The sequence below is a fragment of the Sorex araneus genome, chromosome 7 (genome assembly GCF_027595985.1).
Source record: "Sorex araneus isolate mSorAra2 chromosome 7, mSorAra2.pri, whole genome shotgun sequence".
NCBI classification, from domain to species: Eukaryota; Metazoa; Chordata; class Mammalia; order Eulipotyphla; family Soricidae; genus Sorex; species Sorex araneus.
In genome coordinates this window covers 55,564,176-55,708,354 of record NC_073308.1, presented here as the reverse complement: position 1 = coordinate 55,708,354, position 144,179 = coordinate 55,564,176, and the positions used below count along the sequence as shown (strand labels likewise).

Below are 144,179 nucleotides of genomic sequence, written 5' to 3'. Positions count from 1 at the left end.
GACATCTGCTCGCTCTGGGAAAAGGAAGAGCCTCAAATCAAACCTCAAAAGTCAGGGTTTTGATGAAGTCTGACCATCTTGTTGGTGGGCGGCCATGAGGTCTTTTGAAGTCCCGTGGAATCCAGTCGGTTACAGGTCTATCTAGTCCAGCGGTCCTCTCTAAATCGCATTACATGTCCGGCCCATCTGATTTTCGACACCTTAGCAAATGAGACAGCGTCTCTGATTCTTGATCCCGGATGGAGGTCAGAACTCCGGATTCCTTCTCTCACTTGAGTGAAATGCGATATTCCAAGCATAGCCCTTTTGATTCCTCTTTGGGATACCCGAATAACATTCTTGTTCTGTTAAATTTTAAAGACTAAGCACCACAATTAAAACTATATGGACAAATTCTCAAATGCACTAGATTCCTAATGTAATCTTCAAATGCAAAACCCTGCATTCAAACATATAATTTTAAAATACCTTTATTATGTAATGAATCAGTCTGATGAGTATAATTATACTTTGAGAATAAGGCTCTAACCAGTATTTCTGAAGCACTATTATACTCTGTAAATTAATAGAAAAAATGAATATTTGTTCAATTCACTATAGTTGCTAAGTTTTAGATAGTCTTAAATAGATGTGCTTTGAAGAAGCAGTTAAATCATTCATAATTAGCACATATACTACATGCTTAATAAGTATTTAAAAAACTTTTATTGACAACTGAAACTTGGCTAGCTGTTATTTTCTTAGATTCCAAAACTATAAAGAACATATATTTAGTTTTATATCTTCACACAAAACTATAAGTTGTTGAATTCATTTCATTATATTTAAACTGCTAATTTCAACTGCAAATGACTAAAACCAAATAGTTACTTAAATTATATTTTTCATGGCTACTATTAAAATATAGATTATATTTTGTACACATTTTACAGAAACAGCTTATACTTAGTACTTTCCATCGCACTGCTTATATTTACTAATGAATCATTAAGGAATCTTTAAAGACAGTTTTACTGAACCCTACTTTGCGATGTACACTGACCTTAATATCTGATTCTGACATAAGATGTATTATTTCTCATGATTACTTATTTGGAGTGAAGGTAAATGTCCAAACATTAAATTCTCTAACTCTTCCATTTTCTTTTCCTGGCTATTTGTAGAGATACATAAAAGTTTCCATAATAAAGAGAAACAAATGATGTCTTTCTCTTAAAGTGGATTATCTTATCTGTCAGGGTCAAACTTTTAAATAGGGAAGATTTAATATAGGAAATTTGCTAGCCAGGTGTTGGAGGATTTAGGGGCAGTGGGAAATGCTAACTCAAGCCACATGCAGGAAGGGCAGGAAGTAGCTGACAGTGCAGAGCTGGGAAGTAAAGAGAAGAGATTAGGGTAACCAGAGCAGATAGTACCGGGCACTGCCTGACTGTGAGTGATAATCTCTAAGACTGAACAGAAGAACAGAAAGATCAAATGCTGAAATTAACTGCCCCTGCTAGAGAGATGGTGACAGTCCCAGCCAACAAAGAGCAATCAAGCCTTTCCTTCTATTCCTTCTTCTATATTCCCATCTTTCTGCTTCCTTCTATTGGTACAACCTCCTGGAAGGTAAGGTAGGGAAGCTGATAAGAAATCTGTGAAGTGAAACTCTTCAAGTGCCAGCTACAGATGTACAAGATAGATTTGGAACTGAATTACAGGCCAACTGTCAATGTTTTTTTTTCAATCTTTGATTATATCCTTCAAAATTCATTTCAAATACTTATAATCAAGCAATGTTATTAAAATATTTTCCCACAAAGTTACAGCTCTTTTGTTCTAAATGTGTCATGAAATTCTTAATATCATAGCACTGTCCTCCCCTTGTTTATTGATTTGCTCAAGTGGGCACCAGTATTGTCTTCACTGTGAGACTTGTTGTTACTGTTTTTGCACATTGAATATGTCACGAGTAGCTTGCTAGGCTTTGCTGTGCTGGTGGGATACTCTCGGTAGCTTGCTGGGCTTCCGAGAGGGATGGAGGAATCGAACCCGGTTTGGCCGCGTGCAAGACAAATGCCCTACCCGCTGTGCTATCAAATATTTTATTTATATTTAATTATATATTGTAGCACTGTAGCACTGTCCTCCCATTGCTCATTGATTTGCTTGATCGGGCACTAGTAATGTCTCCATTGTGAGACTTATTACTGTTTATGGCATATCGAATACATCGTGGGTAGCTTGCCAGGCTCTGTCATGTGGGCAACATACTCTTGGTAGCTTGGCAGGCTCTCCAAGAGGGACGAAGCAATTGAACAGCCATGTGCAATGCAAATGCTAAAATTGGAATGATAGAGAGAAGATTAGCATAGCCCCTGTGCAAGGATGACACAAAAATTTAATTCTATATTAAAATAAAAATTATTGAAATGGAAAATTCAGAATTTGGTAGTATTTAAAAGCAATAAACTTAGATTTAGCATCAGAAAAACTAGTTTTTAATCCGGTTTCAATCATTAATTAATTTTGGACAGATTTTTTTTAATTATTGTAGACAAAATTCAAAACTGTGGATACAACCCTAGGGTTAAAATTGATTAGATAACAAACCACAATATTAAATTCCATATTTGTACACTTTTAAAAAAATATTTTTTTTTGCCCTGCCACAGAGGTGGAGTGGGGTAGGGTATGGGATTGGGGGGTGGGAGGGATACTGGGTTCATCAGTGGTGGAGAATGGGCACTGGTGGAAAGATGGGTTCTCGAACATTGTATGATGGAAACAAGCAAGAAAATGTGTAAATCTGTAACTGTACCCTCATGATGATTCACTAATAAGAAAATAAAAAATAAAAATATAGTGAAAATTAAAATTTTTAATGTGAAAATTGTTGTATCTACCCAGAGGATTTATTTTTTAAATTTTATTGAATCATTGTGAGATAGTTAAAAGCTTTCATGTTTGGGTTACAGTCACACAATGATCAAAAACCCATCCCTCCACCAGTGCACATTCCCCACCACCAATATCTCTGATATATCCTCCATTTCCCACCCTCCCCTTGCCTCCATGGCAGACAATATTCCCCATATTCTCTCTCTACTTTTGGGCATTATGGCTTGCAGCACAGTCACTGAGAGGTCATCATGTTCGGTCCATTTTCTACTTTGGGCACACATCTCCCATCCCGACTGATTCCTCCAGCCATTATTTTCTTATTGATCCCTTCTCTATTCCATCTGTCTTCTCCCCTCCACTCATGAAGCAGGCTTCCAGCTATGGGGCAATCCTCCTGGCCCTTGTATCTACTGTCCTTGGGTGTCAGCCTCATATAATGTTATTCTATACTCCACAAATGAGTGCAGTCCTTCTATGTCTGTCCCTCTCTTTCTGACTCATTTCACTTAGCATGATACTTTCCATGTCTATCCATTTATAAGCAAATTTCATGACTTCATCTCTCCTAACAGCTGCATAGTATTCTATTGTGCAGATATACCAAAGTTTCTTTAAACAATCATCTGTTCTAGGGTACTTGGGTTGTTTCCAGATTTTGGCTATTACCCGGGGGTTGTTAAGTCCTTGTACTAAGCTCTTTTTTTGCTAGTTGAGCCTTCATGTAATTTGTTTTGTTTGTTTAGTTAACTTCTCTATTACTTTCCTATCAAATTTTGTGTAGTACTACTGGCATTCAGTATTGAGGAATTTAGAGTTGTCTATGTGGTCACAAAATCCAGAGACTTCAGGATCTACCGGCCAATGAGTTTTCAAGGCAGTGCCTATGAGAGGTGGGCGTGGCTGACAGGGCTTCCAAAAGTGCCAGGTGTGAGAACAGGAAACCTGGAAACCTCTACTCCAAGAAAATCCCAGAATTCTCAGCCTTGGCACCGGGGTACCTGATATTTTTCAGCTTGGTGTCTCTGCAGAGAGTTATTAGTGAAGCAGTAGACTTGAGCTATTGACTTTACTGCAATGGTGTCAGTGTGGCTATAAAGATTTTGGCAGGTTGGGGATTTGGCTGCCCACCTGATTTTGGACAGATTTTTAAAGTTGCCTGAATTTCATATTCCTCATCATCAGGTCTTATTTGAAGAATTATATTGTGATTTCAAGGTTAATAGATCTATATTTATTAATTCTATCTAGTTTTCTACCCAAGAAGATATGCAGTTCATGTAATTAAAGGAGAAACTCATAAGATTTTTTGTTTTTTATAAAGAAACAGAATTTACATATGTGATCATACATAAAAATTGGTGTTATGAAGAATACAAAAGAAAACAATTTAATCTACAGAGAGTATACATATACTAGCTGCCTTGGCATGCAAAATTAATAGAAGGGATTATATTTAGAAATAGCACTTTGTTGAAAGGTGTCTAATACAAACGTTTCTTTGCATTGTACAAAATTGTTGTGTTATTGCTAAAGATGGAGAGAACACAAGTAAAGATTCCCAGTATCTGGAGGACACTGTGATTTTTCAAAATTGTGCTTTTTTCCCTAAAGATTATGATATGGGAAGGGGTAAGTAGATACCCATTAGTTATTTTCAAAGTCATTAAAACTGTTGAATAACCAACATACTATATATAAAGGTGCTGGGATATAGAATAAATTAGCCTTTGTAAATACTTCCATTTATTTGGAATTTTAAGAATTAACTATTTTTTAATTTTAAAAAAATTTTGTTTTCTATTAATGTCTATCTCTCCACATGCTCGGACGAGCCTCACCCATGAAGGAACCATCAGAGGAACCCAGGTGTGCGGGATCCATGACTGAAATCTCCAAGCCTGCTCAAAGTGGGACTGGGTTTCCTCCACCCAGATCCCCAGTATCCCAGTATCTTGGAAGCCATACCCACAAACTTACCCCGGCACTGTGTAATCCCATCAACGGTCAAGATTCAGAGACTATAAAACAAAGCTCCTGGAAAAGAGCGATGCAGAATCTTGCATGGCAAAGCCTGGCAAGCTACCCCTGTCTTATTCAATATGCCAAAGACAGTAACAATAATGGGCCTCATTCTCCTGACCCTGAACGTGACAGGGACAAATGGAGATGTTACTGGTGCCCGCTCAAGCAAATCAATGAGCAATGGGATGACAGTGATACAGTGATACAGTGATTAATGAATAATAAGAAACAAAAACAGTTTCCAAAGCAGAAAAAAATTGAGTAGAAATAAAAACAACAGAAAGAGTGGACTAGACACAAATTAAAAGAGAAACTAGAGTCTTCACACTTGATCTAAGACATTATATTTTTATAGTTTATTAAAAGGAATGATTCATGGGCCTTTGGAAATAAAATCTGTCTATATTATTATATCCATGAGCTGCATATGAGGATACTGTGAGTACTTTTGATCATCATACTTTTAAAGTCAAAAAGGTAAAAGTTTTAAAATTTGTTTTTTATAATAGGGCAGTGAACTTACAGGGAAGTCTGTGTAATTAGAGAGATGAGGTCTTTGAGAAAAATTAGGACGAATTATTTTTTTCAGACCCATGCTGAATAGAATAGAAAGAAGAATGTTCAATAACCTCCCCAAAGTTCTTTTGTGCCTTCTTAGTTTTTAATTTCTTTAATCTAAGGAGTACATAGTTTTAAAATAGCTCAAATTTTAGTTTATATTTGAAGGACTAGAACGATAGCACAGCAGGTAAGGCATTTGCCTTGCACGTGGCTGACTCGGTTCAAGTCCTCCATCCCTCTCGGAGATCCCTGCAAGCTACTGAGAGTATCCTGCCCACACGGCAGAGCCTGGCAAGCTACCCGTGGTATTTGATATGCCAAAAACAGTAACAAGTCTCACAGTGGAGACATTACTGGTGCCCACTTGAGCAAATCGATGAACTACATGACAGTGCTATGACAGTGCTACAGTGCTAAATCTAAGGAGATCAAAGAAAGCTACCTCAATAAACCTTAGGAGGATAAAGTGTCCCCTTGATAGCTGAAGGTAGATTTATGTTTCTGGGCAAACAAAGTCTCTTCCTCATATAGGAAAGTGTTCCATACATCCTTTTCGGATTAGAAGAGGTATTTAGTCTAACAATCCTAATAGTTTAGGTGGATGACCTGAGAAGCAGGGTTCTTTTGTGTAGGGTGGTGGAGGAAGGATTTGACTGTGGGAGTTATAAAGGGTAGGTTCTGGTCATGTTCTTGACTCCAAGGATTATTTCTGAAGACTTTTTGAAAGGGTTCTCCTGACATCTGGGTGGTGATCCACTGCAGATCAGGCAGTTGAGGGCAAATAGCTGGGTTATGCAAATCCAAGCAATGGACATTCTTGTTTTACATAGTTCTGAGAGAGAACCTTTCTTTGGACATCTAGGAACCTGATCTCCTCGCAGATGGTGGAGGAGCAGTTGTTAACAGAGACACCATGTGGCAAGGAGAAGCAATGACAATGAAAGAACAAGGAGAAATCCCCTTTCTCTTCCAAAGAGGAAGAGGTGGAAATCCAGAAAAGAGAACAGGCTTTTCCTTCTGAAGTGAAGACTTTAGATTGTACTGAAAAAGTGACCGAGTGACTTTCCCTGCAGCCTATCTTGTAAGAGTAGTTATGCTTAGCAACAGTGAGAGTGGCAATATTTTTCACCAGAAGAGAGAAAAGTAAAGAGAATAAATAAGGATAAATTTAAAGCACTGAATTATTTGCAAATATTATTTTCTCATGAAAGCTACTGCTGATATGCTTGACCAGATCTCTGTCACCATCATCAATGTTCAGAACCCCATGAACCTTCCTCCACTTAGAGTTAATGAAAGCTGAGATTTTTATATTTAGTATTTACCATTGGTTAAAAAAATCTGTCTTCCCTTTAAAAATATATAAAGGGGGGCTGGAGCAATAGCACAGCGGGTAGGGCGTTTGTCTTGCACATGGCCGACCCGGGTTCGATTCCCAGCATCCCATATGGTCCCCTGAGCACTGCCAGGGGTAATTCCTGAGTGCAGAGCCAGGAGTAACCCCTGTGCATCGCCGGGCGTGATCCAAAAAGCAAAAAGCAAAAAAAATATATATATATATATACAGGGAATGCATATATTCTCTTTATATATTTAAATATTTAAAAATATATATCCACTATATAATATATATATATATATTTTAAGTATTTAAAAATAGATATCCACAATATATATACATAAAAGTATATATATATATTTTAAAATATTTAAAAATATATATCCACAAAGGAAGACCCAAATAACTCACCTCAACCTAGGCTCTCTTTAGTTTCAGAAAATCACTATGTATCATTACTTCCACCACAGTGGTCCATAGGATACATTAAATCTATGACTTTGTAGATCATATTCACTGATCAGACAGGGACTGATTATCATTTGGTGTCCTAGAAGTTAGACTCATAAAGTTTCACTGTTATTTCCTGCACATTAGAGAAGAAATATAAATATGAAATAAGACCAGATGAAAGTTCTTCTAGGAAATTTTTTTTAAAGTTCCAAAAATATTTTTTTAAAATCCAATTTTTGATTTAATTTCTAGCAAAAATATTATAAAAAGAAGCATTAAAGACCAATTACAAACATATATATAGATATTCTTAGTAAAATCTTGCTGGTCAAATACACATAAACACTTATGAAGTGAGTTTTCCCCATATCTACACTTAATCGCTGAAAAATCTGTAGGTGTAAATTGCCACACTAAAAAAAATCAGGGCAAGGAAGAAAATTCACAATTATTTTTATAATTATTGAAAAACCATTCAACAAAATTTAATGCTTACTTATGATGAAAATATGGAATACTAAGTATACAAAGGAAATTATTTATAAAAATATCTAGAAAATGATCCTAGAGGAAACATCAGAAACAATGATGAATACTCAAAGTATTTTCTTTGAAATTAGGAATAAGGATTTTCACTAAATATTTTATTCAACTTTGTTCTATAAAAAAAATCACTGTTCAGTAGAAAAGGTCAAGAATATAAACATAATAGAAAAAATAATAAAATTACCATTGTTCACAATAATCACATACCTAAAACATAGAAAAAACTAAAATAATTATTTAATAAGTGCATTAACAAGAAATTGGATATGAGTTCATTCTACAAAGATTGTTTTTTCTGCCAATAAAATTAAAAATAAAATGGAAAAATGATATCATTGCTATAATATCCACAAACTTCAAATACCTAGGAAAAAAGTCTATGAAACTACGTTCAAAGACTTTGTACTAGAATGCAAATATTATTATTATAATTTAAGACATGTTTACAATTGAAGGAATAATTTATGTGCATTGAAAAATATTCTAAAACTCAGTATTGTAAAGATGTGCATGTGTATTGATTACATAGATAAGGTGTGATCACGAAGAATAAATAAAGTGCAATTGCAATCACATAGTCAATATTGACACTTTTTCATATATGACCAGCAACGGTTGATATTAAAGGAAAAAAAACCCTGACATGACAAAATATCAACACAATTATAAAGCTGTAGTAATAAAATCAATGTTATGCTAGTAGCAGTATAGAAAAGTTAGAAAAAGGAACAAAATGAAAACTATACAAACTTCTGACACCACAGTGCCCTAATATACAGCTCTTACTTCTCTTAATAAATCAAGAGTTTATTTTCTCTCCACTGCCGAAAATGCTGCTAGAGATGATTTTCAGTCCTTAGCCCTTTATGAGATTTACTTCAACCAGAGAAAACTGGCTTCCTTACATCACAGTTGCTCCTGTCGTTAGTTTGCATCTGGTGACAGATCTACCCCTGTCCCCAACTCAGGACAACTTTGAAAAGGTTTGAAAGTCAGCCGAAGACTCCTAACAGACAAACATTTTCATGGGGTTGGCGTTACAACACATCCTCTTTCTGTCCAATCCTGTTTCCTTTCTTGGGAACTGGTGGATTCCTAAGTGTGCTTCTTAACAAATGTCTGTCAGGCTAAACTTCATTTTAGAGTGTGCCTCAGGGGGAGCCAAATTGCAGTACTTAGTGCCAGAAATATTCCAAAAAAGCAGATGCAAATGAGCAATTTCAAAGCTGGACCGCCTGCTGCTTCGCTGGTGAGTGCCAGCCTGCTGCTACAAACAGCACAGTCGTAGCCCCAGTTACAACGCTGGGGCCAGCTGGGGTTACCTTTGCTAGAGAAGAATAACAGGACATGATATCTGGTTCTTGATTCCATGCATCTATTCATTCCTATTATGAAAAGAGAGGATCATAACCTACTCGCGCTTATTCAGAATGCACATTTATAAACATTTTAAGTTTTGGGAGTCAGTGGCCCAACTGGGGTTCAATACTGAGCATCACGTAATCCTCCAAACACCACAGAGCGCACCCTGGAGGCCTAAGCACTGCCCATGTGGCCCAGGTAATCCCCAACACTGCCAGGCCCAAGCAGCACCACATCCTGGGACCCTCCTGTGAACTGAAGCAGGTTGGGTGAGAATAATGGAGGGGCACCCAAGCCTGCTAAATACCTGCTGGGAGGCTCCTCCAATCCTACCCCAAACATTCAGAGTTCAGTCCTAATGTGTTCAGAAAGACAGTACAGCAGTTTAGGTGCATGCCTTGCCAACAGTAAGACCTGAGAATAGTAAGTATGGCTCCAAAAGCAAAATAATAATAATAATTAATAATAATAATAAGCAAATGAATAAATATAAATAAAATACAAAGTACTGTTCTAAGGCAATGCTAAGTATCTTGCTCTGCTATGTAATAGTACAAGGAAATCCTACCTTCTGGCTATTCCACAGAATATCACATTGGTTCTTTGATTCCCTTGTACTAATAAGAAAGGATGAGTCAGAAATGGTTAGCCGATTAGAGATGTTGATAATCCTCTTGTGTCCCAGAGAATGAGAAAACAAGCTAGATTCAGGGACCCAACACATAAGTAAAAATGTTCCAGAAGTCATACCTTCCAAGGTTCCAGAGGCCATTCACCTTGCAAAATAAAGGACAAATTATAGCATTTTTATACCAAGTTAAATAGAAAATATAATTTATTTTACTTTGAGAAAAATTCAATTTGGATACCACTCGTGGAAAGCTCAGTATGTGAAGGAAAATCTTTCCTGTGGGTAGAGCTTTTGGAAGGTCCCCAGTTAGCATCTTTGTGTAAAAGAGAAGTGACTCCAAATAAGAAATCCATGAACTCATAGACAGTAGCTAATGGCTTTTTCTTTGCTTATCTAAACTAGTGAAATGACTTCTAGGCCATCTATCCTGACTCATTGATCTTTTTATCTATAACTAAGTGGTAGGGCGTTTGCCTTGCTCTCAGTCTACCCAGGTTAGATTCCTCCACCCTTCTCGGAGAGACGGGCAAGCTACCCGTGGCGTATCCAATATGTCAAACACAGTAACAACAAAATCTCACAATGGAGACATTACTGGTGCTTGAGCAAATCGATGAGCAATGTGATGACAGTGACAATGACCGTGACGGCATTAGTTTACAAGAGTATAACATTTATATGTTTTCAAGGTGAAAATACTAACATGCCAGGTCCACCTTAAGTAATGATATCTCTTCACCAGTCCATTGAATCCATTCAAGCCATTTCCTTTTTTGGTAACCTTAATTCTGTGTCAGTCTAAGGACTAGTTTACAATGGACATTATCTGTTCCACTGTTTTGTTTCTCTATAAGCCATCTATGAATGAGATCTGATATTTATCTATCTCCTTCTGACTTATTTCACTTAGTATATCTTTCTTCAGTTTCATTTATTTTTGTAGAAAAAAGCTAGATTCCATCTTTCCTAATAGATGTGGTTTGGTTGCACATAGGTGCTGCTTTTTGGTGTTGATTTTGGGTCACACCCAGCTGTGACTCTGCATTCAGGGATCACTTCTAGCCAATTCAGGGGTCCAGATTGGCATTGTAATTTTGATGTTCATTTTCCTGAAAGTAAGTGATATTGAGCACATTTTTATGGGCCTTTGGGTCATCTCTTTGCCTTCTTTGGAGAAGTGTGTGTTCAGCTCTTTCTCACTTTTTTTTTTTTTAAGCTATTGATTACAGTTTTGGAAGGGTCTCTCAAGTAGCTCCCAGGGAGCCAGGGAACCTCTCCTGGTGATTCTCAACAAACCAGGCTAGGTTCAATGTGAGGTCCAGAGATTGTAGCTCCTGGAGTTTCTTGTAGCATACTAGGTGGTGCTTGGGGCTTTTCAGGGAGGCACCTCACAATACTAGAGGGCCATGTGTGCTGAAAACCAAATGAGATATTTGTTATTATTGAGTCTAATGAGTGTTGGATATTAGCCCTCTGACAGTGCATGGTGTTCTAATAATTTCTCTTATGCAACTGGTTGTCTTTTTGTTTTAATGCAGTTTATTTTGTTTTGTTTGATGCACATCTGTCTGTTTCATTTTGCTTTTGTTTCCCTTTTCAGTGGAGGTGAATCACAAGATGCAATATAAAGCCTGTGGCATGAACTACCTATGTTTTGTTTGACGTGTTTATGGTTTCAGGTCTAACATCTAAAGTCCAGAGTCCAATTTTGAGTTAACTTGTACAAGGTGTGAAAGATTCACCCAATTTTATTTGCATGTGACTCTGCAGTTTTACCAAGTATATTTGTTGTTGGAAAGAGATTCTTAGCTCCTCTGTCATGAATTAGCCTATTGTTTTGGCTCCCAATTGCATTCCTCTGGCTTGTTAATTTACATTTATCCCATATATACTGTTTTTATTACTATAACTCATTTTTGGTGGGAGGTATATGGGTCATACCTGGCTATTCTCAGGACTTAACTCTTGGCTCTGTGCTCAGAGATCACTCCTGGCAGGACTTATAGGACCACACACAGTGCTAGGGATCAAATCCAAGTTGGCCCCATGCAAAGCAAGTGCCTTACCCCCTGTACTATCTCTCCAGCCCTGGTTACTACAGTTTTGTAGTATAAAGTCAGGTAGCATGGTGCCTCCCATATGTTTTGTTTGTTTGTTTGTTTGTTTGTATGGTTTATAGTGCTTTGGAATTTAACTCACAGGCAAGCACTCTACCACCACCAAACCAAGTCTCTCTTTTGTTTGTAATTGCTTTGGCTTCTTGGGAACTTGTATAGTTCCATACAAATTTTAGTAATGTGCGTTCTATTCCCTTGAAGAACCCCATTGAAATTTTTCATAGGTGTTGCCTGAATCTGTGTAATGCTTTAATGATTGGAAGGATGATTATTTAAAGAAAGTTAATGCTTCTAATGCATAATATGGGATATAATTTTATTTCCCTGTGTCTTTATGCACAACGATAGGTTGGAGCATAGCCATAGTGCAGTGGGTAGGGCGTTTGCCTTGCACGCAGTCGACTGGGTTTGATTCCTCTGCCCCTCTCGGAGAGCCCGGAAAGATACTGAGAGTATCTCACCCTCACGGCAGAGCCTGGCAAGCTACCCATAGTGTATTTGTTATGCCAAAAACAGTAACAACAAGTCTCACAGTGGAGATGTTACTGCTGCCCGCTAGAGCAAATCGATGACTAACCTGATGACAGTGACAGTGACAGTGTCTTTATGCATTTTTATACTATTATTCTCAATTTACCTTTGAGGACAAATTTGTGGGCTGGGAGATAGTTCAATTAGCACGGGATTTGCCCACAAGAGCTCCAGGGTTGATCCTCAGCACTGCTTGGTCCCCGAGGACTGCAGGGAGCAAGACCCTAAACACAATGCCAAGAATAACACACACAATGCCAGGTGTGCCCCCACATTCCAAATAAAAATACACAGAGTTGAGTTTCACAAAAATATTTTAAGTTTTTTTACGGGTTTCTTTGAATTTAAAAATTAATTTGAAAAGTGTCAATATTTTTATAGTATCAAATAATTTCAGTTGAGATGTATGGTCTAACTCTTCATTTATTATGTTACTTTTGTTCATTTATAATACAGTTCTCAAATTGTCTTAAAGAACAGATGACTTATTTATATTCCTTTCTAAATGTCTAATATTTCCTATTACTCATAAATTGAGTTTTCTAATTATAGTTTTTATATGTTATGCATTGAAAAATTGCTGTATTTTAAAATATGTTTGTGTTTTGAGGCCGGAGTGATAATACAGTGGGTATTTTCCTTGTTCTCAGTCAACCCAGATACGATCTCTGGCACCCCATATGGTCCCCTGAGTTGCTAGGAGTGATCTCTGCACTCAGAGCCAGGAGTAAGCCCTAAGGACTGTCAGACATGATGCCCAAGCCAAAGGAAAACAAATTTCTTGTGTTTTGTATTCATCATATGTATTTGTTACTTGTGACTTGAAGAAAAGAACAGTCATTTGTATCTCCTGGTTCTCCCCTTTAGTAACACTGTTCTTATCCCCATCGTTTTAAACAAAATAATACATTAAATTAAAAATTGAAGTCAACATGAAAATATTTAGATAAGTTAATTTAATGATAAAGCCAAATAGCTTTGCTAAATAGCTTATATAATTTGGCAAATTTAGTTCACCTGGTCACATGTACTGATGATTGCCTACAATTACTTAAAAAGTGGTGATTCCACTATGCTTCCACTCTTTATATTTCATGAATGTTTCTCTTGATGGTAAATTATAACCCAGAATTATACTGACCACATTGGTAACTGAAATCTGAAGAATCCGATTCTAGGTTTACAACCTAGATCTTATGGACAAGTCCATCATCTCACTTGATTTTGCCTATTCTGACATTTAAAGCTTTTCTTTATTGAGTTTCTGTGGTTTAAAATACTATTAATGATAGTTTCTCATGCACATGTCACTTGCCTTTTTGGAACACATCTAAACCCAGGAAACATCTAACATTGCTTTCAGACTACATGACAAAGTAGAGCATTTATTTATAGAGTATTGCTGGCAAATATTCATTATCTGGCACTGTAATTTATTTTTACTATAGAAAAATGTTTATCAACATCTGTGACAGAAAGTTCAATAAGAGATGTGCCAAGAAAATGTGACAGACTGAACAATATCAGAAAATACTCTTAAAAGCACAACTAAATATCTCTTGCAACTCTCATGAGCTTTCTTCTAAAGAATGCCTGATCAATCCACATTTCTATATTTTTAAAAATAGGTAACCCAAACCCATTCTGTTCATGTAGTTAGGGGAGAGAGATTCAAACTTTAATTTAGCAACACCACTCCTAGATATATGTACCATTATTATCAACCTTCTAATTTAAAAAAATACATAAGCCCTTTTTATATAACAGAGTTATTCACAATAATAATCAAGATATTTAATGTCCATCCAAAAATAACTGTATAGGCTCCCCACCCAGATGAGAACCAGAGAGGCCACACACACACGAAATGGCTCCTCTGCTCCTTAAAGACTATGATCCTGGAGGGCTACTAATCGCTTTTGGCACCCAGTGGCTTCTTGCAGAAATGCATCTAGACTGTGAACTGAGCTACAACCCCAGGCCACCCGGGGAGGGAATAGGTTTTTCTCTCTCAGCCTTGTCTTTCAGTGACTTCTGGCAGAAATATCTCTGGACTTAATTACTAAAATATCAGAAACCCAAAACCGTGCTCCCGCTGTCGCAGCTGTGCAAGTTCATATATTCTTCACTCTCAGCAATGGAAAACAAATTATCAAATGATGCCTTTTCAGCAGGTTTAATTTGGTGGGGGGGAAATTCTAAATAATAATAGTGAGTCCTCTGTTGAAATATTGAATGTACTCAAAGTATAGAGAGAGTAAAGTGAAGATCATTAGCCACTCAGGTGGGGGGGTGTGAGGGGGGTGTATAAGGGTTCTTGGTGGTGGAACATGTGCACTGGTGAAAGGATGGGGGTTTGATCATTATATGACTGAGACTTAAACCTGAAAGCTTCGTAACTTTTTTTCACAGTGATTCAATAAAATAAAACTTAAAAAAACTGTATAACTATGTTATTAGTATTTTCAAGGGAACACTTAGCTCTTTATAAAGAAGTTTTGCATATTAACAGTCAATAAAATTTGAGGTTATTATGGAAAGCAAAATAGGCATATAGTGAAAGAGAATTATTGTACAGTTTCTGTCATAAGTAACTAATGCAAGCAATAAAGCAAATTACAAGGAAAATAACTCTAGATTATGCCAAAAGTATAATGGTTTTAAATGGAAGGTGATGGAAGTGGAAAGAAACAGATATTCTCTTTCACTCATATTTTCTTTCAAATAAACTTTCAGTGTTAGTAGACCCTATGCTTGAGTGTATGTTTATAGCAACTCAGACTTCATTTCTAATTTATTGCATTTTATTAAAAAATGTGACATGCATATGTACTTTTTCCTGGAATTAGTTGAGATAACAATGTGGCCTTAGAAATAGTCCTTATCTGCTGTGGGGAAAGAAAAATGTGAAGTTTGGCTGTTTATCTATTGAAAATATATTAATTAACTTTTCTCTTTATGATAATTGTTACAAAATTGTCAGTGTAGTAGATCATTTGTGTTAATAGGTCTTTCAAATTGTATTCTCAGCATTCCATGCTTCCAACCATGGAACAGGGAGGTTGAATTCAGGGTGATTTTAGCTTCTTTCCATTTCAGTCACTATCGACTTACTCAGGTGCCAAAAGAATTCAATGCTTTGTTCATAAAAGAAGGCAAAGACATAAAACCAAAAACCCAACACTTTATTTACTTTTCACATATTTGTCTGCTTGTCTGACACTTTCTAAAAGAGGCATAGAAAATCTCCCATCATGACTGCAAAATTTTTTATTTTTGGCTTTTGTATCACACCTAGAAGCATTCCAGGCTTATTCCTAGCTTGGTGCTCAGGGATCACTCCTGAGCCTTCAGGGGACCGTCTAGGGCTACAGGGAATCAAATCCAGGTTGGCTGAAGGCAAGAATCCTACCCACTGTATCTCTCTGGTGCTCTTGTATTTTTAGTAAGACTTTTGATACACATGTTATCTATAAATATGATGCATAAAAATTTGAGATTGCCATAATTTTCTTCACTGTATCACTGTCACTGTCATCCCATTGTTCATCAGTTTGCTTGAGCATGTGCCAGTAACATCTCTATTTATCCTAGCCCTGAGATTTTATTTATTTATTTTTTATTTTTTTATTAATGAATCACCGTGAGGGTACAGATACAGATTTACATATTTTTGTGCTTGTGTTTCAGTTACACACTGCTTGAGTACCCATCTCTCCACTGGTGCCCGTTCTCCACTGATGACCCCGGCATCCCTCCCACCCCCCCATCCCATCCCCCCTCCACCTGGCCTCTATGGCAGGGCATTCCCTTTTGTTCTCTCTCTCCTTTTGGGTGTTGTGGTTAGCAATGGAGGTATTGGATGGCCATCATGTTCAGTCTATAGTCTGTTTTGAGCACGCCTCTCCCATCCCGATCGGGTCCTCCCACCACACTTTACTTGGTGTTCCCTTCTCTATCTGAACTGCCTTTTCTCCCAGCATGTGAGGCTGGCTTCCAAGCCATGGAGCAAACCAGGTACCTATTTCTGCTATTCTTGGGTGTTAGTCTCCCATTCTGTTGTTTTATATTCCACAGATGAGTCTTGCCCTGAGATTTTAGCAGCTTTTCTTTATTCATCTTTCCCAATGGTGCCTCATTGAAGGCTCTTTCAGGGTCAGGGGAATGAGACCCATCATTGTTACTGTTTGGGGCATATTTAATATGCCACGAGGAGCTTGCCATACAGGCAGGATACTCTGGGTAGCTTGCCAAGTTCTCCGAGGGGGAGAAGTAGACAATAAGAGATCACTTTTGGGAGCTTTGTTTTATAGTCTCTGGATCTTGGCCGTTGATGGGATTACACGGCCCTGGGAACAGTTTGTGGTTGTAACTGCCTAGCTACTGGAAGATGGGGAATCTGGGTGGAGGAGGCCCAGCCCCGATCCGAGCAGGCTTGGAGATCTCAGCCCCGGGTCCTGAACATCTTGGGTTCCTCTGACAGTTCGTTCATGTGTGAGGGTCATTCGAGCATGTGGAGAGTGGCCTTGAGCATGGCTGTGGCTGGCTCCAGAGGTCTTTGGCTGCCAGGGCCCTGCTTAGGTCAGAGAGGAAAACTCAAACCGCCCTCCTCTGAGGGGCCCCAGTGAAGTCAGCCAGGCATGGGGGCAGGAGACTTCGTCATTCTCTTCCGGGAACTTTGTTTTAATTTTTATTTAATTTAATTTGCCATAATTTTCTTAGTATATTTATTTCCATGTTTTTATCCTGCCTATTGCAGAATTCATCAAAGTTGTTTATTTTTTGTATGACCATCTAATCTTTGATAAGGGAGCAAGAGATGTGAAGTGGAGCAAGGAAAGCCTCTTTAACAAATGGTGCTGGCACAACTGGACAACCACATGCAAAAAAATGGGTTTAGACCTTGACCTGACACCATGCACAAAAGTCAGATCAAAATGGATTAAAGACCTCAACATTAGACCACAAACCATAAGGTACATTGAAGACAAGGTCGGCGAAACCCTCCACGATATTGAAGATAAAGGTATCTTCAAAGGTGACACGGAACTAAGCAATCTAGTAAAAACAGAGATCAACAAATGGGACTACATTAAACTAAAAAGCTTCTGCACCGCAAGAGATACAGTGACCAGAATACAAAGACTATCCACAGAATGGGAAAGGATATTTACACAATACCCATCAGATAAGGGGTTGATATCAATGGTATATAAAGCACTGGTTGAGCTCTACAAGAAGAAAACATCCAACCCCATCAAAAAATGGGGCAAAGAAATGAACAGAAACTTTACCAAGGAAGAAATACAAATGGCCAAAAGGCACATGAAAAAGTGCTCTACATCACTAATCATCAGAGAGATGCAGATCAAAACAACCATGAGATACCACCTCACACCACAGAGACTAGCACACATCCAAAAGAACAAAAGCAACCGCTGTTGGAGAGGATGTGGGGAGAAAGGGACCCTTCTTCACTGCTGGTGGGAATGCCGACTGGTTCAGCCCTTCTAGAAAACAATTTGGACGACTCTCAAAAAATTAGATATTGAATTCCCATTTGACCCAGCAATACCACTGCTGGGAATATATCCCAGAGAGGCAAAAAAGTACAATCGAAACAACATCTGCACATGTATGTTCATCGCAGCACTGTTTACAATAGCCAGAATCTGGAAAAAACCCGAATGCCCCAGAATGGATGACTGGTTGAGGAAACTTTGGTACATCTATACAATGGAATACTATGCAGCTGTTAGAAAAAAGGAGGTCAAGAATTTTGTAGTTAAGTGGATGGGCATGAAAAGTTTCATGCTGAGTGAAATGAGTCAGAAAGAGAGAGACAGACATAGAAAGATTGCACTCATCTATGGTATATAGAATAACAGAGTGGGAGACTAACACCCAAGAACTGTAGAAATAAGTACCAGGAGGTTGACTCCATGGCTTCGAGGCTGGCCTCACGTTCCGGGGAAAGGTCAACTCAGAGAAGCGATCACCAACTACATTGTAGTCGAAGGCCATGTGGGGGAAGGGAGTTGCGGGCTGAATGAGGGCTAGAGACTGAGCACAGCGGCCACTCAACACCTTTATTGCAAACCACAACAGCTAATTAGAGAGAGAAAACAGAAGGGAATGCCTTGCCACAGTGGCAGGGTGGGGTGGGGGGGAGATGCGATTGGGGAGGGTGGGAGGGACACTGGGTTTACGAGTGGTGGAGAATGGGCACTGGTGAAGGGATGGGTTCCCAAACTTTGTATGAGGGAAGTATAAGCACAAAAGTGTATAAATCTGTAACTGTACCCTCAAAAAAAAATAAATAAAAAAATAAAGTCTGAAAAAAAAAGTTGTTTATTTTTACTAGTCGTTATGATTTTTAGCATTTAATTTTTTTCTTAGATTTTCCATCTGCTTACATTACTCAACTGTTCTTGCATGTTGTACTTTTGTCATTGGAGCCATCACCATATTAATTATAGTAATTTAAAATTCTGTTTCATCATTTCAACACCATCATTCCAACACTGTCATATCTCAGTATTATTCTTATACTTGCTCTGCCTCTTTAGTCCGTTTAGCTCTAGGTGTTTGATGTGCCCTGTGATTTTGATGAAAGAAGATAGTATTTCATTATTATAGCTATTGTTATTATTATTGGATAATAGGAATGTGCAGAAATTGGCCGTAGAGTCATGTTTTATGTTAAATTGATTAGGATTGGACTTTACATACTGTTTGCTGCAGCCATAGTTGCTAAAGGTTTGAATGTTTTCTTGCATTTTTCTTTCCTTTCTTGGCTTTTGGTCTCCTGAGTATTTCTCCTTGAAAAGAATTTGTATTTTCCTGGTTATAATCCACTTTTGTTTTAAAGGAGCCCTCCATTGCCGTGGTTAGGTACTCATGAGAGTGTTCTTATAAGCTTCTTATTAAGACTGGTTTACTGTAAGACCTTTTTCTCTGACTTGTGATCTTCTCGTGAACTTCTTGTTCATTTTCTCCTCTCCTGATTGGAGGTAACCTCAAGGGCTTGAGAAGAGAATACGCTTTCCTTCGGCTCTCTGACAACACGCTGTAGAAGGGTATGTCTTGGTTATTGATAAGATTTTGGGTAAAATTCACAAGGATTTCTCTTCTTTCTCTGCCAGAACCATCAGCTCTTTCTCCAGCCTACCCAGGAATGGTTTTCAGTGAATTGTCAAAATTACTGTCTAGGAATTCCTCCCAGTTTGCAGCTCTAGAGGCTTCCTTTATCTTCTGTGAGATTCAAATTCATCTAATTATCTAAAATCAGGTGGAAATTTGTCCTATAAATTAAACTCTCTGATAGGCCTAAGGAAACTGATTGATTTGTTCCTTGTAAGGGCAAAGGCAAAAAACTCAAAGCTCTTTAGAAGTTCCAAATTAAGTCTTCAATATTATATATTTACATTTTTTTAAAAGCTAAACAAATTTATTGGGAGAATAAAGGGAGGGAAGAATAACAGTAAATACATATGCTCTCTTGGTCTTCTCCAAAATGGAGGAAAAAAATCCCAGTACACATCTTATTTTATTTGATATTTTGTTTTATTTAATATTATATATTTATTTTGAAATATTGACTTAAACATCCATGATTTACAAGGGTATTTACAATAAAGTTTTAGGCATAGAATGTTCTGATATTTTAGATTACCAAGTATTTAAAACATTCTTAGTCATTTCATTTTCAGACCCTTTGTCAAGCAATTCGTGGTTCTCTCTGTTCCTTATAGAAAGCTCACAGCTGGACTTTATTATTTCAATCCAGTATTATCCTTTTAATAGGGTACTTCAACCCATCACTGCCATCCTCTCATTTTTGTGAGGATTCCAATATTTGATCTTCCCAACTAATGACTTGTTTGGAGAAATCTATTTTGGTTTCCATCATTAAGTTTGTTATTTTCAAATATATTGTTTATTAATTTAAAAAAGCATCGATTTTCCCCCTCTCTTCTATTTTCTTTGAAATGCCTTCTTACATCATCTTGAGAACTGATTTTTTATTGCCTTGTATCTGGAGACTATCTTAGTAGGTGGTGAGAGTTTAAAACTCAATTGTCACCAGTTGGTTGGGCGGCAGACAATGGATTGGCAAGCTGTGACCCAAGATTGGCTATGATTGCATGTTGGCAGTAAGGGAAGTTCTTACTGAATGAGTAATGAGTTGCATTCTTCTGCCGGTTTCCCTTTCCTCTGCCACAGATCATTCCCAGGGGAGGCAGGTTAGATAAGAGCATGGCACCATCCCCTGTACTGTAATCCTAAAGCAGACAGCGACAGTTCCTCCGAAGAGGCGTGATTTGAGATATCATCACTTCAATTTCTCCATCTGCGTTCTCCTTTCCGACCATGTGGGTTGAATTCTTGTAAAATACATTGCATAGATATGGGTGCTCATAGAATTTTCTAGTAAAATAGAGTTTTTTTATAAGGTGGTGGAATATCCTGCTTTTCCTTAAAATGTAACCTTTATCTCCAACCTCCTAATCCAATAATCCAATAATACAGAGTATTAAATAAGATTATTAAGTAAGAGTAGTTATTCATAAGAAAAAGTCATTTTCTAGAATCTCAGATTGATTTTTCGCTTTGTTGCATGCAATAACAAGTTATAAAAAGTACCATTTAGGATCCAGAGAGATGGTACAGTGGGTAAAGCACTTACCTGACATGGGGCCAGACTCAATCCAGGCACTTTATATAGTTCCCCAGGACCTCCTCAGGAGTGATTTCCAAAACACAAAGACAGGAGCAAGCCCTGAGTGTCCCCAGACTACCAAAAAACAGTAACTTTTATATTGATATCCGTTTAAGCACAGCAGTGTATGCCTGAAGAAAAAAGACTATGTTAACTCTTTTTCATAAAATTATTTTCATGTGTGGGTCAGAGAAATAGTATAGTGTGTAGATGTTTACTTTTCACACAGTCAACACATCCTTGTATCCTATATTGTCCCCCAGAACTGCCAGGCATAATTCCTAAGTGCAGAGCCAGGAATAACTCCCGATTATCACTGGGTATAGCTCCCAAAAATAAAACAATTTTGTTCACATTAAAATTAGCTAAGGAAATATACCTATATCTATGTATGCAGAGTCTCTTGCCCCTGTGCCTGGCTGTCTTCACTGGGGCCCCTCAGAGGGGGGCAGGTTAAGTTTCCCTCCCCTCCCCGTTTGGAGTAGAGCCCTGGCAGCCGAAGACCTCTGGAACCCAGCCACAGCCATGCTCAAGGCCATTCTCCACACCTTTGGACGAGCCTCACACATGAAGGAACAGGCAGAAGAACCCAGGTGGGTGGGACCTGGGGCTGAGATCTCCAATCCTGCTCAGATCAGGACTGGGCCTCCTCCACCCAGATGCCCCATTTTGCGGTAGCTTGGCAGCCACACTCACAAACTGCCCCTGGCACCATGTAAGCCCATCAATGGTCAAGATCCAGAGTCTATAAAACCAAGCTCCCAGAAGTGCGCAGTCACATTTGCAGCCACGTGACCTCTTAGCTCTCCCTCTCAGAGAACCTGGCAAAGTACCAAGAGCATCCTGCCCACCAGGCAGAGCCTACAAGCTCTCCGTGGTGTATTCGATTTGCCAAATACAGTAACAATGATGGGTCTCATTCCCCTTACCCTGATAGAGCCTCCAATGCGGCACCTCTGGAAAGAATGAGTAAAGAGAGGCTGCTAAAATCTCAGGGCTAGGATGAATGGAAATGTTACTGGCGCCCACACAAGCAAATCGATGATCAATGGGATGACAGTCATGCAGTGATACAGTGAAGGAAATATAACTATATATATGTATTATAACAACAAATTATTTGTGGTTGGAGCTATCATGCAGCTGGTAGGGTGCTTGCTTTGCACATGGCCAACCTGAGTTCCATTCTCAGCATCTTATATGGTCCCTCAAGCACCGACAGAAGTAACCTGTGAGCACAGGGCCAGGAGTTAGCCCTGAGAACACCAGTTATGGCCCCAACCAAAAAAAAAAACTCCAAAGGATTTGGAATCTGGCCAAGCATAATTCATAACAATGATCTATTTACTTTTGCAATATTATCATAATAAATTGTGGAAAAAATACACTATTTAGGATAGTGTATTTGTGTCTATTTGTCAGTGGAAAATAAATTAAATACACTACTTAAAAAAACAGTGGAAACAATATTAGACTTACTGAGATTTTATTCACATGTTAGCATTCTAGAATTTGGGGCCTTCTTAAATTTTGGCATATTTCCTTCTCATTTTTTTTGTCATCTTCAGATCAATTTCCATTAGAAGTTATAAATCTGTTAAAAGCAGCATTTAAGTGTCCATAATGAAATCAGCGAAACTGCGATAAATGCCATATCTCATAAATTTTAAAATGTATTCTTTAACTAGCCTACTAAGGTTTTCATTGCTTTTAATCTTTCCATTCTAATTCTGCACCTGATTTGACATATGGTGGAGACACCTGTCTTTGTCCTCAACTGGGAGCAATTAAGCCAATCAATTAAATATATTTTCTTAGGAATTCATGTACACATGAATATGCAATAGCAATAAATTATTTCTGAAAACAAAACAAAAAACCATACATTTCTAAGGGGCATAGACATAACTCAAGTATTATATTTACCTATTTACATATGTTACCAATGTATATATATATATAAAATTTTATTCTGTATCAGAATAAAAACATATTTCTGCTTTGTAAAATTTAAATAAACCATTTATCTGGAAAGTTTTCAGATCAAAAATCAATGGATTAAGATTTATAGTAAAAAATTAGAAATTTTGACCTTACTGTTGTATGGTTTAATTTAACACACACAGACACATATATATCATATATACATTTTAAAAACTTAAAAGAAATATTCAATTCATAAAAAAAAGAAAAATATTCTCTATAGATGCTCAGAACTGCAAATCTTAGATATACATGTGTTTTCTTCCTCTTTAAATATTTCCAGTAAAATTTTGCCATATACACATATATGTATATACTTTTCACACTTTGCTTAATACTGTCTCCTGTCTCAATATCATGGTCCTAGTGAGTCATTGATCACAGTTTTATTTTTGATATAGATATAAAAGTTCCTTGAATACCATTAATTTATGCAAAAACATGCTTTCTTTTCAGTATCATCTTTATCAGCATTTGTTTACCTCAGGTGTTTATTTAACAAATACTTTGGTTGGAGAGCCAACTGGTACTTGAAGACATAGATTGATGGACATTCAAATTTTAAGCAAAATTTATCAGAAAAATTTAAAATTCTTAAATATTCAAAGTGACTTCCTGGATCAATTTACAAGTACCTTATTTTATTATTAATTTGTGTTTTTTTGGGGGAGATGGGGTACATCCTGTGGTGTTCAGGGTTTACTCCTGGCTCTCTGCTCAGGGGTCACTCTTGGAGGGTCCTGAGGGATCATATTCAGTGTCAGCAATCAAACTTAGGTCAGACATAATTTCCTACAGGCAAAGAATGCAATAGAAATAAGAGAAAACTAAAAAATATATCACAATTGTGACTCAGAAAATAAAATATCTGCAAATCAGCTTCATAAAGGTGGTGAAAGACTTATACAAATGAAATTATAAAACCCTGCTAAAAAAATTAAAGATTAATGTGGTCAAAATGACAATCTTGCCTAAAGCATTATACACATTCAATGCAGTCCCTGTTAAAATACCCTTGAAATTTTTTAAAGACATTGATCAAACAATGTTAAAATTTATATGGAATAATAACCCTCTTCCTCCAAATAGCCACAGCAATCCTAGATTAAAAAAACAAGATGGGAAGTTTGTATCTCTCAAATTTCAAACATGCTATAAAGCTTTAATAATCAAAATAGTATGGTACTGGAGTCAATTTACTTGTATCACTGGTCATCCCGCTGCTCATTGATTTGCTCCAGCAGGTGTCAGTAACGTCTCCATTCATCCCTGTTGCGTGCTAGTGTAGCCCTATGGCATCTGCTTGCTCCAGGAACATGAAAAGCCTCATGTTGATTTATTGGTTCAGGATCTTTCTTTTTTTTTGCTTTTTTTTGGGTCACACCTAGCGATGCTCAGGGGTTACTCCTGGCTTTGCACTCAGGAATTACTCCTGGCGGTGCTTGGGGGACCATATAGGATGCCGGGGATCGAACCCGGGTCGGCCGCGTGCAAGGCAAACGCCCAACCCGCTGTGCTATCGCTCCGGCCCCTGGTTCAGGGTCTTGATGAAGAAATCTGACCATCACATAGGTTGGCAGCCACACACGTTCTTTTGATGTCCCATGGAATCCAGTCGGTAATGGCTCTGTCCAGTGGTCGTCTCTAAATTGCATTACGTGTCTGACCCATCTGATTTTTGATGCCTTGGCACACGAGACAGTATCCCTGATTCTCGATCTTTGATGGAGGCTGGAACTCTGGATTCCTTCTCTCACTTAAGTGAAATGTGATACTTTAAGCATAGCTCTTTCAATTCCTCTTTGGCAGACCTGAATAGTGTTCTCATCCTGTTTTCATGTGGCCCAGGTCTCTGAGGTGTATGTTAGTGCAGGAAGAACAGTGGAGTCAGAAAGATGTGCCCGGAGCCGGAGGTTCTTCGCCCTCTTTAATAACTTCTTCGATGTTCTTGAAGGCATTCCATGCCGCTCTCTTCCTCCTGAGTAGCCCAGGTGCCAGGTCGTTTGTCACGTTGTTATTATGTGTACCTAAGTCAAGAACTCAACATGACAAACAACATGACATGACAGAGTCAATTTAGATTCTCAAAATAATGGAATAGAATTTAAAGTCCAGAGACAGATCCCCAAGTGTGTGGACAGTTCATCTTCAATAAAGGAGCAAAAAAATTCAAGTGGAGCAATAAAAGCCTATCCAACAAATGGTGCTGGGAAAACTAGTCACTTGTATGCTAAAGAAGAAGGAAAAACAAAGAAATCCAGACCCCTTTCTATCACCATGTACAAAAGTTAAAATAAAATAAAAGACACCGTGAACTTGGAGAGAATATTTGCTCACCACTCATTGAATAAAGAGCTGATATTCAAGGTACATAAATTGCTATTAGAACTCTACAAATGGCAGTGGGATCAACCCAATCAAAAAACAGTAAGAAAATATGAACAGAAACTCCTCAGAGAAGATGTACAGAAAGCTAAAGTGTATATGAAAAACTGCACTGCATCACGTATTATCAGGGAAATGCAAGTCAAAACAACATCTCATATCATCTCATATGAGTGAGACCTTCACATTTCACAAAGACCAAAAATAAAAACTTTTTGCTCTTTCCTCTTCCTCTGTTCGTGCTAATGATGTGATGGCCAGGGTAATGCCTCACATCACGCTACTCACACATTTCTTTTCCCTGTTCACTCACTCTGGGTTGCAGTGTACTCAAAATCTTCCACTTGTGGCCCCAGAGATCCCAACGGCAGCATAGCTGTGTGACTCTCAGCACTGTGGGGCTGTGTTGTGAATTGAATTTGCAACCTCAATACCTTCGAGGTCAGTACTCTTTTGCTGAGCTATGCAACAAGGTAAAATTCGTTTTCATTGATTTTTGATGTGTTTACTGAAGTCCCTTGATCCTCTAAGAATTTTTTAATCTCTTGGTCAATCTTCCATATTAATTTTACAAAACATAACTCAGATGTCATCTCAATGAGAATCTTTCCTTCACTCCACCCCTATTTTCTGTCAGTTTATGGCACATTCCTCAGGAGGCATGGGATGCTTCTCTTATGAAACTAGACTCTCTTATTTGTGAGGTTCATATGCATGTAACCCTACTATACACATAAAAGAGGTAATAATATTGTGGTTGACATAGCTTTAGACTGAAATATATGAATTCATTGGTCGTGTTCAAGTTTTCTTCTCTTTTCTTTTCTTTTGGAGAGTGGGGACTATGCCCAAGTTTTGCTCAGGGCTTACTTGTGGGTCTGTGCTCAGAAATCAGCCTTGGTAGGCTCAAGGGACCATCGAGGATGCCATGGATCAAATCTGGTTTGGTTGCTTGCAAAGCATGCACCTCTTTCCCATCTAACTCTCGCTCCATCCTTGATCTCTGAGAACCTATTGTTCTCTTTACTAGGCACACTGCTCTCTACTCTTATTCTTAGTCAGTCTGTTAATACCCAAAACTACCACCCAACTAGTGCTCTCAATAATTACTGGCAATGCAGCTATTATGTTAAAAAAATTTTTAAACAGAATGATATAATGCTACAGCTAAAAATATTATTTTATTATAATAATATTTGTAAATATTTAAATGTAGGTATAAAACCATTCTACATGTAACATATTTTGCAATAATAAATAAAAATTTATCACTCTAAAAAGTAGTTACTGACAATGGTTAAGCACTCATATTTTTCTGCTGATTTTCATGTTACTTGCATTTTCTCTTAGAACTACAAGTTAAGAAAATTTGAGTCATAATGCACTTTTTTTTTTGCTTTTTGGGTCACACCCAGCGTTGCACAGGGGTTACTCCTGGCTCTGCACTCAGGAATGACTCCTGGCCGTGCTCAGGGGACCATATGGGATGCAGGGAATCGAACCCGGGTCAAGGCAAATGCCCTACCCGCTGTGCTATAGCTCCAGCCCCCATAATGCACTTTCTAACGGTATCTGTATAACTATGCTCAAAGAATGCTGATTATCTCTTCAGAGCATCGCACTGTCACACTGTCTTCCCATTGTTCATTGATTCACTCGAGCGGGCACCAGTAACATCTCCATTGTGAGACTTGTTGTTACAGTTTTTGGCATATCAAATACACCACGGGTAGCTTATTCAGAGCATATATTAGATTTAATTATTTTTATTTATTTCCATGCTCTTCATTTAATTTTTTGTTATGATTTAGTTTTTATTTTGGGGCCAGACATAACTGTGTCAGGATTTAGTCCTAGTTCTTGTTCATGGATTATTTTTGGTAATGCTCCAAGGACCATATACAGTGCCAGGAATCGAATCTGAGGATTGAACCCAAGGTGACTGTCAGCAAGGCAAGCACCCTACCCACTGTACTATCTGACTGGCCCTTTCTTCATTTAATCTGATCTTTTAACTTATTCTCATTAGATCCTTCTAACCACACTCTGTACTACAAGTCTCCTAGATTTGTTAATGCAGTGATTTTAAAGTCTAATTTTAAACCACAGTAATTTGACTAATCCCATGGTTTTCTTTCTATATGATGCTTTTAATATTAGTAGGAACTTAACTCATTCACATGCTCTTTCTAAAATAATTGATAAAGTGATATACCTGATTACATTTATCATTGACATAAGTCTAAAATGAAGTTTCTGGTTTGGTAAATATGAAGAATTCCCCCACCTTGGCATATATTTAGAATTGTTCATAATTGATAATCAATAATTATTGATAATCAATAATCATTATAATTATCATAATTATTGATTATCAATAATTATCAAGTTAATAACCAATCATTGTTAAGTTGAAATTTTTGCTTACTCTAGCTTATTAGAAAATCTTTAGCAGGGCAAGAGAGATAGTATAGCATGTAGCGTGTTTTCCTTGCAAGCATCCGACCTAGATTTGATCTTTAGCACTGCATCCGGTCCACTGAGCAATGCCAGAGCAATCTCTTAGTGCAGAGCCAGAAGTAAGCCTAGAGCTTTCAGGTGTGGCCCAATCCACTAGCCCTCCAAATAATAAAGGCAGAAAATCTAGAAAAATATCCTCTTAATATTATCCAATAATCCTCCTTCAATAATGTTTGCCTATGTATTAAAAGATTAAAAAAATAGAAATTGACATTGTTGGCAAGATTCTAAAGAGAATTTTTTGGATCGCTTTCAGAGCACATACATACTTTGATTCAGAGGCAGATAACGCGTGGTCATGCACACTTCAGACCTAAATCCTGGGTGCTGGAGGAGAGATAGCAGGACCTCATTCGGAATCTGCAGTAACACCCGGACTGAAGATGAAAAGCTTGTCAAAACAGGGGCCTATAAATTGCTGAACCTTGTTGAAAACTGTGAGTCCTTTTGGAAGAGTCTGTTCTACTACAAGATTTGTGAGCCTGAGGTCTTAGTCATCACTTCTACCACAAAACTTGTTATGGTCTTAGAAGATTCTTTGGCTTTTAAAACCCCCATGAGCTGACTAGACTAGACTAACTATAAAATGAAAGAATAAATAATTCACGTTATCGGATTTGAGGATGACAATTAAAGTAACATCTATCCCAAATGTGAAGGGCTTAGGCTAAAACCAGTGACTTGGATATAATTGATTATGAGACTAACCTTGATAACTCTAAACTTTTAATAGCTGTCAGTTTTATCCAAAGGCATATTCTTTCATTTCAATTATTAGTGTCATTCATGTACAAAGAAGTTGAATATATTTTTTCTCTTAAATTGTTGAGAATATAGGTTTAGTTTAACAATTGTAATACATCATGTGGGTTTGCAGTGAATGCTCTGGTAAATATTAAAGTCTTGATATATAGTTTGGATATCTCCCAAACAGTGCTCAGGTGGCCTCAGGAACCCACAGGATTCTTGGTCATTTGTGCAAGTGTTTCAAAGCAAGTTCCTGAGGATGTAATGCTGAGAAGGTCCTTAAGTGTTGGGGGATATTCAGACCACCTTTGTAAAAAACTAAAGAGCGCCAAGGGGCGAGTGTACTCGCGGGCTCTGTCTCACCACCCGCGTTCGGTGCTCTGGAACCGCAGTGTGTGGACTGAATCGGGACGGCCGGTGGTCAAGGACAGGCGAAGGAAGAACGAGGACCAAGCTGGTTGCTGATTAGTTACCGTTTATTCAATCTTCAATCTTTCTCATCTCCCGCACTCCCAGCTCCCGCCTCTCTCTGGATCTACTGCTCAACTGCTGCCTCTCTCTGGCTTCTCTCTCTCCTCCTAGTTGTCTCTCCCACCTTGCCCTCTAGGCTACAACCAGCCAGGTAGCCAAATTAACATAAGAAAGCCCTTCCTGAGGGCAGGGCACTCCAAAGCCCTTCCTCACTCTTAAGGGTTTTTTCTTTTCCTTAGTCCAGGAACTTATTAACATCTTAATACTAGTTATTTTTGTATGGACATAGCAAGGGATACATTGAGGCTTGCAAAGCAGCTCTCCTGGCAACATCTTGCCACAGGCTCAGACCACAGCACTCAGGCCAGATTAATCATTCCTCACCCTAGCAGGGTCCAAATCTAGTATCACTGTTTGGATCATGACAGCATTTGTCCATGATCGAGCTCTTAACTTATAGTTAAGCATTAGGCACTTTGGCCAGGCCCATCTCGATGCCAGGGTAGCACACAACTCACCGCTTGCCCTGGGTCCTTCTTGTCCCACGTCGGGACCGTGCTTTGGGGGTGCTAGGAAGTAAGGGCAGCTGAGGCGTAGGTCAAGAGAACAGATGCCCTGGAGGAAAATATCATGTAGAGTCAAATGACTCCCAGGTTACAAAAGCATAACATTTGTTAAGTCTTCCTGTGTCCATACAAAAAGGACTTGCTCTAAATAAACTATGCAAAGGACTCAAGGAGAAGAGAAAAACATTATTTACAAGTCAACAGAACACTAAGAAAGAAGCTACAAATAAACAAAGAGGAATAGGAGCACTGTAACGGGAGTAACCCAATAAACCTAAACTACTGAGGCTATGTTATCCTACACACCTTGACAGTGATTAGGACCCTCCTGGGCTGAACAGTGCAATGTTTGGGGCACCATGGGATCTTAGGCAATGAACCCTAGTGGGGTGGAAGCTAGGTATGCTGCACTATATCCAGGCTCCTTGGTATCTACTTTCACCTTACACAGCCCCATTACAGACAAAGTCTCTCCAAAGTAAGGGCTGAAGATGGATTGGTGGCTATAAAAGGGGCCTTTTCATTGATTGCTTCCTAGATTTGATGAATCAGAAATAGGTGTTCAAAAATGTAACTACAAGAAACATTTATGACTATGTAATTGAATATAAAACTTACACAAAAGTAGCTATTGGGCTTAATTTTCAGAATCAGACATTGATAGGCAAGTAATTCTTACAACCATGTGCTAGCAAAATCACTTTGGAATAGTCACATGATGATGTTTCTTTTTTTTTTTTTTTTTTTTTTGCTTTTTGGGTTACACCCAGCGATGCTCAGGGGTTACTCCTGGCTTTGCACTCAGGAATTACTCCTGGCAGTGCTTGGGGGACCATATGGGATGCCGGGGATCGAACCCGGGTCGGCCACGTGCAAGGCAAATGCCCTACCCGCTGTGCTATCGCTCCGGCCCCACATGATGATGTTTCTGTATCTCTCTCTATAAATTGTAATTGTAATAAAATTTATCCCATCTAATTGTTTGAGGAGATAATGAATTTAATACACTTTTATTATACATGGAAAATAGTACTCACCCACTATTAATGACAAGATTACTATTAGTAGCACTATAGCACTGTTTTCCTGTTGTTCATCGATTTGCTCAAGAGGGCACCAGTAATGTCTCTATTGTGAGACTTGTTACTGTTTTTGGTATATCAAATATGCTACGGGTAGCTGTGCAGGCGGGATACTCTCGGTAGCTTGCCGGGCTCTCTGAGAGAGACGGGGGAATCAAATGTGGGTCAGCTGCATGTAAGGTAAATGCCTTACCCGCTGTGCTGTAGCTCCAGCACCAAACTATTAGTATGGTGAAGGAAAACACTCAAGCTGAAAACAGTTCACATATTGATCTATGGCATCAACCTGAGGTTGGAGACAAGAACCTAGATATAGCACTAACACAGTTTATTTAATTACAATGTTCTCATCTGTAGCCAGAATTCTATACAATGATGTCTGTGTCTGAACACCCACCTATGAAATTGGAGACAAATCTGAATGCCATGAAGAAACTTTAGAGATGAAATAATCCTGTCCTCCTTCCCAATTCTATTTCACTTCATAAATTAATTTTCTTTTCTGGGTTTCTGGTTTCTCTTCACAAACATGGGTAGAACAAAACTTACAATTTTGGCAAATTTTAAGTGTGTGACATTTCTTGCAACCAGTAAATAATAAAAGAAATATTTCTTTGTTTTATAGTTAGTTAAGAATAATTAGGGCACTGGAGAAAATTTTAAGAATAATTATACTGTGTCTGAAAACTTAAGAAGGTGATATTTGGTTACCAAATGCTATTTTTATTATCCTACTATACTATGACTGGCAAGTTATCAACATTTCCTAATAAATATTTTCTTTCTTTTAAAGTTGATTAATATCAAGTGGCAGGAGGGAATCTGGAGACATTGGTGATGGGAAATGTACACTGCTAAAGGGATGAGTACTGGAACATTCTATGACTATTCAGTCATAGGATGTACAACTTTGAAACTGTGTTTCTCAAGGTGATTCAAATCATGAATTCAAATCATAAATGAATGAATTAAAATCATGAATGAACAGATCATGAATTCAAATTAAATTATGAATTCAAATAATGAATGAACAAATCATGAACAACTTTGAAACTGTGAATCTCAAGGTGATTCATATTTTAAAAAGTAGATTAATATTACTTAATAGAATGTACAGAATGAACAATACTTAACATTATTTACTGGTTCATTATATTCATCCTTTGTTCTAATCTTTCTTCCTCCCTCCCTTCTTCCCTCCCTCTCTCTTCCTCACTCTCTCCCTTCTTCCCTCCCTCTCTCTTCCTCACTCTCTCCCTTCTTTCCTCCCTTTCTTTCCTTCCATCCTTCCTTCCTGTCTTACTTCCTTCCATCCCCAGCTGCAATTTCTGGTCATGAGGCTGGTGGGCAGTACTGCTGGTTGGGTTCTACAGAGTGGCACGTGTATCTCACCATCTTTACAGGTCTGAAAGTCTTCAGGGCTGCTTCTACTGATGCATGAGTGAACAGGTAGTGCTGGGAATCAAACCCAGGCAGACACACATGCTCTGATCTCTATACTATCTTCCAATCCCCACATTATTTATTTATTTACAATAATGAATACACAGTCAAAATAGTGTATAAAATAATAGTTTTAGAAATACAAGGGATAAAACAGCTGTAAATGCCTGACTTTTTAAAAAATATCTGGCAATTATAATTCCAGAGCCTGACGTTATTTATTTAATTTTAATTAATTTTTTTTATTGAATCGCCATGAGGTACAGTTACAAATCTTTCATGTTTGAGTTTCAGTCATACAATGATCAAACATCCATCCTTCCACCAATGTACATTTTCCACCACCAATGTCCCCAATATCCCTTTCCCCCATACCACCCTGCCCCCTGCCTCTATGGCAGACAATTTCCCTCTTAGACTTTGTCTAGTTTTGGCCATCATGGTTTGCAATACAGATACTGAGAGCTCATCGTATTTGGTCCTTTATCTACTTCAGCACACATCTCCCATTCAGAGTGATGTCTCCAACCATCATTGATTTAATGATCCCTTCTCTATACCTGCTGCCTTCTCTTCCAGCTCATGAAGCGGAGCTGGAAGTTTTTACTTAAAGAATTCATTAATAATTATTGCAACCAACCTATCATTGAAGACTTGATATAATCTCTTCATAGATAAATAGGAAAGGGAGACTTATACATTCAAAATTAATGCTTTTTGACTATTCAGAGAAAACAAATGTCATGTACATGGACAAGTGATTTGGTAAGAATAATTCTCTTCTAACATTTGGTTTCTTTAATTTTTTTGTAAAATATTTTGATTTTTTATTATCTTTATTTTAGTCACTGATTTATAATAATCTTTTTGTAAAAAAATAGGGTTTCATGCACACAATGTTCCAATACTACACTCTCCACCACAGTGTCCCTCATTCAACCTGTCTCCCTCTCTCATCCCACACTGTGATAGGCTGAGTTCTATAGAGTAAGTCTCAGGTTCTGTTGTCTTAGGCTATTTGTTATTCTCTTACTATGGTTCCCTGTAGCCCCACATATGAGAGGGATTATTCTGCGTCTGCCTCTCTCCATCTGAATTATGTCACTCAGCTTGATACTCTCCAGAAACATCCCCATAACAGCAAATTACATAGCTTTTTATGGCTAAGAAATATTTCATTTTTCTGGAGGGCCTCTGGACTAGATAAAAAGAAGTTGTTTCTGGCGTACATGGAAGCCCAATTCTTAGGGTTTTGAGAAATATCCTTTCTTTTTTTTCAAAAAGGTTGAGTCAAGTCAGCAATCCCACCAGCTATAAATGAGGTTTTCTTTTTTTCACACTCATGTCAATACTGACTGCTTTTGTTCTTTGTGATGTATATCATTCTCACTGGTGTGAGATAATTTCTCCGTTTCATTTTTCATCTGCATTCCTCTGATGATAAGTGATACAGAGCATTGCTTTTACAAATATGGATTGACCAACAGTAGATTTTCTTTGAGGAAGTTTCTGTTCATCTCTTTTCCCTACTTTTTGATGATTTTTGCTTTATTATTATGTCTTACAATAACTTTTTATATCTTAATCTAACACAAGATGTCTTGCACAGAATTTGAATTTAATTAAAAAGTAAAATAAAATTAATATATCCTACACATGATGGAACTAAGTGCATAGGAAACAGCAGAAACTAAAAATCTATTATTTCATTAAGTAAAAAAAGCAGGGGAAGCTAAAGGAATTAGTATATGATATGGTTTTTGGCTTTTACCACACCTGGCTTATTCCTGACTCTGTTCTTAAGGAACACTTCTGGTGGTCTCTAGGGAACATATGTGGAACTGGAGAGCAAATCGAGGAGGTCCATGTACAATGCAAGCACCTTATCTTCTGTACTATCTTCACGGGTACAAGAAATAACTATGGACTGTCTCTCATATACCAAGCACTAGAACAATCAACCTGTTTAGTTCTCATAAAAATCCTTCAGTTTATGTATTGTCATTTTAATTTAACTAATTAAATATGAAAAAACCCTAAGATTTAAATACATTTATTTAACTAGGCCAAGATTTACTGTTTCATGTGCAGCACAATTCTTGGGTCTTGAACAACATTAGTGAGATAAAATCCCCCCCACTCAGTAGACTTACATTTTAACAAGAACCAACAAATACTAATATGTTTTGTGATATGTTTGAAGGCATGATAAAGTACATAACATCTAAGAATGGGAGAAGGTGAAATAACTTAGAGGGGTATGGAACAATTGGATCTTTGTCGACCATTTTGAGCTCTTGCTTTAGAATCTGCATCGAAAGAAATAGTGGTGGGGTGAGACTGACATATTCTGATTACTAATATACTCTAACGATAATTAGCCAGTGTGTTAAGATAAGTAGGGATAACTGGAGAGCTGGCAATGGTAGGGAACCTGAGAGCATCTGCAAACCTGCTGCCATTACCCAGCTTCAGATGGTGGCATCTGAGGGGAGATGGTTGAAGTACAAATAAAACAAACAAAACAACAAAAATGAAACCTAAGAGGTAGTTGTTTCTGGATGTATTATGAGCACAACCAGGGTTTCCTCACAGATTAGATGATAGATGAAGGGGAATGAGAAAAGAAGAGGAAATAGAGAAAATGAGATATTTTGTACAGCATGACCTGAAGGCATTGCCATCAAATCAGAAGGTGACTCTGGAGCAGAATTTGAAGAGATGAATGTTATTTCTGTTTTGGTGACATGTTGGGTTTGAAATATTGGTTAATCATGCAAGTTCAGATATTGAGAAAACAGTTATATATAAAATATGGGTGATGCCCAGGTGTATGACCCACCCACCCTTAGCCAGCTCCCCAGCTACAGGGCTGCATGGAGGGTGGCCTCTGCAAAAGTGGGCATGGCCTCTCGTGGGGCCCTTATTTTCCTCATGCTTTTCAGTCTGGTGTCACATCTCAGTCTTCATTGCCTAAGTCCATGCATAACATCCTAGCTACTCTAAATACAGTAGGCCAATAGCGCTAGTCTATTCCAATTTCACCAAAATACTAATGAATGCAAGAAGCTGTGCAAACCCAATATAAAAGATCACATTCTCTGAAAGCTTCACTGGAGGCCTCACATAAGGAACAGAGGAACAGCTGAGAGAAAAGACATATTCTAGAAGGGGAACATAAAAAGTTGACCACCATCGATGGAGCTCATACAGAATCCTCTCTCTCAACATGAGGGAATAGGGATAGTGAACTGGAAGGTCACTCCATACTACCACAGCAACATGAAGAAATAGCGCAAATCCCCACCATGAGGAGAGGACAATGAAAAGAGTCCAGAAGTTTCAATGGGTGTTTCCCACAAATTAGGGCTTTCCAATAAAGAATTCAGAGATAAATGCTGAAGATGTTCAATGAATTCAAAGAAAGGATGGAACAAGTATCCAGTAAATTAAAAGAGGACATGAAAGAAAGAGTGGAATGGACAGCTGAGAAAATACAGGAAGAAATGAGAGCAGAAATAAAAAAGCTACAAAAAAAAGTGTCATGAATAAAAGATTTGGTAGATGAAATAAAAAACTCAGTGGGTGCCCTCAACAATAGAATGGCTACAGTTGAAGACAAAATCAGTGAGCTTGAAGATGAGTTGCAGGAAGCCTACAGGCAACAAGAAACAATGGGAAGAGACCTCAAAATAGCTGTAGGGTGAATCAGAGTCCTAAGGGATGATTTCAAGAGGAACAACATTAGAATCATCGGAGTACCAGAAGAACAGGGAGTCAACCCCAATGAAAAAACCACAGTTAAAGAAATCATTGCTGAAAAGTTCCCAGAGCTGGAGAATGCAGACATTCAGATTCAAGGAGCCTGAGGGTGCCAGCTAAAAGAGACCCTAACAAAAAAACTCCAAGACTTATCACAGTTAGAATGATGGATGTCATGGATAGAGACACAATACTGCAAGCAGCAGCATCAAAGAAGGAAATCACATACAAAGGAGCACCCCTTAGATTCACAGCAGACCTATCAGAGGAAAACCTCCAAGCCCGACAGCAATGGTGGAATATAGTGGAAAAACTCAATGAAATGAACGCTTCACCAAGAATACTTTATCAGGCTAAACTCTCACTCAAACTCGAAAGAATGATACACTGTTTTGTGGATAAACAACAGCCCAGGAACTTCATAGACTCAAAACCAAACCTAAAACAAGGACTAAAGGGACTACTTTAAGGCAGGAAAACCCCCTACAAACACAACAAACCCTTACAGAAAGATGGCACAAAACCCCAAAACAATAATCTCTCTCAATATCAATGTTCTAAAATCATCAATTAAGGGATACAGAGAGGCAAAATGAATTCAGAGGCTGAACCCAACATTCTGCTGCCTACAAGAAACACATCTGAACAGTCAGAACAAAAACAGACTCAAAGTCAAAGAATGAAAAACAATCCTGCAAGCAACTCCCTCAAAAAAGCTGGGGTGGCCTTACTAGTATCTGACAACATAGATTTCAGGTTGAAACATATTAGAAGGGACAGTGAAGGCTATTTTTTTATTAATCAAGGGATATGTATAGCAGGAAGAAATCACACTCCTAAACATATATGCAGCCAATGAGGGACCAACTAAATACCTACAACAACTACTAACAGACCTTAAGAAGGACATTGAAAACAACAAAATAGTTGGAGACTTCAACACAGCCTTATCAGCTCTGGACAGATCAAGAAGATTAAAACTCAGCAAGGAAATACTGGCTTTGAAGGTAGAAATAGAAGAGAGAGGGCTAATAGATCTATAGAGGATTTTATATCCCTCCCCCCAAAATAATATATATTCTTTTCCAGTGCATATGGAACATTTTCCAGAATAGACCATGTGCTGGGCCATAAAACAAGCCTCAACAGAATCAGGAAGATAGACATAGTATCAACTATCTTTTCAGACCATGATGCACTGAAGATAGAAGTTAATCATGTACAGATGCAGAAAACCAAATCAAACACCTGGAAATTAAACAACTCAATGTTGAACAATGAGTGGTTCAGGACAGAAATCAAGGAAGAAATCAAAAGATACCTGGAAACAAATGAGAATGAATACATGAGCTACCAGAACATGTGGGACGCAGCTAAAGCTGTGTTAAGGGGAAAATTTATAGTGCTGCAAGAATTTCTCAGGAAGGAAGAAAGGGCCCACATAAATAACTTGACTTCACAGCTCAAGATCTTAGAAATGAACTAACAAAAGGAGCCCAAACCAGGTAGAAATAAAGAGATAATAAAACTTAGAGCAGAAATCAACTGCCCGGAAACCCAAAAAACAATCTGAAAGATCAATGAAACCAAGATCTGGTTCTTTGAGAAAATGAACAAGATTGATAACACTAGCCGGACTCACAAAGAAAGAGAGAGAAAGAACCCTAATAAACCGAATCAGAAATGAAAAGGGGACATCACAACAGAAACCAAAGAAATTTCAAAGATCATCAGAGACTACTTTGAAAGTCTGTATGCCAAGAAACAAGAGAACCTAGAAGAAATGGAGAAATTCCAGTATTCCCATAATCTTCTAAGGCTGTATCAAGAAGATCTGGAATACCTGAATAGTCCTATTAATATAAAAAAAATTGAAACTGTAATCAAAAGTCTTCCCTAAAACAAAAGCCCAGGTTCAGATGGATTTACCAGTGAAATTTTTCAAACATTTAAAGAGGACCCATTGCCAGTTCTTCTCAAGCTTTCTCAGTAAATTGAAGAAACAGAAACTCTTCCAAACAGTTTCTATGAGGCTCATATCTCCCTATATCAAAAGCCAATAAAGACATCACACACACAAAAAGTTATAGGCCGATATCCATGATGAACCTGGGTGCAAATATTCTCAACAAAATATTAGCAAATAGAATTCAACAACTCATCAAAAAGATCATACACCACGACCAAGTGGGATTCATCCCGGGGATGCAAGGATGATTTAATATTTGGAAATCAAGTAACATAATCCATCATACCAACAAAAGAAAATATAAAAACCATATGATCATATCAATAGATGCACAGAAAACATTTGACAAGATCCAGCACTCGTTTACGATGAAAACTCTCTCCAAAATGGGTATAGAAGGGTGGGGTGGTGGAGGATGGGGTGGGGGTGGTGGGAAGGATGCTGGGAACATTGGTAGGGGAGAATGGGCATAAATGATCATTGTATAATTGTAATGCAAACCGGAAAGTTCATAAATTTGTAACTGTACCCCAGGATGATTCACTAAATAAATAAATAAATAAATAAATAAATAAAATATGGGTGATTGTACAATCATTATAGAAATATTTGAAAATATTCAAAATTCTGAATTTCATCACAGACTTTAAGTAACCAAGTCAAATCGATATCTAGCCAAATACCTAGATTTCGTTTTACTTGGAGCAACCTAAATCGTGAAGAGAACAGCCATAGTTGTCATAGAGACAATACTCTGGAAGATAAATAAGTTGATTTTACAAAAATGGTAAATGAAATAGGTATCTATTTCATTATCCAAATATGATCATTCTGTTTTTTCCAAACTCTTAGTAATCCCTTAATTTTTTTTGAAAATGAGGTTTCAATTTTCTTCAAATCTTAAACTCCCTTGGTTTCAAGCAGTACAGTCTTTACTTACATGGCTTACTCTTTGAAACATCTTATAAAAATTTATATAATCAATAGTTGTTTTTAAAATATATACATTTATAAATGATTAGTAAACCTTAAAATCAGGAGTCATCTCTGAAACCGTTGGGTTTGGCCCAAAACTAGACCTCGTAAGCCAAAACAATCCAGTCTCAACTATTACCAATTTAGAGAGTGCAAGCGGAGCAGTTATTTAAATTAAGTAATGATTGTAGGTAACAAAACGATTTGTGACGATATTCGTCATTTTCCATAAAACATAGCTCTTCTCTCTATATAAGTATATATGATATATGTGTATAAGTATACTGTTCAACATTCTCCTGCAAATTATAAGTTGAAAAATTTTCTTTTCATTGAATCCTTATTTTGTATTAGTAGATACATTCACAATGGGATGCTATATGATGCTATCTGGAAAAAGCTTTCTTAAATTTATTTATTTATTTATTTATTGCTTTTGGGGTCACACCCAGCGATGCACAGGGGTTACTCCTGGCTCATGCACTTAGAAATTACTCCTGGCGGTGCTCAGGGGATCATATGGGATGCCGGGAATCAAATCCTGGTAGGCAACGTGCGAGGCAAACGCCCTATCCACTGTGCTATCACTGCAGTCCCAATTTACTCTTAAATTTAAAGATAAAGAAATCATTAAGTATAAAGTCAGGAGTTAATGGGAAGGGTTGACTCTGATCTAAGAGTTGCATAATCAAATCAAAAGGCCATTCGGTAAAAAAAGATCATAAACACATTGTAAGGAAAGGCCCAACCCTACCTCGCTCAGAAATGTTAAAAATCAGACTTTTAGTTCCTGGTAAATTCCATTAAGTGTACGCAACTCTAATTCCTTAGCATACTTGAGCTTCACTTTCCTCATCTGCAAAACGGGAAGACAAAATATACGTAGAAAAGAATGTTGTGAGGGTCAGATGAAATAATACAAAGTGCTTAGTAAAATCCCCTACATACATTAATTGCATGACATGCATTAAAAAAATAATTACCTGCTAGATCTATATGGGTCTTGGTCATTTTGACCAAAACTAGTTTGTTTTGAAGAATTGACCTTCGAAAATAGAAATATGACTAAGCGCTAAAGGATTCTAAGATGAACACAAAAATGGTCCTATGTCCGTCTGGTCTAAGAAGGAAACAACTACTATTCTCTTGGGATTTTTTGTTTGTTTGGTTTTGTGTTTTGGTGGTGGTGATGGTTGCCAAACACTGATCCTAAGCAATTCTAGCTCCCTGGAAGGTTTTTATTTGTTTACCCTGGACTTAAAGAATCTTTAATCGTACACCCACTCCCCCTGGACACACCGTCTTTTCTGGTTCCCCCAAAGCCGGGTGATGGGGGTGGAGTGGGTATTCCATGCTTGGCCCCAACCTCTGCAATGCCAGGAGGGGAAGGAGCTGTGACGTCCTTGCACGCGCGGCGGGGACACCCCGCGCCCTGGCCCGTCTGGGACAGCGAGCCCCGCGGTACCCGCAGCATCCCGGCCCGCGGCTGCAGCATCCCGGCCGCGGCTGCAGCATCCCGGCCGCGGCGCGCAGGGCGCAGGCTCCGCGGCCCGAGCAGGCGCGTCAGCCCAGCTCGGCGGTGGCGCGGGCGGCGGGGACGCAGCTGCCCCCGCGCTGCGCCCGCCGCACCCCCCGCAGTCACCGCCGTCTGGGCCCGGAGCCGCGGGCCGCGTCGTCGTCTGGCGGCTGCGGGCGGGGGCGCCTCGGGGTAAGTGCCGGGGGCTCCGCTGGGGAGGGAGGGACCGGCGGGGACGGGGCGGGGACGGCGGTGGTCGGGGACGGGAATAAATGCCACTGCGGAGAGACCCGGGCCAGCCCGGGGTGGCGGCACTGCGGCGCGCCGGGGGTGGGGAGGGAGGCGGCGCGGGGCGTCCAGCAGCAGCTGCAGCCGGGTCCCCAAGGGGGGGGACACACACCCGGGCTGGACGGGGCCGGGGACAGCGGACACGCCGGGGATGGAGGGAAGTGCAGGGTGGGCGGGCAAGGCCCCTCGCAGGGGGTTGGACTCTGCAGGGGTCTCTACAGCTGTCCTCCCTCTCCTTTGAAAGACTGCAGGTGAAAACGGGGAGCCGGGATGCAATTTCTCCCGCCCCTTCAAAGCGCGAGTAGGGACCCCTAGGAGGTGCAGGTGGGGGAGGTACCTGCTGCTGCTGTGGGCAGAGGTGCCCGGGAGCAGGTGCCACCGTGGAGTGGGGGAAGGGAGCGCCCAGGGCTCCTGGTGGCCGAGGAGAGTCTGAGGTTGGATTTGACCCCCCCCCCCCCCCCAAGGTTCTCCTGCCTTGCTCTAGGGACTCTGAAACCTAAATGTGGGACATTAAGAATGTCTGGGAGAAAGGGACAAGGAAGAGCCTGCCAGCGAAGAAGCGAATTTATAAGGGTGAGATGGGAAGGAAGGTGATGGATCACAGGTCTAGAGGTGGCCGAAAACATTTTAGAACTGGGGGAAGGAAGGATTCAGGAGAGGTTGGAGTGTTTCAATGTTAAAAGCTTAAGTTTTTTTTTTGTTTGGTTTGGTTCGGTTTGGTTTGGGTTAGGTTTTCTGCTTTTTAATGCAGCGGATTCTGCCAGATGTGAATTCTTATTGGGCAGGGAGAATGTTATTAAAATATGATTAAGAGGATTATTTGGAAGTCAAATCATACTTGCTGCTTCATGTAATATTGCCTAGAATATCTAAAGTCAGAAATCTTTTTGATGTAAATGTTAGTATCATCTAAGTAGGAAAACCAAGCCGTGAACTTTAATGTTTGGTGTTTAGGTGAAACACAGCTGTGTTTAGTGTCTAAATAAAAGCATAAATTTAAAGTGTGAAACCCTTGGTCCTAAAGTTTGTATATCTGTCAGTTCATTAATACTTGCAATGATCTTTTATTTTAATTGGAAAAACTACATGCACCATTTATATAGTATAGAAATTGTAAAAATTCAGCTGCATCAGATCAAGATAAAAGTTTTAACATTGTATTAAACGTCCTTCCAGGTATCTTTCACTATACATTAATATGCAACTTAATTCAATATATAATTTTATATATGTATAGATTCATAAATTTTGCATGCTTAAGTTTTATGCTTCAGTGGGACCTCATTTTCTGTGAATCCTTCTTTAAACTAAAATTTACTATGAAACTGTCACAAAATATATGGTGATATATAAGAATATAGGATCAAGCAATAAGAATTTAATGTACAAATATACTTGATTATTTGGTGGTTATGAGTGTGCACTTTAAAGAGTTATTTAGTTATCACTTGCTTCATATGTGTAAATATTTTTTTCTTCTTTCTTGTAGATCCATCTTCTGAAAACTAACTTTTCAAGATGAAGTTTCTGTTGGCAGTTTTCTTTTTTATTTTAATTTCTTTTTGGGTTGAAGAAGCTTATTCTAAGGAGAAGTCTTCAAAGAAAGGGAAGGGGAAAAAGAAGCAATATCTATGCCCATCGTACGTTCTCCATGTCTTATACTCTAATACGGAGAAATACTGTTGTATATTTTAATCAAAGTAAGGTAGTTTACTGAAAGACTTAATAACCTAACTTTTCATGTGAGAATATGCAAGTATTTATTAATTCTATGGAGAATGACATCATGAAATATGATTTTAAATGTGGTAGCTGATTCTCAGAGTGAAATGCAAATCTTTATGAAGATTGGTTTAAAAAAGTAATATCTTTTTTACTCAAAATATGGAATTGAGATTTCATGTTTTATGCATGTATTATTTTTGAAAATTGATTAAAAACTGTTAATAGTGAGTTTCTTAAGAACTCAGATAGCTAACGTATAGTTTATATTTACACATGGCAAAAGAATATTCACATATTGAACAATTTTGATTTTTCAGTATTTAAGAAATTAGAATGTCTAATATTTCCTTTGTGACTTGTAAAGGAAAAGAATCTAAATTCAAAAGACTTTGTCTCTTCCCACGCCTCCCAGAGTTTTATAATTTGGATTCTATTATTTTTAAGTGGAAAGAATTTTAATAGTATTACTGAATAAGAGCTGAAATATCTGGTAAAACAATGTAACACTAGATCAATAACTTTCACAAAATATCAACTTAATGTAATAAGGTAACATATGCAGTGATCTGTAGAAAAATTTCTGATGCAGAATTTGTTTAATTTCAGAGACATACTATGGAATTTGTTAAATTCCCTAAATTATGAAATGATTCAATTATCATTATTCCTGCCAACCTGATTTGTAAACAAGCATCAATTACTGGGGGTCTATAGGTGTTCTGGAAAATACGTTTCAAGGATGGCAGGGAGATAGCACAGGCACCCAAGCCCAGTTTGATCCTCAAGACTGTGTGTTCTCTTGCATACTGTTGAGTGTATCCTTACAGGTCCCCAGTGCTCTTGATTGCTGCAGGACCCAAGGAGCACTACCTTTCAGACCCTCAGCAGCTGACTGCAGTATAACTGAAAGTGGTTCTAGGAGTTTAGAGCCATACTTAGGACGCCCCTTCTCTACCCAAAGACATTAAGATGCATTTGAGGCACTATGTTTTGTAAAGTAATGAAGGGCTTTATGTCTGAATATGTGAGAATAAATGACAAATTTGTAGATAGTATTTTTTCAGCCTTTAAAAATATTTATCGAGATACAGTGATGTACAATACTGTTGATGATGGTTCCGTGTCTCAGCAATCAACTCCACACCCATCACCAGGGTCCCAAAGCCCTCCTCCCCAAACTCAGTCTATAGAACAGTTCTTCAGTTCTGTTGCCCCTGGCTCTTTGTCGCTGCCTTACTGTGTATGTAGAGTCACATAAAGTTTCAAAGGAAACCTCCTTATTAAGAAATTACTCCCGAATTCCAGCTTTAACAGCCTAACCCATTCCAGCGCTGTACAGTTTGATATGAAGGTCAGACTTCTTAATGGGGAACAGGTTGGGCCTGAGTTTTAGTCATGTCGTCTCCTGTGTCTGCCCCGTGCATATGGAGTACCCATGGGGGCCTATTCAGAAAAACCGCCATCTGCAGTGATCACTACCCTCTACTCTTTGTGCCACAACCAGGAGATTAGAATTTCAGCAAATGACATTGCCAGGTCCTACACTTCCTAACTTAAAGTGTACATTCGGATGTTTTAGTTATGTATACTAATTTTTTATTTGATGAACGTTGACATAGTAACACAACTCTTGGATGTCGTATAGTCATGATTACTTTTTGCGTAGAGTGAAACCATCCTAAGTTGAGTTACTCTATTAGAGGAAGATGAGAAGGCTTTCACTCTCTTTCCTCTGCCCCTGCCCCTTCTTCAGGACTGCATTTTATTGTGCAATACTAGCAGATTCTAAGCCTTCCCCCCAAATATGTGGGGTGCATCCAGTTTATGAAGCTTTTAAAAAATGAGGGGTGGAGTGGGAGATGAGTGGATCAATAGTGCAGTGAGTAAGGCATTTGCCTTGCACACAGCCAACTAGAGTTCTATTCCTGGCACCGTATATGGTCACCTGAGCCTCCCAGGAGCAATTCCTGAGTGCGGAGCCAGGAGTAACTCCTGAGCACCAGAGGGTGTTGCCCCCAAACCAAAATATTTTTTAAAACTTGAGGTGCCACAGCTATAGCACAGAGGGTAGGATGCTTCTCTTGCATGCTGCTAGCCTGGGTTTAATCCTTGACACCCCATATGAACCCCCCAGAATGAACCACAGAATTACCACCCCCCCACACACACCCTGATATGGTCAGGAGTGACCCCTGACTGCAGAGCCAGGAGAAAGCCGTGAGCAGTGCTGAGTGTGGCCCCAAAACAAATGAAAAATTGTGCTCTCACCAAAAAAGTTTAAGTTAAAGTTAACAACAGTATGCAATGATTATGAAGTTGAAATATAGCATGTGCCATTTAGTCAAAGAACTCTTGAAGTGGGGCCAGTAGGTCGTGTCACCACATTATATCTATAAGATTCTTTCAGAGGGCATTCTATACCTATTTCAAATATACTTTTAAATTGCTTTCTGTAAATGAAAACATTAAACTTCCCATGTTTATAGTTAGTTTAGCAGATTTTAAAAGTTAAATGTGGCAAAGAATGAAAAAGTGAAGGCACTTTCCTGGTGAATGTAGAAATATTCAAGTGGATGACTCAACATATACCTGGTAAGCTGATATCACAGGATTTAAAAGTAATTGAAGTTTTACTATGAAATTTTCTATTGTGGTTTAAATTTTTATTTCATAATTATGAGGAAATATGGTCGATTAACAGTTTTCATGGGATACTGACAAAAATCCTGATTTACTAAAAAGTAGGTGTGCCTTATGTATTGGATTAATGTTTGAGTATTTTATTAAGAATTTTGATTTTAGAGCCTAGTTCTCCCTCTGGGAGAACCTGGCAAGCTACCAAGAGTTTCTTGCCTGCATGGAGAGCCTTGCAAACTCGCCATGTCATATTCATGTGCCAAAACCAGTAACAATGATGTCTCATTCCCCTGACCCTGAAAGAGCCTCCAATGCGGCACCATTGGAAAGGATGTGTAAAGAGAGGCTTCTAAAATCTCAGGGCTAGGACAAATGGAGAGCTCGGAAAAATTTTTTTTTTTTATTTTATTGTCACTAAATAGTGAACTTCAGAATTGAGATTTCCGCAGCTATCATTAGATGATCCATTATCTACAAATGTCAAAGTATATAATAGTAGACTGTGAAAGAATAAACAAATTATTTATATTTTAGGGGATGATCCAGTTTGCTCATTTTGTCTAAGTTGATTAAATATGAGGAATTTTAATTAACAGGAATACTTGGGAATACTTGAAACTGCAAAACAGAGAAGTTAGATAGGGACCTACAATAATTTTCCTCAATATGGTGCAATTGTTGGTCCGATGACATTTTGAATTATTTGTGTTCTCTTTTGAATAGTTAATGAAGCACTAGACGTGTGCATACTTGTGTTGATGCTGTGTTGCATAAGTATAGCAAACATAAATGAAGATTCCCCTTATTGCTGTTATAATATTTTCCCCTTTTAGATACTACACATGAGGGAAATGTTTCAAAGTGTAGAAGACATAAAAGATTTGGAGTTCTTAATATTTTAGGGTATAGTCTTGATATTGAGCTTGGAATACATCATACAATTTTATGACTGTCATGATTTTTAAAAATTTATATTATTTAGAGAAACTATAAAATCATGTATCTTGATCTTATTTTCATTGGATTTTATGTGTAGGTTAAGCAGTGTACTACCATAATAGAGATCCTAATAAATTTACTTTCAAATTTTCAGAAAATGTATTAGTGAATAGATATAAAATGTAAGTTTTAAAGAATAATTTTAAGTCTTTAGAAACATATTTTTAATTGTGTAGTTCACATTTGACATTAATCTTAACCTTAATCTGCGGTCTTTTACTGTTCTGTACATTTTGTTTGAGTGATTTTCTACAAATCTCTGCTAGTGATTGCTTTCTACATATAGACTCCTAAAAAACACCTTATGTGTTGCCCCACAATTTCTAGCTGATCATTCTTCAAACTATTTTCACATTCAACTAAAATTGTAAAATCTGTATTCAGTAATCTTTGCCCTATGCTTCCACAATGTTCTTCTTGCTACCAAATGATAACATCTTCTTTGCCATCCAAATAGGAATCTTGGAATTGAGGCAAATAGTGAATATGAATGACAGAATTGGCATACCAAATAATCTTGAAAGAATAAAGAAAAGGACTGAATCTCAGAAGATAAAACCATAAGTTTTAATTTGGGTTCAGAAATCACTCGTGCAAACATAGAATAAAGAAAACAGTTTTTTTCTTCAAAACACCTCTGGAAAAGATAATGGCTATTGTGATAATTAAATAAATATACATTCATCTTAGAAATTAATAACTGTGAGGAAATAAATCCATGTTTACTAATTCTAAGTATAATAAGCTATATTAATGTTAGGTATATTTCTTGATTTAATATAGCACAATTGTTTAAATAAACTTTTATAGAGACTTCTCTACTATTCTGCTTAGTATATTTAAGAGAGAGAAATATGAATAATTGCAGGGCCATAGAGCTAGGACAGGTGCTGATGTGCTTACCTTGCTTTCAGCTTTCCCTTTTTCTACCCCCAGAACTAAGTACTATCAGTAGTGATCCCCAATACAAAATGAGAAGTAAGCCCTGAGCAAGGTGAAACACAGTCTACACCTCAATTCCCCACCACCACACAAAGTAATTTATCTAAATTTAAAAAGTCACATTACAAAGATCTAAAGGATCTTAGTTAATTTTTTAAAAATTGAATAGTGTCATAATTTTTTTTGAAAACTATGTAGATGAGAAGATACTTTCTTTTTTTGGAAAAAAATAATAGCTGAAATCATGACTAATAAGTAAATGCTATGAAGAAGGGTATTTTTGGATCTTACTAAGATGGAAATTTTTAACAGAATTTGTCTAAATATAATTGATTGGGGAGAGATATGATGGAGTTCATTGAAATAAACACTTCTCTGGCATGTGGAATTATTACATGGAAGACATGTATTACAGAAAGTTTGAATTGGATGGGGAGATGACAATATTCAACATTTCAACTTGCAGTATTTTAAAAATTTCTAATGTATTGTATATCATTATAGCATTAAAATTGGTTAACAACAATGTTAGATATAAAAAATTTTTAAATATATCATTTTGATTCAAACATAAGTACATCTTTATTTTTGGTACATTGGCTTGGAACGCTCCATTAGGTGAAATAAATATAACTTGGTCTTATGTTAATGATAGAATTTCTTTTGGAATTTCATGAATAATAAAATTTTAAAATACCTCTGTCAAACACACAATAACCTTTCCAACTTAAATCCATAGGAAAAAACATGTCAGTTATCTTTATTTCAAGAAATGATTAAAGAAAAGCCCAGATATAGTACAGTGTGGAACGCACTTGCGTTCCACATGAATGACCTGGGTTTTATTTTTTTTTTTTTTTTTTTTTTTTTTTTTGGTTTTTTTTTTTAGACTTACATAAATATATTTTATTGAGGTAACTTTGATTTACAAGAAAGCAAGTGTTTATATTTATAGTTTTCCATATTTTCTTACCACACCCACAACCAAAGTGCCAATATTATTCTACCAGTCTATCAATATTTCATCCCTTTCTTTCTGTAAGCAACCTCAGTTTTATGATCTGAGTCTAAATAATTTGTTTTTAATGGTCATTATTTTCTAGTTTTGATTATTCATGTACCAAATATGAGCAAAGTAATTGTGTATTTGTTTTTCTCCTTACACTTGACGAAATAAATTCTCTCCTATGATTATATCTGTCAGAGTACCTGTAAAATGGAAATTTAAATTTTCAAATCTATATAAACAGTAGGAGGACATTGAAGGCAATGCTGAAATATAGAGCAGAGAAAGCATTCAAATAATTTGGTAAAGTGTATTAGGTAACCACAAGATATGGAGAGATTCCAAGATGTATTTTTAAGAAATATACAGCCACAAACACTATTAAAAATCCTGATCTGATTATGAAAGACACCACTGTATCACTTATAATTTAGTTTGCTGGCTACTTTATAATCTTCAAAGAGGAAATTTGCTCGTTCCAGCTTATCTATCAAAACCAGACAGCATGACAAGTTGCTGACACTCGTTCTATCTGAGCTTAAATTATATATTTAGGAGACATCAGATCAGCTATAGCTGACATTTGGATAAAACATACAGAACATAAAAGTTTTTAAAAATCTGTATACTGAGTCAAGACTGATGAGGAATTTCACATTGACTGGAATATATGTGGTAAGCAATGTTAATTCTGTGTCTAAAATTATTTTAAATATATATTTCTAACATAGTGACATTATATTAGTTGTGATATATATTTCCTTATCAATCTTTAGCTTACACAGTCAAAAATATGTTTTTGGGAAAATTAATAATATGTTAATTATCTGGCATTATTGAAGTTATAAAGCATTCACTTAATGTCTTGTAGTTTGCCAATTTTTAATACATTTAATTAAATATAAACTAAACAGATGAGATTTATATTCAGCTATTTTTAAGGGAGTAAATATTTATATGCCTTATTCTAGAACAATCTTTACAGAGAATAGATTACATACTATCTAAAAATTCTTTCAAATATTCAAGATTTGGGGTTAAATTACAGATAAATGAAAACTTCAGTGTGAAAATACAAAAAATTTAAAATAAGTCAGATCTAAGTTTAAGTCCTAATACTGCAAAACAATATAGGCAAATTGACATCATACAAGTCTTTTAACCAATCTGAAACATAAGAATGACCTGGGTTTTATACTCAGCGCCCCATACAGTCCCTCCAGGAGTGATCCCTGGACACAAAGTCAGGAACAAGCCCTGAGCACATCTAGGTGTGGCCCAGAATTTAAAAAGGAGAAGAAAAGATTTAGGAATGACAAATATAAATGATCTGAGCTTACAGCCATAATTTACGAGGTAGCATTGATTTATAGATTTGTATGTGTAAAATGTAGGAAACCAAAACATACTAATTTTCTTTTTAGAATTTTTGAATGTATAATAAAACAAAAATTTCTCCACTGAACAAGATATTACTAATGTTTTCTAAATGTTGTCATGGCAGACATAATAGTACTTTGTAGTACTGAATTTCGTCTGACTGTAGTCTCTTGGCACATACTTCTATTTTTGCTATTGCTGTATTATTCCCCTTGTTAAGAACTACTTGAATTTCAAATACCTGATAACTTAAAATAAGTACAATTAATATGCTTGCAAGTTACATTTTACGTCTTATTTTTCCCTTTTTTTGAGGATTTATATTATAGGTTTGGTCAGCTTAATAGGAATTCTTTAGTTGGTTTTTGATGAGATCTTACTACTATTTTCATTAGTTTGGTAATGTTAGCCTGTGCATATCCTATCTTCTAAATTATATTAATTTATCATCAAACTATCTGTAACTGCCAACACTCTATCTTTAAAATCACTACAGAGAGATTTCTATCTTTATTTTGGTTTAATATGCATATTGGGAAGCAATGCAATTTATTTATTTTAGCTTATTCACAAATTTTTAAAAATTGCATTTAAAGGTATGTTATGTCTATTATGAGTTTTTAAAATCTCCGAGAGTGATATTTACACCATTTAGTGGAAGCAATTTTACACATAGATTTTATGTAGTCAAATGTTAGGGATGCTATAAATATTAAATATTGAAAGTTGTCATTTAATCTAACTATACTAAGAGTCTCCTTTCTATTCTTATTTTCTTACCCATTGTTTATGAATAAGTTGAATTGATTTTAGTTCAGTTCCAGTTTCTTACACCTTAGCAGAAATGTTAAGACAAATGAACTGAAAAAGATGAAGGCTGATTAAGAAAGGATATAGATATTGATATTTATATAATGGGATACAAAGAGCACAACAAAAAACTGCATGTATTATTACTTTAACATCTAAGTTAAGTTTATCTGATGTTTAATTTAAATACACATATTTTATTATCTATTGCAAAGTTAAAATTTAGTGGCACACCATTTTTTTTGTAATCCAATAAAGTTATGATCTTCCATTCCAACTGATTTTCCAGGTTTTAAAATTTGCACCTCATTATTTCAGTTACTCAGGCATGCTGCTAAACTATAAAACTTTTTCTTTCTCTTCATATGATTTCTTGTATCCATCATGTTTATTGCATCTCTTACTATCAGTATATTCATCACAATATTTTCCTAATTATCCTACTTTTCTCTCTTCAGAATCATTAATCTTGCATATTGTTTTCATTTTCATCTTGTTAATTTTATGTTCAAGACTCACAATGCCTTCTTAATGTCTTATGATTCCATATTCCACACATCTTCTCTACTTTATTGAATATTTCTCCAATTTGCATTCTGAATTTAATGTAAAGCTCTATAGCCCCCTTTTTAAAAATTGTTTTTATTATTGAATCACTGTGAGATACAGTTATATATAAGCTTTCATGTTTGAGTTACAATCACGCAATGATCAAACACCCATCCCTCCACCAGTGCATATTCTCCACCACCAGTGCCCCCAGTACACCTCCTCTTTCCAACCCTACCCCTGCCTTCATGGCAAACAAAATTCCCCATACTCTCTCTCTCCTTTTCAATAGCCCCCTTTTTAAAAAGTGGTTGACCTTCTCTTGTGCCTAAACTTTACTTCCCATTATCTATGCTTAGACAAATATATATTTAGAATGAGAACTACCTGCTTATTGTCTACAGATTTTACTAGTTTTTTGAGGCTCAACTTAGATGTTAATTTCTAATATAAAATATATTAAATAATGAAAATATTCAAATAAGAATGACATTAATATGACTATTGTTCTATTACATAAAACTTTGAGGTCTTGTCTAGAATACAGAGCTTAGAAGGAAAATGTGTATATTTCATCATCATACTTGGAACATTGTGCTAAATTTCATTTGCCATTATTTAGGAGGATCAGAATTATGGAGGAGTTTGCTAAAATTTCATAATCAGGTTCTGTGGGGAAATGGAAAGCATTGTGTTTGATCTATTGCACTGTGGGTGGTGCAATAGATCAAAAAGAACAAAAGAGTAATCACCTGTTATTAGAGTTGTCACATCAGGTGAACTCAACTTCTTTTTGATTTTATTAAGTCACAGAACCAAGACCAAAGAGAGAACACAGAAGTAGACACATTCACTTTTATTTATTTTGGTTTTGGTTTGAGGACACAGAGGCATTGCCTAGGGTTTACTTTCATCTCTGTACTCAGAGTCACTCCTGGTGAGGCTCAGAAGCCAGAAATGATGCCAAGGATCTATCTAATGGGGTGAGCCGTATGCAAGGCAAATGTCTAATGCCCTCTCAGGCCTCTGATATCCTACTATACATTGTAAAAATTTTTTTTTTGCTTTTTGGGTCACATCCGATGATACACAGAGGTCACTCCTTGCTCTGTACTCAGGAATTACCCCTGGCGGTGCTCAGGGGACCATATGGGATGCTGGGAATCAAACCCGGGTCAGCCGCATGCAATGCAAACGCCCTACCTGCTGTCCTATCACTCCAAAACAAAATTTTAAAATTGTAACTTAAAGTTACAGTATCGTTTCATGTTAACATAGATTATTTTCATTAAACACTGAGAAAGAACATTGCTTTAAGTCCTTATTTCTTTAGTGGCTTATAGAAAACTGTTAACTGAATTATCTTCTTCCAAATCCAGTTTGTTGTGTTGTGTTCTTTCTGCTGGAAGCATGTGTTGTAAGTACGACCTCATGCAGATTTTTAATAGAAAAGGAAGAACACCTTATTGCCCTTTTTAATAATTGTGAAAACCCCTCTTTAATTTCATGCTGAATTTCAACTAGTGATATCTCTTAAAGTTACTTGTGATACAAAATTTTGAAATCTCACCAGTGAGCATTTTATTGTCAGTTGCTAAGAAATTCACTTATCTTGGACTTTCAATGACTCTTTTGCCCAAATGCAATTTTCCATTTTAATTACTGGTCATCTGAAATATATCAGTGATTTTGGGTTCTGCAGATCTCCCAAATGTTGATTTATTATACATTATCAGTATCATTATACCAGATAAAATAAATCATATCTGCTTGCTCTCTCTTTGGATCTCATGAAAGTCAAACAAAGTATTGGGAAACTTACAACCTCTTTGTGGTGATCATTAGATTTTTAATATCTGTGATATTTGTTTTAAAACTTATTATTGAAATTATAAAATAACTTAAAACAATGTGAAACAACTTAAAATACTTTCTCAAAGTTTTAAACTTTCTTCATTCTCTTTTGAAAAAATATTTGCAAAATACCCAAAAATACCACCAGATTTCTGTGGTGCCCCATGAAAATTGTGTAGCTCAGATAACCAAGTCAGTTCGTTTTGCATTGCAGGAATTTTTTCCTTGAAACAGTTATCATAGTTTAGATTTGTTTTCTGTAGTAATGTAGAAAGGGTATATTCCTTTTACCCACATAGATTATTAAAATAGATGTGGATTTATTTTTTAATTAAATTATTGAGTTAAATTAAACAAAATTAAGTTAAATTAATGTTTTTACTCTTTCTGTAAAAACATTACTCTAAGAAAACCCTTTTAAAATTTTTATCTGTTTGTTTTGTTTTGGGGCCAAATCTGGCTGTGCTCAGTGATTACTCTCTGGGTCTGTGCTCAGTCATCACTCCTGGATGGTGCTTGGGGGACCATATGAGTTGATGAAAGTCAAACCTGGGACAGCCCTATGCAAGGCAATCATCTCCATGATCTCCATTCCATCTTCCTAATACATATTTTGTTGCTGAGCTAGCAGTTTTATCCATCACTGTTTTTGAACCATAAGTATGAATGTTTAGAGTGTAAAAAAATTAAATAACACTTTCTTATAGAACATAATACATACAAATTCTAGAGATCTATAGATCCTAAAACTAAGCAAAAATTTTAGGCACTTTCAAGTATCTGTGGACTATACTTGAGAACTTTGAGATTCATGATGATCGATATATTTCAAACCATTTCTTCCTCTGTGACCATTCTTTTTTCTGTCCATTTCTGGTCCCTACCTCCAGTATCTTCTCTTGCTGTGTTAAAGAGCTAGATGTCCTGGTGAGTCAGTCCTGTTGTGTTAGCCATAACTACTTCCTAGAATTTGCCGTACCTCATTCCAATCCACGTGTCCCAGCCCTCCTTATCCTTCCTACCAAGTCAGTTGGTTTTTCTTTGCAGGATTTTTTAACTTGGAAAAGTTATCATAGTTATTATCCTTCTACACCCATTTCAGAAGCCACCCACTTTCCAAAATCCTTATGCAAAATAAAAATGAAGAGTGAATAAAATTAATAATGAACATTTCAAGTGAAATTCGTTGAGTTAAGATGTGGAATTGGATTGAAATTCAGGAGAATGGATTCTAGTTCACTTTTACTCATTATGTGCCCTCAGGTTAAACCACTTAAAGTCTTAGTGCTCTGATCTGTAAGATTCATTGCACTAAAGTATCTAAATTTCTCTTAGTAATTGAGAGAGAATCATATTCTTGAATTTTAATGCTTTGTAAAGATGTATTGTGTCTGAAGACCTTGATTCTATGCAGAACAGACCACTTAATGCTTTGTGACCTTAATTAGGTGAACTATTTTGCCTCTCTAGTCCTTAATTTAATTATCTATAAAATTTAAATAAACTCTCCCTTGTATATATCATTTGTCCTATAACTTTGAAACTATGTAGGAAAGTGTTTTCTAAACTGTGAAAGTTCATCAATGTAGTGTGCATATGCTTATGATATTAGCAGGTCTTAAAAAATATGGCTCAAGTGAGTCTTACACATTTCATATTTTTCTAGATTGTATCATTTTATTTTGTGAGCTGATTTTTCCTGATAAGAAACCATAGGTATATTTACCATATTTTTAGTCACCGCATTTCACAGATGTTTCTTCATTGTAGATTTTGAATATTAGGAATGTCAGGATGGATACAACATCTGTAATGTTCCTCCTTCATGTAAGAACAGGTGCCACGTGTTCGACATGTGACCCCCATTCGCCCACACGGTGGCTATCCAGTAGGAGATAATTCTTCCTTCTATATGTTGTGAATGGTGTTTGCGTGGCTTTCTTCAGCTCACTAGTATTCATAGTATCTAATCTAGGTGTCATTTCCGTTAACTATAAAGCATAAATCATAATCTAAACACGGCATAGATCAGAAGCAAACACAATTTGAAAGATAATCTCTACTGGTTTGTTTGTTTGGGGGCTGCATCCAGCAGTGCTTCAGGGGTTATTTTTATCTCCGTGCTCAGGGGACCATATGCAGTGACGGGACTTGAGCTAGGCTCAGTGGGGCACAAGGCAAGCCCCACACTGCTTGGACTTTGTAACGTGGTCAGAGAGTTAAGGCACTTTCCTTGCATGTGCCTCATCCTTTTTTGATCTCCGGCATCACATAGATTCTCTGAGCACCCTCAAGTGTGACACCTTAGCCCAGATCCAGCAAGATGTCCCACTGCTGGACGTGGCTCCTAAAAAATAATAAGCTTCTTCCCCCTTATAATAAGGAAACTGGCCACACAAGAGGTAAAATTGTTTTCCTCAGGAGAATTGGAGGCAAAACATGGGATGTTGGAGTCCTAGTCAGACTTTTCATTAGCTTAAGGCCACTTGCTTTACACCTATTGCAAATATTACTGTCACCATAGGAATACTTTTTTTTGTTTTGACTTCACTCATGTTTTGTATATTACATGTGGCTTTTGTTTCATGCCATGCCTGATGGTACCCAGGAACCACATCTGGCTCTGTGCTCAGGGGCTAGGCCTGGAAGAGCACTAGGAACCATAGGTAGTGCTGAGATTCAAACCAGGGTTGCAATTTTGATAGTGTTAAGCCCTATGGTACTCAAATTTTTCCATGTGATTTCCCTCCATTTTCTAAAAAGTTAAGGTAGAATATATTTAGCAAGGTACAGTGAATTTAAAGGTAAACCTAAGTGGATTTTTTACATATGTGTAGATTCTTGAATCTATCACTTAGACCATAAAATGTCTTTTAATTAAGACATTTTAAATATCATATCTCATTTAATCACTCTGAAGCAGTAACCATTATTAAGATTTTCATCACCTTAGACTGATTTTGCCTAGTCATGACTTTTTTACACGTGATTTCATAGCAATATATATTTCTTTGTACCTGCTGTTTCTTACTCGACCATGTGCCTATGAGAATTCACCTATCTTGTTGGGACAATAGTAGTTTCTTTCCATAGGCAGTGCCTATTTAATTATTTTTGACTGACCTACAATATATTTGTCCATTTTTTCTTGTTGGAAGAAACAATTCTAGACAATACTGAAAAAGAATGCTATAATAATAAGAATGTGCTGAGTTTAGGTCTGTAAGCATTTCAAAGATCAGGCCCAAAGGACTTTGTTATTTTAGAAAAAGACTACAAAGAATCAGGAGTTTGAGGTACCCTGAGCAACTAGTATGCTTGGATGGGTCTTTGCTATTCAACTCTTTAGTTTGAACTATTAGGATGAGAATGTCTCAATTTTCCATTGATTGCTCTAATTTCATGTTAAGGTAAAAATGAGGGGATAGTGGGAAGAAAATAAGCTTAACCCATTTTAAATATAACTGTATACCTAGATAAAAGTTTATAAGAAGACAATTTTTTTAATTATCTCTTTGACCAATTACTACACTAAATAGGACTTGAGCTTCTGCAAAGCATTACCCCATACTGTCCTTCCAGGACCTTAAAATTAGTGTATATTTTTCTTTGTAGCAATACCTGGAGAATAATGGGTTCAGTATATTTTAGGTCACCTTTTAGGTTTTGTATTGATACAGTGCAGCATCTTTCATCTGAAACTCTAAGTGCTTATGTAAGAATTATATTTTGGAAGGAATGCAAGACAGTTTTGGACTTTTAGCTTGAAACGTAAGGAAGAGAGTCTTTCTGACCCAATTTTCCACTAACAGGCATAGAATCATGAATAAACTCTCATTCTTTCCCTTTTATTATGAAGGAACTCCAATTCTTGTACCCACTGTTTACATGTCTTTTATTTCGACTTTTTCGGAAATAGGATTTAAAATTTATATTACTCTTTACCAGTTTATCTGTTCAATGGGATCTCCTTTGGAGGTGGAGCCACACCCAGTGCTGCTCAAGGCTTACTGCTGACTCTGTGCTCTTTGCAGAGCTCAGGAAATTATATAGGGTTCTGGGAATTGAACCTGGGTCAGCTGCATGCACGCCAAGTTCCCTGCCCACCCTACTTCTCTTCAGCCCAACAACCTGATCTTGTATAATTCAGCCCAATAGAACATAGGGATAAGAACATTTGTTTCTATAAAGGAGAGTTTCATAGAAACCTGTGATGTATATGTCCAAGAACTCTCAGCATTTCAAATTTGTGAGTATTGTCTTTAGGGAAGAACATAAGTTTTGTCAGAGTGCCAGTGATTATATGTGTCTTAAAGGACTGATAAGCAGGAGGGATAGTACGGTGGGTAGGGTGCTTGGCTGGCAAGGGGTTTGATTCCAGCTCCCTCTAGGGTCCCCTGCACACCACCAGGAGTGGTCTCTGCACAGATCCAACAGTAAGCCAGAAGCACAGCCAGGAATGCCCCCCAAATAATTTTTAAAGGTAAATTAAATTAAGTTAAATTAAACGTGCAAAAACTCACTGTCCTAGGATGAAAAAGGAGAAATAATACAACCTACGCATTATACATATTTAGCTTTTTCCTGCTGCTCTGTATTAACTTTAGTTCATGTTCAGCTGAAATCTTTGGAGCTCTCCACACTCAACTTACTCATGCCCACATGCAGTACTAGACTCATGTCTGAGATCTTTGACTATTGTTGCATTAGTAACTCTATAGAAAACAGCACAATCCCTTTGGACTCAGACCTCTGGTTTGATGGAGGCAATTCAAACAATACCCTCATGCATACATAGGTTGAAATGGAAATGTGCAGTGATCACTAAAGGGTCATGTAAAATAAGAACATTCTACAGTTAATGGAAAACTGAGCTTTCCCTTTAGAAAGAAAGTTCTGGATTTTTCCTTTAGTGCTGGAAAACATTACATCATACAGCTATACAGTCTGATGCATTCCATGCATAACTTACTTATTAGTAATGACATTGGTTCAAGTTTAGGCAAGTGAACAAAAGAGTACTGATTGTAAAAAGGCTTTTGATATAAAACCTTATTTTCCCTAGTCATTTGATCACGTTGCTTGAGTAGAGTGAGATATTTTCTTAAATTAATATCATATTTCCATGAAATGAATCCCGTTTTCTAATATATCAGAACTGTTGATAGATTTCTTGAAATAAAATGGCATAGTTCAATGGATAAAACATTGAACAGAGTGTAAATGAACTAAAAATGAAATAAGCCATTAAGTGTGTGACCCAGTTAAAATGATTTAACTCTATTCCTATTTCTTTGGTGTAAATATTAGCATTCACTTTAAGAATGATGATAGGCAGAAGAAAGTTTGCTTCATATAAGTAATTTTAGGTCTGGAAAAGTGTGGCATATCTCCTAGGCTCTTAAGATACACTTTAATGTGTAGCAATAAATTTAAGTCATTTAGTACTGGCTAAGATTAAAAAAATCTGTTTTCTGACATAGAAAAATCTTGTACATGGTATTGACTTAACATGGCATGTGACTTAAATTATAAAGTACTCTGAATTTTTAGTAAAAAGAGATGAAATATTGATTAAATATTCCTATCAGATTATGTACAATGAGACAAGAAAATATATTGTCAGAAAATTAAAGCAAAAAGTCAATAGCGTATTTGGTATATTTATTTTATTGCAAGGGAGTTTTGTTAGCCAATATTGAGATTTTAATAATTATAATAAATAATAATTTATTCTAAATATAGAGAGAAAAGTTTTACAACTGGCTAGAGGGAAGTATGACACTGTTCAGTTGTAGAAGGGGCAACTTCATATCTTCCAAGATTGACACTTTAAAAAATTAATAACTAATAGAACTTCAGGCATAATATATATGTCCTAAAGAACAGAATGTACAGATGGTATATGATTAATAATGCTTCTCATCTATTAGGAAGCCTATGGTGGAGTGATAGTTTAATTTTGTATCCAGAGGACCATATTCCATTTGATTCTACCACCTTAAGACAAAACAAAAAAATGTCTTAATATGCTGTGGTTTATTTATGCCCTGTGACCTGTTGTTCCATTTGCTCACACACAATTTGTATTGTATGCTGATTTATTCTCCTTCTCTCTCCCTCTCCCATTTCTTCCCCAGTTTGCCCCTCATCCCCCCCCCATTCACACACTCACACACACACACACACACACGCATGCACACACGCACGCATGTACGCACATATGCATGAAGAAACAACTTTTACTGTGGTTTTATCCAAGTGAGTTTGATGATCAAAATGAAGTGTGTGATGGTGAATTTTTCAATTTCAGTTCTATACCAGACAATTGATCTGAGCCATCCATGATTATTATTTTTTTTTCCTCCATAAGAGTGGTTGGTTCAGCAGTGGGTAGTGGTGAGAAGCTTGTGAAGAAACAAAATGTCCTTTATTCTAGAAAACCTCAGGAAAAAATGCTTTCCTTGAAATGTTGATGGACCTTCACACAGGCATTTTGAGACTGAAACCTCCTTTGTAGAGTTGGGATATGGAAAGTGCTAGAAATGATGTGTATTTATACTGTATAAATAGAATATGGGAAACAAAAGGAAAAAAACATTTATAAATGTGTGAGAGAGGTGTTTTCTTTCATCTTTTCTGGAAAGGGGAGGTAAACTATAATTTAGAAGATATGATTTTTAAAAAAAAAATGTACCCAGGACTGGAGTGATAGCACAGCAGGTAGGGCATTTGCCTTGCACGCAGCCAACCCGGGTTTGAATCCCAGCATCCCATATGGTCCCCTGAGCACTGCCAGGAGTAATTCCTGAGTGCAGAGCCAGGAGTAACCTCTGTGCATCGCCAAGTGTGACCCAAAAAGCAATAATAATAACAATAACAATAATAATAATAATAAATAAGCAAATAATAAAATAAAATAAAATAAAATAAAATAAATGTAACCTAAGCTAGCACTGTAGCACTGTTGTCCCATTGTTCATTGATTTACTCGAACCGGCACCAGTAACGTCTCCATTGTGAGACTTGTTGTTACTATTTTTGGCATATCGAACATGCCACAGGTAGTTTGCCAGGCTCTGCTGTACAGGTGAGATACTCTCGGTAACTTGCCGGTCTCTCTGAGAGGATGGAGAAATTGAACCCGGGTCAGTCACATGCAAGGCAAACGCTCTACCCACTAGGCTATTCTCAAATCTCCTATTTTGACTTTTCCAGCTAGTCTCAGACTTTGTTATAGGGAAGTCGTAGAGAACTTGAGGCGTTTATTATTTGGAAGTTATGACAAACTTGTTATAAGGAAGCCATTAGAAGGCAATAGGAGCCATGATTCTGTCATAAGCTACACTTATAAGGTTTAGTCTAGTTGAAAATGCATCCATTAAATAATTTCCAAATAGTATATTTATCAGCTTTTTTTAAATTCAAGTAAGGTAGGGTGATTGAGGAAAGATCTCAGACAGGCAATATTGAAAGGCAGATTTGCTTTGACCTATTGTGAGGAGTGGAAATTATAATGTACCAGAAGTGAGAATGATTCTGAAATCCCAGAAGGGTCCTTCTTAGATAACTTTTGGTCAGGAGTCAGAAGAGCTACAAAATGAGTTTGACACCAGAGGATGATTTTTTTCCTTCTACATAGAGTAAATGGGTTTGAAATAAATTGACAGCAGACACAATAACATCGAATAAAAATTTACATTTATTAAATTTTAATACCTTATGCATGATGGTATCACTAGGGAAAAAAATGGCAAATGCCAAAATGAATGGTGAGATTTGAGAGCTTACATACTTTAATACAACAAGGAAAAAAGCTCTGAGGTTTCAAAGGGAGGGGAATTGTTTAGAAAAGAATGAACCTTAGAGAATAGACTGAGGGCTATGATAGGTGTGATAGATTTGAGCTGTGGGACCTGCTTCTAGTGGCCTCTACTCTTTGAAGACTGGCCTAGTTAGTGAAATGCCTGGTGGAACATATTCATGACAATTCAGTTCCTTTTGGAGATGTGGCCTTTGGTTGTTGAGAGAAAGTTGTTTGCTACATTTGCTATTTTTTTGTTTTTGTTTTGGGGTCACACCCAGGATACTCAGGGTTATTCCTAGCCTGGTACTCAGAAGTGATTCTTAGGGGACTGTATGGGACTTAGGGGACCTGGTCTGCCTCATGCAAGGCAAACACCCCACTGGCTGAACTAGAGCTGCATACCTTGCATTAGCTATTTTTTAACTGTCAGTGCAAAATAACTCTTATACAAAGAAGCATATTCTAGCTGCAAGGGAAAAAAACAAGCTTGAAAGTTCCCAACTACAAAAATTAATGTAATTGTTTAATGTTTTTTGCTCATTTTATTGCTTGGAAGGAATGTACTTGTGAAGGATTTAAATCGAAACAGTAATAATCTTTAATTGCTCCACTGCAAGTGGATTTTGCAGTCAATCAACTCTGTTTTCTTCCCTTAAAGGAAGATATTTATAGGTGGATTAGAACACTAATTGCATCTTAATGTCCAATTTTCCCACATAACCTCATTCTCTTAAGTGTTTTCTATCTTTTCTTAAGGTATGATACTTGACAATAAAGGGGTTGCAATTTTACCTGTAATGCATTGGAAAATCTCATTACCATCCCTGAATCTCTGCAGCTGTGGACTATCTCAGCCACAAAGGCCACAAGCATTTTTTAAAAAATGTGTATTCTCTTCTATACCTTGCAGGGTCTAGCTAGTTGTTATATTCAAAATATTTTGGGTTCTGCCTAGTATTAATTGAAAGACTTGTCTGTACTAATTCAGTGTAGTTTGATTTTTTTTCTTGATATCAATCACATTTCAGAGTGTTTGATCACCAGACCTTATAATAAACAGAAAACAGAATTGTCACAACTAGGCAGGTTTTCAAGGCAAAGTCCAGCCTACTACATCTGAGTATGCTTTGTACAAATGAATAGCATATATGAATTGACACTTAACCATACTGATTCATAAGCAGTGCTAGATATTTCAAGTGATTTTAATGTTGTGATTGGCTCAGAATTAATATAATGTGAATATGGGGTCACCTCCAAGTTGTCAATATAATGCTAACAATAAATTAAGTAAAATAGTAAAATGAAGCAAGAAAAATAAAGAACAGTTTCTACTGGTTTCTGAAGATGTTCCTGTAAAAAATGTTTGTTGAGTTTTGGGGCCACATCTTATGGGGCTCAGGGTTTAGGGATCAGTCCTGGTGGTGCTTGAGGACCATATTTTGTGATGGGGATAGAATCGGGGTCAGCCAAGTACAGGACAAGTTCCTTATCCTCTGTACTATCTCCTACTCCAGAAGCTTTGCTTTTTATAGGGCCACACCTGGAGATGCTTGGAGATCCCTAGGGCTGCCTGAGGGTGTAAGGATGAAGACACACAGGACCAAGGGTTGAACTCAGGGTCTTCCATATACTGAGCATTCTGCTTCTTTTTTCACAGAAGCTAACTCCCTCGAACTGAAATATTTTTAAGGTCTTCTAAAGCTTTCTTAAGGTCTTAAGTGCTGCTAATTTAGTCAAATTAATAGTTTAAATTTATTAAAATAGAAAGATATGACATCTTAAAAAATACTCCACTGTGGGGCCAGAGAGATAATACAGTGTGCCATTTATCTAATATAACTCAGGTATTTTTCCTTGTTTTATTTATCTGGTAATGGAGGATACTTTTGTCAATTGCTCCTTGGATTATTTATTTACTTAAAAAAAATTCAATGTTTGGGGCTGGAGTGATAGCACAGCGGGTAGGGTGTTTGCCTTGCACTCGGCTGACCCGGGTTCGATTCCCAGCATCCCATATGGTCCTCTGAGCACCGCCAGGAGTAATTCCTGAGTGCAGAGCCAGGAATAACCCCTGTGCATCGCTGGGTGTGACCCAGACCCAAAAAGAAAAAAAAAATTCAATGTTTATTTATTTATTTATTTATTTTTGCTTTTTGTGTCACACCTGGAAATGCACAGGGGTTACTCCTGGCGATTCTCAGGGGACCATATGGGATGCTGGGAATCTAACCCGGGTTGGCCATGTGCAAGGCAAACATCCTACCTGCTGTCCTATTGCTCCAGCCCTCAATTCTTTGAGAAATATATTTTGTAAGTGTACTATGATAGTTTTGTGGATTCTTAACTATGTGTGTAGTGATATATCTTTATTACTATTTCTATAGCCATTTCACATGCTTTTCACACATTTTTTTATTAGTCAGAAAGTGAATACAATATTCAAAAGTTGTATGCCGACTTTTTTTGGTCATTGCTGTCATCCCCTTTATGCTAATATAGACGGAGGTATATGTGGCTTCCCCACAAGTCAGATGTCTGCTTGGTTTTATGTAAAAGAAAGTGACGTAGTACTTAAGGCTGTGTGTCATGAAAAGGACAAATGAAGTGCTAAAAATACTTTTGTGGGGGCTTTGCTTTTTAATAACAATATGTACTGTCTACTCATTTTCATTTAGTTCTGTTTGGGGTAGTCTTGCTACAGTGGGGAGCTTTTCTCAAAATATAGTTCTTCTCTAATGAAAATTACCCATGTCTTTTGCTTGTTTTGAAATACTCATCAGAGTTTTGTCTTCATTTTTTTTTTTCCTCTTTAGCCAGCAATCAGCAGAGGACCTTGCCCGAGTACCTGCCAACTCCACAAGCAATATCTTGAATAGGCTATTGGTTAGTTATGATCCCAGGATAAGGCCAAATTTTAAAGGTTTGCTTTTTTTTAATAAAAACTTCATCTTTTGCAATTAAAAATGAATTATACCTATGTAAAATCTTTTTTTGGGTCATATTCAAAACAATAAAATTTCACATTGTCGAATAGTCTTATATACTTGAAATAAAAACAATTTCATGTTAAAAAAGAAAGCCAAACTATGAATTCATTTTGTATTGTTCCCATTTAAAAAATCTACAATATGCTATCTGTGAATTAGTTGACTACCTTTTTAATGGGTCTTCTAAGTATTTGTTACTCTTAACCTGAATAATTTAAAATTTCGATTTTGGATACAAATCTGGTTTTCATATATAGACACTATACGTATAAATATATTATAACTTTACCAATATATTCCACATACATACCATATATAGACATCAAAATTATAATTTGTAGGATAATTGTCATACACTCATTTAGAGATAGAGAACACCTCGATTAGATTCTTTTGAAATTTTGTTAGCATTTCAGATTCATTTAAAAAAGCACTTCCTTCTACACTTTTGCTACAAAATGATGTATAGGTTTTAAAAGCATTCTAAAACTTTATGAGTAAAGGTAATTATGCTTTCCACATTGATTTCACTCCAACAATATAATACTACATATCATACCTCTCAAAAGCTATAATTATACTTGCAATAAAAGTTGTAAGATTGTATAACCATGCAATTTTTTCTATTTCTTCCTTTGATTTTATGCTTATTTTGTCCTTTTGATGAGTTATATGACAGAAAAAGTTATAGGGAAAAAAATCTCATCTAGAAAACTAATCCTTGTTGCTGACTAAAGACAGGTATTAATGTAGATCAGATCAACATTATAAAGCTTTATTTTTTTTAATAGAAAAATAAAGTCAGCAGCTGCTTCTAGTCAACTGAAGTTATACAACTATGTTGTAAAAACAGAGGTTTTTGTTCATTACCAGGACCTATTCAGTTACTTTCAACAACAGCCGTGCTCTGGGTTGTCACATGTCTACTATATATTGATTCACCACCTGTTTTTCATCAGTCAGTGGTTATGTGGCTAAAAGGCTAAGTTCACATTTTCCCTTTCCCTTTGTTAGCCCAACCAGCAGCCACAATGAGTAAAGAAAGAAAAAAGAAAATTTCAAAATTATACCTTAGTTTCTCTGTGAACTTTTAAATTATACCCTAACAGGTCAGGCAAATGAATCTTTATAATGGATGTCTGATTAAATATGTATTTTTATAAACTAAACTTATGATATAGTAATTGTAAATAAAAGTTTACAGAATACTCTCTTATCAATGAAATTCTAAATAATATAAATTTATTATAAATACAAAATTAAATTATATCTCTAAATAATTTTTAAAAAATGATTTGTATCTAATTGTAGTCTACTAAATCAATTTAGATGTTGCAAGGTAAGTATATTTTTCCAGTCTTTACAATCTGAGTTGAATATTTATGAACAAATACCTTTGTAAAAAGAGCATAATTAATTTTTGATTTATATTAGTATCTCAATTTAGAAAAATAATTTAATAGCAATTGCAAATATGGAGTATTAAGATTATAAATATATAATTTTATATCCCATTTGAATTTTTAAAATATTTAAAAATCAAATGAATTAGCCATAAATGTATAAAGATTCTATTGAAGATTTTTACACCTACTAAGTGTATGCTTAATTTTTTTTCATAGGTATTCCTGTTGATGTAGTAGTCAATATTTTTATCAACAGTTTTGGATCCATTCAAGAAACAACAATGGTAAGAAAATTAACTTAATATTTTGTTATTAAAAAATTTAAGTAGTGGATAGTGATTGCGATACTAAAACAGAAAAATAAGAAAAAAGTTAAAGGAATAAGCTTAAAATATGCTTTCTCCTAATGTAAAACATCCTAATTTCCAGGTTTGGTTAAGCCAGTAACTTTAATGCCTATAAATTTGGGGTTTAAATTTAGCCTCTGCTTTATTTTGCTTGGGGGCCATACCCAGGAGGATGCTTGGGACTTACTCCTGACTCTGCACTTAGGGATCATCCTTGGTTGGCTCAGGGGACCATATGAGGTGCCTGGGATCAAACCTAGGCAGGCCACATGCAAGGCAAGTACACTGCATGCTGTACTATCACTCAGCTAAATTTCGCTTTACTATTTGCATTAAAATTTACAGAAGTAGAAGAATGAATATACTTACTTTCAACAACGAAGGGGATACAATGTGGAAATGAATTTATGCAATAAATACTCTGTTGTAATCCGCCCCTCTCCTACCCCACAATATCTTGATAGAGTTGAGGATTCAAAGTATTTAATAGATCAAAGTTACTTTTTTTCCCCACTGAGGAGTGTCATTGCGCCCTGTTGTGCCAATTCTGTGATACTTGAGATAGAAAGTTTTCAAATGTAAAGACAAAAATTAATTTTTATATAATAAAATGAGGTGCTTGAAGAGATTATGGATAGAGGAAAACACTTAATGAAGAGCTGGAAGGAGTATTGGGAAGGTTCCATGCTGAAAGGAGTGAAAAGGGTCTGTCACTTTAGGGACAAATACATTTATAAAGAACAACTAATGATTTTCTTTTTTTCTTTTTGGGTCACACCCGGCGATGCACAGGGGTTACTCCTGGCTCATGCACTCAGGAATTACTCCTGACGGTGCTCGGGGGACAATATGGGATGCTAAGAATCGAACCCAGATCGGACGCTTGCAAGGAAAACACCCTATACGCTATGCTATTGCTCCAGTCCCAATTAGTGATTTCTTGAGTGATGTTCAATGTTTTTCTCAGCTTCTCAAAAATACACTCAATAAAGTTTTCTTGCTTTTTGAGGTCCAGACTATTAGATTTATTCTCTTTTTGAAAAGCCACATGCTGAAATGATACTACGTGTAAGAGAAAGGACCATACTTAAAAATTTTTTTTTGAGATATTTATGGTTAAAAGACAGGTTTTTTTTCAGTTAGTGTTCCAGACTAGAGAAATAATGATTCTAAGTATTTGATCCTTTGTTCCTAGAAGCAGAAAAGTGTGTTATAAAAGAGACTGTGTATCATGGTTAATTTATGATAGCTAGTTTTGTATCTGTACAGAGAATGGTTTCTGGTTTCTGGTAGAATTATTTCCCCTAAATATTTGATTTTCAGATAGCATTGGAGAATTATTTGAAAAAAGGATTTTTTTAGATTTATTGGAAGAAATATTGGAAATTAGAGAATAGTTTTAGAGAATTATTTGGAAGAGGATCTTAGGAATCAAGTCCAAAATTTACTTCCAGTGACTCTCACGTTAAAGCCAACAACATGCAGGATAGATCACTAGAAGATGCTCTGAAAGAAGATATTGACTACTATAAATCACGTGACACAGTAGAACACTCATTACTCATAGATGCTATTAGTCTAAGTTCTTCACTTTACAAGAGTAAGAGATGTCGTCTTCTCAACGCGACTCTTTAAGGGACGTTTTTTGGTTTCAGTACTGTTTTAGCCTTCAAGGCTCCCCTCAAGCTTAAATATTTATGTGAGATGTTGCCTCTTTGGGGAACATCTCTACTCTGTCTTGCATTTGGGGGCAGCTCATACCAGGATTATTTTTCTCTCATATATCTGCTTGTGTTATGTCTTCGTGGGAATCATTAATATGTATATTATTAAAGAGTAAAAGAACATCTTATGTTACTCTATTACACATACCTAAATTCACAATTCTATTGAATGAAAACATGAGGGAGAATAAGATGTTAGAAAAGATAAAATTTTCTTTCAATTTATTTAAAAATTATTATAAAATATTTCACAATAGTTACTTACTCTCCTGCACAGATTCATCACTTTACTTAGTGAGCCAAAGTACTTATTGCTGGGAAGAAATCCAGCCCATTTTTTAAATCATGCAGCCTTTGACCTGCTGTTTTTCTCTGATCTTTACCTCTTATCTTTTCATCAGAGACCTTCATAGTGACTCTGACTCACTTTGTGCCCTTTTTCAATCCAGGTCTTTCATCTTTATCATTTGTTTGTTAGTTAAATCTGACAACTTCATTATTTTAAGTAAACGTTCTTGTGTGTTATTTCTTCTGTTCTCTAATTGACTATAAACGTTTTGAAGCCAGAAATAATGTTAACATACCTCTTAACATACAGAAAATTTAGCAACAATAGGTACTTACTAAATAGCGACTATAAGAAAACATAATTGTTTACTTTTCTAACGTTGATTGAGTAGGTAAACAAACTCTGTTCTTTGCCTTCCACAAAGTGAATCAAAGTAACCATAAAAAATTGGCAGGAAAAAATTAAACTCATAAGCTTCATAAGTCAATAATTAATTGTTACTTGGTTAAATAATGGCTGGAATAATGTTATTACTCTAGAGAACTAATTTTGGAATTAAAAAATCTTATCCCAAGAAGCCACATAATTTATAATTGAATCATGAAAACCAGTCTGCTTTTTACACTTCGCAGAGCAGACAGAGCCAGGTATTGGAAATTATAGACATACTCATCAATTATTTTTAATGTTTCAGTTTGTCATAATTTTAATTTTTTGCCCCCAGCAGTGTTTATTTAATAATCCCTATAAAACAGATTTTATAACTTGAATTTTAAGACTGTCAGTCTTTTATAGATTTGTTCATTCTTTAATAATAAATATTTTAATACATTATTGCATAACAGTTAAGGAAGGCACAAACTATTAAGATTTACAGATAGCATTAAGATGTCTTCTAAGGGGGTGAGGGATGGAATCTAGACAAAACTTGTTTTTCAATGCCTGTTACAAACATGACCAGAAGTGATAGTGATGACTCAAGAGGGGAACTAAAGGGGCACATGTATATAAATAAGAGTTATATTATTAAAATATATTTTCATTTTCCTTCCAATCAGGAGATGGGCTTACATTATTTTCCCCATTTCCTGAGACATATAAATAAAATTATAAGCTACTTAAAGTGTCTATGATAATATTAGTGTATACAGCTATGTATGATGATTTATGGTGAAAGTATTTCCCCATAAAGTTTATAATATGTCCACACTTCACATTTTATCTTTTTCTGACATAAAGTTTTAAGTTCTGCTCTTAGAAAAAATTTAAATTCTATAATTCAGTATTATTTATATAGTTGGAATTATAGACATACTCATCAAACACCTTTAATGTTAAATCCATAGGAATTACTTATTTTATGATTGAAAGTCTGTACCATTTCACCAACCAGAGACCCCTGACAACCTCTTTCCTTTTTATTTAAATTTAATTTTTTCCATTTATACATATAAGAAATAAAATGAAGGGTTTGTCTTTCTCTAGTCATCTTATTTCACTTAGTATAATTGTCTTTCTTTGTCTTTCCTATTTAACCATGTTGTTGCTAACAGAATTTTTGCCATTTTTTTTCAAAAGGTTGAATAAGTAGTTATCCCACTGTATATGTGTATCATCTTTCCTTGGTGTATTAATTTGTGACAACATGGCTTGATTCCATAGCTTAGCTGATGTAAAAATAAACATGGCCATTAGATCTGGAGAAATAGTATAGCAGATAGACACTTGTCTTACATGCCGCCAATGTGGGTTCAACTCCCAGCACTACATCTCCATATGATTCCCTGAGCACTGTCGAGAGTGATCTCAGGATTTAGCCCTTAGCGTAGTCATCTGTGCCCCCTCAAAAAATAAATGCTGAAGTGAACCCATGCAGAAAATGGTTCTGTTTCCTTTGGATAAATATCTAGTAAAGATTGCTAGTTCATATGCTAGGAATTTCCTTTTATTTGGAGGTGGGGGGCAGGGGGGAGGAAGGAGGGGATGCAGTATTGAAGCTACACCCAATAGCGCTGGGTGTAGACTAACGGGCCAGCTCAGGGACCATATGCATTCTCTAAGGAGAGAACCAAGATTGACCGTATACAAAGCTAGAACCTTAACCTCTGAACAATTTGTGTTCCCTGGTAGTTCTATTTTAATTTTTGGAAGACCTTTGCTGTTGCATATTTTAGCAGCTTTCCTGGTTTATAATCCTACCAGGTGTGCCCTACTGACCCTTTTTCTCCACATCTTTGCCAGCACATATCTTGTCTTTTTTTAAAAATAAATCCCAGAAAGAATTTTTCTTAAAAACAAAACAAATAAGAAATTCATCCAAAATAAGATGTTGGGAAAGCAGAGAGTATAAATTTATGTAAATACAAGATACATTTGCTTGGAAACAGAATTGTAAACAGCAGTGGTCTCCAACCACCTGTTGCAATGTGGGTGCTTGTTCACAGGTGTAGGAAGCTTGAAAACCACTAATCTACCTCCTTGATTACAACTACCTGTCCGTGGATCAGTTTGCAGATCTGATCAAATGGTTCATAGTACAAAAAGGTTGAATAACACTGGTGTACAGCATTTAAATCTATTTTGTATTTAATGCATTATATTCCCCAAAGCATGAAAATTGCAAAGAATAATACAACAGTAATTTACCTTCATAGTAATTCTCAGTGATGGGTTCTCTTTAGCATGCATTTGCCAACGAATATAAAGTTTTACATTAGAGAAAGCATTGAAGCAAATAGACCACTTATGTTTATTAGCAGCCTTTTATCCAGTTGTTTTTTTGATATTGATAATCCATTAGAGTAATTTTCTCTCCGAGAACCACCAAAATAACAAAGTTCTAAAATTCAGGAAGCTTCAGCATTTGCTGACATCTTCCTCCCTAATTCAAACCTTTCTACCTGAACCAGCAGTTACATTTTCCAGAAAGCCCGGGGCAGATGCAGAGCTTGGGGTTAAGAGACTATAAATAACTCAAAGTCAGGTGGCAGACAGATGTAGGGCAGCGCCTGAAAGGAGAGGGCTACTTATTCCTCCTGTGCATGAAGTTGATGATCAAACAAAGACATGGTCAAGGTTATAGACCTGAAGATTTTTATTAGGAAATTTTCACCATTTCTATTTGGAAAACATTCCCCCCACTCCTCTGGTTATTCAGTTTTGGTTTTGTTCTTAATTGAGATGCTGAATATCACTAGTTGATCCAAGGTTGATCTTACATTTGTGCACAAACCTTGATTCTGTTGTGGAGGAACATGGCAGCTACCACTTGCTTGTGTATTTTTTTATAGCTTAATCATTCCTATTTCCCATTTCTTCAAATTCATTTGCAATTTTTTACCTTATATTTTTGGAAGGTGTCATTTTGGGGTGGGGCGGACCCAGTGGTACTCAGGACTGTGCTGAGTCTCACACCTGGTGGTATTTGGGGGACCACATGTGGATCTAGGGATCAAATCAGGGTCAACCACAGGCAACACAAGTGCCTTAACCCCTGTCCTACCACTCTGACCCTTGGGAAGGTATCATAATTAATCCATCAAATGGTATATTCGGACAGTAATAGTAGCATCACCGAAATTGTCAAAGTAATCATCCTAATTTAAAGTTGCTATAGCAATCACTTCAAATCTTATCAACTCTCGTGAGAATGCCTGTGACAGGGGAAAGAACATTCTAGTCTAGTGAGAGATGGGTTTGTTAGATGCAGGTGGCATCTGTCCTATGTTTATGCTTATATTTGTTGTTTTTCACTCAGGTCATACATCTGACTTAAATCAGTGGGATTTTCATCATTGAAATGTGAACTATTGGACTGATAGGGGAAAAACTGGGTACTCTAGTTTATTGTAATAATCTCTACACAAGCACTTTGCTTCATCAGAAGTACAGTAGAGTTCTTTCATATAAATAAATCTGTTTATACAATGTACTTCCTTTCTTTGGTTCAGTCCTGCATGGTAATTATATTGAATTATTATTGCCTTGCAATGCATAATTATGTCAAAGTTTCTCTGACTTTCTCCTTCATCGTTGTCTATTTGTTTTAATAATAAATGTTAGCTCTCTTTGTTGAGCAACCTGGTAGTGCCTGTCAAGAATATATATTATCTATAGGTTAATTCTCAGAGACAAACTCAGTTTTTATCAGTGGCTCACCTTTATTGTTTTAAAAGGCAAATTTTAGATTTTAATTCTGTATATTAGTTTTAAGCACATTATTTAAAAAATTACCTTTGTTTCATATTCTTTTTTTTTCTTTTTGGGTCACACCTGGCGATGCACAGGGGTTTTCCTGGCTTTACACTCAGGAATTACTCCCAGTGGTGCTCAGGGAGCATATGGGATGCTGGGAATCGAACCCAGGTTGGCCGCGTGCAAGGTCAATGCCCTACCCGCTGTGCTATTGCTCCAGCCCCAGTTTCATATTCTTTATGTTTGTTATTTTTGTTAACATTCTGGCAAGATTTATTATAGAAGTATGTAGACGTAATTTTCCAGTTTTTTGTTTGGGGGCTATGCCCAGCGATATTGAGGGCTTTCTGCTGTCTCTGTGATCAGGAATCACTTCTGGTGGTTTTGGAGAACCGTATTATTGGTGCTGAAGAGAGAACCCAGGTCTCCTGTGTGCAAGGCAAATGCCCTATCCACTGTACTATCTCTCTGGTGCCTATTTTTAAAAACTTTTAGACATGAAAACCTTAAAATAGTTTTATATTAATGTTTCCCTATTATTCATATAAGGCATATACTGGGATTAAATAGTTTTTTAAATTTTTTTATTAGTTTATTTTTAATTAGAGAGTCATTGTGAGGGTACAGTTACAGATCCATACATCTTTGTGCTCATGTTTCACCCATACAAAGTTCGATAACCCATCCCTTCACCAGTGCCCATTCTCCACCACCAGTGAACCCAACATCCCTCCCCCCCTCCCCAGTCCCGTCTCCCTCCACCCCACCCTGCCACTATGGCAGGGTATTCCCTTTTGTTCTCTCTCTCTGATTAGGTGTTGTGGTTTGCAATAAAGGTGTTGAGTGGCCATTGTGTTCAGTCTCTAGTCTGTATTCGGCCCACATCACCCTTTCCCCACATGACCTCCAACCACATTTTACTTGGTGGTCCCTTCCCTGAGTTACCCAGAATGAGAGACCAGCCTCCAAGCTATGGATGGAGACAACCTCCTGGTACTTATTTCTACTATTCTTGGGCATTAGTCTTATAGTCTATTATTCTATATTCCACAGATGAATGCTATCTTTCTATGTCTGTCTCTCTCTTTCTGACTCATTTCACTTAGCATGATACTTTCCATGTTGATCCACTTATATGCAAACGTCATGACCTCATTTTTTCTAACAGCTGCATAGTATTCTATTGTATAGATGTACCAGAGTTTCTTCAGCCAGTCATCTGTTCTAGGGCACTCGGGTTTTTTCCAGATTCTGGCTATTGTAAACAGTGCTGCGGTGAACATATAAGTGCATATGTCACTTCGACTATACTTTTTATACTGGGATTAAATAGTGATTCTCCCACAATGTCCATACTCTAATCTCTAAAACTGTGAATATTATTTCAGCAGAATGGGAACATAGAAACATTGCATGTCTGATTAATTAAAGATCTTTAAAATTTGTGTTATTTGGTTTTGTTTTGATTATCAATGTGGGGCTTAATAAAATCACAAGCTTCCTTAGAAAAGGGAGGTATCACTGTATCATTGAATCACTGTTATCCCATTGCTCATTGATTTGCTCGAGCAGGTACCAGTAACGTCTCCATTGGGAGACTTGTTGTTAATGTTTTTGGCATATCAGATACACCACGGGTAGCTTGCCAGGCTCTGACATGTGGGCGAGATACTCTTGGTAGCTTGCCGGGCTCTCTGAGAGGGGCAGAGGAATCAAAACTGGGTCGGCTTCGTGCAAGGCAAATGCCCTAGTCACTGTGCTATCGCTCCAGCCCAGAAAAGGGAGGTAAGAGAACAAATTAGTGGACTTCAGGAAAGACAATTTGAAATTAGATGAGCAAGGCAAGAGTCCTCTACAGGTACATAAAAGCACCGAAATGAATTCTCTCCTCAGAGCCTCCAGAAGGTATCTGACCAAAAGACACTGACTCAGTCCAGTGAAAACAATTTTGACACTTGGAATTCCAGCACTGTTAAATAATGTGTTGTTGATTAAGCCTCTCCATTTTTTGGTAATTTTTTATAACAGCAAAAAATAAACTTATACTCAGGATGATGAAGACTTGTCAATACTTTTCTTCAAAATTGTCAAGCGATTATGTTATTACACTGAAACTTTCTCCAATGCTGGTACTTCCAATGCTGTGGTCTATACACCTATTTTCATAGTTAAGAATACCAAAAATGATTGGTTGTTTTTTAAGTCAGTTGTTACTAAAAACTTTCACCCACTAACAGTAATCAGAATACATTTTTCGCAAGAAAATTTGTTAATGTAGTTTGTTTTTGACCTAAAAGACAGAAACTTTCGACATTTCAATTTAGTTTAAAATAATATAATTGATCATGGCTACTTTTCCTCTCTATCGTTTGCCTTCCAGCAATATTCCTTAGAAACATTAGTGACTGATCACATATATACTAGAGTATTGTATTGGGAAATAAGGTAGAATGACAAACAACAAAGTTTTATTTTTTTTCTTCTAGTAATTTGTCATTGATATTGGTCAAAAATTGGGTGTAAGTAATTCTAGAGAAATAACTAAACCTGTCAAAATGTCAGAAAATAATTTTTTTATTCCCGTATTTAATAGAAATATATTAGGCATACATATCTAGTCCCACAGACTAATAATTTTTTTTTATTAATGAATCACCATGGGGGTACAGATACAGGTTTATATATTCTCGTGCTTGTGTTTCAGTCATATACAGCTTGAGTATCTATCCCTCCACCAGTGCTCGTCCTCTGCTGATGACCCCATCGTCCCTCCCACCCACTCCCACCCCATCCTCCTCCCCACCCTGCCTCTTTGGCAGGGCATTCCCCTCTGTTCCCTCTCTCCCTTTGGGCATTGTGGTTAGTAATGGAGGTCTTGGGTGGCCAATGTGTTCGGTCTATAGTCCACACACTAATAATTTTACAACTTTATAACTTTGGCACTGATGTGCCATGTAACAGACACTTTTGTTCAATATATGCAATATTAGTGTTGGTCTATAAAATGTTTAGTATGCACAAGGCATTATTTAAATATTTAACTGAAAATTTTACAAAATAACATAAAGAAAAAATTCACTAAAATTTGCCTCAGAATTTTATTGGAATTTTATTAACTTCAAATTCCTAAATGATACCTCTAAATTTACTGACTATATTGAAATCTTTTTTTTATTTTTTTAAAACTTTTTATTAAATCACCATGTGGAAAGTTACAAAGTTCTCAGGTTTATATGTCAGTTATACAATATTGAAACACCCATCCCTTCACCAGTGCCCATATTCCACCACCAGAAACCCCAGTATACCCCCCACCCCCACCCCCTACCCCCTACTGTATAACTAATGAATTTCACTTCATTTTTTCTTTACCTTGATTACATTCCATAATTCAACACAAAACTCACTATAGTTGTTGGAGTTTCCAACCAAGAGAGACAGACCTACTACATTTGATAATTAGTTTTTCATTGCTGGAAATGAAGAGATATGTAGCCCCACCGCTACAAGTACATAACTCTCTCTCTCTCTCTCTTTTTTTTTCCTTTTTCCTTTTCCCTTTTTTTTTCTTTTTCCCCCTCAACCCTTTTCCTGTGCCTCATAGTATGGTGTACGCCACGCGGCGTCAGCCAGCGTGGGGCTTTTGCTTAGTTCACAGTCCAGAGAGGTGGCTGCTACATTAAAAACCTTCAAAATTTCAACAAAAACTTACTGTTATTATTTGGAGTTTCCCTCCCCAAGTCAGACCTGTTCAAAAGGAACCGTTTCACATTGCTGACAATTATAAATGTTAAGTCGCGCGGACGCTGCCTTTGGATTTCTGTTTAAAGTCCAGGGAAAATTCTGCCAGAAATTACATAGCCCAGCTCACAGTCCCAGTGCATTGCTGTAAGAAGTCTCTGAATTCAAAGTCTTTAGGCGCAGAGGGTCCGATTTGCGCTCAGCGGCTCTGGATTTATCTGGGCCGAGGGCGTTCCGGTTACGCCCCCTTCCCATGAGTTCCTGGGAGCCCCAAAAGTAAAAACCGAATACCTCTGAGTTTGGAGTCACAGAAGATGGCGCCTGCCACGTGGGTGCCGCCAGGCCGCCACTTTCCGTGCAGGAAGACAGGGTGGGGAGGAAAAAAATCCACCCCGGGCAGCACAGAGTTGTAGCCCAGTTCGAAGTCCCAGTGCATTGCTATCGGATGCTGCGCTGGATGCCCGGATGTGTTACATCTCTGGAATCAAAGTCTTTAGGCGCAGAGGGTCCCTTGAAATCTTTTAAAACCAAACTTCTAATAGCTCTGTTGAGAGAACTTTAATTAAAATGCTGCCAAATGCTATCAGAACTGATACTTATTTCCTTCAATGTCTATTTTAAAAAGTAATAATATAAAGAAAATTAGTAAGTTGAAGATTAAGTATGTGTGAGTTTTGTCAAAATTTTATGTAATGAAAAAGCTATCCCAACGATATAAAATATAGTATGAATTTAAGCATATTTAATATTAAATGTTCAGTAATGAAGCTTTCCAAGTTCAGTGTTTGGTTGTAAAATGGTTTAATTGCTTTGAAGAAATAGTTTAATTTGGGTGTTAATTGGTATGACAAATTTTGGAGAACATTAATTTTCTGTATAATGACTAATAGTGAGTTATTTGAAGTGAACAATGAATACTATTTGTCTAGTTATTTAAAGTAGTTATTTTAAGTAATTTCCCACTGATAAAAAAGAAGCCTATTTCTGATGAAATTTGTTCATTACAAAGTAAATGATAGAGCAATAGTTATTGTGTTGAATAATTGAAAATTAAAATAAGTAAGTTTCAAAGATATTTATCCTAATATAAGAGTATTTGACATTCCAATAACTGCAATTACCTAGAAACACTCAAAGAACATTAATTAAAGCATACTAACATTATGCTTTTTAATTTTTGATGAATGATTATCTCAAACTAGTAATTAAACTGTAAAGTTATGAAATACTCTAAATATTTCATAATTACAAAACAAGACTTGAAATGGTAAATAGCTACATAACTAAGAGAAAAAACATCACTGAAACATTTGCATAGCAGAATTGTCACTGTCATCCCATTGCTCATCAATTTGTTCGAGCAGGCACCAGTAACATTTCTCATTGTGAGACTTATTGTTACTGGGTTTTGGCATATCGAATACACCACGGGTAGCTTGCTATCTCTGCGGTGTGGGTGCGATACTCTCAGTAGCTATAATAGCAGAATTATAACAGATATATTAACTGTTAAATATTATCTTATATATTTAATATAACTTTTTATTATCTGTATTATTAGATAGGAAAAGTTGTCCTCTGTTCAAATTTTAATCCTCTGCCATCTTGCTTTTCATACGCTGCTATGTCAAAACTATTTGTGCTTAGATGTTCAAGAGTTCCTCACTTACTGGAAGCATTCAGTTTTGTTTGACTTGACCCTTTTTGGAACTTGCTGTTGTTGACCTATCTCAAGCTTTTCCTCTCTTCTTCGGTGTAATTACATTTTCTTTTTCCTTTCTTTCTTTCTTTCTTTCTTTCTTTCTTTCTTTCTTTCTTTCTTTCTTTCTTTCTTTCTTTCTTTCTTTCTTTCTTTCTTTCTTTCTTTCTTTCTTTCTTTCTTCCTTTCTTCCTTTCTTTCTTTTATTTTTTTGCTTTTTGGGTCACACCCAGCGTTTGCACAGGGGTTACTCTTGGCTCATACACTAAGAACTTGCTCCTGACAGTGCTCGGAGGGGACCATATGAAATGCTGGGAATTGAACCAGGGTCTGCCGTGTGCAAGGCAAATGCTCTACCTGCTGTGCTATTGCTCCAACCCCTAATCACATTTTCATGGTTCTCTTCTTTCTCAGTTTTCTAGTCAACCACCTAAATTCTTGCCCTTCTACTTTATTGCCCTGGGTTCCTATTCTAAAAAGTAATAGTGGATAAGCTACTTTGGTCTTTATTTCTTGTTGTTGTAGTTTTCAAGGTTCGTTTATATTGTGACATATATGATAAATTAATTCCGCTGTATATCTGGTAATGACATATTTCTGATATCTTTTTATATTTTGGTAGACATTCATGTTGCTTCCTTCTTTTAGTATATGGCTAAGTGTCACTGTGAGAATAGTTTAAAAATACTTCTTGTAGTTTTTGTAGTTCTGTTTTCAATTCATATATAATATATATACATACATATGTGTGTATATATATACACATATATATATATACTTAAGAGTAAGAGTAGAATTTCTGTTTTTCAGAGGCATTCTGTATTTGGGGAGGGAATGTATGATGTTTTTAAAAAGTTAAATAAACAAACCTGTGTATAGGGAGACATGTCAGTAATTTATTGTACTCATTAATGAGGAGACCAATAGAATAGTAAAGTCGATGGAGAATTTGGAAAACTGAAGTAAAAGAAATTAGATCCCTAAACTGGATTTCTAAATTTGAAATTAGATCCCTAAATTACATACAGACTTGTTTATGTGCCACAGGGCAATAAAGGAATAAACTTTGGGAACATCTTTTCTACCTGACAATTCATTTGCATCTTTACCAGACAAAACTCAATTGTGATTTGTCAATCTTCTCTAAGTTATCCCATTTTGCAGATTTTGATCCTTAATCAATATTAAATGACAAGTCAGACAATTTTATATTTTCTTAGAGAAGCATATAACTCTCAGGTGGACTTGTTAGAAAGCCTTTTAGTTTGATATTGAATGGATATTGAAATTTAATGGCTTAATATTAAATGTACGGCAAAGTATTTTTTTTTTTGCCTAGTATTTACATGGGCTGGGGTGATAGCACAGTCGGTAGGGCATTAGCCTTACATGCAGCCGATCCAGGTTTGATTCCTCTGTCCCTCTCGGAGAGTCCGGCAAGCTACTGAGAGTATCTCGCCCACATGGCAGAGCCTGACAAGCTACCCGTGGCGTATTCGATATGCCAAAAACAGTAACAGCAAGTCTCACAATGGAGATGTTACTGGTGCCTGCTCGAGCAAATCAATGAGCAACGGGATGACAGTAATGGTGACAGTGACAGTATTCACATTTTTGCCCGCTCAAGCAAATCAATGAACAATAGGACGACAGTGCTACAGTGCTATTCACATTTTATATATCTTGTCAGCTACTCTTGTTTTTTGGTTATTCAGGGTTTTCTTGTTATTTTGTTTGTGTGTCATATTTTTCTTGTTTTCTTCTGGGTCACACCTGGTAGTGCTCAGGGCTTACTCACTTTTCTGGGTACAGGAATCACTCTTATGGGTCAGTACCAAATGTGGAGATGGAAATCAAATCCAAGTCAGCCATATGCAAGGCAAGAGCTCTACCTGCTCCACTATCTTTGTCCCCTATAATATTTTTTAAATTGTCACTGTCACTGTGACCTATAAGATGACCTGAAATATACTGAACCATTCTTCTCCTAGGTATTAATACAAAAAATACATTAATTTTAAGGTCCTGAATGGACAGTATGGGGTAATGCTTTGCACAAGCTCAAGTCCTGTTTGGTGTAGTAATTGGTCAAGGATCTCACTGACAATGCCACTGTCATTTGCTCGAGTGGGCACCAAAGTGGACTCCACTTTGAGACCTGTTGTTACTGTTTTTGGCATATTGAATATGCCTCAGGTAGCTTCCCAGGATCTGTCATGTGGGCGAGATACTCTCTGTAGCTTGCCAAGCTCTCTGAGAGGGGCGGAGGAATCAAAGCCGGTTGGCCACGTGCAAGGCAAATGCCCTACCGCTGTGCTATCGCTCCAGCTCATATTTTAAAATATGGATATTTTCATGGAAGTGTTTATGTTCACAGGAAAATTAGGTGAAAAATAATGTTTCCATATATATCCCTTGCATCCCACAGTACTTATCACCTTCCTTACTGTACCCCATCAAAATAGTACAATTATTAAAGTCAGTGAACTTACATTGACACATCACTTACAGTCCATAGTTTGTATCTTAGTTTTGTTCTTGGTATTGTACATTTGATGAATTTTGAAAAATGTATACTGTACATCCACCATTATAGCTATCTACAGAATTTAATTGTCATAGTCATTTTGGATAGTCTTTTGGAATTAAGGTTTTAATGTTCGGGGGTATTAAATGGCAGTCTTATGAAACTCTACATCAAGAAAATATAGAAAAATATAGGCTATTGCTTAAGAATTGAACCTGAGAGGTGTTTTTAATGATTTGATTCCAATTGCAAAGAGAAAAGAGAAATATTAAACAATGGGACCGAGTTATGATGACTTTACATGGCAAAAGAAACTATGACTAAAAATAAAAATATATTTACCCAATGGAGAACTCTTTGTACACACTCCAATAAACTAATATCCAAATTATATTAAACACTCACAAAACTTAGCAACAACAACAAAAATAAGCCTATCAAAATGCAGAGGGGAGAAAGACACTGTCAGGAAGAGCACAAATGAGTGGTAAACACTTATCAAAAAGTGTTCGGGGCCAGCGAAATGATACAGCAGGTAGGTAGGCCACTTGCTTGCAAGCAGCCAACCCAGGTTCAATCCCTGACATCCCATATGGTTCCCCGAGTTTGCCAGGAGTAATTCCTGAATGCTGAGCAAGGAGTAACCCCTAAATATTGTCAGGCATGGTACTGAACTAAAACAAGCAAGCAAACATAAAAGAGGACAGGCACTCAGAAAAGATAATATACTCTAACCATTAAAAGAAATTTTGTAAAAATAAAAATGTTCCTCATCACTTTTTTTCTAAGTGAAACTCAAATCAAAGTGAAAAATCAGATATCCTGTCCATGTGAGAATGACATGTATTGAAAGCACTGGAAATAATCAGTGCTGGCAGGGATGTGGTGAATCAGGGACCCTCAGTCACTGTTGGTGGCAGCATCATCTGGTTCAGCCCCTGTGGAAAGCACTAGGGGAATTTTTAACACCCCTGAGATTTTTATAAAGCTTTAGTTTTGCCTTTTTTAGAATTTCATATACTTGGAAATATATAATAGGCAGACTCATTAGGTTTTTTTTCACTTTGTAATATATATTTAAGGTTCCTCTGTGTCTTTTCATGGTTTGTTTTATCACTGAAGTATATTTCATTCTATAGGCTTAGCACACTTGATTTATTCACCAAAGAACTGCTCAGTTACTTCCTCACTTTGGTAATTTGGGATAAATTTTCAGTAAACTGTGTGCCTGTGTTTCTTTGTACTTAAGTTTTCAACTCTTTGGGTAAATGACAATATGTTTAGGGTACATTTTATTTTGTAAGGAAATGCCAAACTATCTTCCAAGCTGCATGTACCATTTTGCATTCCCAAGAGAAATGAATGAGTTCCTGTTGTTCCATGTTCTCCTTTGATTTTTTTTCATCTTCAGTGTTTTGAGCCATTCTTAGAATATATAGGTGTATTGTAATATTTTATTTTATTTTGCAGTGCCCTGAAGCATACCATGTAGATCACCTTTTCAAATATTAAGGATAGGTAAAAAATAAAACTGACAAGCTATTGGGGGATTTCAATGATTATAGTGAATTATGGTTAGACATACCTCTTGCACATTTTTCTAGCTATTCTTTTAACTGTTCTGTATATCAGTTCAGTTGACTCAATTTAATTGAATTCACTCTCAAATAGAGATCACCTAAGCAATTATTATAGATGATAAGTGAGTTATCAAGGTGCTACAGACATATCTTTAGAAATGTAGAGTGGTTAGAAACAACCGATTCTGTTTGTTGATTTGATTTTCAACTGCTGATGAGTAGAGCTCATGTGATAGCTGGGATCTTGGTTGAAGTTGGAAGATCCCCATACCCAAAAAATGCTAGTTATAAATTCTTTTTGTTCTACTACTACTGAATGCATCTTCTCAAAAGCAACAACAACAAAAAAAAACAAACATCCACATGTACTTTTTCAGGACTACAGAGTTAACATCTTTTTAAGACAGAAATGGAATGATCCTAGGCTGAAGCTCCCCAGTGATTTCCGGGGCTCGGATGCACTGACAGTGGATCCCACAATGTATAAATGTCTATGGAAACCTGATTTATTTTTTGCAAATGAAAAAAGTGCCAATTTTCATGATGTCACCCAGGAAAACATCCTCCTCTTTATTTTCCGGGATGGAGATGTTCTTGTCAGCATGAGGTACTGTGACCTTTCGTATTTCTGTATTTGTGCTTTCCTCTTAAATTTGGGAGATTGCAAAAATATAAAGCAACTGATTTCTAAGACTGCTGTCTCTACTTCCAGGTTATCCATTACTCTTTCATGTCCTTTGGACTTGACCCTGTTTCCCATGGATACGCAACGTTGCAAGATGCAGCTGGAGAGCTGTATGTACAACGACCATAAGTGACTCTGGGAATTCAGTTCATTTAAAAATGCCTAGGCAATGCAGTGTGCTAATGTCTTTTACAAAATGGTCAAGTTGAATGAGTTAGTTTAGAAATATTTATCAGAAGGATTATGTTGGGCAATTACAGTTATTGTGTTACTACATAAAATTGTATTAAGATCCATTTGTTTTTGTGTTTTGGTCACAGAAATGATGCTCAGGGCTTACTCCTTAGTTTGTGCTCAGGGATCACTCCTGGAGTGGATCAGGGGACCCTAAATTGTGCCAGGGATTGAGCCGGGGCCCACTTCATGCAAGGCAAGAGCCTTACTCCTGTCCTACCTCTCCAGACCTTATGGTTCTTTTTGTACTAGTTCTTAATGACATAGGTGTACACTTCCAAGTTACACCAGCTTTGAGTTAATATATCAACAAGGCTAAGGAAATATTACAAAATACTGTCTAAGATAAAAAAGAACAAAGTATTTTCAGAGCATCTAGTTTAGAAATACCTTGAAAGTTCTCTAAATTTTATCAGAAATTAATTTTCTATTAATGTATAGACAACTCATTGATTTTACAAAGTTGGATTTTCTAAGTTTCTGTATTTACATTTTTCAGTTATTTATGAGGCATAGTGCTTGAGATAGGCATAGAATTTAATTTGCTCTTATATTTATCTTTTAAATATAAAAGTAGGGGGCTTAGGAGATAACATATGGACTCCTGATTAAACTCTAACATCACATGACCCCTCCCACCACTGCCAGATGTAGCCCAGTATCCCCTTAGCACTGACGAGGTAACCTGAGGGGTCCTTGGCACCATAGGAAATGAGCCAGACTTCATGAAGCCATCAAAGCAACCCCCTGACTGACACAGGAAGTGATCCAGGTTCCCCTAAGCATTGCTTCCAATTCTCTATTTCCCCCTAACAACTAGAAAATAAAACTTGAAAAATTAGCACTGACCTAAGCAATCTTTAGTCTAAATCCATATATGTTATGACTATTTCAGGAGTTAAAGAATAATAAATACTTATTGTTACTATAAAATGTCTTGCATATGCTTGTTAGATGGGTTCTAAAGTTACTTTGTGGTTGCTGTTTATTTTTGCTTAAGTTGACGGGAATTTTTCTTTTACATTTGAACAATATTTATTGTTTTCTAATTATAAGTTTACAGATGTAAGTATACATATTTGTATACGTTGAATATTTGAGGCGTGTTTCTCTTTGTATATTTATTTAAGAAATTTCAATTATGTATTTACACTTAAGTACATTACAAAATGCAATATAGTATTTTTTTAAATAATCCATGCACTCTAAAATAGAATGATAGGATCCTATATGCTTCAAAACCTCATCTGATTACAGAATTATGGCCAAATGATTAAGCTAAGATATATACTTTAGGACGCTATAATAATATTTGTTTGAAGAATTATTTTATTGTACTCCTGTGGAAATTCAGCCACTTTAGGAGAATTTAAAGGTTTTTTGAATTATATTTTGATTAAAAAATTTGTGGTAACATGATTTTAAATTTATACTCTAAAGAGTTAATATTCCTTATAAAATGCTGTTTTATTGATGATGGTTGAAAATATTGATAGAAATGAACTGTTTACAATGCCTTAGGATTTGGGTTATTTATAAATTTATAATATTCTTTTAATATTACATTGTTTTTTTCTTTGAGCAAATTATCTGTAACTATTGTGCTAATATTTTCATTACTATCCACAAATGAAATTTTACATTATATTTTAATGAGTAATTTCATGTAAGGAAGCTCTGTAATTTAAAAAAATATTATATGTTTTTACAATTTTATTTAATTCTTGGATTATTAAAAATTTATACAGAATTAATAGTTGTTTCAAACTAATATTTTTATTTTTATTTGTAGTCGGTTACACAACTGATGATTTACGATTTATCTGGCAGTCTGGGGATCCTGTTCAGTTAGAAAAAATTGCCTTACCTCAGTTTGATATTAAAAAGGAGGATATTGAATATGGTAATTGTACAAAATACTACAAAGGCACTGGTAAGTAAGATTCTTTAAATTAAACAACTATGACCTACTTCAAAGCGTCAGTTTAGTAATAATTTTTTCCAGGGCAGAGTAGAAGAAAACAAGTTATAAATTAAAGGCATAAAGATGTAGTACAGGAGCTAAGATTCTTGCTTTTAACAAAGCTAACCCTGGCATTATCTCCAACCCTGCATTTACTTCTCAATGTAGCACCAGGAGTGATTCATGAGCACAGAACCAGGAGTAGCCCCTGAGCACCATCAGATGTGCCTCCCTCGCCCCTCCCAAAAGGAAATTAATCAGCTCAATATTTATAATCAATTTATCTCTACATTCACACTGAATATCTCATAAAATCAAAGTCACTAAGGTTTGGTTTTAAAAAATTATTTAGTAGATTTGCTTTAGTTTATATAATTTTTGGTAACATATAGCATTAACTTTTTAATTTTATTTTTTTTAATTTTTAATTTTAATCATAAAAACTCTCCCTGATTTTTCTTTTGTATTTGTATGGTTTTTCTTGGTATTACCAAGAAATTCTACCTTTGATAAAATTCATTTTACAGCCAAACATTATGGACACGAATGATGTAATTTAACTTGTCGGTTGTCTTTAAGGATTTTTTTTAGCTAGTGGTTGACCCAAATTCTGAATGTTAAAAAACACATCTTTATACCGTACATAAATAAATGTGTGAAATGATTGAACACAAGTAAATATTCTTGGCTTAGAGTACATAACAAAAAATTAACCTCATCCATTGAATTTATTATTCTTTTGCAGAAACAAAAACATTACTCAAAACTTTCATAATATGATTTACGTAAACTTTAAATTTGCTACTTTGAGTCAAGAAAACAATATAGGTTGTTGAGTGTTTATTCATTGTCTGTGTTATATAACGTATAATATTAATAAAGGGATAATAAATTTTGATCAGTACATTGAAGCTTATAATTAGTTCAGCAACTAGTACATTACCACAACATTTAAATTATGTACCAGGTGGTAAACCATTCAAAGACAATCTGCAATAACTTATAAGATTTAAAGAGATATTTAAGCTAAGAGGCTGCCATCATGACATCATTAAGGAAAACTGATAATTTTAAGTATTCTTGATATTGAGATAAAGGTTAGAGTGAATATTTGTATATCATCAATATTATAATAAATGCCAACACCAGTTACTCGGAGATAAAATCATGCAAACGTGTTGTTGATCTTCAAACAAATGACCAGATTTGATAACATTTATACATTAGTAGGAACAAAAAATAGTAGATATAGAGTTACTAAAATAACATTTTGGGCCTGAGAGATAGTACAGGAGATGAAGCAGTTCTCTTGCATGTGCTGACCCCACTTTGATCCCTGGCACTACATATGGTCACCAAAGCAAAGCCCAGAGTCAGTCCTGACCAGAGTCAGAAGTAAGCCCTGAACACCTCCCAGTGGGGCCCTCAAACAAACAAAGCAGATGCCTTTTGAAAAATATATCTGAGCATTAGTAAAATTTGACCACTAAAGAAATCAGTGAAGAAATCACAAACATACTGTTAGATACGAAATTGATGATTTGGAATCAGTTCCTTTATTAAACTCATGAAATAGGTGATGTAAATGGACCAAATCTCTTATCAAATGTCACCAGTGAAACAATTGTTAGCCATGATGATGTCTCTTGTCATTCATTCGGTTTAAGGAGACTTAATACAAGTTTTTGTTTGTTGCTTTTTGTTGTCATTTGTTTGTTTAATTTTTCTCTGTTTGAATTTTGGGTTAAGTGCAGTGGTACTCAGGAACTATTCCAAAGCTTAGTGCTCAAGATGTGTTTGGGGGTCACCCCCAGCAGTGCTCAGGAGCTACTCCCACTGTATTTCTATGGGGTTGCTCCCAGAAGTACTGGGAGGAACATGCAATACCTAATCAAACCTAGGTTTCCTGCATATGTTCTAGACTGTTGGATCTCTCTGGCCCAGTAAGGAATTTTTACAGCCCCTTCAGTTATGAAACACTTAAACTTAAAAGAAACACGTCTTTAGAAGATAACTTTTGGGGGAGTCTCACTTTTGAGCATCATTGCACTGCTTGTTAGGAATTCTACCACAATAATCCAATTAATTAAGAACTTTGCCTACTTGTATTTTATGCATCCATGTACTGAGTTAAAGCAACCTTGCTTGATGCTTCCTGTTGGGTTAGAGAGACCAATCCGACATTGCTCTGCTTCCCGTGAAATCAGTCCTATTTAAAGTAATCTGCACACTTCACAATGTAGACTAAATTGTTTTGGGTAAAATTGAAATAGAATTTAGCGGTTTCAAACTTCATCTAGAGTTGTAAACAAAGTTCATGTTGATGTTAGTTCTAAGAAAAAGAATGTGTCCAGTAGTAGAGAACATTTGGGGAATTACAAGATTTATGGTAAGTAAAGGGTTTTTTTTTGTGGTATTTTTATTAGGGTATGTAAGTCAGTGATACCTCATTAGTTACAGAAAATAGCAATAAAAAGTCCTGTGGCTAACATCATAATAATTGGTACTTACTATATTTCAGCAAAAGTTTTCTTTTTTTTAATCAGCACTTTTATGAATAATCAGATGAATATAGGTAAAAATAATTTTAATGTTTGGACAATATTTATAAACATAATTATAAATACTGAATATGCAAAATACATGGAACAATTAACAATGAAATAGTGGGAAAGATAGAGCACCACATAAATGATATGATGACCATTGCGTTCTTTGACTTGCTCAGAAATAATGGCTCAACTTCAACTTTGTTGAAAATTATGCTTTTTTTATAATTGTAGAAATCACAAAGATAGAGAACTGGGGAAACAAGAACACAAAAATGCTTAAGTTGAAATTCTAAGTAAATAATGAAATAAAACATCACAGGAAATAGAAACTAAATCGAATTTGCAGTGAACATTTATATCAATTAGTTGCCCACCTGCCTCTCATCAATGTAACAGTACCAGGAAATGATCAAAAAAAGATCGAGACGTGTCTCATAAAAGTTTATGGAGCAAATCACTATAATATCCAAGCATGTATTTTACTGCTGAATGCATCCAAATCTTGTGACGCTCCCCTAGAGAGTGACTTCATTAAAAAAATGTCATGGAAACTTGTTTCTGGAATACAGAATACAGATTATTTAGTTTTTGTTTACACATAGTAAAATCATGAAAAAATCTTGACATGGGAGCACTCTGCAGGAAAACTGTTACAATATTTCTGACAACTTTCACGACCTAAAAATATAGATCATTTCCCATTTCGCATTTAGTAGATGGGTATAAAATTAGATTTAGTAAGTGATGCATTACAAAAGAGTTTTTTAAATACCACTTTAAGAAATTCTGCGGACCACTTTATTGTAACAAAATATGTCAATGTTTGTGTATATTTTGGAAATTTTGCACATGAGATCCTATGTTAAAAACATTTGTTGTTTGTCTGGGCAGAATGTTGAGTAGTGTATAACAAAAAAGAGAAAGTATTTTTCATTGTTTTTCTTTTCATATTTTAACTCTATGCATGATGTAAAAGAATTGCTTTTACTGAAATGAAAATTTGAAAATTAATTTTAAAAACTATTTCTTTCATAAGTTTAAAATGTAAAAACATTTGGTAAAATTTACTTCAATTTAAATCAGCTATTTTTATGTATTAATTAGCTTTAATATCTTTAAATCATCTAACCTCGCAAGGATTATAATTAACACCAGAAACAGTACAATCTGAGTAGCTTAATGATAGAATGTGAATAACTATTCTTTTGTCTAAAATTTATTAAAATTCTTTGCATGAAAGTATTGCTCTAGTACAATTAATGTAAAAATATAAAGCTTATTTTAGTATTTGAAGAATATATATGCATATATATTCTTTCAAACTTAAAAAAATAATAGACAAAAACATGAGATCAGAATATTTTAAACTATAATTTTTAAGGTAATATTATCCTTTCCAAATATTTATTCACTGTCTATTTATTTGTTTCAACTTTTTAGCATATTATTATACAATTTTAGTTTAATACAAAGAATTTTTAGCTTCTTGTTCTTCCATGCCATAACCTTATAACCTTATTTTATTGAATGGCAGTTACTAATTGTTTAGTATATTGAGAGTTGTAGACATTAAATAATGCATTTAAATTGCTAACTGAAAGAACTAAAATGTTTCCAAAATAACCTCAAACATCTGGAATGTCTCTTTTATTTCAGTACTAGGAGGCTATTTGTGGCACTACTTTCTTTCCCAAGTCAGAAAAGGCTATTATGAGGTTGCCCAAAATTTGTGAATAATTTGGACCACCAGTTGATGTCATGTCAGCTCTAGAATTAAATTGTGAAGTAATTTTTGCATTTGTTTCTGCTCATAAAAACGTACCACCTTTCCCTCAATTATAGTACATTTCTGAGCCTGGAGGGGAGGAAGGCAGAATATTAGGAGGAATGAGAGATATTTGCCCTCTATAATCTGTTAACTTGATTGAAAACACCTACTTGCTAACGCTGACTTGCAATCCTTCTCTTGTTAAAGTTTGAATATCTTTGTAAATCATTTCTAGGTAAAAATTAGTGCCAAACAATTGTATCAGACAATGCAGAGTCTAGGAATGTTTCTTTTATAAGGCTGGTTCTACTTTGATTTACTGCTCTCCTTGTGACTCCCTGAGACCATTGACTCTGCGAGTACCTGTGTGGGTAATGAAAAGTTGAAGTCCGATGTCGAGTCTCTGAACAAAGACTTAAAAGCTGAGACACTGCCACAGTGGAGCAGCATGTGGTACCTATTTCTCAATGTCATAATGAAGCTGTGAAAGGTCAAGTGAGGCAGGGCCCATAATGTCATCCTTTGCGAGCCCATAAATTAGATATATTTAAAGAAAAGTTTTCGGTGTCAAGTTGCCTTTGAGGAACTGCTTCCAATAGATGTGAAACACTTCACAGGGCCCATAACTGGTTTTTGAACTTGCCTTTGGGAGAGAACCTCATACCTGTACTGTGTTTGTTTCTGCCAGGCTACTACACGTGTGTGGAGGTCATCTTCACTCTCAGGAGGCAGGTCGGGTTTTACATGATGGGTGTCTACGCCCCGACCCTCCTCATCGTGGTTCTCTCCTGGCTTTCTTTCTGGATCAACCCAGATGCCAGCGCAGCCAGAGTACCCCTGGGTAAAGAATTCCTTGCTTCTCTCTCTTGTCATAAATGAGTAATGTCTTCATGAACTCACTGGATCAAAACAATGAGCTGTTGAATTCAATGTAATCTCTTTCCTTTTGTTTGAGACTGACCTCAAAAAATCTGACAGTGCACTAGATTCCCTCAGCATGTTTGTCCTATATGTTACACTGCAGTTTTCTTTTATTGTTCCTGGTTGTTTTAAGATGATCTTTTCTACTTGGATTGCCAGAAAAAAATTGTTAACTAGTTTTTTCCAAGAAAACCAAATGACTAAATTCCTAAATAGTATCAACATTGAAATCAAACAATTACTTTGGTTAAATATTAATATTATGTCCTAAAGCACTTAATTAGGGAAGATATCATAGGATTTATATTTCTTAAAGTAACACCATCATTTTTTTAAATATAAGTTTTGTAGGCTATATCATCAGTAGTGACTTGGACAAATAAGGGCTGGTGAGCTAGGCTTTCCAGTTTGTTGTATTTTTATAGACTGTGGCATAGAAACATCATTAGCCAGATGTGAAAACTGCATCTGAGTTGGCCTAAGTCTTTGCTTGGAAAATAACCACAAATCCTTTTCTTGGAGAAAGTGAGTAAAATTCAAAATAAGGACATTATGACAACTCATTTTACTTAGAGCACTTTAATTTTTTTCATTACTGTGTGCTTGTTCATGTGAGTGAGAGAGAGAGTGTGTGTGTGTGTGTGTGTGTGTGTGTGTGTGTGTGTGTGTGTTTTGAATACCACCTGGAACTGATATACATAAGGCAGTGATAAATCTGACCTCTTGGTGAATGACTGGTTATAGCATTTCAGTTTTTTCATTTATTGAAAAGGTCTTATACAAATCTCCCCTCTGGCTTATTGGAGGAATTAAATGAAATACAGATTTTTATAAACAGGGAAGCATAAAAGAAGCAATGAAAATGACAATTTTATCTGAATAATAAATAAATGCACTGGTTCACTTTTAATAACAACCACAAAGACAAAATCTATATCTTAACAATTAGAACACACACAATGTCATCATTGATGCTACATATTCTCTATGAATATAGTGATAATTAATATATTAATTCATTTAGGAAATGAGACCTAACTCTATAGCATATATTCTGGGAATTAAACACCAAAATCTAGATTAAAATTCTTAGACTTGTGAAAATATTCATTTTCCCCAGATAATTTTTTTTGTTTGATTATTAATTAGAAGTATTTACTCTCATGCAGCAATATAAATTGGACAGTCCAATATTTAATAATACATAGAAGACATCTCAGTCCTGACTTGTCCTTGAAGGAATTTACACTATAAATTCTCATCAACATAAAGATTTCTAATATGAGTTCATGAACTGTCACTTAGGGTCAGATCGACCTGTTGTAAGGAGCAGAATTGATTAATCATTTAAAAATCAGTCATTAGGAGCCAGAGCAGTAGTACAGTGGATAGGGCAATTGCATTGCATGTGGCAGACCCAGTTTTGATCCCAGGCACCCCATATGGTCCTTTGAGCACTGCCGGGAGTTATCCTTGAGTTCAGACCTGGAGTAAGACCTGAACACTTCCAGGCATGGCCCAAATACTTTTTTTTTAAAGTAACAAGAGTAGAACCTGGGTTTGAACATTTGTTGTATGTTTACTAACTCTACAAGTTGAAAAATATATCTCACCCTTTCTTACACACTCTCTTGATATGTGAATAGGGTAGAAACATTTCCAAGGGTGACTTGAACGATTGAAAAGAATGAATACAGTCATTCAAGGCCCCTTATACCAGGAGATGGGACGACAGTACACTCCTCACATGCAGCTGACCCAGTTTTATCTTAGCATCCCACATGGTCACATGGTCCCCTAAGCCCACTATAAATTATCCCCAGCACAGAGCCAGGAGTCAATTCTGAGCACCACCAGGTGTGACCATCAAATAAGGAAACAAAATGACAAGACCTAATAGACGTCATTTATGTAGCACTATTTTATAGTTTAAAACTAATTTTATAAATTTTGATTTAGTTAAAAATGTAGTACACATACATGTTCAAAGAGGTAGATATAATTAGTTCATAAAAAGTTTCATATATAATAAAATAAATTCATTCATAATCCCATTGAAACACGGTGGTCTTTTCCCCTACATTCCAGCCTTACCCACCTGTGCTCAGGTCTTACTTGTGGTTCTGCACTCAGGAATCATTCCTGGTGGTGCACGAGGGACCATACGGGATGCCATGGGTTGAAATTAGGTCAGCTGTATGCAAGGCAAATGCTCTACCCACTGAACTATCATCCCAGCCCCTGATTTGATATGTTTACTACCCAATGACCATGACAAACTTAATTCTTTTTTATTAAAGAGCCATGATTTACAAAGTTTCTGATAGTTGAATTTTAGGCATACAACACATCAACACCAATCGCTCCACCAGTGTCAACTTCCCTCCAGCAGTGTTCCGAGATTCCTTCCCCATCCCAGTCCCCTACTGTCAACTCAACAGACACATTACAGAGTTTCAGCAGTTGCCACTTAGAACTCATGTTTTCTGTTGTTGTTTTGGTTATATGGCTATATCCAGGAGATCACACAAAATATAAACAAGAAAAGTTTTTAGTCTCAATGAATTTGTATTATCCTTGGAAGACACGGAATTAAGAATTAGTAGATAAGGGGCTGGAGTGATAGCACAGCGGGTAGGGTGTTTGCCTTGCACGCGGCCAACCCAGGTTCGAATCCCAGCATCCCATATGGTCCCCTAGCACTGCCAGGGGTAATTCCTGAGTGCATGAGCCAGGAATGACCCCTGTGCATTGCCGGGTGTGACCCAAAAAGCAAAAAAAAAAAAAAAAGAATTATCTGATAAGTTCAGAAATATAACAATGGTGAGGTTTCTAATGAATTTGGCTCTTCTATAGTTCCAGTGAACTGGGATGCCCATGAGAGCTTGTGACCATGATTTCATTTACGTTTTCACAATTTATCTTTATCTACTTAGCTTGTAGAGCAGAATGAGATGGAATGAGGCTCAAGGAAGGGAAGCAGGTTGAAATTTTAACAACTTAGCTGAAAAAAAATCATGGTATGGGTCAGGGTGTAGAAGTGGAGGTGTTAGTAAATAGAACATGGATATTTCAAGATTAACATGATTTAAGAGTCCAAGAGAGATAGGACAGGAGATAAAGTACTGACTTTGTCTATGGCCATCCCCAGTTCAATTCTCCCAAGGCAGACCAGGGTCAAAATGAGCACAATAGTCCCTGTGCATGCCAAGTGTCGCCCCCAAATGAAACAAACCAAATATAGATATAGAAATATAGAAATATATATATGGAAATATGTACAAGTATAGAAATGTGTATGTGTTATATACAGGATTTCAGAAAGTAGAATCAAAGGACTGGAGAGATCATGTAGGGGTAAGTGTTTGCCTTTCATGCAGGTGATCCCTATATAATCTGTAGAACTTCATGTGCCGCCCCCCCGCCCCAGGCCCCGGGATCATCTCTCAGCAGAGAGCCAGTAGTAGACTCTTAGCACCGCTGTGTGTGACCAACAAGAAAACTAACAAGCAAAAAGTGTGCAAGGAGGGGCCTGGAGATGATACAGTGATATACATAGCATGTGTGAGACCTGGCTTTGATTGCCAGAGAGTTATAGGGCTGTGAGCATCATCAGGTGCAGCCCTGGAGGTTCTTGAGCACCTCCACATGAGACCCTGAAGGCACCAGTACCACAGAGTCCAAGCAGCTCAGTATCCTGGAGCTTTGCACTGAACCAACGGCCCTCTTGGCCAAGAATTGCTAGTGAGCTCTGCTGGAAATCCTCAGCACAGGTTGCGAACACTTCTCCCAACACCAACGCACCTCTCCCCCCCAAAAAAAATAAATAAGAGAGAGGGCCATAAGGTCTAGATCTATAGAGGACATAAGTACTCCATCTCCATGCAGCTGACCGAGTTTGACTTCTAGCACCACACCGGATAGCACGGGGACTGCCGGGAGTGATCCCTGAGCACGTAGCTGGGTGTTAAGCTCTCAAACAACTGTCCTTCAAAGATGGGAAAGGACAGATGATCTAGAAAAGACAGAGAGAGACATCCTTGCTCAGATAAAGCGGTTGCTCTCAGGAATCAACAAATGCCCACAAAAGACCAGATGCAAAATGGTAGGTTTGTGAGATAAGCCATTTCTTTTCAACACCTTGAATTTCCACAGGTAGCTTGCCAGGCTCTGCCCCTGCAGGCAGGATACTCTCGGTAGTTTGCCCGGCTCTCCAAGAGGGGCGGAGGAATCGAATCTGGTTCAGCTGCATGCAAGGCAAGCGCGTAGGGCATTTGCCTTTCATGTGGCCGACCCAAGGCAAAACCCGATGTTTTGCCATCTTGCAGTGGCAAACAAAGCACATTCCAGCCGGACAAGGAATGACTTCTTCAGAGTGGGAACTTTCAGTCTTTCCTTTGTTTTTCTCTCCCCAAGGATCTTACCAACAAAATGTGGGCCTCTTCTGTTGGTCAGCTATTCCAGTGGATTTCTAGATGTTAAGTGAACTAAGGAAGTTGTTATTACTCTCCTCATATCTCTGAATAATTGGAATGGGTGATTTTCCAATTTGCATTCCATATATTGTTAAATTTTGTGGTCTTTTTCCATTAATCTTATAGCTAAAGACATTTTTGTTGTTGCTATTTCCAAGCCATCAGATTTGATATTATTGTTATTTTCATTTGTTTTTTTTTTCAATGATTTTATTTATTTGTTGGTTTTGTTTGGCGACCACACTCCCAATGCTCATGGCTAACTCCAGCTCTGTGTTCAGGGATCATTCCTGGTGCTCTCAAAGGGTCACATGTAGTGCTGAGGATCGAATCCTGGAGGGCCATGTGGGAGGGAATTTTTTTGTTTTTTATCTTATCCTGGAAGTTCAAATTGCTGTTTTTAGGTTTTTCTTCTTTCCAAATGTGGTCATTTGGCATTACACTACCTTAAGTACTGCGTTAGCTGCAATGTGTACACTTTAATATAATGTATTTTTTTCTTCCAGAAACATAACATATTTTTTTATCTTCAAAATGAAAAGACTAAGTTCCTTGTTATTTCTTTCTGATTCATGCATTCTTTAGAATTGCATACAAATAGTTTGATTTTTGAAAATTCAGAGTTTTCCTAAGTACTGGAATATGACTGATGCTTACTTCTGGCAAGAATGTACTGCATGCTTTCATAGAAAAGTGAGATTATATTACTGCCATTAAATTGTTAAATTTTCAGTTAACAGTAATTAGACTCACGACTCTTTCTATTTTCTTTCTGAATTGTTCCCAAGAAATCAGATTGTTAATTTCAGACTATTAAGGCATAGGTTTTTATTATCTCAAAGGAGAAAAACCTCATTTCAAATTTAAATCAAAGGGGAGATCAAAAGAAAGATCACTTTGCAGGTGGCTAGTAAAGTGGGGAGCAAAGGCCTGGGGAAAACAGCGGTTCCCTCTCTCTTTATACCTCAGACTTGGGAAAGGCCAGATCCCGGTCAGGGCTGGGAAAGTTGGCTTCAAGCCCTTACATGGCACTTAAGTTCACGTCCCACCAGCCCCTCCAGGCAGTCACCAAGCTGCTTCGAAAGCCACCTGTGTTGTCTAGCCTTGGAAAGGGTCCCTAGCACCCCAGTTTCTGGGGAGCCCTGGATTCAGGCCTGAGAAAAGAATTGCTCTTTACAGTCTTAGTCTTCACACAGCCATTCCAGATGCACTGCTTTCCCTTACCTGCAGGAGAAGGTGAGGAGGGGGGATTGGGGAGGGTTAGAGAGAGAGAGAGAGAGAGAAAGAGAGAGAGAGAGAGAGAGAGAGAGAGAGAGAGAGAGAGAGGGAGAGAGAGAGGGAGAGAGGGAGAGAGGGAGAAGAGAGCGAGGGAGGGAGGAAGGGAGGGAGGGAGGGAGGGAGGAGAGAGGGAGGGAGGGAGGAGACAGAGGGAGGGAGGAGAGAGAGAGGTGGAGAGAGAAGAAGGAGGGAAGGAGGGAGGAGAGAGGAGGGAGGAAGGTAGGGAGGAGAGAGAGAGAAAGAGAGAGAGAGAGGAAGGAGAGAGGGAGGGAGGAGAGAGAGGGAGGGAGAGAGGGAAAAGAGGAGGGGAGGGGGAGAGAGGGAGAGAGAGGTGGGAGAGAGTGGGGAAGGGGGAGGGGAGAGGGAGAGGAAGAGAGGGAGAAAGAGAGAGTGATGGGGGAGAGGGAGGAGGGGAGGGAGAGAGAGGGAAAGAAGGAGTTCCCTGTCTTAGGGGAAACACTTGTGCTTCCTCAGAGGGGCAGAAATGGTTTTTGAGAGGAGATCATACAGTTCTTCAAATTGTCCCAGTCTGAAGCTCACTACCAGGTGAAAGTTAGTCTGGGCATTGCCTCGGGGAAAGCCTTGTCCTGTTGGATGGACTTTCCTATTCTTTCTGTGACCTTAGATCCTCCTTTTGTTAGGGTCTGCTTTCTCTGGGCAAAGCCTCACTTTCTGCTTCTGGGTGGTGATAAGGTTCTCATTCTCAAAAGAACTCAGGACTTAACTTATTGTGGCCTTTATATCTTTGGGCTACTTTAGGGCTGGGCAATTTTTTCTTATTTTTTTTGTCCCAAAATCTTCTTGCTAGGCCCCCCTATCTATCTGCAATCTCCCCAAACTGGTATTTCAAAAAAATAATAATTTGGGGGGAATTATTTAATTTAGAATATTTTTATATTCCCTTAACTTTCTTTGAAATTATACCATTATGAAAAGAATCCATGTTAGCAGATTACTAGGTTTGTTTTTTTTTAATTTTTGGGTCACACCCGGTGATGCACAGGAGTGACTCCTAGCTCTGCATTCAGGAATCAGCGGTGCTCAGGGGACCTTATGGGATGCTGGGAATTGAATCCGGGTTGGCTGGGTGCAAGCAAATGCCCTACCTGCTGTGCTATTGCTCCAGCCCCGAGTTTAGTAGTTTTAAATTAAATTAATTAAATTAAAATTAAATTAATTTTAATTTTCATTAATCTGTATTTTATTTTCTTTTTTGTGAAGCAAAATAAAAAGCAAAATATTTTATTGAATGAAATTAACTGAGAGAGAGAGGTTGATCGTGGCAAATAGTTTACTTCAGTGTGAGTTAAAAATCACTTGGAGTTTAGGTAGTGGTTAGCATCTGTATACTCACAACTGCTTTCTAATTTGGTTTCTGTTGCTTGTTAATGGCAAATGGCATATGTTTCTTTCCTACAGCTTTTCTCAGCTCTTTTGTCTTCTTTGTCATTTTGCCTTTAGCAATCAGTACATGGCTTCCAGAGTCTATGCTGTTAATTATTTTGTCTCTTCTGAGTTTACCCTTTCAGTTTGGCTGCACAAGAAGGTTTAAATAGAAATTTACACTTACCCAACATTTCATTTGTACGAATTGTAAGAGTTGATATCAATTGTAAGAAGTGATATCAGTTTTATGACATTCTACCATTTGTAAGGATCAGCAGCAATTTTATAACTTTTGCCCAGATTTAAAATTTGCAGAATTCATTTTTATACCATGAAATAAAAAATTGGACAAATCATGATATTAAAAATATATTTTAGGAGTATACCAAGAAGTCCTGATAATTATTAAAGACAAATTCCACTAAATGTGGAAAGTTTATAAAAACATATATTAGAATAATAAAACCACACTTTTCATGAATGATGGGTTTTTATGTCTTTTATTTCATTAATTGACATTCAAGCAACTTTATTATGCATTATTCAACAATGAAGTCGTTTCATTTGAAAGCTATATTAAGATAAGGGCTGGAACAACAGTACAACCAGTAGGGGGCTTGGCTTCCATGAGGCCAAGCAGGTTTTAATCAAAGGTATCCCATATGGTCATCCGAGCCCACAAGGAGAGATTCCCAGGTGCAGAGCCAGGAGTAAGCCCTGAGCACCGCCAGGTATGGCCCCTAAACAAACAAACAACCCCTCCCCCAGCAACAGTGCTAAAATATCTGTTTAAAGAAATACATAGATCAGATGTCTTGTTTTAGAATAAAAGCAAATATTTGTTTTGTTTTTATATATTTTTCTGAAGAGTAGGTCCATATTGGAATTTACATTCTTTATCTTCATTTATATTCTTCTGCCTTAGAGATGATCATTTTAACAGAATTGACAACTATAACTTCTAACTTAATGACCAGTAGCATGCTTTCACTCTCCCCTGCAAATTTCATTAATGTCATATCCCTTCTTCTAAAGTTGTTCCCTTGTGTTCCCTACTTCTTACACCCTAAAGGAGCATCTTTGCTTCCAAATAACCATTTCAGAGTGACTTCTTTCCAAATGACACTGGCTGATAAAATTCACTATGCTCAGTTCCATTTCTTGCCTTTTATCTAATTTAACTCTGTTTTCATACCACCATCATTTATTTGGTTAGTCTATTCTTCCCATCTTTCACTTTTATTTTATTCATTCTGCTCAACCTCAATCCTTCATTTCATTTAAGTCAGTAACCAAATCTTTTAAAAGAATTTCTGTAAAATGTTTTGATATTGAGCCTAATCTTCATTTCCTCATTCTTTATTTCTGCAACTACTACTTTTTTTCTCAAACCACTTTGTACACTCCTATCAGAGTTTACTTAAACACTTCAACAAAACCATTTACTTCTCCAAAATTTAATTTTTAAAAATATTTCCTACCTAATAAAGTGAAAAATTTCAATAGCATTCCCAAGAAAGCTTCTCTAATTTGATAATATCCTCAATTTTGTCATAATTTCAGTTCCTAATATGCTGAAAAAGAAATTCAGGTCAATTTACTATAATATGATACATTCTGCTTTGTTGATGAGCATAAAGTGCTATGGAATTATAGAGAATAGTGTCAATATAATTTGTACCAAAGAATTAAATAAGACTTGATTTTGGTTGTTAGCTTAGCACATAACAGTTTTTATGAAAAATAGAAAAATTTTCTTGGAAAAGTAGTTTGCCAAATTAATGCCCAGAGGTATAATTAACTATAGCTAGAGCAATAATTGAGAACATCTTGAATTTTTATGTTACTTTCCACTTCCAACTTAGAAAAGACCCATATTAACTTTTTAAAATACAGTCCTATAAATGAGTTCTTTGCTTTCCTACGGACTAAGAATAATGATTGCTATAGTAAATTAGGTGCTTATCAAGTCTTTATGGATCTCAGTAATATTGGTTTTGTCTGTAGAAGTCATTATTTTTTTTCTAAAAGCCCTTCTAGTATAGTTTGTTCTTGAACACTTTAATCAACATCTGACAACTCCCAGAAGTTGATGCAACTAAAATCTATTTTTTTCAGTGTTTTCATTGAGTGTTAGTAGTAATATAGTGTTTCTATTTCAAGGGAAGGGAAAAGAGAGCCAAACACACAGACACACCTTTAGAAATTAGGATAATCATTCATTAATTCACAGAGATGGTCATATTTAGGAAGAGACAAGTGAATCTAGTTTGTGAACTCAGAGACAAGACAATGTGAGAATCCTCTGGCAAAGTATGGGATCCTTCTTGTAGTTCCTGTCGCAGGTGCTGGCTAGATGACAGAATTCTTGTTTTTATTTCCTTGGTTTTTTTTTTGCTGGTTTTGTTTTTTGGCTCCTGGGCTCTGGCTTACAATGAAGCTTGCATTCTACTGCTGATCTGGATTCTGTCCCAAAATTCTTTCCAAGCCAGAGTGTCCCTGATTGGGCCAGTGATTCAAGTTTCTCCTTCCTTCTTATGAAAATGTGGAAGAAGGTAGAAAGACAGAGAGAAGAATTGGGAGCATGATAAGTGAAAGAGATCAATGATTGCAATTCTTCGATTGGAATTTATAGTTTCTAGGTTTAAAATGGTGTATAAGTAGTTAGCTTTTCCTACACAGTTAAACTTAACATATAACAGAAGGTTATCTTTCTTTGAAAAGCTGTAATCACTTGTTTCTTTGCCTTTCCTAATTGAATATTCTATTACAAACCTTGCCAGAAAATTGCCTTGTATTTTCTCTGATTTTGTTTCAATAGGACAAAACTATGCTGTACAACATAGCTATTAAACATGAAGCTAAAAACTGAGTTAAGCTCGTCTCTTATCAGGACTCACAGCTTCTTTAAGATACTGTAGAACTCATTTTCCGTCTTTAATATTTGCATCAGATCCAAATTGGTTTCCGTTTTTTGCACATTGGCTTCAACTTCTGTTTTAAATATCAGTGTAATGTTAAGTTTAAGCTTGAAGTTTAAATATTTACAACATCCCTGGCCACAGTCATCCTAAACAGGAAAATCTATAGCTGTATAATTTCTCCTACCCTTTGTGTTTTTAAGAATCCTAATGAGTTTTTAGAGCCCACTGCAAAGTTACTGGAAAAGTGAAGGATTTAGTCAAGGAAAACATTTGCAGAAAATTCAGGCAGATTAAAAAGTAGTTTTAATTCCTCTATCTATTTCTGTAGGTATCTTCTCGGTACTCAGCTTGGCCTCAGAGTGCACAACGCTGGCAGCTGAGCTTCCCAAAGTGTCCTACGTGAAGGCCCTGGACGTGTGGCTCATCGCTTGCCTTCTCTTTGGGTTTGCTTCACTGGTGGAGTATGCTGTTGTCCAAGTGATGTTGAATAATCCCAAACGAGTTGAAGCAGAAAAGGCCAGAATTGCTAAGGCTGAGCAAGCCGATGGGAAAGGGGGAGCTGCTGCCAAGAAGAATACCGTGAATGGCACAGGGTCACCGGTCCACATTAGCACTTTGCAGGTAAGAATCAAATGACCCTGGGGCTGGAGTGATAGCACAGCAGGTAGGGCATTTGCTTTGCATGTGGCTGACCAGGTTTTGATTCCTAGCATCCCACATGGTCCCCTGAGCTCTTCCAGTCATGATATTTGAGTGCAAAGCCAGGAGTAGCCCCCGAGCATCACCAGGTGTGACCCCAAAAGAAAAAAAAAGAATCAAATGATCTAATGAGATGATTTTTCCCCATTTCCTCTGTGGTGTCAGGTATATATGGGTAGAATTGGTGACAATCTTTTTTTTTTCTATCACCAAAGAAAAGGAACTAATTACAACATACTTTTACAAAAATGGGGGTCTGGAGCAGTAGCACAGTGGGTAAGGCTCCCGAACCGGGTTTGAGTCCCAGCATCTCATATGGTCCTCCGAGCACTGCTAGTAGTAATTCCTGTGCATTGCTGGGTGTGACCCAGAAAGAAAAAAAAGTGAAAGGAAGAAATTTTACAAAAATAAATACAAAGTATTCAAAACATTAAATAAACAATTAAAAATATCAGCACCTTACCAATTTCTGGAGAATATTCCATAGGGCCCAGCTTCTTTAAGTGAATAAAGCTCTCGGCAGTTTCTCCATGTTATTTTCACTACCTGCTACCCCTGTATCTTTCCAGCACTGGAAGCAGCTGGTGGTGCCACCTACTTTAGGGATACTCTAACAGAATTTATAAATCAATTTGCCCACAAGGAAACAATAGCCCTGGTTAACCAAGCCCAGTGGTGAATAGCTAGCAGTGCACTGGAAAAGGTTCATCCTATACCTTGGATTGTCACTGACTTCAGGATCTTAGCAGTGCCTTGAGACACACATCCCAACTGATCGTGGAGCAACAGAGACAGTTGTCCACTCATCCTAGAGGGATTCTCACTCACACTCTGTGCCTAAGAACAAGGAAAGCAGGACACTGTTCCTGTGGATCAAGGTGTGATAAATGTCAAAGTCTGGTAGGTCACACTTTCCACCACCTTGAAAGCTTTACCTGCTTGACCTCACTTCCGACCCCCTCTTACTTTGCACAGTTCATTGACCACCACTTCTAGGTGGACCTAGAATATTGGACAAAGATGCTGCCTGTGATATTTCAGACATGTAACAAGCAAACTGCTCTTATGAGATGCTGTCCACCACTCTGGTTTCTGGGTGAAGTCATTCTTTGAGCAGATAGCCCAAACTGCAAATTCTTAGTTGTGATCTTGTGGGTTGTTTCTTCAACTCTTTAGGGCTATAATTTTCATCATGTCCAATTACCTGACCTTAAAGAAGCATATACTTAGCATGGCCCTTTTTCATTTTTTGCCCCCATCCAACATGTTTTATTTTAGCTGGATTTCTTACAGGCAACATATAGGAGCTTCGTAGTTTTTTATTTCCTCTGCTTACTAATGTTTTCATTGTATCCTAATGTGTCACTGTCATCCTGTTGCTCATCGATTTGTTTGAGCGGGCACCAGTAACGTCTCTCATTGAGAGACTTATTGTTACTGTTTTTGGCTTATCCAATATGCACGGGTAGCTTGCTGCTCTGGGCGGAAAGACAGTCTAGTTCTCTCTGATCTTCTCTAAGTCCACTTTAGGGGTACGGAAAGCATTTCAGTCAACCTCTTATGTGAGTTCTAATTCTTCAGCCACACATTCAGAATCTAGGTGACAGAAAGAAATAACCCAAACTCAGCACAGCATCGCCCCTTGGGTCCCAGAATCCTCAGTGGGTCCGCATTTTTTGTCTTCATCTTTCAGTCTTTGTATGCTCTTTTATAATGCTCTGTGTGTTACCTCTGTCCTTCTGTTAGCAGAAGGTCCTTATATTTGCTTTGTTTCTTCTTCTTTATGTTTGGTAAGAGGGTCAATGATTTGGTTTTAGGGCTACAGTGTTACCACAGGCAGGCCAGCGGCAAAGCTCAACTCTTCCTACATGGTTCATCTAGCCCTGCTCTTCTGCTCCCCTCTTGAGAGCACTGTGAGCATCAATGCTTACAGATCTGTTGTCAGAATCTAAAAGTTTCTTTTCATTGAACATTGCCTCTTTCCTTGCTTTGTTTCTGAAGGAGATGGTTTATTACGTGTCCGTTCCTTTTGACTTATCCTTTTAGCATGTCACCCTCTAGTTTCAAGCAAATAAAAGAAGGACGACTGTTTCCTGAAGTTGCACATTCCATAGTGTAGATATAGCACAACCTATATTTGGAACTGGAAAGTCTTCTAAGAGATATGGGGGACATTCCCAAGGAATATTTTGCATGTGATAGTTGTAGTGTTTGGCTTAGTTATGCTGGGAGCCCCCACAGCTATCCTAGGTGGTTCTTGGGTAAGCGGGCACACAGTGCTGGGGACTGACCCTGGTGCCTTGTGCACATCAAGCATTGCTCTAACTCTATGATACTCTCCGTCAATGGAGTATTTCCAGATCTTGGCTATTGTAAATAGTGCTACTCTGAGCATTCACGTCCATGTTTCTTTTCCACTTACTATTTCTGTATTCTTGGGATAGATACCTAACCTAGGTGTATAACTGCTGGATCATACAATAGTTCTGTTTAATCTGCTAGGAAATCTCCAACAATTTTCCACAGAGATTGAACCAATTTGTATTTCCACAAACAGTAATGAGGGCTCCCTTCTCTTACATCCCCACTAGCCCTGGTTTCTGAGCTTTTGTTATAGCTCTTCTCATTTTTGTTTTATTTTGTATTTTCACATTTTTTATAATGTAGGAACACTGCTATTTATTCAGTCATTAATTAAGCTGATTGAATTGGGCATGAATTCCACATTACTTTAATTTTTTTTTTAATTTATAACTTCACAATGTTTGATTACATTCAATATTCAAACACCAATTCCCACCACTATTACACTTTCCCACCACCAAATTTGGAATGTTTCCATCCCAAACTCCAATCCCTATCCCAGAACACAACCAAAATAATATATTTCATATTGCTGTTATGAAGAATTGATGAACATGCTTACAAAAAAGTTTATATAGGAAACAGTGTGAAGACTGCTCTATTTTGGCAGGAACTGTTAAAACATTCAACAGGATATTACTAACATGCTGTTGAAGTTTAGGTGATGCGAGCTTTGGTATATACATATATGTATATCTGAAAATATGTATATATGCATATATGTATATATTTCCCTCTATGGTCTGTTGCCTACTATCTAAACCCCATCAAATGTGGTGTGGTATTTATGGGGAATAAGTAGGGAGTGTTTTATGTTGTGTTCGTGCCCGCATGGTCCAGGAGTATATTTATTCATATGTGAGGCTCAGCCCAAGTGCGTGGGGAGCGGCCTTGAGCATGGCGGCAGTTGGGTTGTGGAGGTTTTTGGCTGCTGGGCTCTCACTCACCCCCCTCTGTGGTGCCCTGTGTGAAACAGCCTGGCATGAAGTCTGGTGGCATTGTTATGGTGGCCTCATGTTATTCTCCCTTTCAAGAGAAGCAGCCATGTGACCTGAACAGTAGACGATGATGAGATTATCTGGCGCCGCAGGAGGTGGTTTATGGCCGTGACCCCTGGGTCGCCGGAGACTGGGGAAAGTGGGGAGAGGATATCCGATCCTCGTCCCATTGAAGCCAGAGTCCAAGGTCACAAAGTCCCGCATTACCTGGGTTCTATAGGACTTCACTCATGTGAGGCTTGGCCTGAGCCTATGGGAGCAGCCTTGAGTGTGGCGGTGTTTGGGTTGTGGAGGTTTTGGGCTGCCGGAGCTGGGTCCCTGTGGGTTGGGAGGTATCTCACCCACCCCCCTCTGGGGCACCCTGGTGAAGACAGCTTGGCACGGGGTCAGGATATTCTGTGGTGCTCTCTTTCAGGAGTTTTCGTTTACAGTCCTGGGTCTTGGCCTTTGATGAGATTACATGGTGCAGGGGTCAGTTTGTGGGTGTGACTGTAAAGCTACTGGAAGGCTGGGGGCCTAGGGGGAGGAGGCCCAGTCCCGATCCAAGTGGGTCTGGAGCTCTCAGTTACAGGTTCCCGCCTACCTCTGTGCGACAAGCCCTAACTGCATCTTTTGATCTCTGTTGAGAGTATGGGTTTCTGAAATAAGACCAATAAATGAGCTTATATAGCTGAGCCGGAGGTGGTTTATGGGTGTGTCTCCCACATACTTAACTTTTGGCCATTTAATTTCTTGGTAAACTTGTCCCCAAGTTGTTAGGGTCTGGCCAAAGGCACAGCAGCAATTTGGAAGTATCTGAAAGTCTGAAGGCACCATCAGGCTGCTGATGCACTCACCCCACAGGTACGGGTTCACCTGCTGGCAGTACCAGACTCCCTTTCACAACATTGTAGAAAAGGGAAGTTAGTGTTTCACAAATATCTAACTATCGTTATCAAAAAACGTTGTATATACATTATGTATTGTGTTGCATTTAATTAAAATGTATGTATTATGCTTTATATAGTCATATACATAAAAGACTATAGTATAGTGTTAAGGTAAGTTATAGGTATCAGGGAATAAAACATTCATGTTATTCACTTTATTCTGAATTAAGGGATTTTTAGGCAGAAAATAATAATGTTCTGGAGAAAAGTTACTCAGTTTCTAATAGGCAGCTACATTCTCTGCTGTATTATGAGAACAGGGTTATTGCAGAATTTCTCTCATGTCAGAGAATAATGGAAAAATGATCTTGGGATAGCATATATTTCATGAATTGGAGTACTGACAGAGGGATACTTATTAGAGTAGAGTACTGCAGAACAGATCAACATACTTATGATTAACGATATAAAAGATAGATAATACTGATTAGACTGAATTACATTATTTGGGGTTTAGCTTTTAAGTGTTAAAATTAGCTGAATGAATAAAAGTTGAATACATTGAAGAAATTTAATTCTTTGTGCTTTTAGTTGCTAACTAGGAACACAGCTATAAAAATTATGAGAGTATTATGACTTTTGTTACTAAAGTAATAATTTAGATAAATGTTTGAAAACTTTTCATAGTTTTTTCATTGCTGGTGTGGGGAGATAACCCCAGAGGCCAGAGTGTGTCTCTGCACATGGGAGTCTATGGTTTTAATCTCTGACATCTTCATGGGCTCCCGAACACTTGTCAGGTGTTGCTCCCACAAAAATTGAGAATTGGTCTGAGGAACTGAACTTATCTTGACAGGGAAATGTGTGGAGTGGAAGACATTGATAAAATGGTTGTGGGAAATAGACACTTAGGTGGAGGCTGTGATGTTGGAATGTTGTATGCACGAAACTCTACTACTACAAGTATCATAGATAACAGTGCTCACATAACACTTGAAAAATAAAATGAAGCTAAAAATTTTACAGAAGTGAAAAACAAAATGTATTACTAGAAACTAGAGTCTAACAGTCAAAACTTGAATTTCAAAATGAAAGTATACTCATTTTACTTTGTTCATTTCCTAAGAAAGATTTCTAAAATGATATGAATCCAGAATAACTTCTTTTTAATATTTGTATCAACTTAGAGTAAATGTGTTTATTTGATAAAGTCATAAGATAGCTATACATTGACATGTGGAATAGGATAAGTAAGTGAAAGCTTCCTTTCTAATTTAATAATCTTGTTGAGAAATTACAGTTAAACTTTTAGTTTCAAAACACATAATTTGGCCTTGGGTATTTTCCTTTACAATTTTTTCTCTGAGTACTTTCAATCAGATAAAATGTCATTTATTTCTAGACAGACTGACAATAGTCACTAAATGGAAGTGCAATGAAAACTGGGTTATAGAAAATAATGGTGGTCTTTAATATTGTCCTTTCAAGGAAATAAATGATAGATAAGTTTAAAATGGGAAAATGAAAATCTATTATTATGATTTTTAAAAACATTGCTTGTATATTAAAAATAATACCATCATGCTGGTATACTTATTTAGGTTCCTCAGACCACAGATTTGCTATCTGCTCACTAATTTGCTTTCCACTTTTTTGTTCATTTATTTTTATTCAATAAGAACAGTTGAGGACCTATTGTTATGAATATCATTGTATTCCCAAACCTTGTACATGTTGTGTGTGAAATTTGCAGCAAAGGAATTATGAATAAAAGCAGAATAGTTTCCAGGCATACACACTTGAATAACTTAAAATACATAATTTGTTGTTCATGTGTGAATGAAATAATTGGTTTTTAATGATATGCTATGGTTTTAAAATTAGGACTCACTTAAATTCGACAAAGTAACTATAAATCACTTCTCTATATTTTATCATCTGTAGAAGATATTTTTATCATATTGAAATCACACACAAGTTTTCCAGTCAAGTAATATTAAATAAGGTGATTTGCCTTGAAGTATGTGGGACCTATACTGAGAAGAATGACAAAGAAAATCTTTGAAGTTAAAATTTGAATCATTAGATGCTTTTTCTGCACCATTTTTTATGTGTGACAGTTTCATTACCATACTGCCTTATTTCTGCTCCCAGTAATTTTGAGAAGTGATTTTTTTCTGATGAAAGTAAATGGGACACATATGAGATATTGAAGAAATTATGGGTTAGACATTAATGTCACTAACCACACTATTGGAATTTGTATATGTTTTATTTTGTACATATTTTACTTAATTATACTTCATGTGATATTATAGTTATTTAAAATAGTATTTTTTATAAACTATTTTGTTCTTTCGTGTACATATTTGGTAGGATATCTATGTGTAAAGGGTATTAGCTAAAAGAAAATTGTGTTTATATTAAATCCCTGATGAATAAGAGATGTGACTAGCCAACTAGTTAATGAATCATGAGCTATTTAAGGAACCTGAGGATTCTCAGTAGGAAACCTAATCTTATTGCTTATTCATTAGGGTCATGTCTTTAAAAATTAAATTTGTGGTAGAGGTTGTTACACACATATACACACTGCTACTCAGTTCAGATATAAGAATCTTTAAATATAATATTTCTAAAAGAGGTTATAACAAATTAAATGATTAAAATTTTATTATAACCAAATGAAACCTTTGCAGTGCTTTCTTCATACTATTAATTTAACATTGAAACTCATATTCTTGACTGACCTGTTTGCCAAATATTTTCTCCGAATAAAAATAATCTTCCACTTCTCTACATTTTGGATCAAATCTCTAACATTAAAGTTTTTGGAAGAACTGATAGTGTTTATATAAATTTTGTAGTAAGTATTTGTATGTAACTGAGGTTATCATATATAAATTTGGGGCAGGAGATAGTATAGCGGTGAGCTGCATGCCTAGCATGCACCCAGCCAAGATTCCATTCCCAGAACCCAGGGTTCCCTGATCATCGCTGAGTGCTGCCATTACCTCTGCCAGCATTTACTGGGTAGCTGGGAATATGCGCAGCATTGCAAGGCTAAAGCAGCGTCATGTCCTCAGGTCCTGGCACTGAACTACCAGTTAATTGGCTAGGAATTAAAAAGTGTTTCTTTGGCTCCTGAGCTCTAACATGTATAGTATATATTAGCACTAACACACACACACGCACACACATATGTATATGGCTGCTTGCTTAGAGATACTAAAACGCAGCTAATATTATGTATAAAATATTTATAGTAAATGCATTGCTTCAATAGCCTATATGTCTTATTTGTGAAAAAGTAAAAAATCTATAGAGAAAAACTTCCAGGTCTACGGGCCAAAGTTTGAATACACTTTTGCTTTGCAAGAATTCTAAAGCAAAGTCAGTGCATCTTAAACCTGTGGAGTGGAAATTCCTAATGGTAGAAAGACAACGGGGATACCCAGTCTCAGATTTTGAAACTGGAGCCGTTAGTTTGGGGACACTGGAGATTTGATACATAGAATTTGTCCTCAACTCTTATTCCAAAGTATGTGTTGTTCATTGACAAAAGTTTGCCCAGAGATTTCTGAGACTTACACATTCCTCAGAGAGCACTGAAAAATGAAGCTTTCAATGTGACTGAAGCACTCTGAGAGAAGGTGTGTGTGGGCTCATGGAAGTGTGTGTCTGCAAATGTTGCTGGGACCCCATAGATGGCTGGTGGAAAATGCCCTTCTAAAATTCCAAATCAGGGAATTTAAGTGGAATGTCTGGAAATAAAGTTTACTTATATGAGTCATTTCCAAAAGGTACAGAAATAGTTTAGATTGTAATCACTCTATGAATAAATAGATAGGGACTCGAATGTGGACCTATTGACGATAACCCTATTAAGAATAGTTATCTCGAGGCTGGAGCGATAGCACAGCATGTCGGGCGTTTGCCTTGCACGCAGCTGACCCTGGTTCGATCCCCAGCATCCCATATGGTCCCCTGAGCAATGCCATGTGTAATTCCTGAGTGCATGAGCCAAGAGTAACTCTTGTGCATTGCCAGGTCTGATTCAAAACAAACAAACAAACAAACAAAAGAATAGTTGTCTCTTCAGGACAGAATTACTCTTTTAAGTTCATTTGAGTTGTCACAATTGGCAAACTGAACTACATGTTAAATTCAATAGAGAGGAGTCCTTTTCTCCAGTTTGACTTCTACCAGCTAAAACAAAATCCTAGGGCCATAACAATATGTATATTAGGGAAGGCATTTGCCTTGCACGTGACCAACCTAGGTTCAATCCCTGGCATCCCTTATGGTCCTGGGAGCCTACAAGAGTGAGGTGTTAGGAAAGAGCCAGGAGTAAGCCCTGAGCACTGCTGAGTGTTCTCCCCACCACACTCCCTTCCCTTTCCTCCAAGTCCCATGGAATCAGGCAGGAACTATGTTTCCGTTTGGGCTTTTGCATGTAGTAAGTATTGTCTTTGAAGGTTAACATATTTATGACCCCTATATTTTCTCTAAATTATGAAAGCTTGAGAAGACTGAATTTCTAGAAGTTTCTCAGTCTCTATTCCTACTCATCAACACTTTGTCTATGTTGCTATCATTATAGTTGCATGAACATCTTTTTAAGACGATTTTACTCAGTAGTATTATATAATTATCTATGTAATGTAAAACATAGGCTAATGAAATCAGGACTTCTATACAAGCTTTAAGAACAGTTTTGTTTTGCTTTTTCAATTTTCATTTTAGGCACCCTGACTGAACGTAAATGATAAGATTTCACAAATACATTGATCCAGCACCTTACCCTCCACCACTGTCATAAAAATAGTATCATCATTTTTTATGAGTATTGTTGCTCACAATTATGAGTAACAGTACTTGCTCATAATTGAAAAGAGTGACATAATAACCTAGATGTATAATAAAAAAATGGAATATGAATCATTTAACTTATTTTTTCAGTTATTCTGTTTTGGGTATCTTTACTATTCACCTCTGAAAATTGTCATCTGGTCTCTCACCCAGCAAATATATCCCATGGATTACTCAGATAAAGGATAGTATCCTAGATCCACAATATATTGCCAGAGAATAATTTGTTTTACTTTTTACATAATGCATCATTTTACCCATAATTTTCACAATCTGCTAAATGTGAATAGAATCCATGTAACTACTTTATTAAACCTAATGAAGCAATAACCAAAGTAACTGTTCTATGTTTTAGAATGGTATAGTTTTCCTGTGGAGTGAAAAATGTAATAACTAACTATATCCAAGTGAAGACTCCATAGGTAAATGACAGGACTCCAATGTAAGAACAGTACATTAAGCAGTTGAGTGAAGAACTCATCTTTTTTGATCATTTATAAAATCACTAATGCTACCTTAAGTCATTTAGGTTTAACATATATCTATACTTATAAGAGCATTTGTGATTACTAGAGAAGCTCAGTGTAGGGATTTGGTTCAAGTTTAAAAATTAAGATACTATCAATGGAAAAAATATCCATAGCATGATCTGGCTGAAAAGCACACTATTTCTATGGTTTCATTAAATGAGGCTGATTAATTAAACACTATCCAACAAACTAGAGATGTCTTTCACTAGTAAATATTTGATTTGTGATCATAGTGACTATTATTAGTACTTATTTGTGTGATTTAGAGACATATTTGAAAATATAATCGACATAAAAATAAAGGTTAGAGATACCAACACATTTCTGTAGTCCTTATATTAGAGTAATATTATCTGTGTCAATAAAGGGTTTTTATTTCAACTGAGGACTTTTATAAGTCCCATTGGCCCTGGAAGAATTGAGATTAAGGACTGATTTGACATCTGCTCCCTCAACACAAAATATAAAGTAACAGTAATATAAATTGGCTATAATTATAAATATAACTTCTCAAAAGTTTATTCCATGACATAAGCCTTGCTATATAGTGATAATTTTAGATTCTTAAATGTTAAGGCAATCTGAAGATTTAAATATTTGAATATTATTTCTAATACTCACTGAATTGAACCATCAGATTTACTTGTAAATAACCTTTAGGAGATATATGCTTTATAAACAGAAAGATTCTAATGTAGTCTGTCTTTAATTTTTATACTCAGGTTGGTGAAACCAGATGCAAGAAGGTTTGCACTTCCAAGTCTGATTTGAGATCGAATGATTTTAGCATTGTTGGAAGCTTACCAAGAGATTTTGAATTATCAAATTACGATTGCTATGGTAAACCTATTGAAGTCAACAACGGACTTGGGAAATCTCAGGCGAAGAACAACAAGAAGCCCCCACCTGCCAAACCTGTCATTCCCACAGCAGCAAAGAGAATTGATCTCTATGCAAGAGCACTGTTTCCGTTCTGCTTCTTGTTCTTCAATGTTATATATTGGTCTATATATTTATGATAAATATTTTCCATTTGATACAATCTCATCTCATTGTGACCAGCCTCATTAATACATGCCAATCTGCAGAAATTTTTGCATTTTCATAGCAATATATTGCATTTTGGATGCCATTTGATTGTAACAAAAACCTGGCACCTTAATTTTGAATGGCATGATCTTGTTATGTCTGTGCTTTAATAAAGCTGTATATATGTATAGAAAACATATTGCTTTAAAATATAAGCATTTCATTGCTAATGAAATATAAGCATACTGCATAAAATAAATCCAAACGATTTTCTTCAGTTAGTGTAAATTGCAATTATTTCAGATAATTCAGATAATAAAATGATGTGCACGCCAAATCCTGTTGTGATCGCCATTCTAATATGTAGCATTTTAAATTTTCTTCCTTGTAACATTCAGAGAAAGCCATTCTATTCTTGTATAATGTTAGATGGTATTGTCATGGATTTAGCAAAATTATATTAAATATTATTTCAACTTTGTGAGTAGTAAAAATATCAGTTATAAATATGTGAGCTCTGTGGAGAAATAAAGTTCCAAAAATTGCTAATTTGTAAAATCAACTCATTTTGAAGTGTGCCCCCATGTAATCAAAATGTCAGATGATTAAAAACATGGCAAACATTTTTGAAACAATGGAAAATTTGGGTTTACTTAAATACATACTGAATTCTAGTGTCTCATAACAAGGGAAAGTTATATTAACTATTTCTGATAAAAAATTCTATTTAACCCACCTTTAAAATCAAATATATTTTCATGAACTTTATTTGTTGATATAGTATAAAAATTAATTGTGCCTTAAAAATCATAAATATTTAAAATTGAACTATGATAATGAATATGTAATTTTCATATTATTTAAGAAACCATGAGGAAAAAGTCTCCTGTTACTACCAATAGCAAGTTGGAAAAACCATAATCATTTAAGAATTTAACTTCTTTATTTTATTAAAAAGTTTTTTTAAGTAAGATTGATTTTTTCTGAATTTTTCATGTTTATTATTTTTTAAAAATTGCTTGAAACATTTAAATATTAAGTGATGTTTGTCTGTGTTAAACCTCATTAACTCTTTAGTTTCTTTCCTGCTAAAAGTCTAGACTATTTAGATTTACTTTGATCTTTTTCCAAACTGAAAATAGGCACCTTCTGCTCTACAAGACTTGCATTTCCTAATAATATCGCAGTCAATGTACCTTTTTATTTATGCATTAGCTAAAATAGCATTATCTGTGGTTCAGAAAATATGAACATATGTTTAAATAAGTATATTTACATGATTTGGAGTTTTTTGTTGCAGCTGAGTATTTGTATGGTCAACTCATTGACAAAATGTGGTTAGATGTTATTGATGCAAATTGGCATATGTAACTCAGTGCTCTTTTTTAAGAGTTTAATTTTTTAAATATTCTTCCACATTGCTAGTTTTTAAAATAATAACCTGTAATTTAATACTCTGTAATCCTTCAGCACTCTAGTTATGAAAGTTTAGCTGTGAACAGTTTTATAATGCCACAGTCACTCTGCTGATGGATTTTAATATTCTGCAAAGACCGGAGCAATATCATTTTAATGGAACTGTGATTGAAAAAAATGTTCAAATAGGATTTAAGCCTATACAAAATTTTATTTATATTAATAATATTTGCTAATTTATATCCTTTATTTTTGCAAAATTGCAATATTCTTATTAGGGAGTTTGATTTTAAGGCAGTGTTTTAAGTACAAGACATACAAATGGAAGATATTTCTTATATAGGAATTTATTTGTTGAAAATAATGTGAATGACTTTCTGTAATATAGTATTTTAGCCTCTTCAATTTTAATACACATAAAGATATATGTGCATATATATTATATATACCAATCCCAACATTAAGTACCTATATATAAAATGACAAATGGAACATTAGTGATCTTTAAAAAAAAGTATTATCAGTGTCCACTAACATTTCCTTTATAATTGTAATCTCAAAGATTTAGCCACTTAACTCCAGAATTGCTGTGGTCTGAGTACTTTAAATATTTTGTGTTTTTAGGAGACTGGCAGTATATCAATCTGAATATCAGTATCTCAAATTCAATGTCTACAAAATAAAAACTCTTCTCACAAGTCAATAGATTCTCTTATTTTCTACATTTGTTAATGCTATCACTACTCCAGTTACCCATCGAAATCTTTCTTTCATTCTGAAACTATAACCTTTCAAGCACTGAGATCCATAGCTTCTACCTCATATACTCCCACCCTTCCTTAGTTTCTGTGGACACTATTCTCAGTTTCTTGCTTATATTAATCTATCACATCTGTGCACAATCAAGTGTTCAGCGGAACCCATTTTGAACTGTGATTTTTAATTGTGCAGTACCAAAATATGTGGGAAAAGAGATGTATTTACAGTCCTTATTTAATATTATTATAATAACCTCTTTCTTCAAACTCCTCTTCTTTTTCTAGAGAACACCAATATTTTGTACTCATCTGGCCCAAATAATTGTATTTATAATTTGTAAATATAGAGTACATGAAATTAGCATTGAGGTGAATGAAGAAATAGTACAACCAATAGGGTGCTTGCCTTGCATGCAGTCAACTCAGGTACAATCTCTGGCATCCTGTCAGATGCCTCAAGCCTGCAGGAGTGATAACTAAGTGCAGAGACAGGAGAAACCCCTGAGCAGTGCCTGGTATGGCCAAAAAACTAAACAAAATAGGAACAAAACAAGATGTTGTACCAAAATTATGCCGATTTCAGGGCCGGAGAGATAGTACATCATGTAGGGCATTTGTTTTGTGTGCTGCCAACCTGGACTTGATCCCCAGCATACCATATGGTCCCCCAAACACCAGGAGTAATTCCTGAGTACAGGGCCAGGAGTAACCCCTGAGCATGTGACCCAAAAAGCAAAAGCAAAAAAAAAAAAAAAACCCTGGGTGTGACCCAAAAAGCAAAAGCAAAAAAAAAAATCATGCCAATTTCTTTCCATCAGTAATTATATATAAGATAATTTTAAACTACATCATAATAATTATAAATTTATTATATATGTACATCTTTTGGGGCTCAGGATATAAAAGTGTTACGTTTGCACTTAAGTGATGGCACTAATTTATTTTAAATAAGTTTTTGATCATAGCCTTCTGTTCAAATATATTTAATACCTTACATTGCCTAAGAATTAAACTAAAATTTTTCTAACTGCTCTGAGTACCACCTGATGTGGGGGCGGGGAGAAAGAAAACCAACCAAACCCAAAAAGAGTAAAAGGGTTAAGGCCCTTAATTTGCTCATGACAAATTCTGCTTTAATGCCCCCCCACACACACCATATAGGGACCCTTGAGCACTTCCAGTAGGTGCTCATTATAATCAGGGATCATCCTAAACAGAGTCAGGAGTAAACCTTAAAGACCTGCAAGTGTGGCCCCCAAAACCAAATAAAATAAATCTGTTCTACCTTGGGTGCAGAGATACAACATAGCGGTAGGAGGCCTGCCTTAAACTCAAAGGGTAGATTTGATGCTCTTGATGATGTGTTCGTCTGTGCCAGCACCATACACATCCTAACAAACCATGGCACAGTTTGTTTGTGTGTGTGTGTGTGTGTGTGTGTGTGTGTGTGCTCGCTCAAAGTGCGCGTGCTCAAAGTGGGCACTCTCTGGCAAGTTCCACAGCCAAGAACATGAATCCTGACTCTGACAATAACAACAAAAAAGGAAAGCATCGGGAACTCTTCATCTGACTTGAAATTGTCCAGCGTCTCTCTGCAGGGTTTCCTCCTCCACCTACCCACTGCTCAAATCTTAAAGGGCAACCAAACTGATTTTGATTTTCAGAGGATTTAGTAGATACTAAGCTTATCAAGGTGTCTTTCCTTTGAGATAATTGGTTAACTTTTCCCCCCACTATTTCTTTTAAATGAACCAATCCTGGAGTATAGTATCTTCAACATATTCAATTTAATTAATACATTTTTATTAAGTAGTGAGTGATTTTAGTGAGATGATTTCATTTCTATTGAACAATGAAGTTAGGCTATTGCTATTATATTTACTGTTCAAATTAAGCAGGTCTAAAAAGAACTCAGTCATATTTACTACATGCACAAGTTATTAATATTCATCAATAATATTATATTACTCATTATGTATGCACTGCCACTGCCACACCACCATCCCGTTGTTCATCGATTTGCTCGAGCAGACACCAGTAACATCTCCATTGTGAGACTTGTTGTTACTATTTTTGGCATATTGAATACCCCATGGGTAGCTTGCCAGGCTCTGCCAAGAGGGCTAGATACTCTTGGTAGCTTGCCGGGTTCTCAGAGAGGGATGTAGGAATTGAACCCGGGTCGTCCATGTGCAAGGCAAACACCTTACCTGCTGTGCTATCGCTCTCCAGTGGTGCAATTGGTTAGCTCACGGTACTTATAAGACTATTAAGTATAGGGGCTGGAGCAATAGCACAGCGGGTAGGGCGTTTGCCTTGCACGCGGCCGACCCGGGTTCGAATCCCAGCATCCCATATGGTCCCCTGAGCACCGCCAGGGGTTATTCCTGAGTGCAAAGCCAGGAGTAACCCCTGTGCATTGCCAGGTGTGACCCAAAAAGCAAAAAAAAAATGACTATTAAGTATATTATTAATAATTCGAGGGCTGGAGCGATAGCACAGCGGGTAGGGTGTTTGTCTTGCAAGTGGCCAACCTGAATTTGATTCCTCCACCCCTCTTGGAGAGCCCGGCAAGCTACCGAGAGTATCCCGCCTGCACAGTAGAGCCTGGCAAGCTGCTCGTGGCGTATTCGATATGCCAAAAACAGTAACAATAAGTCTCACAATGGAGACATTACTGGTGCCCACTTGAGCAAATCGATGAGCAACAGGATGACAGTGACAGTGACTAATAATTCAGTTGGATATATAGTCTTAAAATATCATAGTTTACAGAGAATTGTTTGAAACGTTTTTTGATTTAATCTTTCTTGATAGATTATTTTTACTTTTCTTTAGAAAAACAAACTTGAATAACATTTTTAATTAAATGTACATGTCTATAAATTTATCTAAATAATTTGGCATTCACTAAGTCATTGCTTCCTCCTTTTCTGATGAAAATAGTTTATTATAAATTAACCTTTTAAGTGGTTTGAGTCAAGTACTTCCAAGGCTTCACAGATATCTGGAATATAAAAATACTGGCGAGTCTTCATTGGTAACAAAAATCAATGGATAGTCTGGATGTCATATTCTAGTTTGGTTTTATATTCTTAGTATCTATACATAAATATATTATTGAGACACTTTATATATAAATTACTTTGCTTTCTACATGTATACATATAGATCCAGGTAATTGAATATATTTAGACAATTTTTTATCTTGCATATAATTTTATTTGTCTTAAATTACCAAAAATAATGAGAAAATTCATGAATTTTCTCATTGTTCCAACTGGAATTTGGGGAGTCAAAATGTCAATGTATATTCACTTCAGGAATATTTTAAATTTTTTCTAACTTCACATCTGACACTCAAAACAGTTCTTTCTAACTCCTCTAAAGTAAAATTCTGAGCAACCTATTGGAATTCAGTAAATGCTTTAATGTGTAAAAAAGGTCTTGTTTTTTTTAAAAAAGGGTCTTGTTTCCCCAAATCTGTAAAGATAAATTTAACATGGATCTAACTCTTAGATGAGAGTCAATAACATCAGAAAAAAAAACAATATTCAAATTAACAAACCAGTATAATATGAACCAGAGCAAGATGCCTTTTGTTTGGATAAAAAGAAATAATTGTTTTAAAATTTCATCTTAAGAGTAAGTACTTAAATACAGGTAAATACAAATTTATTTTACTAAATGTCATAGTATTTTAAAGCTAGGCCTTTAAAAGAAAGTTAGGAATTGTAAAGTACATATACATTGCAGTAAAAACTGTTAAAGTCTAAATTGTAAAAAATTTATTTCCCAGTTAACAGTGCTGAGGAAATAATGAGCAATAAGGCAATTTTTTAAGCTGGTGATGTCATACACTTTCCCTAATGTTTATTAATGAAAACTTCTATCTGATTGTAATCCTTGAAACAGTGAAAACTTGAAACAGTTTTCACAAAATTCAAATTTGCAGCCTGAGGCATTTTAAGTTCAATTTATATCAATTCAGAATGAGATGACTGCAAGGGTAAGCAAGAATTGTAGTCAAAATACCAGTCCTTTTACCAATTACATCATCAAATTGGAATTTTATTAGCCAATTAGTATCGCCTTGCCCTGTGCCATGGATGACACAAACAGAAATGCCTTTCGTGAAATGGTAAACAAGATGAAGAGGAAAATTATTTTAGACTTTGAGAAACTCTGCTCAGCTTATTGTACTTTCTCAAAGAATGTTCTTTTGAGAGTTCATTACTTTGAAAATGTAGCTGGAGGAAGCTGTGATATTTAATAATTGTGAGTACTCATCTGATTCTTTTTGAGAGCTACCACCTCATATCATAGAACTGTTAGGAATCTCCTCTTTAGGACAAATTTGGCACAAGAGAGTATCAGTTATATGGAGAGAAAAGAAATACTTTGCAAAGAGGCCGAAGCATTATTAATTAAACACTAACCAATCTTAAGCCTTGTCAGCTACAAAGATGTTTCTTAACATTAACCGAGACTATCAAATAGATGACATTAACAAGGACCACCTATTTAATTCTGCTTGATTCTAATAGAGTCTGCAAAAAGAGCTACACTTTTCTGATTCATGTAGTGGTATGTCAAAAGTTCTTGTATTCAAAAATCCCTAGGGTTTCAATCAGCTTACTAGCATCCAGGAAGATTTCAGATTTTTCGATAAGTTAATTTAAATATTAAAAAGCATCTGAAATTTCCTGGAAAATATGCAATAAAGTATGGTTATCATCTCGTTTTACCTACTACTACTTCTGCTACTGCAGTTGATGTTCCTACTATAGTATTTCTGATACTGTTTATCATAATGTTTTATTTTTTTCAAACTATCCTCATAAAAATCATGGGTATTGGGGCAAGAGAGACAGAAAAGAGAAAAGGTACTTGCCATGAATGTAGTAGACCCCAGTTCAATCTTCAGCACCATATAAAGTCTCTTGAGTACTAAGACTTTGTCCAACTTCTCTGCTCCACCCCAAATACTGACGGGTGTTAGGCTTAAATATACACTGACATCCTGGAAATAGATAAATATTACCTCTTTCCTTTAGATATCATAACACTCATAATCATTGCAATCAGTATAGGATATAAAATTAGAATAAGGAAACTAGATAAAGTGCATATTGTAATTTCTTTTAAGGAGTCTTTGAAATATTACTTGGTGACCCCAAATGTTAAAAATTGGTTTATGGGTAACACAATATAACAATGTCAAAATCAAAATCAATGGACTTAATTATTGTTTTCTATATTTATCCTAAAATAAGTCACTGTCACTGTCACTATCATCCCGTTGTTTATTCATTTGTTCTAGCGGGCACCAGTAACGTCTCTCAATGTGAGACTTATTGTTACTGTTTTTGGCATATCGAATATGCCACAGGTAGCTCGCCAGACTCTGCTGTGAGGGCGTGATACTCTCAGTAGCTTGCCTGGCTCTCTGAGAGGGGCGGAGGAATTGAACACAGGTCGACTGCATGAAAGGCGAACGCCCTACTGCTGTGCTATCAATCCAGCCCATCCGAAAATAAGTAACTAAATAATTTGGTAGTGCTGTCACTGTATCACTGTCATCCCATTGTTCATTGATTTGCTTCAGTGGGCACCAGTAGCATTTCCATTGTGAGACTTGTTGTTACTGTTTTTGGCATATTGAATATGCCACAGGGAGCTTGCCAGGCTCCGCCGTGGGGGCGAGACATTCACAGTAGAATGTCGGGTTCTCCGAGAGGGATGGGGGAATCGAACCCTGGTCGACCGTGCAAGGCAAACGCCCTACCTGCTTTGCTATCTCTCCAACCTTAAATATTAATAAAATTAAGTACAAATTAAGTAATAATAATAAACTATTCCAGAAAACTGCATGATTCCAAAGCTCTCAAACACAAAGGGTATGCTAACTTACTATTATTAATCTATTATAATAGATTTATATTATTTGTAACTTTTATTTATATTCCAATTCTTGGAAGATTGCTAATCTTACTATTGAACTAATTGCTATTCTTAATTGAGCAAAATCTTCAATTAGCCTAATTATGTGTAAATAAAATATGTTGTACACTGGACTCATGTTAAAATCTATGAAGTTAACCTGTACAAAATTATTTACTTCATCTTAAAGAAGTATATTTTATGTTATAGTCATCAAGTTTATCCAATTTCTTGAAACCTTTAGTAAACACTTGACATATGACAAGTATTATTGTGAGAAGATATAATTATATATTAGTATGTATATTTGTATGCACATACATCTATCCACACCTATATTCACACTATGAATATACATATGCAAACACATGTGCATCATATAATAACTACAGGTGTTTTATTTGAAGCTAGGAATACTATATTTTTGCTCTTTGGAAGTCCTACAAGATCCCTATTTTATTTATATATGGAAAAGTTTCACATTAAGTTTACATTAGAAGCTCTTTGAAAGAAATCTTGTTTAAAGATCATATAAAATAAGGGTGTGCTAATTAATATGAACCAGATGGCCCTCGGAGAAAAACAACCTCAGCACATTGTTCCATTTACTTATTTGTATGTTTATTAACTGAAAAGCACTCCCATTCTTGCGTATATCCCAGGTTCATGTTGCCCCACCTCATAAAATGAACTTCACCTTAGCCTGTGTCATAATTCTGTATATCAAGAGCAACTCCTGGTTTCTACATGCCAAATTGTTCTGAAAGAAAAGTCACACTGTCAACCTCTCTAGCCCCTCAGTCAGTCAGTTCTTATAAACTAAAACATCATTCATCACGAATCTAACTCCTTCCTCAAAGCCAAATTGCTCCTTTCCCTGAGGGCATTTGGCTTGGAGGGTATCATACTTTATTAGGATAATCCATCCCGGTACCCATGCATGAGCTTTCATTCTTGATCCAAATTTCAACCCTCTTTTTCTTACCCCCATTCCCAAGACAATGCTCTGCTAATGAATGGACTTTTCATTTTTCCTCTGTGTCTTCTGAAATGCCCATAACATGATACCTCAGCATTACTCACAGGGCCGAGGTGCCACTCCTAGTGATACTCCACCAACAAATTGGGAGTTTTTAGGGAGGGGCTACCCTGACTGTTTAGTGGCCTCCAAGACTACATCACAGTTACTCAGGAGCCCAATTAGCTCCCTGATCAAATGCAGGTTGGTCCAGTTGCTCTAAAGCTGGCTGTATCTCCTCAAACCCTGTGAAGCCTTTTATGGGTCTCATTCCTTCCTTTCGCATGATACTAATCTGAACTCGCTGAGAACTGTTTGTACTGTTTGTGAAGTATTCAACCAAAAACGAAATAGTAACTGTATTTTTAAAAGAGTGATTACTGTTTCTTTTCCTTTATTGTGCAAAGGTATGACACTTGGATCACGATTTTTCTTGCACCCTAATAATGCTTTTGATTTTTTGGTATTCTTCTGTTTCTTAATCAGTTAGAGCAGCTATAGCAAACTACAATAAACTATGTCACTCAAACGACAATCATCGACTCGCAATTCTGGTAGCTGGTAAATATAGGTAGGGTGTTGGCCTTGGTGTTAGCTAGGTTCTTGGTTAATATCTACTTTCCAGTTAATAGAGAACCATCTTGCAGTGTCCTCACATGTCAGAAAGAGAGATATCTCACCATCTGGCCTCTAATTATAATAGCACTAATCTCATTCACAAGCATTCCTTCCACATGACCTAATTCTATCCCAGAGACCACACCTACAAGAACTATGGCATTGGATCAGAGTTTCAACACATGAATTTTGGCCAGTGCAATCAACCAGATCATTGCATTATAAAACCCTTCCTCTTTTTAAAGCTCAAGCTGTCATCTTCCTGTATTAAATATCTAAATGCATATGTGTCTATGAGAGAGAGAGAGAAAAAAAAATGAGAGAAAGAAGAGATGGGGTGGAGTGAGAAAAACTTTAACCGGTAAAGGAAATATAATTAGTCTTCAACCCAGAGAATTACTGTGAGTTAGAGAGGATTAATTTATGGCAAAACAGGAACCACCAAATCGTTCTTGCATATGTAATTTGGATTTTTTTGACAATAAGGATATTTTTGAATTAAAAATTGTTATGGTTTAGCTAATATGTTTACAATGATATTGATATTCATGGTCTGGCTGTATACACTAACCTCACTTCACTGCCATCAAAATACCCACACACACTGCCATACTCTTTGTCACAGCCCGTCTACCTACTTCCCTCTTCATCAGGTGTTCTCTTTGTATCACAGAATTGTTATCAATTGGTATATATGTATATATTTATATGTCCCAGTGTTACCTAATGTCTCAGAAAATATAATACTCTCTTATTTTTTAAATTAGATCTTGCATATAAATTCAAAATACTCTTCATAACCATTTCTATATCTTAATCCACTGTAGTTATACCTAGAAGTTGCTATGGTTATCAGTATACTTATATTTTTATTAGCATTACCTCCAAATTTTATCTTTAAAAAGATGCATCCATGTTAATTATTTTAAATTTAGGAAATTATACCTTATTATATGCATCACTTACAATGTTGATTTTTAGGGAGAGCTATTTGCATAGATTACCTGGCTATTCCATCCTATCAATGCCTGCTTTTTTATTTAATTGTTTTTATTTCTTTGCTGAAATAAACATCTTTGTGTGTACATGTTAGCATTTACGTGGGGATGATTTCCTGTAAGATAGAACTACAGGTAGAATCCCTGTTGTATTAAAATATCAGGGTTCTTTTTTTAAGTTCAAATTTTTTTCTAAAATTAATAGTATAAATTTATATTACCTCTCAAATTAATATGAAGGAAATTATTGAATATAATTAGTTCAATAACTAATACAGCCAGAATTTGATACTTTTAAAAAATAGGCTGAAAGTGGTAAATACTCATTTCTAAAAGTTGCCATTATTAACAGTTTACTGTTTGGAGAACCAAACCCTGAATCCTCAGGAGCTGTTTTCGACTCTGGACTCAGAAGTGAGCCCTGGTGGTGATCAAAGGAACATATAAGGTGCTAAATTGAGCCAGGGTTGGTGAGCTCCAAGGCAAACTTCCATTCCCTCTACTCTCTCTGTGGCCTTGTCATCTCTATAGTTTGCAGGAAGCGTCCATCATTGGCCTGAAGCTTCTCTTGACTCTGTTTAGTAGCCTCTTTGCCATGATTGAGGGAACCTGTGGCACTGGGGCTCAAACCTGAGCCTCCCACACACAAAGAATGCAGTTAAGCCCTGCAAGTTATCTCATGCATCTCAGATTTTCACTGTTGAAATGATGCATTGCTTTTCTTCTATAAATTATAGTGCAGTTACTATATTAAAAATATTTCTAACATTATTTTATTTGGGGGCCACAGCTGTCTGTGCTCAGGGATAAGTCCTGGCCCAGTGCTCAGGTATCACCCCTGTCTATCTTGGGTGACTATATGGGTGCTGGGAATTAAGCCTGGGTCAGCCACATACAAGGCAAGAACCTTACTTGCTTGACTAACTCGCTGGCCCCAAACTTCCTATTTTAAATATTGGCATTCTTGAGATAAACTAATTTTTGTCTGTGATGTATTATTCTATGACATTTAGAACAGACTTTTAAGAGCTGTATACATTTCCTTTATCTGTATTTGTAAGATTGGTAGCACTGTAGCACTGTCATCCCATTGCTCATCGATTTGCTTGAGCGGGCAAATTATCTTTTCTTTGCCATTCATATTCTATTTGTAAATTAAGGTTAAATATATTTATAAATTGAGTTTAGTGATATTTTTCATTCCTGGACCTAATTTCAATATGTGCGTGGTCTTCCTCAGACCAAAAAGCAATTCAACTTAATTCTAATATTATCAATCACATAATAGCATCATGCCCCACAAATCAATAACTTATACCTCAATATTATCTCTAATTTCTTATTCCAGTTCCAAATAGTAGGTCCTGAGGTAACTCACTTCTATCCAAATGGTTCTTATTACTCTTTCCCCTTCAGATTCAACTAATTTGTTAAGGAATCAGAATTCTGGTAAAACTTCATGTACAAGTACCAGTTTATTATAGAAATACATAACAAGAGAATTGGGCGGGGGGTGGTGGTGGAAGGTGAAAAATCCAAAATTTGTTGCCAGGTTCTTTTGCCCATGAGTAGCCATATTCCAGAGTCACCTGGAAAGTTACCCAACATCACCTCACTAAATTAAAATACTCTCCTACCATGCCAGAAATTTTAAAAGTTACAGAAGCTGAGTGCCAGGCCCTTGGGTCAAAATTTTTAAGAAGGGTTCCTGCCAGATGACAAATGAGTAAAGGTGCAGGGCAGATATAGATGGTTAGTGGACTAGTCTGAGCTGGTTTAGTCCAGTTTTAGTTAACATTTTCTAAAGGTATGAGATCTGGTTGCGGTTTCATTTTAAACATGTTTTTAAACAAAACTGTCTAGCTACCCAGTTTTTCCAGCAAAATTTAAAAGTATATGTCAAATGATATTCCTGTCCTGTCTGTGCTAACACCTCTTGTGGTAGAAGTTTGGAAACTAGAGGTGCAGCTTATAGGGGTGTGTCTAGGGGAAGTACCTATTCCGAGGAACGGTGATAGGTACAAGAATGAACCTGTACTGACTTAAAAAAAATAGAATCCATGATGCTCTTTCTGGTGATCTTATCACTTAAAAAATTACAAAGACTTTAGCAGCTCTGTGTGATGAATCTATAGCAGAGACCAATTTACATATCTTGCTCATTTTCATCTTGTTATCATCATGGGCATCTTCCTATTCAATTATCATGAAATTGGATCATCCTTTTCCTATTAAAGCTAGATTGCGGTTCAGTTATAATATTCAGCTTATTTCAAAAAATGTATTTTACTGCACTGAGACTGAAGCTCCAAATGCCCAGGCCTCCATACCAGTCTCTTTTGGAGGGTCCCTCCTGACAGAACTCTAGGGCTAATCACTTCTTCTCTGTGGTCAGAGATCACTTCTAGCAATGTTCAGGGAACCATTTGTGGTGCCATGGAATTGTTTTATTTTTTTTTTTTGCTTTTTTTGGGTCATGCCCAGTGATGCACAGGGGTCACTCCTGGCTCTGCACTCAGGAATTACTCCTGGAAGTGCTGGGGGACTGTATGAGATGCTGGGAATTGAGCCTGGGTCGGCCGCGTGCAAGGCAAACGCCCTACCCACCGTGCTATTGCTCAAGTCACGAAATTGAATTGAGGTCAGCCAAAAACGAGTGACTTACCCCTGTACTATTGTTCTGTCTCACCTCTCACTTGTTTTCTCTTTCACATCATTGAGACATTTAATTTTTTTAAATCTCTTTCTTCAAATGTACTTCTTCAGACTGAGATTTTCTATTAACATATCACATGGATTGGTATTAATTTTTCTGTTTAGCCTCATATTGTATCTTCACTCATGCTTCTAAAATTTTACTTTAGCTAATGTTAAAGTTTTTAAAAACATTATCTTGACTGGCCTTTCATCTTTTTCAGATTACAGTAAATGTCTTCAATATTATAAAGTTTTGTCACAACCTAAGCTTGCCATAAAAGTCCTTTGTCACCCTGTATTTGTTACATGTCTGAAACTAAAATTTATTTGTTTTGCTACCTACTTTAATATTATTTTGGAATTTTGGAACAACAGCGACATCAGTCAGGCAAAACCTTTGACTGAATATGATGTGGTCAATCTCGTTGTGGAATTGTCCACCAGGAGACTCCCATGTCCAACGTCTAGATTCGGCTTTCTGGAACTGTGAGTAACCATGGATGGTCTTGGTCAACATGATAAACTCAGACAGTCTCTCACCCTGTTCGTTACATTCTAGGCCACGGGACCCAATGTGGAGTTCTTCGGGAGACCTCCTTGGTCCTATCTTGGCATTAAAATCACCAACAATGATCTTGTAGAAGGTGTGGTCTTCTTTATAGAACTTTTTCGGCTCCATGTAGAACTTCTCAATTTCTTCTTCGTCATAGTTGGATGCTGGTGCGTAGATGACGAAGATAGAAACTGCCAGCAGTGAGCCACATCTATTCAAACGTAATCATCTAATTCAGGTTGTTAAGCATTTGAATGAATCAATGCTCATGGCCAAGTTTGTGTTGACAAGAACACCGATGCCACTGACACCTCTGTTGTTGCATATTCCGAGGAACAGTTCTTCTCCAGTGTTGACAGTGGCATGATGTGATTAATGCCTTCTCGTTTTGGTCAGACCAATGATGTTGTACTTGATCTTCTGTGCTTGCACCATCAGATCCTCAATGGATGCTTCCGATGCCAGTGTATGTGCATTGACAGTCATTTTAATCGTTCTTTGTTTTGGCAGTCTAGTTTGACCCTGAGATTTTATCAGACTCTCCTTGCTCATCCTTCATTTTTTAATTTTTTTTATTTTATTGAATCACTATGTGAAAAATTAAAATGCTTTCAGGTTTTAGTCTCAGTTATCCAATGCTGAAACAATCATCCCTTCACCAGAGCCCATATTCCACCACCAAAAAAAAAAAAATTAAAACACCAAAAACCCAGTATACCTCCCATCCCACTCCCCACCCTGAACTGATAAGTTTCCCTTTACTTTCTCTTTACTTTGGTTACATTCAATATTTCAACAAAAACCTCACTATTATTGTTAGGAGTTCCACTAGAGTCAGACCTGTTGTGAAGAGATATGAGGTCACGCCGCCGCAATAGTGGCCGTGCAGTTTTTGATTTCTGTATTTTAGCAACTAAGCCCACGGAAGTTTCTTCCAGATATTGGATCATTGCAAGCTTGTAACTCTCATCTGCGGTCCTCATAATATGGCAGTTGCCACGCCCTTCACCCCCAGCAAGGTAAAAGAGAGAGAGAGAAATACCTTTCCCCTCCTGGGCAGGCATGGGGCCACGGCTTAGTTCTCAGTCTGGAGACATTCTGCAAGGAGCTGCCCATACCAAAAGTAGTTTAGCTGTATTCTGGAGCCATGCTTGTGCAGCTGTGGAGAGGCCGCACACGTGCGGCCCGTGGATCACATCTCGGCGGCCACTCATCCTTCTTAATGCTGCTGTATGGGGGGCACTTTCGGTATCAGGCTGATGAGGCCCATTGTTGTTACTGTTTTTGGTGTATCGAATACACCATGGGTAGCTTGCCAGGATCTGCTGTGCAGGCGGGGTACTCTCAGTAGCTTGCCGGGCTCTCTGACAGAGATGGAGGCTTTTAGATATTCGCAATGCTCGTCTGTCCTTTGCCAACTACAAGACCAAGATAACTGCCCTCCAATGTCCTGATGGATCTATCACATCTTCCAGAAGGGCAATGGAAAGGATTATTCACGACTTCTACTCATATCCCTTTGAAAGCCATGTCCACATCCACCATTTGGCCCACATACCAAATTCCGCAGGATGGATATGTCATTCACAACGTGCTCCCTTCCAAAATCCGACATGCCACTTTGTCGGTAAAACCACGTACAGCACCTGGTCCAGACAAAGTCAGACCAAACACCTGAAGAATCTGCCACCAGTACTCATCAATATACTGGCTCGGCCCTTCACACGCTACCTGTCTGAATGCAAGATTCTGTCCCAATGGAAAACCAGCAGGACCATTCTGTTGTATAAGAAGGGACACATCCACGACATCAACAACTATTGCCCAAACTGCTTGTTGTCTGTTGTCTACAAGTTGTCCACTCGTGTCATCCTGAATAGAATAGGAAGAACACTAGATGAAAGACAACCATGCAAGCAATCCAGATTCCGAAAAGGATTCAGCACGATCGACCATATCCACACAGTGATCAAGCTCTTTGAAGTTTCGTGAGAGTTCAAGATGCCTCTCTGTCTAACGCTCATCAATTTAAAGAAGGCCTTTGATTCTGTTGAGACTGAAGCAGTCATTGAAGCCCTAGTCAAACAGGGAGTTCAAACTCAGTACATCAAGATCCTCTGTGATCTGTATTACAGATTCACCATCAGAATCTCACCATTCTACAAGGAAGTGATCATTGACATAAAGAAAGTAGTTCAGTAAGGTAATACCATTTTCACCAAAACTCTTCAGTGCCACCCTCGAGAACATCATGTGATGACTGGAATGGGAAAGAATGGGAGTGAAGATAGACAGTCGGCCACTACACCACCTCTGCTTCACTGATGACAATGTTCTCATAACACCAAATATTAACCAAGTGACACAAATGTTGGTCGACTTTGACTGTGAGTGTGGAAAGGTAGGACTGCAGCTGAATCTCAGAAAAACAATGTTCATGGAAAACGAACTAGTCCCTGACATTCTATTTACTCTCAATGGAATGAACATCTCCAAATGCAGCAGCTATGTGTACCTGGGTTGAAAACTCAACATGAGGAATGACTTGGCACCAGAACTGCACAGGAGGAAGAGAGCAGCGTGGAACGCCTTCAAGAGCATTGAAGAAATGGTTAAGAGAACGAAGAACCTTCGGCTCTGGGCACATCTTTTTGATTCCAATGTTCTTCCTGCACTAACATACCGTTCAGAGACCTGGGCCCTAAGAAAACAGGATGAGAACGCTATTAGTATATCCCAAAGAGGAATTGAAAGAGCTATGCTTGGAGTATCACATTTTGTTCAAGTGAGAGAAGGAATCCTGAGTTCCAATGTCCGTTGATGGTCAAGAATCAGGGACACCGTCTCGTTTACCAATACGTCAAAAATCAGATGGGCCAGACATGTAATGAGATTCAGAGAGGACTGCTGGACTACAGCTGTTACTGACTGGATTCCATGGCACTTCAAAAGACCGCGTGGCCACCCACCACTGAGATGGTCAGACTTCTTCGTCAAAACCCTGAATCAACAGTTTGAAGCTCTTCCTGTTCCTGGAGTGAGCAGATATCACTGGGATGCACTAGCATGCTACAGGGACAAATGGAGATATTACTGGTGCCTGCTTGAGGAAATCGAAGATCAACAGGATGACAAGTGATACAAGTGACAAGTGACTTCAATATTATTTAGCTATGTATCACTGTGTCACTGTCATCCCATTGCTCATTGATTTGCTCAAGCAGGCAGCAGTAATGCCTCCATTGTGAGACTTGTTGTACTTTTTTTGGCATATCGAATATGCCATGAGTAGCTTGCCAGGCTCTTCAAGCGGGTGAGATACTCTCGGTAGCTTGCTGCGCTCTCTGAGAAGGGCAGAGGAATCAAACCCGGGTTGGCTGTGTGCAAGGCAAACGCACTACCAGCTGGGCTATCACTATGATTACCATAGCTATATAACTGTAGCTTGTCTTTATACAACAAATTTAGAAATGACATCTTTAAAATACCATAAATCCCAATCATCAAAATAGTGACATTAACTTAATGTGGTAACTGAAGTTTCTTTTAACGCTATTTGGGTGTTGGGGAGACAGTTCAATGGTCATGCTTTATACATGTCCAAGTTTGATCTTAAAATTGACATGGTGGGGGCTGGAGCAATAGCACAGCGGGTAGGGCATTTGCCTTGCATGTGGCCAACTCGGGTTTGATTCCCAGAATCCCCTATGGTCCCCGAGCACCGCCAGGAGTAATTCTTGAGTGCATGAGCCAGGAATAATCCCTTTGCATTGCCGGGTGTGACCCAAAAAGCAAAAAAAAAAAAAAAAATTGACATAGTGTATCCTAGAAATCACCATTTGGTGGTCCTGGTGATCCCAGCACCACAGGGTCAAAGCTGCATCACAACCTCAGACCCTAGAATTGTCCATTTGACTGAATATTTCTGGACAGGGTTCGCTCAGCACTGCCTGAGAGGCTCTCCACATATATAGAAATTGGAAGTAACTTTGGTTTATGTAAATTTCAGGTAAATGCACTGTGGCGTCATTGTTCAATACTTTATGCTCTTCGAGTACAAAATCAATCAAGTCAACCATAGCAAGAATTCACTACTGGTTATGTGATTTATCGAAATTCTTAGCATGACAAAATTTTCCCCCAATTTTCCCCCAATTCCTTTTCCCTAAAATGGCAATTTAAGTTCATTAACAGCACTCGTGTGTCAATGGGACTCTGATTTCATGGCTACTTCTCTACAGAAAATAAGTTTTTCTCTTGTTTAGAACTGAAATTTAAATTCAGTTCAGAAAATTTCCCAGTATCGGGCACCAATGAGTGCCTGTTGTGAAAGCACTTGGAAAGAATAGAGACTTTCATGAGAGATAATATACTGTCTTCATTTTGAGATTGTGAATCACTTATAAGCTCTTATTCAGTTTTTTATTATTATCCCTGATTTCCTCTTACTGGTCTCTCCTAATCAATCGTTTTTAAATGAAAATGTCCTATTGACCCAAAGAACTAATGACCATATCATTAAAATGTTCAAGCTAATCTAATTGTTTCTAATTATATTGCTCTCATTACTAGTATTAAATAATAACTAGTTTTTCTATTGTATTAGACATTTAAAATGTGGTAGGTTCACATAATTCTATTCTCTTTTTGTGTGGGTCTTTGTTTCGTTCTTTTTGGAAGACATACCTGGCTATACTCAGAGTTTACTCCTAGCTCTGTGTTCAGGATTTTCTCCTGGCAGTGCTCAGGGGACTGTATAGGACATTGGAGATGGAAACCAGGTAGGCTGCATGGAAGGCAAGAGCCCTACCCACTGCACCGTCTCTGACTGATATTTTCTTTCATTTTTTCTTAATTGTTTACAAGTAAATGTTTGCTCCTTGGTGTGGCTTTTGTTGTTTCTGTTGTTGTTTTTGTTTTTAAAGAAATAACTGAATATTTGGAGAAAAATGAGAAAATGTGTTTCAAACTTCTATATTTCCCAATGCTTTTTTTTTTCTAGCAATGGAAGAACATCTTAGGATGGACAACTCACAGAATGGAAGAGAAGATTTGCCAGCTACATATTTAATAAGGGATTCATATCCAATATATAGAAAACTTAGAGAACACAATAAAAACCAAAAAAGCAACTATTTCAAAATGAGTGCAGAATAGATTATTTCCCCAAGAAAAGTCCATAAGCACATGAGAAAGTGATGGTCAAGGTCACAAATCATTAAGAAAATGCAATGGACTTTAACTCATAGCCATTAGTATGGCTTCCATAGAAAATAGAAACAAGTATCTCTGAGGATGACAAGAAATCAGAATTGTGTGCACTGTTGATCACTGTCACTGTCATCCTGTTGCTCATTGATTTGCTCGAGCGGGCACCAGTAGTGTCTCCGTTGTGAAACTTGTTGTTACTGTTTTTGGCATATTGAATATACCACGAGTAGCTTGCCAGGCTCTGCAGTGTGGGGGGATACTCTCGGTAGCTTGCCAGGCTCTCTGAGAGAGACGGAGGAATCAAACCTGGGTCGGTCGTGTGCAAGGCGAACACCTTATCCATTGTGCTATTGCTCCAGCCCGCACTGTTGATGAGAATATAAAATGGTATCATGCTGTGAATACACAAAATGCTAATTCTCTGCTAATCCAAATAAAAAATAATTTTCTAAACGATCTATACAATCATCATTTTTATTTCTTGCTATAAACCGAAGGATTCAGAGAAAGATCTTAGAATATCTATTTATACACCCATGTTCATAAGACAAATGTGGAAACAACCAGATGTTTATTGACAGGGAATAGATAAGCAAAGGATGTTCTATCCATACCATGGAATATTATTTAGCATTAAAAAAAGGAAGAATGCATGTTTTATTTGTTTTTAAGCCATATCTGGTTTTGCTCAGGGTTATTCCTGATGCAGCTCTTAGGGATCACTCCTAGTAGTATAATTACTGATATCACCATGCAAAGTACTGTCATCACGTTGTGCATCGATTTGTTTGAGTGGGCACCAGTAACGTCTCTCATTGTGAGACTTATTGTTATTGGTTTTGGCATATGCAATACGCCACGGGTAGCTTTCCAGGCTCTGCAGCGCGGGCTCGATACTCTCGGTAGCTTGCCGGGCTCTCAGAGAGGGGTGGAGGAATCCAACACGGTTCAGCAGCGAGAAAGGTGAATGCTCTACCGCTGTGCTATCACTCTGGCCCCATGCAAAGTAGTGGGTCAGAAATTAAATAGTGATGTCAGGGCCTGGATTAAAGAAAGAAATGAGGAGCTATACACAGTTTCTATTTTATATATGTGTCTATGTATATATGCATGTATGTATATTTTGTGGGCTATGCCTGAAGATGCTAAGGCTCTCTCCAGGCTTCCTGTTCGGCGATCACTCCAAATGGAGTTTGTGGAACCCAAATCAGCTCTGAGTAAGGCAAATATCTTCCTCTCTCTGACCCTAGAGTTTCTGTTTTACACAATAGACAGTGAAAATATATGGTGCTGATCGTCAGCTCTGTGACTGTGTTTAATATCACTAAGATAGTTGCACTTATATATTGCCACATTTTAAAAAACTAAAAATAATAATATGGAAATGTGTCCCTCAACCCCCATGACTTAAAAAATAAGAACAGAAAAGTATAGAAAGAATATATGCCAATTCCAGTTATAACCTGCTTGCAGATCCCTGGGGCCTCACTGGTTGGAACTGAAAGTAATCAGGTTTGCAGATATTGATTCTTTCCCTGTGCACATTAGGCAGTTTCTTATTACATTAGCCATGTCATCAGGTGTCAGAAAATATGCCATTTCTCAGTCTTTGTGTACAAGACCTGAACATACACACAAATACCCAACTATTTATGAAGTCAGAAGCTAGGAAGATATATACCTTCATTTTCCAAACTTCTTAGCTGACAATAATATTTTATTTTGGAGCAGTTACATAAATGGGATTTAATTTTTCCTGGAGATCCCCACAGAGAATTTCATAATTGAATGCCTATCTACTTAGTGTTTTATAACAGTCTGGTCATCTAGAAACATTTGCCTGACCATAAACCAGAATTTTCTTGGTTTCTGAAAAATGTAGTAGAGAATTATGATATTGCAGCTGAGTTTACCAAGACCAGTGACATTAGTACCAGTAACAAAAGTTAGAGGGGAACGGATGCAACCTGTTTGCCATGCCTTCTCTGAGACATGAAGTTCTCCAGAAATATAGGAGAAATTGAGCATTATTATTTCATGAGCTTCAGCCAAATTTCCTGGTGCCAAAACCTGGCCACAGATTCAAATGCAAGAAATCGATGACATAATCCCAGGGAGTCCAGGGAGATGCCCAGAGATGTCAGGGAGGGCACGAGCATGGGACTTGGAAAGGCCCAACTTAAGGTCAAGTCCGAAATCCAGCAGATCTCTTGGGAAGTTTAGGACCTAATGCTCTACCTCAGAGTGATGGCACGAGGGCTTGGTGCCAGCACACTGCCCTTGCCGTGCTCCTCCACCCCAGTGCTCAAGAGCCTCCCTAGGAAATCGTCTACAGCACCTTTTTATTCCGAGTAAAATCACATCAGAGCTGAAAGATGAATAAAAAGAGCTTAGGGGGGTTAAGAAATGCATATATTTGATCAGTAGAGCTGCTTGTCACATTCTTAAATAAACGTGAAAGAACAGAGAACAAGGAAGAAAACAGGTGTGTGTGTGTGTGTGTGTGTGTGTGTGTGTGTGTGTGCGTGCGCGCATGTGTGTGTTTTAGCTTTTTGGGTCTCACCCGGCAATGCTCAGGGGTTACTCCTGGCTCTGCACTCAGGAATTCCTCTGGCGGTGTTCAGGTGATGCTGGGAATCAAACCCAGGTCAGCCACATGCAAGGCAAACAAACGCCCTACCCACTGTGCTATCACTCCAAGGCCCGGAAACAGTTTTAAGATGAGAGTAAGTGTATGTTTTTGTTTGTTTGTTTTGTTTGGGGGACAACTATGCTCAGGGCTTACTCCTGACTCTGTGTTCAGGGATCAGTCCTGGTGGTGTTCAGGGGACCATATGCTATGCCAGGGATCAAATCAAGGTCAGCAGCATGCAAGACAAGTGACTTAACCTCTTTGTACTAGCTCTCTGACCCAGAGAAACCACTCTAAGTCTTTCGTCTGTTTATTGTTTGGAGACCAAAGCTGGAAGTTCTCAGGGCTCACTCCTGGCTCAGCTTTTAGGTATCACTCTTGGCATGCTCTGGGAACCATATGGAGTGCTGGGGATTGAATCCAGGTCAGTCACATGCAAAGCAATTACCTAACCTGGTGTACTATCTAACTGGCTCCCAACCGGAAGTCTAAAATATTTAATTTTCAGTACAAAAGACAACAGTAAATAATGGCATACTTCTCCATTTTACCACTCAATTTCTTATACCTGCTATGTAGAGAAGCTTATACGTAAAACAGATAAAATCTCTTCCATGTCTCTGCTAGAGTCTATATGTAAGTGGATACACTGTCATTTTCCTTTTTATTTCATTTAGAAATCAGAGGGGGATTCTGTAGCTACGTGGTTAGAGAAACGGAGCACATTTACTTTATTGCATGAAGGGTTTCTTGTGTTATCATGGAATGACCATTTGTAAAAAAATCACAAGGGCGGCGCAAGCTGGAGGGAGAGACATGATGATACGTGGTGTTGTTCTGTTGTCCAAGGGCACTCGGGGCAGCTCTCTCTCTCTCTCTCTCTCTCTCTCTCTCTCTCTCTCTCTCTCTCTCTCTCTCTCTCTCTCTCTCGCATGCATTCGGTGCTCGAGTTTGGTGTTCTTGAGCCGCTATGTAAGGACCGAATAGGGACGGCTCCTCCTTGTGCTCTGCTTCTGTGTGTGCCGCTGTGCTCTCTTCTCTCTGTCTCTCTGTCTCTCTGTCTCTCTGTCTCTGTCTCTGTAGTCTCTCCACTGGTCTCTTTTGACCTCTCTCTGTTTCTGCTTCTGTGTCTTCTCGTCTGTCTCCTTCTCTGTCTCTTCTGTCTTCTTCTTCTGTCTCCCCTCAGTGCCCCCACTGTCTTAGTTTATATAGCAAATTACATAGAGCAGTAGCACAAAGGTGGGTTTAACATTAACAAATCAACAAAGTAGGGTAAGACCATTTCTTGAGGAGATTAACAAAATCTCATCTAAGGAAATCTCATCTAAGGAGATCCACTCAAGGGTGGGAGCCAAACCAGGGTGTGTCAGGGTGTGTCCCTTTCTTCCTTCCTCAGCAAGTAATCCACTTAAATAGTTATAGTGAATTTACTTCTAATATTTCTAGCAATGTCATTCTGTATGAGCACAGTAAGAGATATATCAGACTTAAAGTTTGGTTCTTCCTGAGGACATTCATTATATATTCCAGACCACAGTCCTCAGGCCAGGTTAGTCTTCCTAACTCCAGCAGGGTCCTAGTCTCGTTGTTACTTTTGGATCATGACAGCATTTGTTTATGATCATGCTCTCAACTTATAGTTGAGTATTGTGGCACTTTGGCCTGCCCATTTTGATGCCAGGGTAGCTCACAGCTTGCCCTGGGTCCATTCCATCCCTTGTCAGGACCCTGCTTTTGGGGTGTTAGGAACTAAGGGCAACTGAGTTGACAAAGCAGATTGCCTGGGAGTAAATATTATTGGAGTCAATCAGCTCCCAAGTTACAAGGCATATTATTAACTGTCTTCCTGTGCCCATACAGAAAGGCCATTGCTCTAAGGTAAACTAAGTTCCCTGTGGCAAGGCTAAAAGGACAAACCCCATGTTATCCTACCACCATTGACTATTTGGAGCATGCTTCTCACTGAGCACTTAAATTTGAGTTCAAAGAAGGTATGGTTCCTCCTTCTGCTCCCTGAAATCACAACTTCTAATTAGCTTCTTTGATAATTGTTCTTTAAGATGCAATTCTCTTTAGCACAATACTGATTTAATTCTTGCTACTTGTCACATTATATAACTATCTTGTATGCTTGCATATGTTCTGGTCTTTCTTGATCTTCCTAATAATATGAAAATATTACTTAAAATGCCCTCCACAAAAAAGAACCATTCTTGACTTATTTATCATTATAATTCTGACATCATTTGCCTAGCACAAAGAGAGAGATCAACAAATGTATTAAAACAGTAAATTGTGGATAAGATAATGAAAAGAAGCATGTGTGAGGTCTACTGCATGCCACAAAAGATGAAATTCAGAAATGAAGTATCAGACCTTATTCCCTCATTATTATTATTTATTTTCCACATAGAACAGTAAATCGTCTGCAGTTCTAAGAGTTAGACACACTCTATGTTTATGGCCTTGGTCTATCCCGTAATGGCGATGAGCTACTTAATTTTTGCATCCAGTTTATTACTCTTTGAAACACCATTATGGTGGTAGTGATAGTACAGTGGGCAGGGCACTTCTCTTGCACATGGCTCACCTGGGTTCAGTCTCCAGTACTCCAAATGGTCCTCAGAGGACTACTGTGTATGATCCTTTAATGCAGAACCAGGAGTAGGCCCCAAACTAGCCACCTCCACCCCACTCCCTACACCCCTGTCCCAAATCACCATTAAATCTAATGGTTCATAAGGTTAAGTATTTGAAGATGGCTGTTTCAGAAACTTTAGAAAATGTCTTTTTTTTCTTTTGCTATAACTGAAGCAAATTGCATTACTTTCATATTGTATGCAAATATAAACACCAATGTGAATACAAAATTATTTTCCATATCTTTAAAATGATATGTCAGAGACTCGAGATTATCCTGGAAGTCAAATAATCAGTTTTATTAAAATTAATAATTAATATTAATAATATTGCTCCTAATCCTTATAGCTTACAGAATCATTTTGAAATATTGCTGGGTTTTAAAGGCTTCTTCAGAATTTATCCACTAAACATACCAAATAGTAAATACAGAAGCACTATTTAAAGACTTCTTCGAACATGTGTGGTGATTTTAGACCCAAATTCTCTTACTAATCTAAGGAGAAACTTGAGCTGCATCATTTTAATTCTAACTAATGTTAGCCTTTCTCAGTACTTTGTCTTTGCCATAATTGGAAGCAAGTAGTTCAACTAGTTTCTAGGAATGTCTGCACTTGTGGAAAACGTTACATGAGAACTTTTCTGTTCTTATGGTTCCTTTGACCCCCACCTTGGAAAGCTGTTCTAAATCCAGGTATTCTAAAGGTAGCTGTAATATGAGTCCGTGATTATTTTTATCTGAATATAATAAATTTATTTTTATTTCATTTTCAACATGAAAGACATTGTAATGTTCATAGAAACATTTTAGTCTGGGGATTCATTTTCTGTTTTCTATTTCAAGTTTGAACCAGTACATCATTTTATCTTTAGAAATATGGCAACTGAAAGAGACTTTTCCTTTTTGATGTTGATCATGCTGTAGCACAGCCCATAGGTCGGATAAAGTATAAGTTATAAGGTATAAGGAAGCTAAAGGGTCTAAGATTACAAGGTATGAGGAAGGCTCACTGTATCTGACCTTGCTTTACAAAATTAGATTGTATCTGACTACACCCTTGCTTCCCCAGATGAGAATTCAATTTTGTCGTATCTTAAGGCAACTTTCCCTTTTCTAATGTCACATGACTTCTGAGAATTTCAGTAATTTCTAGAAAATTCAGCAAAGAATGACTCTCTCTAGTGCTTCAAGTCATTTTCTGAGCCAGGTTGTCCTTCTAAAGTGGGCAGTTTTGTTCTTCTGTGTAAGTGTGAGGGCCGAGATATTGGGTTGAGCCTCTTTGTCTCCGCAGACCACCCATTTTGTCTTCTATATCTTCTATGATCTCTCAGTTCTTTGCAATTTTATGTTTTGTGAAGAATAAATCTTATGAAAAATAACTAAACTCAGCACAACACCCATCTCTACCTTTTAAAGACACATTTAACAGGTTTAGATTCTTTTTTTTTTTAACCTTAAATTTCTGACTTCAGGACTACACTCTTCATTTTGACAATTTAATCCAAAACCCATTATATCTGATCCTCAGGGCAAAGGAATCCTTCTGCCTGTAGGACTCAGAGCCCAGCAAAAACATTTCAAAGGGGTTGAGTGGTAGACAGAAAATAGTTCTCATTCTTTCAGATTCTCCTATAAGAGGTAGAAAATTCTAAATTATTTATCTCTATAAATTATCTTGCCACTAATGGTACCAGGGCTTCTTGTCACTAAGATACACCCTATAATACATTCCAGTGCAGAGGAATGCTAATGGCACATCTCAATTAGAGTCTTGTGTATAATCTGACAGAAGTATTTTTCTAAAATTCATCATGAAGTATAAGACTGTTTTCATTTATAATTAGGTTCTCAAAATTTTAGGTGGTTGGTAAGGTTTTTAAGGCTTCATTTTATGATGTCAGTAAGTAACTTTGACCCAGAGATGAAATATAATGTCTTTTAATTTTAAGTTTTACTTTAATGTCTTCACCTGAAAAACATTTGGGGGATTACAACTATAACACATTCATCCCCCCAGGATTCAGAGAGGCAAAAAGCCTGTCACAGGTAGTAAACCAGTGACCCCACTAATTTAAGACTGGGGGACGGGTGGACGAGGAAGGGAGACAGAGGCAGCATACAAACAAAAAACATCATAATTACAACAATAAACTTGACTTTTTTGTGGTGATAATAAAATTATGTTTATTTCAGTTTTAAAAATAGCTGTCTAACCATAAAATGATTTAGCATAGTCATTTTAAAAAAATCTTAATTAATGTTGCCCCAAAGAAAATACTGAACCAGGATTTTGTGGGCTAAAATTTCTTGTATGGAACTCATTAGCAGTATCAGACACAAAAAAAATATTTATGATGTTATAAAACTGCTGAAAACAGAGTGGGTATTCAATATAGGTAAAGTTTATATGGGCCTCCAAATTCTTTCATGGTCTTGAAATTCTCTTAAGTTGTATGGGCAGTAGCAAATGATGTTTTTCCAAGTGAGTTTACAGCATTAGCAGGATTTATACAATAGTCAAGGCACAGCCTTGAAATGAGTCGGATCTTATATTATGTTCATAGCAAAAAATTTTTTTGAGTTACACCCAGCTGTGCTGAGGGATTATTGCTGGCTCTGTGCTCAGGATTGCTCCCAGCCTTGCTCGAGGGACCTTATATATGGTGTCCAGTATTGACCCAGGTCTGCTGTGTGGAGACAAACCCCTATCTGCTGCTATACTGTCTTTGTCTTTCTGCCCTCTTCATAGCAAATTCTAAGCAACCAAATAAGTTTAAAGATCAGAGAGAAAGTTTATTTTGTGTATAAAGTAAAACAATTTCTTCTTTGTTAGAATTAATCTTATTTCATACCCTACATCTATTTTGGTGTATATTCTTGTTTCTGCATCCCTTATCCCTACTCCCCTTACTTAACAGCACCCACATGATACGTTCCTGTTGAGTCCTAGCTATCTTAATAGGTCCCAAATAGAAGTATGACCTGTGTTTTCTCTGACATGCGTGTTAGTTAAAGTCAGCCATGTGACCCTGCAAGCCTTTTGAGATACATTCTAGTACATCATGTAGGAAAGCTACTACTAACATTTTCTTATTGGATTGGAGAGATAGTACAAAGGTTAGGGCACATGCCTTGAATGTAGCCAACCTGGGTTTGACCCTAGGCACTTCATATGGTCCCCCAAACACCACCAGGAATGATTCCTGAGCATAGACCTAGAAGTAAGACATGAACACAGCCAGGTGTGGCCTCAAAATAACTGCAACATCAAAATACTCACCAGAGAGAGCAACAGTTCTGGTAGTTGTGAGACTTCATAAAAGCCTTAGACTACTACTGACTAACAGAAAATTAAAGGGATGCATTGCTCAAAATGAACCATAAACCCTAAAATTATACTTCTATGAATCAATAAATTTATATTATTAATAAGAGTGCGTGCTATTTTGGTGGTTGATATTTTAATAGTAAGTTCAAGGATATGACAACCAGATTATACTTTTCAGAAAAGAAAAGTGTTATTTCTTTTCATCTCAGCTATAATACTAACTTTTTCTGTCATATTGACTTGTCATATGAAAATAAGTTAAATAGGGGCTGGAGCGATAGCACAGCGGGTAGGGCATTTGCCTTGCACATGGCCAACCCAGGTTCGATTCCCAGCATCCCATACAGTCCCCCAGCACTCCCAGGAGTAATCCCTGAGTGCAGAGCCAGGAATGACTTCTGTGCATTTCCTGGTTTGACCCAGAATAAAAATTAAATATTTGCCCTGGGGAATGAGCTCACATGCTTTGTTTGTGTGAGACTGTGAGCCTAGCCCCTGATACCTCATGGCCCCTGAGTACTGATGAGAATAAGCCCTTGTGTTCCCAGAGGTACACCAGAGGTGGCTCTAGAAAATGTTCCCTTTAGTCTTCAGTGTTGTTATGTATTTTGTCACTTGAAAAACAGTTGTGCTCAAATACAGGGTTATAGATGGTCCCATGACTATTCCAATTCTTATACTGTTATATGTAATGCCCAGGTGGAACTCAGTCTGTCAGCACAGCAAGATTTTACAGAAAGTTGGGGTAAGGAGAAGGGTTACATCTTAGAAGTGAAACTTCACTTGGGATACTCCAACTTTTATATTTTTCAGTAAGTGCTCTCTCCTTCCCAAGAACTTTTAACTACCTAATTGGTAAAATCCTGGTTTCTGTTATGCTTTGCTACTATTTGCTTCTGTTTTCTGATCTACTTACAGAGGATCTTTTGAAATTTCAACTTTCTTTCTTTTAAAAACAGAAGTCTAATTTAGATATCTCTGACTTTTCTTAGCCCCAAATTTGCTTTTTTACTTCCAAGGACTTGTTGAAATGATCTAATAAATAAAACATTAACCAAGTTGTGGCTTACCCTTTGCATTTCAAAACCAGCAAAGGCTTTAAAAATAAAGTCTTTTTCATTTGGTATTTCCACAAGTCTCTGTAGAATAGGTAATTTATTTGCTCTGTCATTCAAATCATGAATCTTCTCCTTAGAGAAGATATAACTCTATATAACATGTAATTTTTCAAAAACAGTTCTCTTTCTCACTAGACTGTGGAATCCCTGAAGTTGAAAATTATTATTAGCTTTGAGTTCTCTAAGTTCTCTCAGCATGCAAGTGACAAAATTTTATTCCTTTGTTAAATAAATTAAAATTTAAATGCATCATATAAATTAAATATTAGCAAAAATGTAAGTTGCCCAAAGAGCACAAACACATCCACAATAATTCCCTAGTAATATATTTACTTGCTTAAGTAAAATATCTTTGGATCAACAACATATTTGCTTATAACATAAGATTTGCAGTGGTTCGGATCTAGAGTATTGGGTGTTGTGAGTGGTGCTATGAATCAGACACCACAATAAGATTCAAGGATATATTGGTCACATATTTGAGGAGAAAGGGACAAGTTTTCACATTCCATACATAAGGGACAGGATTTGGATAAGTTTTTTCAGAACATAGTGTAAGGATTATTAATGTTTTCTCTGATGCTTGCATAGAATGGAGAAGCTAAAGGAAAATAAGATAGTGGGAAATTGTGTTGCTATAATAATAGTAGGTATTTAAATATTGGCACTAGTCATATTTTTAAGGAAAATATTACTTTGCTTTTCTTTACTAGTTAGCTTCTTTAATACCTCTGGAGAATGAATACCTGAGATAGAAGAAAAGAAAACATATGAGAATTAAAATTATACTGTGCATAAAAACCAAAAAGCATCCTTGCTACTTAGAATGAATTCTTCCTCTACTAAACTAAATTTCCTGAATTTGTGACACAAGAAAATCTAAGGTCTGATTTTAAGAAAACGGAGTTTGCAGTGCCTGTTAGAACACTGTATAGATGTTCTGTAATAGGTCTCTAATATAATGGCAGCAAAAAGCAAGTACAATGATGATGCTCTGAATAAAAACTCTCGTACAATATAGGAGTGCAGAAATTTCAAAGACCCTAGAATTCCTTATGCAAGAAGAAGAAATATTTCAACATCGAAAAGAAGCAAACAAGAAAAAAAATGTCATTAACATCTAAACATGGATTCCAAAGGAAAAACTGTGCCATCAAGTTCAAGCTTCAATATAAACTGAAAGGCGATCGTCCAGACCCTTCAGACACAATAGAATTTGAAGTACTTTATGGAAAAAATAAACATTCTCAGAGGTAGACTGAGCAGGAAAGTGAAACAGGACCGCTGCAGCAGGAAAGTGAAAGCAGAGTTATAAAGTAAGACCTTGCTCCCCTCTGCTGGCAACTCTTCTTCATGTCAAAAGCAGCTTCCCAACTTGATCCTGTCCCAGGGTGTATAGTGAACTCTGCAGAGAACACCACGTGATATTGCAAGTTAATATTCCCATTCTGAAGGAATGGCATGACCTGATCTCTTAAATTAAAAAATTGCACATGCATAGAAGCATTTTTCTACAAAATAGAAATTGTAAATCTGGGGTAGGGGTGGCAGTGCTAGAGGATGTGTTAGAGAATAAGATGAGGATGTTCATGGCTCACGGGTAGTAATACTTCATTATCTTACCAAGTAATCAGTAACATAGGTTCATATGTATAAACTCATAAAAAACAAGAATATTGAAGACTCAGTGCCAGAAGGAATGGAGGCTTTCCTGGCACAATAATAATTATGTTTAGATCTGTCATTTTTTAAAAAGTGATATAAATACAAAAAAAATTGAAAAAGTCCTTTCAAACAAAAGGAATGTTTGAACAAAGTGACTGTGGTTAGCTATTTAAGTCATAATCATATTTATATTTGAAAACTTTTGTAGGTATGTTTTATACTGTTTATTTCTTTTCCTACCCCTACTGGCCCCTCATATAAAAACATCACTGGAGGAAGTCTAATGAATGCTTTTGGCTAGTAACTTGCCCTTTTAATTTCAGTTGTTATTCCTATAGTAGTAATTGATCATATTTCTAATAAAGAAAAAACTCTTGATCTAGCTAAATTGGATAATGGGATTGTATAACATAATTAAAATACTATGTACAGTGATGATATGTGAGAGGAAAATTCTTGAAAAACTATGTTGGAATGTTTTGAAATGCAAGAATTTATAATTTTAATTCAGGTTATAAATGATCAAAACAATCATACAGTACTAGAAAATTCAAAAATTAAAAAGGATTTTGTCAAGATTTCTTCACAAATATTCATAATTTTGTTGAACATTTAAAGAATGAAGGTGAAAGATGTTCAGTAGATTCAAATTCAACTTAATGGACTTGGTTCTACTTCAAAAGAAAGGAGAATGATTATACATATCTGAGTATTAAGTAAAGAAAGTATTTGAACGTATGTGTGTATCTTATGATATTTATTTTTTTACTTTAATGGACTCTACATATGAAGCACCAGGAGGTGATAGTTTTCTGGGAATATTTTTGTGATCTAAGTAAGGTTCAGAATCATTTCTTGCATCAATGTAAAAAATATCACTGGAATCTTGATAAGGACTACCTTAAATCTATAGACTGCTTTGTGTAGAATAAAAATTTGACAATATTATTTCTTCCAGGAGTGCAGAATAACTTTTTATTTATTTGCATTCTACTCAATTTTTTCCATCAATGATGTTATCCCACTCCCCACCCTGGAAATTTATTGCCTCTCCTTTTTATCCTGATTTCCTTGTAGTTTTTTTACTTTCTATTATCTATTTGCATTAATATTCTCTAATAGTCTGTATATAGCATTTCATCATTTTCTTGCTGTTGTAAATGTACTATTTTCTTAATTTCCCTTTCCAATATATTTGTTGATGGCATATGGAAAAAGAACTGATTTTTGTATATTGATTTCATACCCTCAACTTTAGTAAATTTGTTCACTATTTCAAATAACATCTTGTGGAGTCTTTAGAAAATAGACTTTATGTGTAAAGTATCATGAGCTCTGCATAGATAATTTTATTTCTTTCTTTGCAATTAGAGTGCCTTTTAATTCTTTTGTCTTTCCTAATTGGTTTACCAAAACATCTCACACTAATTTGAGTAAAAAAATCATTTGTTGTTCCTAACTTTAAAGAAAGAACTTTTAGGTTTTTACCATTGTCATGTTATCGATCCATTTGTCACAGCTACTTTCTTTTTGGTTGTTGTTCATTTGTTTTTAGGCCATATCTAGAGATACTCAGAAGTATCTGGCTCTGAGCTTAGGGATCACTTCTGGCAGGGATCTGAGTACAATATGGGGTGTCATGGATTGAACTTGGATCAGCCCCGTGTAAGACAAGTGCCATGCTCTCTGCACTATTGACCTAACCCCTGTCATGACTACCTTTAACATGTTGAGCTCCATTTCTTTCTACTACATCCATTTTATTAAAAATTAAGCTTGAAAGAATGTAGAATTTGCTCACGTGAGTATGCAGTGTCTATTGAAATGTTGTGATTTAGATGCTTTACTTTGTTAATGTGATATATCATATCAATTAACCTGTGGTTGAAGACACCACATCTCTCAAAATGATAACACTTGATCACAGTGTATAATCCTTACAATACGCTATTGAGTTGCACTGCTAATAGCTTGTTGAGGGTTTATGCATGCAAATCTACCAGTTGCTCTGTTTTAATAGGCAGCATCACTGGTGTTGGGTCTGATAACACAGTGATTGGTTCAACAGCTGTGGTGCTTGGGTCTGGCAGTGCCAATATATCTTTTTTCTTTTTTTTTAAAAAAATCTTTGGGTCACACCGGCAATGCTCAGGGGTTACTCCTGGCTTTGCACTCAGAAATTACTCCGGGTGGTGCTCGGGGGACCATATGGGATGCTGCGAATCAAAACCGGGTTGGCCTCATGGAAAGCAAATGCCCTACCCATCGTGCTATCACTCCAGCCCCAAGATATCTTAACTAACACCTGTAAAGATACCGTTGATGTTAACTGGGGCAGTGTATATTGTGCTGGGGATCTAACTCAATATCTTATACATGGCAGACATATGCTCCACCCATAGGAGCCATATCTCCAACACCCTACGAGGATTTTTATCTGTTATTTTCTTTTCTTATAGTGTCTTTATTTGGTCTTAGTATCAAGGTAGTGCTAGTCTCACAAAATAAGGCTTGAAATAGTTCCTCTTTTCCATTTTATTGGAAGACTTTGATAGGGATCATTATTATGAATTCCAATTTTAAAAGTTCAATAGAATTCATCAGAGAATTCATCTGGTCCCGAAATTGTCTTTAGTGAGAGATTTAAGTGGTATTTTAAATTCAATCTCCTAACTGCTAATTGGTCTTCTGTGTTTTTTTTCTTTCTTTTTGACTCATTCATTATGACTGTTATTTTGAACGATATATGAGGGTAATTATATATCTCCATTTCATCAATATTTATTCCCAAATACTCACCTTCTTTTCTTTGAAATACATTATTGAATTTCTTCATTTTTCTTGACTCTCTGTGTTGGTATCTGGATGTTAAATGAAATAGCTCATCTCCAATATAGACAGACTTTTCTTGTTTAGGGGAAGAAATCTTGTCCTTTAGTCTGGACTAAGATCT

At 36.7% G+C, this 144,179-nt stretch overlaps 2 protein-coding genes and 1 pseudogene across 2 annotated transcripts in view; 2 read left to right on the top strand and 1 right to left on the bottom strand.

The window, feature by feature from the left end:
* Positions 1–2,292: 2,292 nt before the first annotated feature.
* On the top strand, positions 2,293–2,411 carry LOC129406626 (U6 spliceosomal RNA; annotated as a pseudogene).
* A 38,231-nt stretch (positions 2,412–40,642) lies between these two features.
* On the top strand, positions 40,643–112,749 carry GLRB (glycine receptor beta). The gene is made up of 10 exons (XM_055144796.1): positions 40,643–40,781; positions 42,367–42,517; positions 63,403–63,509; positions 65,199–65,266; positions 81,461–81,690; positions 81,796–81,878; positions 83,795–83,935; positions 88,974–89,126; positions 99,598–99,890; positions 110,324–112,749. The coding sequence occupies exons 2-10, from the start codon at positions 42,396–42,398 to the stop codon at positions 110,618–110,620; spliced, it is 1,494 nt and encodes a 497-aa protein (XP_055000771.1). The 5' UTR covers positions 40,643–40,781; positions 42,367–42,395; the 3' UTR covers positions 110,621–112,749.
* Positions 112,750–140,475: 27,726 nt separating this feature from the next.
* The window catches only part of LOC129406510 (uncharacterized), a 7,330-nt gene continuing 3,626 nt past the window's right edge, over positions 140,476–144,179 (bottom strand). Inside the window, exons 2-3 of the mRNA XM_055144563.1 lie at positions 144,026–144,179; positions 140,476–140,966 (exon numbers count right to left, since the gene is read on the bottom strand). The exon at positions 144,026–144,179 is cut by the window's right edge and continues 92 nt beyond it. The gene's annotated coding sequence lies outside the window, so the exon portion shown is untranslated. The remainder of the gene's footprint in view (positions 140,967–144,025) is intronic.

Excerpts from the sequence above, each read along its gene's own strand:
- GLRB (XM_055144796.1), top strand. The coding sequence starts at position 42,396 with ATGAAGTTTCTGTTGGCAGTTTTCTTTTTTATTTTAATTTCTTTTTGG. Across the intron at positions 42,518-63,402 it reads AAGCAATATCTATGCCCATC|CCAGCAATCAGCAGAGGACC; the intron begins GTACGTTCTCCA and ends TTTCCTCTTTAG. Across the intron at positions 65,267-81,460 it reads CCATTCAAGAAACAACAATG|GACTACAGAGTTAACATCTT; the intron begins GTAAGAAAATTA and ends GTACTTTTTCAG.